The following is a 127,652-nucleotide window of genomic DNA, read 5'->3' as shown; positions in this document are numbered from 1 at the left end:
AGCAAACACCCTTAGCTGTATTACCTCCTCTGCATTGATTGAGGACCTACTACATGTCAAACAAGTTGCTGGGTACTGAGTGACTAAGAGACAGCTTTTTCCATTCCAGAACCTAGAGCTGAGTAGAAGGAGTTGGCATTCAAATAAGAGAGCATTAAGAGAATGAAGCTGACGATAACCATTGCCAAGAGAGAAGGGAGAGGCCGCATCAGGTTGGGGTGGAGTACGAAAAACCTTAAGAAGAAGTTGGCATTTGAGAGCATTTGAGTGGCCTTGAAAGGAAAACAGGCATTAGCCATGTAGAGGTGGGGAAGGAGTTCCTTCCAGGGCAGGAAGGAAGTGCATCAGCAAAGGCACAGGGGAGGTCAGGTGCTAGTGCATCCAAGGCACTGAGAGCATAGAGCAAAAGTGGGTACAAAGGAGTATTAGAAGAAGTGGCTGGAGTAGGAGGTGGGGTCCACTTTGTAGAGGGTCCTGAATGCCAGACTGAGGTCCATGAGATTTCTCAGAGGACCATGAGGAGGACTTGACCGGCAATGGCATGACGTCATTCTGCTGGCAGCTCAGAAAGAAGTGAGGTGGTGGGAAGGGCTGGGGAGAGAAGGGGAAGCAGCCAGACCCTGTGCATGGATAACTCAACCAGACCACTAAAGTGTTTTCTATTCCCAGCTCCTCATCTGTGCAGGTGACCTGAAATTGGTTCCATTGAGTAGATCTTTGCTGGGGACGGGTTTGCGCCGTAAAAAGTCGGAGCCTCAGTTCTCCTATGAGAGCAAACTGACTATTGAAGGTGGCTTCTCTGTTCCTGTGTGAAAAGGCCAGAGTAGTAATCACTGTGGGCAATCAGAGGCTTCCTCCTTGTGGACAGGCCAGTGAGCAGTGCCTGTGCTAACATGGGGAAGGGTGAGACGTTGGGGGTAGCCCAGATCTGGGGGAGAGACAGTCTTCTGAAGCAGCTGGGTTGGAGAGGAGTCTGGAAGGAGGTACTAGGGGCCAGAGGGCACTGGGTGGTGGTCTCTGGGCCAAAAGTTCTCTGAATAGACCCAGCTGGTCCCCCTGCTGGGTCTGGGCCTCTATCCTTCACAGAACACTTCTCACATGGGGTGAGAAGGAACTTTCTCAGCAATAGGCAGAGAGAATTGTATTGGTCGTGTATTTTTAAAAGCGTTTCAATATATTTTTGAGAGAAAGAGCGAGAGAGAGGCAGAGAGAGGGGGGTACAGAGGGTCCAAGGCAAGCTCTACACTGATAGCAGAGAGCCTGATGCGGGGCTTGAACTCATGAACCATGAGATCATGACCTGAGCTGACCTTCTTTCCTTTCCCTGGCTCCCCCAACCCACCCCCCACCATCTCCTACTTCTCCCTTGGAGCATGTTAGCATTTCATCAATTCATTCTATGCATATTTATGATTTCAACCTGCCAGGTTCTGTACTAGACATGGGAACACAGTGGTGAACAATGCTAATGATGGAAACAGATAAAGGCCCTAGAAGGGCCTGGAGATCTCTCCATGGCCTGATGAGGTCTGAGATGCTACTTGGCTGGAAGAGGCAGAACTGTCCTTGCCAGTTATGATTTTGTGGCGCCATCTGCTGGTCACATGTAGACACGTAGACAGGGTTAGGTGTAAATCTCCGCCCAAAGAAATGGACGCTTAAAATAAAGAGGGTAACACAGCTACGTACATACCTAAAACATACACGTGTTCACAAACAAATATACATATAAACAAGACACGTAGTCGCAGGTAGAAATTCAGTATCTAGCACAGTTCTTTACTTTTGGAGTCCAATAAGTACAGTTGACCCTTGAACACTACGGTGGGGTGGGGGGAGTCAGGGTTAGGGATTCCTACGTGTGCAGTTGAAAATCTGCATATTACCTTTGACTCCCCCAAATCTTACCTTAATAATAGCCTACTGTTGACTGGAAGCTCTACCATTAACATGAATGGTCGATGAACACATATTTTGTATATGTGTATATATTATATTATTACAATAAAGTAAGCTAGAGAAAGAAAATTTTATTAAGAAAATCAGAGAAGAGGAACACACGGGTGGCTCAATCAGTTAAGAGTCCCACTCTTTTTTTTTTTTTTTAAAGTTTATTTATTTACTTCGAGAGACAGCGAGTGAGCAGAGAATGGGCAGAGAGAGAGAGAGAAGGAGAGAGAGAATCCCAGGCAGGCTCCGCACTGCCAGCCCCTTTTGGGACTGGAACTCACGAACCCTGAGATCATGACCTGAGCTGAAATCAAGAGTCGGAAGCTTAACCAACTGAGCGACCCAGGCACCCCAAGTGTCCTACTCTTGATTTCAGCTCAGGTCATGATCTCACAGAGGGGAAATCAAGTCCCCTGTGGGGCTCTCTGCTGTGTAGAGCCTGCTTAAGATTCTCTCTCTCTCTCTCTCTCTCTCTCTCTCTCTCTCTCTCTCTCTTTCTCTCCCTCTGCCCCTTTACTCTCCTTGTACTCTGTCTTTCAAAAAAAAAAAAAAGAAGAAGAAGAGAAAATACACTTAACAGTACTGTACTATAATTTAAAATATTTTTAATGTTTTATTTATTTTTGAGAGAGAGACAGAGCATGAGTGTGGGAGGGACAGAGAGGGAGACACACACATACAGAATCCGAAGCAGGCTCTAGGCTCTGAGCTGTCAGCACAGAGCCTGATGTGGGGCTTGAACTCACGGACCGCAAGATCATGACCTGAGCTGAAGTCAGTCGCTCAACTGACTGAGCCACTCAGATGCCCAGTACTGTACTGTATTTAAAAAAATTGTTTTAAATGTCTATTTATTTTTGAGAAAGGAGAGGGAGAGAGAGAGAGGCAGAGAGAAGGAAACACAGAATCCAAATGCAGGCTCCAGGTTCTGAACTGTTAGCACAGAGCCTGACGCGGGGCTTGAACTCACAAGCTGTGAGATCATGATCTGAGCCGAAGTTGAACATTTAGCCAACTGAGCCACCCAGGCATCCCAGTACTGTACTGTATTTATAGCAAAAAAATCCACCTGTAAGTGGACCCTCACAGTTCAAACCTGTGCTGTTCAAGGATCAACAGTATTTGCTAGTCTACAAAATAAAATCCAAATTCTTCAGTTAAGCTTTCTTTCAGGCTTATTCTTCGCTCCCCTTTCTTGCCAATTGGCTGAGTGCTCCATCATCACTTGCCTCCTACCTATATTCCTTCCCTGCCCCCTCTTATTAATTCGTTAAGACCAAGGTCAAATGCCATCTTCCCCCCTTACCTTTCTATCTAAGATGATGACTTTCTCAGACAAAGAAACTGATCCCATTCACAATTGCACTAAGAAGCACAAAATACCTAGGAATAAATCTAACCAAAGATGTAAAAGATCTGTATGCTGAAAACTATAGAAAGCTTATGAAGGAAATTGAAGAAGATACAAAGAAATGGAAAAACATTCCATGCTCATGGGTTGGAAGAATAAATATTGTTAAAATGTCAATACTATCTACACAAAATGTCAATACTATCTACAAAGCTATCTACACATTCAATGCAATCCCAATCAAAATTGCACCAGCATTCTTCTCGAAGCTAGAACAAGCAATCCTAAAATTCGTATGGAACCACAAAAGGCCCCGAATAGCCAAAGTAATTTTGAAGAAGAAGACCAAAGCAGGAGGCATCACAATCCCAGACTTTAGCCTCTACTACAAAGCTGTAATCATCAAGACAGCATGGTATTGGCACAAAAACAGACACATAGACCAATGGAATAGAATAGAAACCCCAGAACTAGACCCACAAACGGATGGCCAACTCATCTTTGACAAAGCAGGAAAGAACATCCAATGGAAAAAAGACAGTCTCTTTAACAAATGGTGCTGGGAGAACTGGACAGCAACATGCAGAAGGTTGAAACTAGACCACTTTCTCACACCATTCACAAAAATAAACTCCAAATGGATAAAGGACCTGAATGTGAGACAGGAAACCATCAAAACCCTAGAGGAGGAAGGAGGAAAAGACCTCTCTGACCTCAGCCGTAGCAATCTCTTACTCAACACATCCCCAAAGGCAAGGGAATTAAAAGCAAAATGAGTTACTGGGGCGTTATGAAGATTAAAAGCTTCTGCACAGCAAAGGAAACAACCAACAAAACTAAAAAGCAACCAACGGAATGGGAAAAGATATTTGCAAATGACATATCGGACAAAGGGCTAGTATCCAAAATCTATAAAGAGCTCACCAAACTCCACACCCAAAAAACAAATAATCCAGCAAAGAAATGGGCAGAAAACATGAACAGATACTTCTCTAAAGAAGACATCCGGATGACCAACAGGCACATGAAAAGATGCTCAACGTCGCTCCTCATTAGGAAAATACAAATCAAAACCACACTCAGATATCACCTCACGCCAGTCAGAGTGGCCAAAATGAACAAATCAGGAGACTATAGATGCTGGCGAGGAGGTGGAGAAACGGGAACCCTCTTGCACTGTTGGTGGGAATGCAAACTGGTGCAGCCGCTCTGGAAAACAGCATGGGGGTTCCTCAAAAAATTAAAAATAGACCTACTCTGTGACCCAGCAATAGCACTGCTAGGAATTTACTCAAGGGATACAGGAGTACTGATGCATAGGGGCACTTGTACCCCAATGTTTATAGCAGCACTCTCAACAATAGCCAAATTGTGGAAAGAGCCTAAATGTCCATCAACTGATGAATGGATAAAGAAATTGTGGTTTATATACACAATGGAGTACTACGTGGCAATGAGAAAGAAGGAAATATGGCCTTTTGTAGCAACGCGGATGGAACTGGAGAGTGTTATGCTAAGTGAAATAAGCCATACAGAGAAAGACAGATACCATATGTTTTCACTCTTATGTGGATCCTGAGAAACTTAACAGAAACCCATGGGGGAGGGGAAGGAAAAAAAAAAAAAAGAGGTTAGAGTGGGAGAGAGCCAAAACATAAGAGACTGTTAAAAACTGAGAACAAACTGAGGGTTGATGGGGGGTGGGAGGGAGGGGAAGGTGGGTGATGGGCATTGAAGAGGGCATCTTTTGGGATGAGCACTGGGTGTTGTATGGAAACCAATTTGACAATAAATTTCCTATATTAAAAAAAAAGATAATGACTTTCTCTTCTGAATTTCCATAACTTTATAATATTTATCATTTCACTGACTTGCGTTTTAGCTATGAGGACATGTGTTTTCTCCTTTTCTACTCTGTAAACTCCTCCAGGGTACTTGACTTGTGCTTGATTCATGTTTGTGTTCCCCCATAGTGCCCGGCACATTGCTTTGCACAAAGCTGGGGCTCAGTAAGTGTTTGCTGAGTGAATGAGTGACACAGTCACAGACACAGAGGAAAACAAAGGTAGTACACAGAAATGCAGCTCTATTCACATAAATTTCTTTATCCTTGCAAAAATGATACACATTTACATGAAAACACAGATATGTGAGTAGACATGCTGTTTACTTTAAGCCCTTTGTTATTTCTGCTGTCTTCATTCTAATCCAGATCTCCACCCCACCATCCCACTGACTGACAGCAACATATTCTTTTCTTTCTTTCTTTCTTTCTTTCTTTCTTTCTTTCTTTCTTTCGTTCGTTCTTCCTTTCTTTCTTTCTTCTTTCTTCCTTTTTTGAGAGAGAGAGAGAGAGGGCACAAGTGAGCAAGGGAGAGAAAGAGAGAATCCCAGGAGGGGCAAGAGAGAGAGACAGACAGAGAAGTGGGGGTCACCTGAAGTTGGGCTCAAACTCACGAACTGTGAGATCATGACCTGAGCCTAAGTCAGATGCTTAATGACTGAGCCATCCAGGAGCCCTGAAACTCTTAACTCCTCTCCATTTCTAGTTCTTTCCTTTCCACTTTTCCATGGTCCTCAAGCTGTACTTTCCTAAAACCCCTCTTTGATGATATTATTCTTTAGCTCAAGAACTCCAGCAGTTCTTGTTTCCCACCATGATAAAATCTGGAAAAAAACCCAATTCTTTCTTTTCTGCTCTCTCTTCAGGTAAGGGAGTCATAGTTATAACCAGCGAGAAAGGAGTGGAAGTGGTTTCTGGGACAGTTTGTCATTACCTATTAAAAGAGAGAATTGTAGTTGGTGCCACTTGTCGTCCTTCCTTATTGCTTCGAATGTGGTTACAAAGGAGCTGCAGCAGCCACTTTGCAATCATGAGGAAAAAAAAAAAACCAAACAAGCTATTGCTCCTGATCCCACTGAGTAGGTGAACAAATGCTACTGTTTCTAGATTCCTTGTTTATATGAAGAAAACAAAACAAAACAAAACAAAACACCCGTTTGTTTAAGCCACTGCAAGTCATGTTTTTTGTTATTCTCATCTGGATGTAATCCTAATTCATGATTTTTAAATATCCCCCTTCCTTCAATACCCACAGGATAAAGTTGGATTTCCTTAACCTGGTAGTTTAAATTTTTAAATTTTTAAAAATTTTTAAATTTTTAAAAGTTTATTTATTTTTTAAGTAATCTCTGTGCCCAACATAGGTCTCGAACTCATGACCCCAAGATCCAGAGTTACATATTCTTCCAAGTGAGCCAGTCAGGTGCCCCAACCTGGTATTTTTTTTTTTAATGTTTATTTTTAAGAAAGAGAGATGGAGAGAGAGAGAGAGAGCGAGAGAGCGCGCACAAGCGGGGGATGGGCAGAGAGAGAGGGAGACACAGAATCCGAAGCAGGCTCCAGGCTCTGAGCTGTTAGCACAGAGCTGGACGTGGGGCTGGAACCCACAAACTGCGAGATCATGGCCTGAGCCGAGGTCAGACGCTTCACCAACTGAGCCAGGATGAGAAAAAGCAGACATAGGATGAGCAAAGGAAAGAGCTTTCCAGGCAGAAGGAGTAGCATCCACAAAGGTCCTGAGGCAGAGTACTCATGATCTGGCTCCATTCTACTCATACAGCCAGAATTTCCAGTATTTCCAATATTCTTTCCATGGCTACACACTAGTCTAAGCCTCTAGCCTCTCTTGTCTGGTCAATTTCAGTAACTTCCCAATTCATCTCCTTGCTCCTGCTACTCATTTCCTCTAATCCATTCTCCTCACAGCAGCCAGAGATCTTTTTAAAATAATTCAAATCAAATGTCTTTTCTATGCTTAAATCCCTTCAGTGTTTTTTTTTTTAATTTTTTTTTTTTAACATTTATTTATTTTTGAGACGGAGAGAGACAGAGCATGAACAGGGGAGGGTCAGAGAGAGGGAGACACAGAATCCGAAACAGGCTCCAGGCTCTGAGCTGTCAGCACAGAGCCCGACGCGGGGCTCGAACTCACGGAGCGCGAGATCATGACCCGAGCTGAAGTCGGCCGCTTAACCGACTGAGCCACCCAGGCGCCCCTCCTTCAGTGGTTTTTTATTGCTCTTTGACTCAAGCCCAAACTCTTCAATAAAACCCAAACTTCTACAAGGATCTGCAGGGTGCAGATCAGTGGTCCTTGACCCCAGACTCACATTAGAATTACCTAGGCAAAAATGAACTATTGGGACCTCATCAAAATAAAAAGCTTCTGCACAGTGAAGGAAACAATCAGCAAAACCAAAAAGCAACCAACAGAATGGAAGAAGATATTTACAAATGACATATCAGATAAAGGGTTAGTATCCAAAATCTATAAAGAACTTATCAAACTCAACACCCAAAAAGCAAATAATCCAGTGAAGAAATGGGCAAAAGACATGAATAGACACTTCTCCAAAGAAGACATCCAGATGGCTAACAGACACATGAAAAAATGCTCAACATCACTCATCATCAGGGAAATGCAAATCAAAACCACAGTGAGATACCACTTCACACCTGTCAGAATGGCTCACATTAACAACTCAGGCAACAACAGATGTTGGCAAGGATGCGGAGACAGAGGATCTCTTTTGCACTGCTGGTAGGAATGAAAAATGGTGCAGCCACTCTGGGAAACAGTATGGAGGTTCCTCAAAAAACTAAAAATAGAACTACCCTACGACCCAACAATTGCACTACTAGGCATTTATTCAAGGGATACAGGTGTGCTGTTTCGAAGGGATACATGCACCCCCATGTTTATAGCAGCACTATCAACAATAGACAAAGTATGGAAAGAGCCCAAATGTCCATCGATGAATGAATGGATAAAGAAGATGTGGTATATATATATACAATGGAGTATTACTCGGCAACCAAAAAGAATGAAATCTTGACATTTCCAACTACGTGGATGGAACTGGAGGGTATTATGCTAAGTGAAATTAGTCAGAGAAAGACAAAAATCATATGACTTCACTCCTATAAGGACTTTAAGAGATAAAACAGATGAACATAAGGGAAGGGAAACAAAAAGAATATAGAAACAGGGAGGGGGACAACACAGAAGAGACTTAAATATAGAGAACAAACAGAGGGTTACTGGAGGGGTGGTGGGAGGGGGGATGGGCTAAATGGGTAAGGGGGACGAAGGAATCTACTCCTGAAATCATTGTTGCACTATATGCTAACTAACTTGGATGTAAATTAAAAAAAAATTACTTAGGATTATTATTTTATTTTATTTTAGAATTACCTAGGAATATTTTCAAAATGATCAGTGGTTGGGGTGCCTCAGTGGCTCAGTCAGTTAAGCATCTGACTCTTGTTTTTTTTTTTTTAGCATGTCAAAAAGAACCTTTATTACGGATCTATAATAGCCTCTAATGCTTTTATGCTTTCTTGCCCGATGCCTTCGGAGCAGGTGCTTTCTGGGCTGGAGCTTTCTGACCCTTCTGAGCCTTTGGAGGTGCTGCCTTCTGGCCTGCAGCTTTTGGGGCAGGAACCTTCTGGGCTGGAGCCTTCTTGCCCGCAGCGGCCATCTTTTTTGCTGGAACGTTTGCAGCAGGCACCCTTAGCAGCAGGTGCTTTTTTGGGAGAAGCTTTCAGGAGAGCTGCGTTCTGTAGCTTCCTAACTTCAAGCTTGATTTTTCTGTTCCTCATTTTCTTTGCCTTCATGACTTTGTAACGGTCAAAATCTGTCATCTTGGCTTTCCTTTCTCTGGCTTCAATCTTCTCGGCCCATCTTGTGGCTGCCCATTTCGTATTGATATCTGCCTTCTGCCAGGCTTGTCGGACATATTTCTGGCGAGCACTGTGAGGAAACTTGAGGATGAAGTCAGTGAGCTGCATGCATTTGAAAGGCATCGCCTGCCTCCTTACCTGAGTGCAAAGTCCGTCAACCAAAGCCCTGTTTTGATCAATAACATCTACAATCGCTACCAGCTTCCCGGCATGAGGCCCAAAGGAGACGTAGGCCACCCGGCCAACCTCCACGAAACGCCTGAACACCATGTTGGTGGCGTTCAGCGAGAAGGAGCATCTGACTCTTGTTTGTGGCTCAGGTGGTGATCTCGTGGCTCGTGAGATCGAGCCCCGCATTGGGCTTTGTGCTGATGGCACAGGGCCTGCTTGGAATTTTGTCTCCCTTTCTCTCTGTCCCTCCTCTGCTTTCTCTCTATCTCTCTCAAAATAAATAAAGATAAGCTTAAAAATAAAAATGATCAGTGGCTGAGCTCCACTTTTACACATTCTGATCTAATATGTATGGGATGGGGTCTGGGGCACAGACATTTTTACAAATTCCTAAGTAGATGCAGAAGTACGGTCAGGGTTTAGAACCTCTGATTTTGACCTTGACTGTTTGTCCACCCTCACCTAGCGCCAGGCACACATATGGCTCCCTCTGCTTTAACTGTGTCGGTCTTTTTTAAATTCTCCCAACAAGCCAAACTCTTTTTGGCTTCAGGACTTTTGTGGATGCTGTTCCCTCTGCCCGGAAAGCTCTTTCTGTTGCTCATCCTATGTCTGCTTGGTTTTTCCATCCTTCAGGCTCAATCTAAATATATCCTGTTCAGAGAGGCCTCCCTTAACCATTTCATTTAAAATTGTCACCCTTGTCATTTTCTTGTTGTAATTTCTTGCTTCCTTTTTTAAAATTTCTTTTTTTAATGTTTATTTTTTTGAGACAGAGACAGAGCGTGAGCAGGGGAGGGGCAGAGAGAGAGAGAGAGAGAGAGACACACACAGAATCCAAAGCAGGCTTCAGGCTCTGCACTGTCAGCACAGAGCCCAATGTGAGGCTCGAACCCACTAACCGTGATATCGTGACCTGAGCCAAAGTCAGACGCTTAACTGACTGAGCCACACAGGCACCCCAGCATTTAGATTATTTTTAAGTAACTCAACTATCTGCCCCCACCCCGAGTCTCACTAGTCTTCAAAGAAAGAACAAAATTCAGCCACTTAACAATGTAACATTCACATTGTGCAGGAAGATCCAAAAAAATTTACTAGCATACTAAGAGGAAGGAAAATATTACCATTACCTGAGAGAAAATTAATGATTATCATACAAGGACTTTAAAAGAGCTATTATAAAGATGTTCAGGGATTTAAAGGAAAGCAAGAACATAATGAGAAGAGAAATATAAAATCTAAAAATGAACCAAAGTATCAAATTTTCTAGAACTTAAAAATATAATATCCAGAGTGAAAAATGCACTGAATGGGCCCAACAGCACATAGATTAGAAGTTGCAGAAGAAAGTATCTATGAATGTGCAAACACAGCAACTGTCCCAGCTGAAGCCCCCAGAAACCCATTGCCCTGTGGGATAACATCAGCATTCTAATACATATGTGATTAGAGTTCCAGAAGGAGAGAAAAGAGTGTATGTGTCAGAAACATACTGGAAAAAAGGTCTGAAAAATGTCCACATTTGATGGAAGCTAAAAACTAAAATATCCAAGAATCTCAATGAACACCCAACCTGGATAAATACGAAGAAAACCATACCAAGATGCCTCATATCATTGCTACAATATAATCATGAAATGAAAAATCAGAAAAGCTGCCAGAAGAAAAAGACATATTACATATAGAAACCAAAGGTAGGAATGAACACTAACTTCTCATCAGAAACAGTGAAAGCCAGAAGAGAGAAGAATGATGTTTTTAAAGTTCTATCAGAAAGAATAAAAAAAATCAACCTAGAATTCCATATCCAGCAAAAAATATCCTCCAAAGTGAAAAGATCATTCAAAATCCTTCAAATGAATTGAAAATAAAGTACTCCCCCCCAAAACCCCAAACTTGAGAGAACTAAACACTGGCATAATTCACTACATGAAATGTTAAAGGAAATCCTTCAAATTGAAGGAAAATGATAGCAGATGGAAACTTTAACAGAGAGGGATGAATGATCAAAGCTGACAAAAGAAGAAATAAAAACATGAATAGCTCTATATCTATGAAAGAAACTGCACTTATAATTTAAAAATTCTTTCCACAAAGAATACCCCCACCCCAGGTTTTTCTGGTGAACAGGTAAAGAAAAAATAATATCGATGTATCACAGACATTTTCAGAAAACAGGAGAGAAAACATTTCTCAACTCATTTTATGAGATTAAAGAAGAGGTTGAAAAATATTTTAGACTGTTTTAGGCTACTGCTCTTTGTCCTCTGTATCCTTCTCCTCCTCCCTCCTCTCTTCCTTTTTCACAATTCTTTACAATTGTAAAAGCCATTCTTAGTTTATAGTCTATAAAAAAACTGGCAAGGGTCAGACTAGTCCTGTGGGGCCCAGTCTGCCACCCACTGGGCTAAACCACTAGTAAACTACACAGATTTTACTAAGGACTTTGGTAAGGTGGTAGAGAAGAGAGGTATATCTCACACCAAACAGCAACAACCTAGTAAATACTCCCATCAGACACTTAATGTCCAAATATTTTGGGGTTTTCTAGGTATCTTTTTGTTATTAATTTCTAGTTTAACTTCAGTTTGGCCAGAGAACATGCTTTGTGTAATTTCAAGCCTCTAAAATTTTTGAGGTTTGTTTTATGTCCCTCTGATGGTCTATCTTAGTCAATGATTCATGCACACTTGAAAGGAATGTGGATTTGGCTGTTGTTGGGTGGAGTGTTCTATAAATTCAGTTAGATCAAGTTCGTTGATAGTGATGTTTAGATTGTTTATATCCTCACTGATTTTCTGTCTACTTGTTTTATAACTTAATTACAGTCTCCAACTGTATGGATTAATCTATTTCTCCTTCCAGTTCTATCAGTTTTTGCCTCATGTATTTGGAAGCCCTGTTGTTAGGTGCTTACAAATTTAAGATTATTATGCCTTCTTGGTGAACTGATCCCTTAATCATTAAATAAAATCCTTCTTTATCCTTGGTAATATTTGTTGTATTAAAGTTGACTTTGCCTGATGCTAACCTAGCCACCATACTTTTTTGGATGAGTGTTTACACAGTATAACTTTCACTATCTTTTTACTTTTTTTATTTTTTTTAATTTTTTTTTATGCTTCCCATTTTTATTCATGATTGTACTGCAGGTTCTTTTTTTTTTTTTCATGAAATTTATTGTCAAATTGGTTTCCATACAACACCCAGTGCTCATCCCAAAAGGTGCCCTCCTCAATACCCATCACCCACCCTCCCCTCCCTCTATCTTTTTACTTTTAACCTATGTATATCTTTATATTAAAATGGGTTTCTTGTAGACAACATATAGTTAGATCTTGCTATTTTATCCCACATGACAGTCACTGTCTTTTAATCTGATTGTTTATACCGTTTAGACCATTCACATGGATTTAAATTTAACATCTTGCCAGTTGTTTTCTGTTTGTTTTGTCTGTTCCTTTTTGATTTTTTTTCTTTTTTTCTGCCTGGTTTGGACTAAGAGTTTGTTACCATTTGATTTTGTCTCCATCATTGTTATCATTCATACCTTAAAAAATTTCATGTTGCCCACTGGTTTAAATTGCATGTATTTAATGAATCACAATTTCAGGTTGTCCTAAGATTTAAAATAAACATATTTAATTACTCACAGTCTATCTCCACGTGATATCATATAGCTACATCTGTCGTGTAAGAACCTTACGTTGGTCTAATCCCTATGCTTTCCTTCAGACTTCTAAGCTACTGTCGTTCATTTCACTTTTATGCTATAAACCCGCAACATTTTTTACTGCTATTCTGGCTTAGACAGTCATTTATCTTTTAGAGTAATTAGAAATATAGGAAAATCTTTTGTCTTTACTTTGATCTTAACTTTTTCTGGAGATCTAATTTCTGTTTGATACCATAATCGTTTTCCCTGGAGAACTTGCTTTAACATTTCACATAAGAGAGACCTACTTATATTTTATTCTCTTAGGTAGTGTTTGAAAAAATTTTTATTACTCTTTCATTTTGGAAAAATGTTCCACTGTGTATGAAACTCTGGGATGACTTTTTTTTTCTTTCAGCATTTTAAATACGTCAGTCCTTTCTCTTCCAGCTTTCATGATCTCCGATGAGAGGGCTACTGCGATTCTTATCTTTGTTCCTCTTCTTACAAAGCTGCCTCTCCTTAGTGGCTCTTCCTTGCAGTCTCTGCCTTCCCTCCACTTCCCTGAGCAATTGTGCTCTGGCCCCCAAAATGCACACCCCACCAGTTAAACAAAAGTCTATCTCCTTAGAGTGAACTTGAACACCCATTCTTTGTCACTTGAGCATCTGTTGGGTGCTCCTGACTCTTGCCACCCTTGCCTATATCTTCATTCAAACATCTTCTAGAATATTCTTTCTGACCATATTTAGTACTCTCCCTGAGAGGAGTTCTGAGAAATGCAGTTTTTTCCATTCTGTTACACACTTATGTAATGTAGACCCAGTGATGAGATCTGAAGGTTCATTGCCCAGCACACAGGATGGTTTGATACAGTTTTTGCCTTCTCTTTTCATCCTTCAAGTGTTTTCCTGTCAAGGATTCAATTTTTTAAGGTTTATTCATTTATTTATTTATTTAGAGAGCATGTACAAGCAGGGGAGGGGCAGAGAGAGAGAGAGAGAGAGAGAGAGAGAGAGAGGGAGAGAGAGAATCCCAAGAAGATTCCATGCTGTCAGCACAGAGCCTGTGACAATGCAGGGCTCGATCCCACAAATTGTGAGATCATGACCTGAGCCAAAATCAAGAGTTGGATGCTCGACCAACTGAGCCACCCAGGTGCCCTGTTTTTAGTTGTTTTTATTAGAGAAAGAGCTCTGGGTCTGTGTGTGGTTCAACCTGGCAGAATTATTTTATTAATTCTTCCATCTTTCTTTAGTCTGATTTATCTTGTTTTATTTATTTGTATTAATAATTTAAGATCCTTTCCACTTACCTAGGCTACCTATTTGCAGTAAGTATCCCCTGAGAGACTGAATCTATATCCCTGTGGTAAGAATTACAGGACATGTGGATGGAATACTGTGGGCTTCCTGGGAGAACAGTGAGGAAAAATTTGGAATCAACTGTCAGGACCAAACTGAATGAAAAACGTAGGGGACGAGGCTGTGGGCAGTCTCTCTTTCTGTCTTGGTACTGATCGCTCCTGGGGGTGGGGTGCTGACGGACCTTGAGGCTGGGAAGGATTTAGATGTGGGGTACAAATTCAGAGAGCTGCTCCAGAAGGGAGCTATAAGGTGGCATTAGAGGGTAGTATTCTATGTCCTTCAACTTTGCCCTGGGGGAACATTTTTAAAGTTATTGAACAGAAGGGTCTATAGTGAAATGGGAAGAACCAGGCCACCCTTTGGAAAATTAACACAAAGAGCCAAGCACAGTGAGGGAGACTTTCCTCCACCTCGGCAAGAACTGCAGCTATCTTGGGTCCCCCGGGCTCCAGCAGAGAGTGGTATTGTGGGAACAGGAGGAAATCTTTCATTACTTGTGAGCGGTCTACTGGGGAACAACGTTCTGATGCTCAGAGGTACTCCAGTGTCCTTAGCGGAACACCCTGGCCATCACAGCTTCAGTATTTCCATATAGAATGGTTTAGGGGCTAGAGTGGGGAGTTGCAGAGGGACATAAGGCTGAGTTGGCTTAGCGAATGCACTGTGTGCTCGGCTGGCGTGCTTATATGAGATAGTTTTGTGGGCACTCCCACTTTCCTTCACCCAGCTGCAATAATGAAAATAAAACACGCTACACAGAAATGCAAAAAGACAAGTACAAACCTATATAAGTATTGTTATTAACTCAATTTATAGGGCGGCTGTGTTCCTGTGAACCAATCCTTTCAATGTTCAACTCTCTCTTAACATTTCATATGCACAGTGCCTTGGGAGGTAGCAAAGAGAAAATCATTACCCCAGTTCCTAGCTGGGGATGAGGAACTCCATGGTGAAAGCTGTGTAATTAAAGAATCTAAGCTCCCTTAGGGGAGCTGCCTAGCTTATCTGTTGCCGATTCTCTAGTGTCTATAGTAGTACTTAGCCCAAGTATGGGTGCAGCAAATATTTCTTGAATGAGCAAAGCTGTAGTGATTCACGCTCTAAAGCAACTAATCCTCTATGTTGCAGATGAAGTTCCATTTTCTCTGTTTCATAAGCTTGGTTTTAATGTTGGACTTTTTTTTTTTTTTTCAACGTTTTTTATTTATTTTTGGGACAGAGAGAGACAGAGCATGAACGGGGGAGGGGCAGAGAGAGAGGGAGACACAGAATCAGAAACAGGCTCCAGGCTCCGAGCCATCAGCCCAGAGCCTGACGCGGGGCTCGAACTCACAGACCGCGAGATCGTGACCTGGCTGAAGTCGGACGCTTAACCGACTGCGCCACCCAGGCGCCCCTTAATGTTGGACTTTTAAAAAAGTCTGGACCCCTGTAACGTCAGCCAAGGGATGTTGGTTTCAGGGGGAAAGATAGAGGAGAGGAAGGGGAGGAAGAGGGTAAGTGCAGAAGAATGCACTCACCTGTTAAGGAAGAGTCATAGAAATAAGTTATGTACCCCCAACAGCCCTGCCAGCACCCACTTTCCAGAAAAGGTCAATCCAATTTCACCAAAAAATAGGCAGCATCTTTGCTCTATGTAATGGTGAGAGAGTCTCAATTAAGACCCACCCCCCCATCCTATTTCTGTACCTGTTTTGGTCAAAGTTCCAAGTGAAACCTCAGATGATGAGAAATTTTCATGGAAACCATAATATCAGGGATGTTTGTGTATTCCCCCTTTCCCTGGACTAGTTGCTTCCGAGGATGAAGAGTTGAGTTCAAAGTTAAGGAGAAGTGGGGGTGAGCCCAGCCTGAGGCAGGCCGGTTTGGGTGACCATGAATGCGAAAAAGCTTCAGACTTGATGGAGGTTTACTGGACTGATGAAGGCACAATCCAGCACAGGGCCTGCATGATTTCTGTTTTCTAGTCTCTTCTTGCTCTATTTCGGAGGCAGAGTGGAAAGCTGAGACTGATTTCTGTCTGGCTGGGGCTGGGCTGCACGCTGAGGGACAGCTGCCTTAGGCCGCGAGGTTGAACTAGGCAGGATGCTGGCCTCTTCTCAGTGTATTTCTCCCTTTTGGCCACCAGATGGCGATACCTCCCTCCAAACAGAACCAGAGTCGCCGGATTCTTGACACAAAATTGTTACTTCTTCTGAGGACGTACAGCTGCCCTGAAGAATTTGGGGAGGGGGGCTTGGCCACCCTGACTACTACAGAATTGTTTGTCCAATCAACATTTACTGAGAACTTGCTATGTGTCCAGCCCTGGGCTACGTGTGCCAGTGGGGAGGAGGGAGGGGGTACAAGAATTGGAGAGCCCTCAAGGCTTCTCCTTCCGTGGCTCTTAACAGCCTAGTAAGGGAGGCAGGAATTCAGCAAATAATTACAAAACAATGAACTCATTTCAACTCTGGCAAGTGTTATAAATGATAAATATAAGGTGTTATTGAGAGCATTTTCAGAGGAAGAATTTGATCCCATTTGGGCTGTCAGGAAAGCCTGCTCTGTTAATGAACCACTGTGTATCCTTACACACCCCTTCACATACCCTGACACACGGACTATCACACACTCCATTTTATTCCCATTTTATCGTTTATGGATCCCCCAAAGCATCTCTTCATACAATCCCGTCATGGACTCCACTGCAATTCCAGATGCCATTTACCCGCTACACCTTCCTCACGTAACCTTGAACAAATCCCTTCACACTTCCTTCCCAGCCTCGACCATGACCCTGTTGTACATCCCACCACTCTCCCCTTTGGAATACTTCATTACAAACCCCCAAAAGACCCTGGTCTTACTCATCTTTGCCTCCCACAGTACTAGACGGGTAATATGTTCTTGGAAATACTTGGCAAGCCAAAGACCAGATGGCTTGATACCCTATATCACATACTCTATCACAGGCTTGTCATGGCTCTTGTCACAGAGTCAGGGTCTCAGCCCCCAGACTGGAAAGGCTCAGGCCTCTGTTGCCTTCTTCCTTTAGGAGGGGGCTGAGAAGGAAGGTGTTCATCTCTGGATGCTTCCTTGTCCCCCTCAAGTCACATCAGGCCAGACGGGCCCCCTCCCTCCATAAGGAAGGTACTGTTGAGCACAGGCTGGGTCCTGCAGTCTGACTTGGTCTTTGGCACCCACACCCATTAATGGTCACCCTTTTACCTCCTCCTCAGAGCACACCGGGCTCCTGATTATGGGTCTGCCGACTATGTTCCCAATCTGAGGCTTCCCTTTCCCTCCTTCTCTAAAGGTCCAGAGAGCACAGAAGGGAGCATCTGGGGGGCTGAAAGTGGTCTCGGGGAACCATCCAGTTCAACCCCCTCCACTCCCCCCAAGCTCCCTCTCCTTTCCCTGGCCCTTCCTGTTTATCTAGTCCTTCTTTTGGGAATGTAAACACACGGTTGCCTTACCTAACAAGTGAGAGCTGTGAGAAGACAGAAAGACCAAGTCTAAATGTCATGCAGCAAGTGAGGAAACCAAGGTCCAGAGAGCAGAAGTCATTTGCCCACAGTGGTCAGGGCAGTGGTCGGGGCACAGCCAGATCCCCCACACTGCATGCAGTGTCCTAGAGACGACCACCCCTTAAGCAGCGTCTTTGTGTGCATTAGCTGAGGAATGCTACTTCCGTTAGGAAGGCACGTCCGAAGTAAACCACTCTAGAGATTGCATTTCAAGATTGATAGACATGGCTTTTGCATTATCTGCTGTTTCAGATTAGCTATGCTGTGGCTTCATTCTTTAGTGCTGATATTGGGGGTGGGAGGAATAGAGAGTGGGGGCTGGGGAGCCAATGTTGAGTCCCTCTCGCAGGCCTCAGGCTCCAGCCTGCAAGACAAGGCCGGAGAAGGACAGGGTGATCCATCCTATATTTTCAGTCCGTCAGGAGATTTCATTGTTTAAACAAACATTTCAGCGAAGCCATCCAGCTGGGCAGTGATTTATGGCTCTGGCTGCAGTTTTTCCCCAACAAAGATAAACAATCGCACAACTCTTGGGACCAGAGCTGGGACTCCTGGTTCTAATAACTTGGAGCTGGCCGGACCACGCCAGCCATTGCCTGGTCTGGGGTTTGGTTAGGATCTGTTCACACTGGTCCTGCGGCTAAGCCACAAACCTTGGGGGACCATGTTGTGTTTGGAAGCTAGACCCATTGCCTACAGGGCAGGAGAGAGTGGCAGGCAGGAGAGAAATGGCTCAGGGTTGAGGCTTCAGGCCCATCCCCCTCTTCCAGGAGGGCAGCCGCGTTCTGCATTCCGCACAGTGGATATTTGGTGGTTTTGGTCAATAGCGTCTGTTCTTCCTTCTTTTGGTAACATTATGTCAGTTTCCTTTTGCGGAGCTGTTTCTGGATGTATACCACGCCCATGTGCTCATAGAATCCAATCAACCCTGGGCACTGAGAGTGGGTATGTGGTCAGGCCCTGCCTATCAGGGTGATACATTGCCGTGGCCATAGTGATTGGCTCTATATGGACATCTAACCCATTAAAAAAAAGCAAGGCAATGAGGCCTCTGCTGGGGTTGCTAGGAAAGAGGCAGATACCTTTTCTCTTTGGACTTGAATTTGAGATGAGGTGCAAGTATCAGAGGCCAATAGAGCTGTTGCTACCGTCTTGCCTCCACAGGGGACAGCCTCTCTGATAACAGAGCCAATACGCAGGAAGTGAGGCTAAGAGGGGAGAGCGAGGAGAGAGACCTGCTTCTCCACCCCAGGAGCCCCTTTCTTGTTTAAAGGTATCCTTTCACTTGTAACTGAAAGATTAACCCATACCCATCATCTGATTAACCAATACCTAGCATCATGAGACCAGCTAGGGAAGGCAGCTCCAGCAGCCTCCAGCCCAGCTGCTAGGATGTGGTGGTTTAGCCAGAGAATAGTAACTCCTTGGTCACCACTCCACCACCGCCACTGCCCACCCCCCACCTCCATCAATCTGATTACTTGTGTCTACAATTTATTTCAACAAAAGGTTAAGGAAATGGGCAGATGCAGGGATGAAGCTCCCATTTCCCCTGGAGTTCTTGGTTTATTTAGGACAGATTGAGATGTGTGTCTCAGGAAAAGAACAAACAAAGTGCCTTTGACTGTGCAAAGGAAGAAAAGCTCGCATCTGATAATTGGGGACCGGTGGAGACTGTGTGGGGAAAAGGTGTTTGGGATGAGTTTTGAAAGATGAGGAGAATTTAGGTAGGCAGAGATGGGCAGAAGGCTTTACAAAGAGGAAATAATGTGATGAAAATCAGGGAGGAGGGAAAGACTATTAGGGGAACATCGAAAAGTGGAGTTGGACTGGAAAGTAGGAGATTTAGGGGAATCAGCAGCTGGCAAAGTAAATTGTTAATCTAGACAGATGCCTCTAATGAGAAGCTTGTTTTTAGTTCATGTGGTGATGGCGAGTTGCTTAACACTGTTGAGCAGGGCTGTGCCCTGATTGGACTTTCTCTTGACTATAGATGGGAGAGGGAGAGACTAAATGTGGAAAAGACACTGAGGAAGTATTAGATCACCTTGACTCATTCATAGGACAGGGAGAGAGTGAGGGGAGGAAAGGCAGGGAGTGAAAACAGGAAGTTGTTCTAGTTGCTATTTCATTCTTACTCTAAGAAGTGTGAGATTCCTGGAGCACAGCTTAAAGCCCAAAGGTCATTAAAGGAGAGGTTGACATGTTTAACTACATAAAACTTTAAAATTTCAAAACTGCCATAAAATCAAGACAAGGAAAAACTGGGAAAAAATATTTGCCACACATGACACAGGGTTAATCTCCTAAATATATATAAAGATCTTTTATATTTGAGAAATAAAAAAAATTACAAAAAATGGAAAAATGTACAAAGGACATCAATAGACATTTCATAGGAAAAAACAACAGTCATTAAACATATGAAAATATAATAATGATAAATAACACATACATAGAGTTTTATATTCACTTATACATTTTATTTTCAAAATAACTATATGAAAAATGTATTATTATCATGATACCCTTTTATTTTTTTGATGAGAAACCAAAAAGATAGGTTAAGTAAATTACCAAAGGTCACCCAATTGATAAACGACCGGGTTGGGATTTGAACCCGAGGAATCAAGGACCAGATTTTGTCTTCTCAAGCTTTATGTTACCCTTCTTGCTCAATACCACCTATCCTAAAAGAAATTCAAATTAAAAATATATCAAAACATCATTCTTTGTACCAGACTGACACAGATAAAAAAGTTTTGTGGATGATTGGGAAAACTGGGAGGAAACCAACACTTTTGCGTTTTGTTGGTAGAAGTGTGAACAGGAACAATCATTTTGGAGGCAATTTGGCAATATGTGTGAAAGTTTTTTTTTTTTTTTTTTTTTTTAACGTTTTTTATTTATTTTTGGGACAGAGAGAGACAGAGCATGAACGGGGGAGGGGCAGAGAGAGAGGGAGACACAGAATCGGAAACAGGCTCCAGGCTCCGAGCCATCGGCCCAGAGCCTGACGCGGGGCTCGAACTCACGGACCGCGAGATCGTGACCTGGCTGAAGTCGGACGCTCAACCGACTGCGCCACCCAGGCGCCCCAATATGTGTGAAAGTTTTAAACACGCATTTGCTTTGACCTAGAAATTCCATTTCTAGCATTCTTTTAACAGATGTACAAAGGGAAACACACAGAGATATTTACTGTACCGTGTTCATAATAACAAAAGACTGGAAACAAGCTAAATATCCATTAATAGAGAATTTGGTGCATGGGTTATGGTACCTCCATAAAGCTGACAAGAATAATAAGTCCTATCTATATGTACATTATGGAACCCTCTCTAAGATATATTCAATGAAAAAGGCAAGGAGAACAAGGTGTGGAGTATGCCACACAGCACACGCATCTCCATTTATGCTCACCAAGGAACAGTGTTGGCCTCTGGGGAAGGGAGCTGGGTGTCTCGGATAGGGATAAGAGGGAGCAAGTTTTTTCATTATACATGTTTTGGTATTGTTGAAAAACATTTCTTAACATGTTCAGGGATCATCTTTTCAAAGATGAAAATTTACAATGAAATATAGTACTGCATGGAACAAAAACCACAAGGGAGGATGTGATTTCCATTTCACTCATTGTCCAGCTTGTCACCTGCCTTGTTCCAATAAGAAGGAAAAGTGGGCTGTGCTGTAGGGTTGCAACAGAACTGAAGGATGGGGAGCCAGGGCTTGGGAGTTTGGTGATCTTTACCAGGGAAAAGATATCTTTCCAGATGGGCATTATTTTAAGATAGGAAACATGTAAATTCTCTCTCCCTCCTTTTTAAAAAAATTTTTTTTTAATGTTTATTTATTTTTGAGAGACAGAGCACAAGCAGGGGAGGGGCAGAGAGAAAGGGAGACAGAGAATCCAAAGCAGACTCCAAGCTCTGAGCTGTCAGCACAGAGTCCGACGTGGGGCTCGAACCCACAGACCACGAGATCATGACCTGACCCTAAGTCGGACGCTCAACCCACTGAGCCACCCAGGCACCCCCCTCTCTCTCCTTTTTTAATGTTCCATATATCAGAATTTATCTCCTTTCTTCTTTAAAAAAACACAGAAAGAATTAAAGTCCCTTTTGAAAAATTCCAATCTATTCCAGATGAACTTAGGAGAAAATGATTTTGCTCATGCCTAGGCAGAGTGGTGCAGCCATAGTGGGAACCAGAGAGACTCTGGGCCCAAGGGTTGGCAAGCACCCATAAGCCACTCCTTTCTCACCTCCCAGAGTGGTTCTTCACAAGCCTTCTTTGTGCACACTTCACAAGGTGCTCTGTCTTCAAGGTGGCCAGTTTGATACTCTACAGGGGGCTTATGGAGGGTCTGAGCTAGGTTGAAACAAGTGGATGGGGTAAGAGACACGGAGGAGACTTTAGTGTGGGATGTAGGGACTTTTGGGATTTTACAGAAAGGGGGAGGAGAAAGAGAAGAAGGCCCAAGTCGCTGAAGCCCAGAAAGCAAAAACAGTACAAAAACAAGGCCAGGAGGGTGCATTTTATAAGCAACACTGCAAAGAACATCTTTGTAGACTTCTTGGTGCACTTGTTCAATTCTTTCTTTAGAATAAAGTTGTAGGGAAAAAAAAAAGAATAAAGTTGTAGAAGTGGACCATCTGGGTCAAAGTTTATGTGTATGTGAAATTTCAACTCACATCAACAAATTGCACTCCAGCAAGATTTTTATCAATCTCACCCAGGCAGTGTATGAGTTTCCCTCTGTCCCTACACCTTTTGTCAATCATTTCAGAGAGATTTTGAAGCTTCAGGATGAAAATTTGATGGAGTTAATATCAGACATTTACTCTTCTTCTCAATAAGAGACAGGGTCCTGGCCCGAGCTCAGAAGGAGGGGTTCAGGGGCAAGACTGGGGCTCAAGGAGAATGGAGGAGGTGAGAAGGATCAAAGTGAGATGGCTCAGAGCAACTGTTGGGGGAAAAATTTTAATTTTTTTGTTTTTAATTCTTTTAATGTTCATTTTGTGTGTGTGTGAGATAGAGCATGAGCAGGGGAGGCGCAGAAAGTGAGGGAGACGCAGAATCTGAAGCAGGTTCCAGGCTCTGAGCTGTCAGCACAGAGCCCGTTGCGGGGCTCGATCCCATGAACCGTGAGATCATGACCTGAGCCGCAGTTGGACGCCTAACCGACTGAGCCGCTCAGGTGCCCCTGTTTTTAATTTTAAAAAGAGAATTGGGTGGACAATTCAATTTAACTCTAAAAACATTAATTTAGTGTCTACTAGGTGTGCCAACTATAAGGCACGCAAAAATGAGTAGGGCTTGGGTCCCCATCCCAAGATGCTCCTGTCCAAGAGCAGGTATCGACCTGTCAGTCGAGAATCACAAAGCAGCATGAAACTGGGCTGGTAGAAGCAAAGGTTGCAGATGTAACACCGAAGAAAGAGTAACCGCTCTATGAGGTGGAGCCATGCTCTGAGGGAACGCTTAGCAGGGAGGCCAGGTCTGAGTCCGAGTTTTAAGGGTGGGTGAAAATCCTTACTTAGATGCCTGCCACCTAGCATGTGCTCAATCCCCTCCATGTGTGTTGTAATTGAGGTAGGTTAGTTTAACCCTCTTCCAGCTCGTGAACGGTGAGGGAGGTTTTGAGCTGCTTCATAGGGGGTTGGTAGGGGGGTGGTGATGGTAGTGGAAGGTGAGGCCCTGACTTGCCTCTCTTGAAGATTCAGGTGTCCTGGGACAAGGTGGGGCTGGGGGCAGTAATCTGGATGTGGAGAGATCACAGTATGGACCTCGGTACCGGAGGCCGTGGAAAGAATAGCCATTGGTGGGCCCATCAGGAAAGACAGCCATGGGGTCCCTGGTGCTGGTGATGGCCAGTGCCCAGGGTTCTGGGGCCAGCGGTGTCCCTTACAGAGACCCTTTGCTGACATGGTCTTCATCTGGTCTGCGTGGGCTCTTCAGGCCAGGGGTTTACTGGCCTCTCTGTTCTCATTACCTTCCCTCCTTCTCCTCCCCTCGCTGTCTCAGAGGAATCTTCACTGTTTATTTTTGGGGAGTGTAGAGGAAGGGTGGAGAGGAGCCCTGCTCTCATTCAAGATGTTTCTCCTAAATAGTTTCATCTTGCCCAGGCTTCAAAGCTTGTATTTTTCCTTTTCTCCCTATCACATCCTTCCTTGAGGCAGAAGCGGTCCAGCCGCTTCATTGTGAATTGGGGTGAGGCAGCAGGGAATTTCTTAGAGGAAAAGAATTGGTCATTATCTCCAGAATATTTCCTGCTGTGTTTTAGTAGGTGGTCCTGAGGCCACCACACACCTGGTAACCCGGGATGCTACCTGCAAGTAAAGTAGTAAATGACAATTGCCTGGGGACCCATCTTGCAACCAAGACCTCCAAAGTGGCAATTTATATTAGCAAAATGAAAATAGACATCATGCTGTGTGGACTAAGCATGGCCTGGGTTCCACTGCAAGCTTTCGTTTTCCCAAGGAGCAGTGGCGGCCGTCGGTGGGAGACTCAGGCTTAGGACCCCACCGTGGTTACACGCCCCAGCCTCAGTGCCTTGGGTCTTGGTCACTTGGTTTTGCCTGCGCTGTCTGCCCACTTCAAGGAGGGATGAATCTGGGGGGAGTTGGTGTCATAAGAAGCAGGACCATGTCATCAGAGCATCATAGGGAAGGAGTGTCATGTTAGCCTGGGATCCCAGACCTCACCCATTTTGTCCAGTTGACATAGAGGAAACCCCATCCCCGGCCAAACTGCAACTTGTGTCAGCCTCGGTCCACCTGCTGACTTGTTTTCCTCCTTGGGCTGCTGTCCCTGAAGGGATTTCAGGGGAGAGGACAGTATGACCCACAGCTGGGGGAGGCACTCACAGGGCACGAGAGGAACTCACGGGAGGCAGAGCGCAAGGAGAGGGAGAATAAGGGCTGTGAAAAGCCGCTGAGCAGAGAGGGGGGCTGATGAAAATTACAAAGTCTGATAATCTTCCACCTTCACAACTCTTCATCTGAAGCATGAAATTTAATCAGATGTTTAAAGATCCTGAAGAAACAAATGAACAAACACAAGAGCAGAAAATGGCATCTGGGGGCAGGTGCAGCATCTGTATTATTATTACAGTGAAGACAGATATCGGAGCTGGCTGTGAGATTGGTTTTGGAAATCCTGTTATGTTGCTATGGGTAAACAAGCCCTGGGGAAAAATTGCTTTTCATTTCCTGAGATAGGAAGGGTAGGAACGGGGTGGGAGGAAGTGGTCATGAATCTCTGGAGACAGCCGTATCCGCGCCCTCATCAGCCAGGGAGAAGTCAGGTTGAAACCAGATGGCAAATATTTCAACACAAAGGACATCCTCCAGTGAGAGGGCATGTCCTGGGTCACGGGGTCCACCTGTCTGGTGCCAACATGCCGGTGGTCAGGGATGGCCACTGAGCTCCTACTGTGCGCTCAGTCTGTACTGTTGTGGCACACAACATAGGTCGTTCACATTGTATTCCAAATGAATGCCATTTCCTGGAGCAGGTCCCAGTTATTATTGTTGTATGACAAATCGCCATAAAACTTAGCTTTTAGAAGCAACACTTTACGATTATTTTTCACGTTTTTGTGAGTTGGCTAAGGCTCCGTTGGGTGGTTCTCATTGGGGTTTCTCATATGGTTTCAGTCAGATGTCTCTGGCACTGTAGTGCGTCAGTGAGGCTGAGTGATCCAGATGGTTCCTCAGTTGACACTGTTGACAATGGCTGTCCACTTGGGGTTCAGCCAGGGGCCGTTGACTTACACGTGGCTTCTCCATGTGACTTGGGTGTCTCATAGTTTGATGGCTACTGAGAGGGAGTGTCCGAAAAGCAAATGTTTGAGGGGCCCCAGCAGAATTTGCCAGGCTTCTTATGACCTCGTCTTGAAAGTTTAAGAATGTCATTTCCACTGTCAAGTCCAGGTTCAAGGGAAAGGAATTAGACTCCACCGTTGAATGTGAGGATGGCACGTGGGCACAGGGAGGTAAGGAATCGATGGTGGGATGTTTGGAGACAAGCTACTGCTCATACCACAGAAGGCCACTCAGAAGAGTCCTGTGCTTGGTTTAATTATCTGTCATCATCATTTTGAGATTTTTAGTGATTTGTAACAAGGAGCCCCTATTTTTATTTATTGCTTTATTTATTGCTTTATTTATTTATTTATTTATTTTTGCACATATAAATCAATTTGCATTTTTAATTTTTTTTTAACGTTTTATTTATTTTTGAGACAGGGAGAGACAGAGCATGAACAGGGGAGGGTCAGAGAGAGGGAGACACGGAATCTGAAACAGGCTCCAGGCTCTGAGCTGTCAGCACAGAGCCCAACGTGGGGCTCGAACTCACGGACCGCGAGATCATGACCTGAGCTGAAGTCGCCGCTTAACCGACTGAGCCACACAGGCGCCCCCAATTTGCATTTTTATATACCAGCAAGGAACAATCCAAAAATAAAGTGAAGAAAAACAATTCTCTTCATAATAGCATCAAATAAGAATAAACTTATTCTTAAACTTAAGAATAAACTTAACAAAAACCTTTTTTTAAATTTTCTTAAAATTTTTTTAAATGTTTATTTATTTTTGAGAGACAGAGAGAGAGAGAGAGAGAGAGCATGGATTGGGGAGGGGCAGAGAGAGAGGGAGACAGAATCTGAAGCAGGTTTCAGGCTCTGAGCTGTCAGCACAGAGCCCAACGCGGGGCTCAAACTCACGAACTGTGAGATCATGACCTGAGCCGAAGTTGGACGCTTAATCGACTGAGCCACCCAGGCGCCCCTAATTTTCTTTTTTTTAAGTTTCTTTTCAATTTATTTATTTTGAGAGACACAGAGAGAGATTGAGAGAGAGAGAGAGAGAGAGAGAGAGAGAGAGAGAGAGATTGAGCAGGGGAGAGGCAGATTGACAATCCCAAGCAGGTTCTATGCTATCTGTCAGTGTGGAGCCTGATGCAGGGCTTGACGCAGGAACTGAGAATATGACCTGAGCCGAAACCGAGTTGGACACTCAATAGACTGAGCCATCCAGGCACCCCAGGAGCCTCCTATTTTCATTTTGCAGCAGGCCTTGCAAATTAGGTAGCTGGTCCCGTCTAGGACCCGTTGTGAAGTATTTGTGCCCTGTGGTGAGGGGTGGGGCTTGTGCTGGGCTCTGTGCCTATGGAGAACTTAGAAGTGGGGACACAAGACTTATGGAAAACACTGAAGCTAGTAAATGACAATGTCTCAGCAGAAGTTAGGCTGTGATTGCCAAGGAGGGCCAAGGTGGGGTGGAGAGGATCCTTCCATTTTGCATGTTGGCTTGGGCTCTTGCTCAGACTCTCAACCCATGTTGGGCAAAGCCTTCCTTCTCTCCCTGGAATTTTAGAAATGTCCTCTTACTCTCCCCACCCTACCTCTTCTCTTACCCTGATTCTTAGAACCTTTGTGCTGAAGGTCTTGTAGGGAGGGGCTATCCACATGAGGACTGGCTCCTAGGGTGGGGGTAGAGGGGAAGGGGAGACTCAGAGGCACATGAGTCTAATGCCCAGCTCAGGCTGAAGATCTTGAATGAGTCACTGGAAGATGCCTGAAGGTAGCTGGGCCAAATGTGGTCAGGGTTTCTGGGAGGAGATGGAGGGATAGGGGGAGGGGGCTCACTGGTCTCCCTTAGGAAGCATGCTGAGTTCTCTGGTGCCCTGGACAATGCCTCCCTCAGTCAGATGCCTCACTATTTGGCAAGGCACAGGGCATGCCTTTTTTCCAGGGTAGGAAATGGCTCAAAGCACCCCCCTAGTGCATAGACTGAGCCCAGCCCCTAATTAGAGCACAAAGCCAGACAGCCCCTGAGGGAGGGCACCACCTCTTTACAAACAATGCCCAGCTTCCTTCAGGGATATTTTCCTGCTGTGATGAATGTGCAAAATAACCTTTTGTTTGTGCATGTTAACAGGGCATCAGAAGCCGATGACCCATTTCTATCTTTGCGAGGCTGAGAGGTCTAAGGATGGCGCTGCTTCTTGGGAAGGTGGTGATAGTATTTCCCCAAAACAGAGACACTTACAGCTGGCCCATCCAAGGCCTAGTGGGCCATTGTTCTTGGCTGGTGCTAGTCAATTGCCTGTTCACTCTCAGATTGGTTCCTTGACCTTGGTGGGCCGTTCCGTAAGAACTGCATTTCCCAGTCTCTTTGCCTTTTGGCTTCTAGGTAAGTCCATTCAATGAGGGGGGCAGCGTGGCCTGGCAGAAGATTAGAAGAAGGTAGGAGGGGGAAAGGTGGGGTATTTCTTTCTGCTTCCTTTGGTGTCTTTGGCAGAATGTAAATCAATCTTTGCATGGCTCCAGCTCACATCAATGACCCCTCTTTCTGTGGTTGCAGTTCCCTCCGGACAGCCTTGGCTTTGACCCTGGTAACCCCACTTTCTCATTTTGCTTTCTCCCTCTGGCCCCAGAGCAGAAGTGGGTTCTTGCTGTTGCTCCTGTCTGGATTGTCTTATCATTCCTATGTGGCTTCTTAGCTCTTTATCCCCAGTGTAACCTCTTTTCTCTATTACGTTTCCTCTGACTGATATCACTGGTCATCTGCCTTTTATGTACCCGGGAAGTCCCAGAGGTGAGGAAGGGTCCTGTGACCTGGCTCCGGGTGGAGTCTGCAGAGCTTAGCTCCAGGTGGAACCAAATGTTATGCATACAGGCAACTGTATTCTAAACCTGAAAGCAAACTGAGAAGGCAGTTGGCCTGCTCTCACCGAGTTCAGGTCACTAGCACTCCTTGGACCACCTTGCTAAGGAAGAAGAGGCCCAGCCATGGCAGGTAAAGGGATAGTATGGCTGATGTACACAGAGCCTGGGGTGGGGGTGGGGATGCTCTAGTGACTGCTTTCTGCCCTCATGAGGTCCTCTGATGGGGTGCTCACTTTCATTGCTTGTGCTTTTATGCTTTGGAAGCTAGCAACTAAGGGTACGTGTGTGGGTTGAGAAGCAGTATGAATATGTGTGTGTGTGTGTGTGTGTGTGTGTGTGTGTGTGTGTAAGGCTTAGGGGCTAATGTGGATGTGCAGTGTGAATTATACTGGCTTGCAAAGATGAATATGGATTAGGTTCCCATATCTGCAAGGATTATGGGTCTAGCGTAGGTGAACCTCAAACGTGGCTCCCAAGGTCACTTGGTCTCCAAGACCAAGTCTTAAGTGTCATTGGTAAGACATGGGTCCAGAACAGAGTTTATGAAATTGTTGTTAGCTGGGCCTAAGAGACACATGGGAGCCGAACCCAAGGCAGGGGTTATGGGGACCTTCACCTTCCTTCCTTTGTTGGGGTCTAGCTTCCTCCAGATGTATTTACCACTGCAGGTCCCTCCACTGGGCCTACAGCAGAGGCCTATGGCCAAGTCACTTGCCAGATGGCAGTCAGGGGAGCTGTTAGCCCTGATGGGCTGGGCTTTTCATTAAAAAAAACCTGACCCTATCTATTTTGGTTCTTCCTTATCAGCAAGTAGGATCTGGGGGAGAAAAAATAGGCAAAGGGGTAAGAATCAGGAAAACCGGTGTAGTATCTGGACAGAGGAAGAGAGAGAGAGACATTACACCATGATGACCTTCAGCTTCTCTCTCCTGCACCTTCACCATGGGAACAGCACAGTCTCAGGCCTGCCCTGATTGCTTTGCTGATTAGCCCGGCCTGGGCCCAGGGGTCAGGAGTCAGGCTAGACCACCGTAGAACCTACTCCGCAGTCTTTCTCCCCTTCTCCAGGCTGGAGGCCAAGTTCTAACAATGCCACTCCCGCCCCCCACCCCCGGCCCACCTTTTTTTTTCTCAGCCCGCAGTCTTGTCTTGCTAATCTGTCCATCCTTCTAGGCCCAGGGCCCTGCTTTGTTCACTCTGGCCTCTTCCCTCACTAGAATCAGCCTTTGATGGGTCCTGGAATCTGCTGACAGACCTTCCTGATGCTGCGTGCCTGCTTAGATTTTGGAACACCCCTCTGGAATTGCCCATTGCTGTGGCCCATCTGCTGGTAGGGACACCCTGTTACCAAATGCTGGAAGATCTGCCATCCCCTCCCCAGCCGCTGACTGGTGCTGAGCGGCCACCTGTTGTCTGTTTCCACACCCTTGCACACTGCATTCTGCCTGTCACTCTGGACGTCTGCCCAGCAGCTGCAGCTGAGGCTGTCCTGCCAGCACCTTCCCCAGCCCGATGGGTGGTCCTGTCCAGTCCTGGCCCTCCCAGTCTGCCTCATCTGCTACATGCACTGAGCCACATCTGGCTGAATATATTGCTGGAGTAGCCTGGATGGGCCTGGATATACTGACCCCCGGAAAGATGGGCATTGTCCCTCAGGACCTCTTGGAGAGGGTCAGGTCTCGAACCCAATAGCACAAGACAATAATGATGATAACCGCTAATGTTTACTGAGGACTTACGAAGTGACAGGCTCAATGATTTACCAACTTTATGAATACTTCACAACTACCCTGTAAAATAAGTATTATTATATTCCCTTTTCACAATGAAGAAACCAATGCTACATGATATAGATGATTCCATGTTAAGGTCCCACAGGGCATGATTTATGGAGCTAGGATTATGCACTTCTGCTTTTTGGTCCTGCTTTCTGGGCACGAGGAAGACAGAAGAAGAGAAGGTGTTTTCAGCCTTTAGGTTACTAAGGCCCAAGAAAGCAGAAGGGAGGAGGCTAGACTGGACAGGTCTATCCATAGGACAGGATGGACAAATGAGTAGACTCTCCTTCCTTGTCCAGATAACCATGACACAAGCTGATGTGGGATCAGGAACTTTCCTTCAAAGGGTAGAGATTGTGGGTAATTGCTTGCCACGTCTTTGGAAGACTTTGGCCCCCAGTGGGAAAAACCCATATTTGCGCTGGCTTCTGCCACCAGTTTCTTGTATTGGGAACACAAGATCCCATGAGTCCTACTGGACTCTGCAAACTGTGGTGATTGGCAACAGGGTTACAGCTGCAAAATGGATCAGGCTTTGTGGGGTCCCCAGGTTAGTCTTGGGGTCCTACCATCATCACAATTGCCCAAAGTGTGATTTTCAGATAGTCCAACTCATTCAAAAGGAAATTCTGCCTTTTGGTTTTGCCAAAGAGGGAGATGTTTCAAAGGGGACTCTGTGGTGAGGAGTCCCATTCTGAGGGTGCCGTGAGGGCCAGTGGAGCCCAGGCATGATCTGAGTGACACAGGTGAGCCTCACATGGTGGGGCCACGTGTGCCACTGCCTCCGCTCTGGAACCTGCAGGGTCCTCCATGCCTGGAATAGTCTGGATCTGCTGACTTGGCAAAATGGAGGTGGGGCTTGGTCCACATCTGGAGGGGAGAGGGAAGGAGCCCCCAGTTATTGGGCCGTGGAGGGGCTTGCCAGTTTGCCCACAGCCCTGGGCTCCCCTTTTTTTCCCCTCAACCACAAGAACAGTGTAATTCTCCTCACGTTAAAAGTAAACATCTGGCAGCATCTGCAGCGCTCAAAATAAATCAAGAACTAATAGGAGGCGTTTGCAACCACAACAGGTCCTGGATAGGGAAGGAAGGGATGGTTCACTATGTAAAAGCCAGAGCTGGCTATTTACGGAGCCTCAACTCATTTGTTTCTTGACCGGTGGTTAATGAGTTGATCAGTCAGTGCACAAGCTCCTAGAAGGTCCTGCCGGTGTAGTTTGTTTGCTGTGGCTCCCAAGGCAGCAAGGACATCACATTAACCTCGTGAGGCCAGATGGTCCATGGTGTAGTAAAGGCTGGGAATGATGGTTTCCTGAAGCGTTAGCTGCCCCTTGCTGCAAGTCCAGGGTCAAATATCCAAGGACCTGTGAATAGTGGGAAAATAGTGGTGCAACCCTATGGGGTCACTGCAGGAAACAGGCTATTTTGCAGAAATGGAGCTCGCCCGGGCCCCTTTATGAGTGGTCAGAAGCAGATGCCAGTGTGGAAGCAGGTAGGACCCCTCCATGGTCAGCTGTGGTGCCAAGAGGAGCTCCCAGGATTGAGAGGGAGGGGGAAGCAGAGGGAGCGGAGACAGAGCAGAAGAGGGGGCTACATCTTGGGTCAACCCTCTGAAGCCGGTAACTGGTGTTGGGGCAGCGGTATTGGAAGAAACAGCAATAAACACACTGACTGCTCGAGTCTGATCGACAAGCTGGAAACAGCCTGGGCCTGGCTGGCACCATCTGACAGCTGTGAGGGGCTCAGGGATGAAATCGGGCATCAAATCCACTCCTCACGGCACACTGAGTGCAAGCGACAGACGGAAAAACAGATTAATATTAAAAATGTCACCAGCTTTCACGGTTGGGCGAGAGAAACGCTTCCAACTAGGGACAGATTTGCAAGACTTCATAATCCTGAGGACTAATATCCTTCATCACCCTCATCAAACAGCCAGAAGTGGTGCAGGGCTCACTGAAGAAGAAAGAGTGAGCGGGAGAACATGGGGAGGGTTGGGATGCCTAAATGCTCGGAAATCAGGCAGTTGGCTATAACTTCAGAAATGGGTTTTATACTGGAGGTCACAAACTGGCTGCCAGCTGGCTGAATCCAGCTTGTAGACATGAACTAGGTGGCCCACAAATGTCTTTATTTTTGAGTTTGAACTAGAGGCCAAAATACACAAATCACGAGAATCACACACACACACACACACACACACACACACACACACACACACACAATTCTGATTCTCTTGAAATACCTATGGGCTCAGGCCTGAGTTCTCCAGATGGCATCAGGCACCACAGGCCTCCTTCCTGCTGGCTTCTACAGTCATTTGTGATTCTAACTCCTGTATTAAGCCATCAAGTACTTTTTATGGATCAGGGGGTTAGCAGGGCTGACTTTCTGAAAGTCCAAGTTAAATGAAGCTTATATAACAAAATGGGAGAGAGATTTTGGTCTTCCTTTAGGTGACAAGATCGAGCTACTCCTTTAATTGATTGAAACAATCATCTAATCAAAATCATTTTTTATTAAACAACAACATGCAAGAGAAGTTTATTAAAAAAATGCTGTTTAGTTTGTCACCCTTACAAAATTTTTAGCTGTGTGTATTTCTTCCAGTCTTTTCACATGATTTTTTACACAGTTGCATATGTGGGTTAGCATCCTGCTTTTCGCACTGAACACTGTAATGTACATATTTTATCACATTGCTATATAATCCTCATTTTTTGTTATTCTACATAATGTTTCAAGGAACATCTGCATGTATTTGGGTCTTTTTTTTTTGTATTTTGAAGTATTTGCTCAGAATATATTTTCAGAAGTAGCATGAGTGGGTTATATAATAACTTGCATATTAAAGAGTTAACCTGTAAATTCCTATCCCCAAAGTACCCTGTATAAATCTCTTCATCTCAGCAAATTGTTGGAGAGGCTGTAGGAAAAAAAAAAGTCATTTCAGCATATGTGATAGGATTGTGGGTAATTTAAAAAAAAAAATTCAGCATGTGAAGTCCATTCCGGGAATAGCACTATCTTGAGACCCAAGTCAAATAGTACTAAATGTACTAAGCAGAGGCCTATGTTTAAAGAAGAAACTCATTTGCTCTTAATAACTGCAAAATTCCGCATAGCTCAATGAGGGAGTCAGAATACTCCACAGAGAGAGCATCAAAGTCTGGTTCAAAAAGATATGGGAGGCCAAGATACAAGACAAACTGTCTTTCCCCATTAAAGCATCTTTGTGCCCTAAGTACAATAGTCATTTCTTAGAACAAGGGCTGCTTTTAAAATTTTTTATTGATGGGAGAAAAAAAATGACTAAACAAGACCAGAGCATTTAAAGGTATTTTATACCCTATAAACAACCTAAAGAGGGGCGTAAACAAGGTGATATGTCATAAAATGAAATGTGATACAGATAATCTTACCACTATCTTCTGTATGGGTTCAGATGACTAACAGTGCCCGAAATCTCCAAGTAATGGAAAGGAAGCACACTGTGTATTTTATTTTCATTTTGCCTACACATCTTTCCCCAAATAAATGAGGGGATTGACGTTATGGGAGGGGAGGACAAAATGAGAGCCTTCTCTAGAGATGGACCTCCTTGCCGAAGAACCGAAGGGTGCCAGAGGGGCTTCTGGGAAATGGCCCACAAGTTTTGTTTCCACGCCGGGCATGTCGGCAGCACCTCTCAGGGCAGGATTACAGAGCACTTGGGCGAACTCCACCTCCTGTGGGAAGGCAGCCTGACGTTGGTGAGGAGAAATCGTGCCTCCCTAATCTACTAGAGCTCTTTGAAGGGCCAAATAAGTGTATGGATAAGGAGGGAAACAGTAGACACACTCTATTTACACTTTTAAGGAGCTTCTGACAGGCTCCATACCAAAGCCTGTTGAGTCGCCATGGGAATGGGGGGAATGTCTGGTGACAATAGGGAACCGGCTTAGAGATAAGAAATACGGAGTAAGGATAAATAGGCCTTTCTTTGGATGGAAACGTGTTGACAGTGAGGCTCCTGGTGGGGAATTGAGGCTCCTGAGGGAGATGAGGTTAACTTGGCTCTTAGTGATTTGAGACGTGACCATCAGCCCTCTGCTTTCACAAGCGACTTGCGGAAATTGGCTTCATTGCCCTGTAGTCACAGCTCGTATATTACCGTGGTGTATTTGTGACATCTCTAGTGATGTTTTGGTGACACCTCTAGTGACACTGTGGGCCCTGAAAGGCAGGGGCATGTCTGATATTTCAGTATTCACTATGATGATTAGCACTTAAATATTCTGTGGCTTGAGCAGTTGAGAGAGGAGTGAGAGTGTACATTGAAATTGCCTGGCTCACCAATGATGCTGAGCTCTTCCATGTGGGGAGATGTCAACCAAAAACTGTAAGCTGCAGGGAGACACGGGACACTCGTGCGTAGTCTGATGTTCACCGTGGGCAAGGGTCGGTCGGGTAAAGCATTAAGTGAGCAATAATTCAAATTGCACTCTGTTTTTACTCTAAATGGCACAGACAGTCCATGTAAATGTGTGTTGAATTATACATCAGTTTAGAGAATAATAGTAAAAATTGTGCTTTTGAGGATGACAGATTTAAAGCTCTCAGTGACAGCCCAAGAAAGGGTTTTGGGTCGCTACAGTCCAGGGCTTCTTAACCTAGTTTTCATCATTGCCCTCTCCCTTGCCAAGTACTCTTGTGGATACTTAAAAAAATTTTTTTTTAATGTTTATTTTTGAGAGAAAGACAAGAAGAGACAGAGAATGAGTGGGGGAGGGGCAGAGAGGGAGAGATGGAGACACAGAATCCAAAGCAGGCGCCAGGCTCTGGCTGTCAGCACAGAGCCCGTTGTGAGGCTCGAACTCACGAACCGTGAGATCATGACCTAAGCTGAAGTCAGATGCTTAACCCACTGAGCCACCCAGGTACTCCTCTTTATGGATACTTTTATCCTAATTGCACCACCCCCATGGGATTTTAATAGCATAGTGTCTGTCTGGGAGGGCCACCAGTCACTGGGATAGCGGAGATTTTTTTTCATGTTCCAAGAGCCAAGTCTTGTCTCCTTGGGGATGATCACAGTCCTCAGGACAATGCATGCTCTAGAGGACTCCCTGACAATTACAGACCTCACACCAAGGTCCCTCTGGCTTCAGGTGGGTTTGACCAATGGAGAGCATCACAGGAGGTGGGGATTTAGGGGGGGCGGGGAGGAGGGTAACAAGAGCGTACCTGGTCTTCTGGCTCCCTCCTTGTGAGGTCACCCTGCCTGGCCATGTCCTTTGGTCACTTGACTCCTTCCAGGTTCTCCTCTGAGGTCTGGTAGCAGATTATACTCCCTTCCCTTGGGTAGAGTTGCTAACACCTCTACTGCTATTAGCCCCAGCTTACAGCCCTACCCCTTAGGGTTCCCCTTACCCACACATTTGTCAATATATCTTATGTTCAGTGTGTTCTCCATTTCCTGTTGGGACCCTGAATGATAGAGGGGGGAGGTCTTGTCACTACATCTCAGGAGAAACACTCTGGAGCTGAAAGGAGACCAGCAGAGGGTAGGTGAGTGATTGGGGACATAGGATGGGGGAGAAGGACAAGGGATCACAGTCTTAAAAAAGGAGGCTGAGATGGGTCTTGTTCTGATTTATGGAATGGGGTGGGAGAATGAACTCCTTGTACATGGTCGTTAAGGATCCTCTAGAACTTAAGAGGTAATTTTCAGAAATATCGTGGTCTGTCCCCTTCACATAGATGGGACTTAGGTAGCACTTTCTCCACCTGATGGTGCAGTATTGGCCTGGATTCACAAAGAAGTGAACAGGGGAAATAAAAGTCCCTGTGACCGACCACAAAGGGGTCCTTAAAATAGGTCAGGTTCTTTGGGGGGCATCCTCACCCTTTGGGGATGAGCCAGAGAGGCAGGCCTGGTCTCCTTAAGTTGCCTTTTGGGTTTTCTGTCAAAGGCAGTCGTGGGTCTGGGAACCCTTCCCAGTGGAAGGGTCTGAGTGCATCAATGATCTGGGTTCAGGGGGACGCTGTGCTCCCCCGTGAGACAGAGGGTGGAGGGGAAAGAATACGGGCTTTCGGAGGCTTGCATCCTGGGTCTTCATCTGGGCCACCACCCGTTTCAGAGTTGCCATGGGGATTAAATGAGAAAGCGCATATAAGGCAGCCTGGCCCTCTTCCTAGCGGACTGAATAGTCTCATGCTCTGAGCCTACCAAGTCTTTTGCTGGCTCTGCCCCTTGGAACAGAGAGCAACCAGGCTTTACATGCTTTGGGCTCCAGAAGCCAAAGAGTGAAAGCAAGAAGCCGTTGTCATGGATGGCGGGCGGTGGGCACATTATCCTGAGGCCTCCTAATCCCATTTTCTGCTTTCGTGTTAATCCTTTTCCTCCTGTCTGCCACACACTCAACTCCGCCGGAGAGCCCGGCTCCACCTCCTCCAGGCGATGGCAGGGTTCCCTGTTGGGGGTGCTGGAGGTGGGGTGTGGGGAGAGTCTGGCTGTGCCTTGGTCCTCCCCTGTCCACCTGGATACTCTTCCAGGCCAGGTCATTGATGAATGCCGAGGGCTCAGCTCGCTCAGAGCAGTGACAGGTCAGTTAGTATTTCCTAAACACTTAACTGCTGACACTGGCTAAGACCCTCACTCGCATAATTTCATTCAGTCCCTATAACACTCCTGTGAAGCAGATATTATTGATCTGAAATTTGTAGGTGAGGAGATGGGAGGCTCAGGGAGTTGTCACAGCCCAGATCACACAAAGAGCAAAACACAGGACTGGCCAACATTCCTCCAGAGCCTCTCGGGGGACCAGTGGCAACATGACCCCTCTCATGTTGCTTCCTACTTCCCCAGCCCTGGAAAGGACTCACCTCTGGCTTCCCTCCTCTGGGACTGCCACCTGCAGCTTTGGTTGAGTGAATGTACTTCTTCCGTTCATGAGGCCTGAGTATCTTTGGCCACGCAGCGGAGTGGAAAGAACATAGACTTTGGGGAGAGGGGGTGTGGTTCTGGCTTCCACAGGAAGGGGACAAGATGTACCCAGGAACTGAACGTTTTCCAGGGAGACAGGTGGCTACATGTGAGTGGCCATCTGTGGGGGAGGGATGATTTTGCCTCAGGCTTTTTACTCCCTGTCCTCTTCCTTTCAGGGCACTCTATCACCTCTCCATTCCCAGCTGCAAATGCCCTTTTCTCTGCTCTGCAGGACTGAGCCTGGCCATTTTTGCCCCAGATATCTAGGTTCTGAGGCAAGGCTCGCTCACTGGGGAAGAAGCAATCCACCCTCCCCTCAGCCGCCTGTGTCCCACTCTTTCTAAAACAGTTTAATGTGCTCTGGACCTCCAACTGGAATGATAATCGTACCCTGCTGAGGATAGGCCTGCCCCTCTCCCCCAGCCACCTCTAGAAACTTCTAGAGTCTAGAAGGCAGTTCTTGGTTCATCTTCAGCCTGCTCTTTTTCACTGAGCCACACAGTTCCCTGTGGGCCTCTCTGCTGACTGTAATCAAGGTCTTTGCTTCTCTCTGGACTGCACAGAACCTGCAGATTTTCCTGTCCCAGCCCCATGACACCTGCTTTGTCCCAGCTTAGCGACATGGTTCCTTCTGTCCTCAGAGCTCCATGCACTGGTTGGCAGCTGGAGAATAACAGAGAAAGTGTAAATCTAACACTGGATGGCAGGGGCAAGGCTAGATGTGTTGTAGCACATGAGTTCCGTTGAGGAAAGGGGTGTGGAGACTGAGGAAAGCTGAGGTCCTTCGTGGAAAGGTAGGGCCTGAGGGCGGCAAGCATGGCTGGGACCTGTCGTGGTTGAGACATGGTGTGAGATACTGTGGTGGCTCTGACCCTCCCCGCAATCACCAAGTCCAGGTAGACAGAGGCAAGATGTGGCCCATGTGGCTTAGGCATGGTGGTAGTGAGGTGCAACCCTGAGGGTCTATGCAGCATCCACGGTTAGGATTCTAGAACTAACACAGACTCCTCAATCCCCTAGAACTATACAGGGACATCTTGTACCTGAGAACTTACAACAGTGACATCTGTTGAAGAGAAACTGGGTTCTGAGTTAAAGTTTGGTCATTCTTTTCAAAACCCTCAAAGGTTTGTGTGCTTTGAAAATATTCTAGAAGCAGAACGGTGTGTAGGAGGGAAGGTGCAGGATTTCAAGTTAGAAAATATGTATCTGTGCTGGGCTCCCTGTGGCCTCCGTGTGATCTTGAACACTTAGGTCCTCATTTTCCCTCTGGGCTTCCACACACTTGAGTCTTCCCCTCCTAGACCCTCCGGCCTAAAACCCAGGAAGAAGGGGCTAGTCTTTCCATAGACTTTCCTTTCTTCCCACTTTCCATATATTTCATGCTTGGGAAAAGGCTCTGAAAAAAAAATTGCCCATTAGCTTGCGGTGGGCGGTGGTGACGATGATGAGGCCAAACCTTGCATGGGGCAAAGGTGACCTGACGGCAGGTTGCTTGGGAGTCCCCTGACGTGGCTGACATCACGCCATTAGGACATCAGTCCTCTGGGTAAAAGCTTTGCATGGAAGAAGCCGGTGTATATTAAAGCGTGAACCTCCCTGTAGGAAGAAGTCCCTCATGTCTTTTGTCCTGACATGGATATGGAGGGCCAAGGAGGGAGGTGGGCACCATGGGAGAGGGACCTGAAAACACGTTTTGCCAACTGCAGTGTTTGCCACAAAGATTTCACTCCTCCAGAGGTCATCCCCCATGACCTCCTGCCCCCATTTCCCCCAAACACCAAAGACGTTAAGTGAGAATGAGTAAGTCAGCCCAAGAAACTGTGGCTTGGGAAGAATCCTTGCCAGGAAACGTCATTTATTAATTGACTGATTTTTTTCCTTTTTCTTTTTTTTTTTTTTTTTTACAAAAATAAACATTTTAACGAACAAGAAATACAAAAGCTTCTGGATATACAAACTCCAGGAGGGGGGAGAGGCTGGTTTTGGCTGCTTGGCGGCTTTCACTGAAAGCAAATGAGGCAGAAAGGCCCCGGCCCCACCCCCACCCCAGGTCCTGGCTCAAACCGCAACCTGCTCCTTGACCCCGTGTCTTGGCTCATACCATGTGTGTGCTCCTCTGTCCCCGCCTCTGCGCTGGCCTGCGGGTGCCCCCGGTTGAGTGGCCGGAGGCGGCCTCCCCAGGTACGGAGTTTCCCACATCCCAGAGCATCGCCATCCGGAGCTCGGCTGAGAGAACACCCCGTGACCGATTGTCCCACGCAGCCCCTGCCAGATTGTGGCGGGCAACAGCAGCAGCAGCAGCAAAAGGGGCTCTGGCTACATTCTCACACCATGAACACAGTGATGGGGCTGCCCACAGAACTGTCCCAGCGAGGGGTAGAGGCCCCCGCGGGGACACCAGCCTGAGCCTCGCTGGCAGCTCAGAGGGTTGCAGAGCCAGTCAGCCCCCCGTGATTCCTGGCCTGGGGCCAGCAGTCCCATACCTAGACCGGTAAACTCACATTTTAACATTTGGCATTATTGCACGTTGTCCTGGTCGCCTCACTGGGGGGTGTCAGCCTCGTCTGCAGGGCTTTGCAGGTGACATATGAAAGTCACTCCCTCCCTCCACAGGCGAGCCCAGCTGGCGGGGCTGCTCTGCCGCCAGCTGGGCCCTCAGGTCAGCGAGGCCCTCACATATGTGGTCTTGTTGGGATCGGGGACCACGTGGCTCCATCCTGTCTTGAAAAATACCAGCTGCCGACCTGGGGGCAGAGGTGAGGCGTAACAGGACTGTTTCTCTCCCTGGAGGCGGGGCCAGTCTCCCTAATGTGACTGCCCAGAGGACACATATACTTGTCCCTCATCATTTCGGCCTTCTCGTCTTCTCATCAAACCTGGCTTCTGATGGGGGACCGCTACCTGTCAGTTTCTTCCAGGGAGCTCCAGTCACCTCCCTCCGGGTGTCCTTTCCCACTGGCTCACCTGTCCAGGTGGTCTGGTTGGTGACCACAAAGGCCTGGCACTGGGCATGGCTCTCACAGACGTCCACGGCCTCAGCCACGTTGAATACTGAAAGGAGGCAGCTTCCATGGTGGTAGGAGGGCCAGCAGCGGTAGTCTTCCTGGGGGATGGTGCTGCCTGGGAGGCGCTGGTACTCTGTGGGTTGGGGACGGAGCTCAGATGAGAACTCTGTATCTCTAGGCATGAGGGCACTGGGGCCGCTTTATGAACAGGGCTAAGACTCATTTCCTAACGGAAAGCTGAAAGCTGAAATCTAGCCCTAGCGTGGAGATAATGAAGGCAGCTACCACTGGGGGACTGGGCTGACCACCCAGTAAAGGCAAAGGTGAGATTCAGTTTCTGGGAGATACACAGCTCCCAAATCTAAGAGTGCGCAGTGGGTTCAGACAGCACATGATGGCGGGCACATCGTGGGATAAACACACACAGAGCTGGAGATCAGGACATTTTAGACATTTAGAGCCGAGCTTCTCAAACTTCAGTGTGCCTGTGAATCTCCAGTGAATCTGGTTAAAGTGCAGATCCTGACTGAGAAGGTCTGGAGCGAGGCTTAGGATTGGGCACTTCTAACCAGCTTCTGGTGCTGCTGGTCTGCAGATGGCACTTTGGAATAGTGAGAGTTTAGAGCACCCCTTGGTCCTACTTCCTCCTGGCTTTGGGCAGAGAGGTTAGGCAAGCTCCTGAGGGAGGGGACAGTTAGAGGTTTCTGAGCTTAAGGGGAGGTTTCTGAGCTTAAGGGGAATGCAAATGAACGTGGGACACAGCAATGACAACTCCAGTGTCTGCGAGGGGGCTGGAGGAAAAATCTTTCCATTAGCGGAAAGAGCCGCCAAATGCTCTGAGAGCTCCTCAGTCAGGAAGATGCTTAGTTGCAGGCCGCCTGTTCACCTGAGTCCTTTCGGCTGCTAGGGGAGCCTCAGCTCTGCACTGATAATGCAGAGGCCCTGGGCCTCTGGTCACCCCGCCCTCCTGCCTCCTTCTTCTCCCAGGGACTAGACCAAAGTCCAGGGCTGGCTGTGATTTATAGCCCCATAAACGGCGTCCTCAGGGACAGAGCCAGCCATTGTTCACCTCGTTAAACTTTATTTACAGGGCTAACGAGGGCTCCCCCACCCCTAAGACTGGCCAGAGCTCCTTGAATACAGAGGCTGCCCACTCCTGGCCCCCCTGCCAACCATGATAAACCCCAGGGCCTCAGCAGAGGGACTATAGCAGTGGCTAGAATTCTCCGCCTGGAATTCTTGGGCTTCTTGACTCGTTTTGCTAAGGAGCCCCAACCACCTCCAGCCACCTTTCTCACCCCCAGAAGGGTAGAGGAAGGAAAGAGAAGCAAACATATATTGTATTCCAGCTGTGTTATAGGAACCAAGGTTAATTGCTTGCACACACTTCCCCTGGCATTTATTCCCCAGAAGTAGTTTGTGAGGCACGTAATAAACCCAATTCACAGATGAGCAAAGTGGGCTCGAGGTGAAGGTAATCTGCTCAAAGTCACACAGTCAGTACATAGTGGGGTCTGGAGCCACCCGGAGAAGGGGTATCAGGGCCCACCTCCCCAGGTCAAGGCAGAATGACCACTCAGCCAGAGAGGACACCTCCAAGTAAAGGCTAAACAGTCAGTGGTCTCCTCAAGTGTGCCTTAGAAGGATGAGCTGCTTAGCCCAGTGAGGGCGACCACTCACCCTCCCACCTGTTCCCCACCTCCCCAGCCCCTGGGGCCCTGTTGGAGCCACTCACCCGCTCTGCCACCTGCCGTGGCATTCTGTAGGTACTGCCCGCTCTGGTACAGGTGTAGCACTTTCTCCAGCTGGGCCAGAGTCTCGTCTACTCCCCAGGTGAGCTCTCCTGCAGAGTGCAGTGTGGCTATGAGAGGGTACATGGGCTTCCACTCCTCCCTGAGGTGGCAACCAGCTGCCTTTCCCTCTCTCCCTCTGAAGCCTGGGCCCACATGACCAGCATACTGGGAAGGGGGTTTGATACAGAATGCCACTTTGGGGAAACGATGGTTTCTGAACTATGTGCTGTCCTGGGTCATTCTTGTTTCCATGCCTGCTGGGGGAGGGGCAGGGTGATGGGACGCGGAAGGGCCCTGGAGAGCTCACCTGTGGCATTGACAATGCTGTCCAGCAGAGGTCGTAGTGAGGGTGGGGCACTGTGGGGCAGGAGGTATGTGAAGAAAAACCTGGGACGGAGAGAAATCAGGGGCTCAGTGGTCCAGCCTTGGAGGACGCATCTTTCCTCTGCCCCAACTTGGGACAGAACCCTAATCGGGCCGGGGAGCCTGATCCCTCAGGCCTAGGCATAACCCCAGAGTGTACCAAGGAGTCTGCTCGGACTCAGGGTAGGGATCTGGGCATATGCTAAGGCTGAAACTTGACTTTACATGAAACTGAAAGCTGAGGTCTGTTTCCCTCATCCATCCCCAGGACTTCCCCACCACCCAGTCCCATCTTACCCCGTGAGCTGATCGCTGTCAGAGCAGCCCCCTGGCTGGGGCCCAGTGAGGAGCTTCCAGAGGTGAAGGACCAGGGGAGAAAGGGGGAACACCGATCCTACCAGCCCTAGACTCCACTGTGACACTGTTTTAAGAAGTCTCCAGCTGCCACCCCCCAACCCAGATTCTCCTTGGAGCTATTTTTAGCATCATCATCAGGAGCCTGAATGTTCCCTTCTTGAGTGGGTGGAAGACTTTCCCTGCCGCTGCTGCTCTGTTGGTCAAGGCCGAGCCTCCCTGCCCTGGCTGGCCTCCCGGAGCCCACGCTGGCTCTCCCCTCGCCACGCCCTCCGGGGCCCACTCTCCCTCCCTGGTCTTCCTGAGTGGGAAGTGGAGGTCACCTGTAGGCATTGTAGAGGTTGCGCTTCTCATTCATGCCCTCGCACCAGCCCTGGGCTGAGCAGGGCAGGGTGAAGTTCCTGGCTGGAAACTCCAGTATGCAGTCTGTGCTGCTTGTACATGGTGTCTCCTCCACGCGTGCGTCGTCCAGATCCGTTACCTTCAGCTCCCCATCCACCAGCACAAACTGTCGGGGGCGGAAGTCCAGCAGAGTGACAGAGCCCAGCGGGGAGTGGGCCAGGTGGTGGAGGAGGCGGCCCAGGCTCAGGCAGATCTGAGGGGTAGACACAAGGCTGCTCACCGTGTCTCTCCTGGGAAAGGGCCTGGGGGGCTCCAGGGCTCACCCCTTTGGGGTTCTGGACTTCGCTTGGGGTGGAGGGGTTGGCTTTTCTCTTAAAGGCCCCAGTGCTTACTAAGGGCTGAGGGTCAGGGCCCTAACAGAGCAAGCCAGTGATTTTTCTATTAATCCAGGCTGGCCTGACCCTGACCATGGGCGGCACATAAGCTTGTGGGTAACGGATCTCCTCCCTGAAGCTGCATCTTGAATGTGGTTTTAGTTCAGTGTGTGGAAACAGAGGGAGGGTCAAGCTGACCTTAAGGTCTTTTCTAGTCCTTTGCAGCCAGGCTACGTGTGTGTGTGTGTGTGTGTGTGTGTGTGTGTGTGTGTGTGTGTGTAAGGGGGCAGGAGTACAAAAACGTCAGGATCCTCTAGGTCTTGCTTCTTTTTTTAACCCTTTGGCTGATGGCCGAGTCAGCTTTGCTCCAACTTTCCCTCCTTTTAGATGGAGGAGGAGTCAAGCTGCTCTGGAGGGCTGGCCTTCTAAGGAAAAACCATCCCAGCGAGGAACCCAGGGCCCGGCCCTCCTCCCTGCTTACTCGGAAACGGTCCTCCCAGGAAGTCTGCAGCAGCTGGATCATCTCCACAGGGGCACCCAGCTCCGTGATGGTAGTCAGGGTGTCTGGGATGTCCTCGCTGTCCTGGTAGCAGTAGCCATAGAGCTAGGGGAGGTCCAGGGCAGGTCATTAGGTCACAGGGTCGGGGTGGGGACAGAGAAGGGTTGGGCTGTCAGATGCCCCCTCCCTGTGCACTACCGACCCCCTACCCCCATCCCTAGGCTGTTGTTGCAGCTCAGGCCAGAAGAGACCAGCATCGACAGCATTGCCTGAGAAGCCTGCCCTCTGTCCCTGCAGCCAGAGTTCCTGTTGATTACATCAGCCTCTTACCTCCTGCCTCCCAGGTAAATGGGCAGGTCTGGACACCATGTGTCAACCATGTGCCAGGCACTGTGCTAAATGTTTTACATGCGTAACTCGATTCTTATAATAACTTTACACAGACATAGTAGGTACTATTATTAGTCTCCAATTTACAGGTGAGGAAACCAACTCAGAGAGGTTAAGTTCCTTGCATAACATCACACAGCTGATAAATGCAGGAGCTAGGATTCAAATTTACGTCACTCGAATTCTAAGAATATCATCCGTTAATCAACAAGCCAGCAAATTGGTATTATACCTCTGCCTCTGCTCCAATCCTTCTCTATTCTTTATCATTTCTACTTGGGGGCAGCTTCATTCTTTTCTCAGCTCTGGTCTTGTGGGCGGTAAAACAAGCTCCCTCGGGATTGGGAACAAGCAGTAGGTAAGAACAAAGTGTCCAAGGGGCACATCCTTGGCGTGTTTTTCGTATGTTGGTGGTGAGGGGGAGGCGGTGGTCACACCCACCAATGGGAAGAGTAGTAAGGGAAGGTTTCTGGGGAAGATCAGTTCTTTGGGGGCATGCTCACAAGGGCCTGCCCACTCCGTAGGACCTGAGGCTGGGCTTGGTACAGCTCAGCTCAGGGACTTGTGGGAAGCACAGCCTGACTTTGTCATTAACACCTAAACCAGCATCCACAGAGAGCCCTGCTTCCTTCAGCCTCTGCCACCACACCGCACATCAGTTAGGGGTCAGCTGCTGCTCAAAACAACCAGCACCCTGTGGGGTAGGAACACAAAGGCTGAGTTGTCCAGGCCGCAGCAGGCAGAGGGGAGAGCTGCACAATGTGGGGATTGAGGGGGGAGTGCAGCACAGGGGGATCCAAGCACGGGCTAGATGTCCCTACATACCATACCATCACCCTTCTTACCATCATTCACACCCCGCCCAGATCTACTCCAGGCCCTCACATGCCCCCTTCGGTCCCAGGAGTGCCCTTTCAGCACCCCCTTCCTGAAGCCAGCGGCCCCAGTCCTGCTGGCATGAGAGAGAAGGCACGACTCAGCGTCCGCCATTAGCTCACCAGGGTGGTGAACTGGGGGATCAGGGGACAGTCCCAGGCACCCTCTTCTTCCCTCTCTGTCTGCTCCCCCACCTCGCACCAGCCCAGGGAGGCCCCAGATCCTGGTGGGGCGGGGTGGGGGGAGGAAGGTAAGGGGAGCAGCCCTGGGGCCTGGTTCTCATTTTCTTGCCCAGAGTCTGAGCCTTTGTGGGAAACTTCTGAAGGGTATTAAACACCCGGAGGTCGTTAAATGCGCTGTTAACGAGGTATTAATCAACACCCCTCAGGAAAAAATAAAAAGACACCATTAACCCCCCCAGGAAGCGTGAGGCTGAGCATTTCAGGCACATCTTTTGTTCGTTTGGGAGAAGAAATATACCCTAGCAGGGCCAGATTCTGGGCCCAAGAACGCCTGGGGCCCCATCTGAGGCCTGAGCTCCTGGGACTACGGGAGTTTGGGGGGAGGGAAGACCCTTGCGCCCTTTGACCCCGGGCTATAGAGGCATCTATCATGTGAGGAGTGTGTGTGTGTGTGTGTGTGTGTGTGTGTGTGTGCATGTGTGTGTGTGTGTGTGTGTGTGTGTGTGTGAGAAGGGTGACGGAAGAAAGAGAGAGCTCACCCAGGCAGTCCCCAGAGACCAGAGAGAGTGCTGGGAGGTGCCCGTGGGACATGTTACCTGGCTATTTTCTATTAGAACCCACAGAACCAACTTTGGGGTTGCCAGAGAGGGGGAAGGGGCTTCGGGTGGCCTGGGGGAGCCGGAATTGTCAGAAACATTCTTTGGCTCCTCCCCAGGGCATCTATCAAACGATTTTGAAATTTTAAATGATTAAGAGGTATTAAAACATTATTTCTAGTTCCCTGCACACCCTCACTGAAGCCTCCTGAGCAAGAAGACCCCGCAGCAGGCTTCCCTGGCACCAGAGGTAACACACTGCTGAGGAAGCCAGAAGGAGCCTGGCTGGGGGTCGGGGCGATCAATGGAGATCAGTCCCAAAGCAGTTCCTAAACTCACACCAAAGAAGCCTTTCCTTGCTGGAATGGCAGCTTTTTAGCTTTCCCCAGATGGAAAGGATTGGGACCCTTCCCACCATATAACCCTTATGCCCCAGGGTGACTAACACCAGTCTCTGACCCTGGAAAAGTCACACAGCCAACCTCAGACAGCCCAGTCTTGGTCTAGTGAGGGGATGGGTGAAAACTATTTGGCTGTTTCATATAATTTCATTTTGGCACCTTCGGAATTGGGCAGGGGGCCTGACATTAAAGCTGACGATCACTCTGTGATGTGTGGGGGCAGTTGGCTAGATGCTGGTCAGGAAGCTTGGCTGGGGTTAGTGAGGGAGGGAGAAATTCCGTAAGAGACAGGGAAGCGCAGTAAACCTCAAACCTGTCCTAAGGGAGGGGCGTCTTGAGTCAATTAACTAACACTTAATGTCCTGCTTCTCCACTGCTTCAGAATCAGACTGACACCCCAGGGTTGCCAAAAAGTTCCCAAGAGCCCCTGGGAAGCGAAGAGAACAAGATCCTCCCAGTTAGAACGGCCACGTAACCAGCCGCTTGCTCTCCGGAGCTCCAGGCACAGTGTCAGCTGTGCAACCAGGCATAACTACCCACAACTGTTGGCTCTGCCTGACCTCCTGCAGCCGGTTCAGGGCCTAGGACCTGGTCACAAGTGTCTGACCAGAGTTCGGGTAGCCTGGGGAGACCTGGAGCCAGCGGGAATATAAATAGCTCTCTGGCCTCTCTCTCTCATTCTGGAATACCCACCCAGGCCTGGGGTCCATCTCCCTCCTCGCCAAAGGAGGGAAGGACTCCTGGATTTCTGGTCAGTTCTGCTGGGTGCAGAAAGGTTAATCTGAGTGGGCTAGGAGGTGGAAGGTGTGGGCAAGGTTCTTCTGCTGGGGAGTCTGCGCACACCCTCTGTTCCGCGGGCCAAGACCAGTCAGGGATTCCCCTCTCAGTCTGCTCAGACATGTGCAAAGGGAACAGTTTGTCTAATCCTAGGGCCGACTCAAGGACATAGAGCTGGGGGAGAGGAGGAAGTGGGTGTGTTAGGGCAGTGCTAGGGCTGTGAGAGGCCCATGCTCTTAGTCTCGGCTGGAGGGGACAAGGGGTGGGGGTGTCTCATCTTTCCCCTCTGTCCCCCAGGGAACAAGAGGGACAGAGTCCCATTTAGCAGGAACCTGGGCATCTGGCTTTTTCAGTCTTCCAGCTACTGACCACATCTACTCTGATAATGTGACCCTGAGACCCTCAGGCCTGTAGTCTGTCCCCTGAGCACTGAGCTAAGACCCTAAGGCTTCCTCAAGGATTCAAGGGCTGACTTTAAGGCCTGGAGAATGGCAGGGTCACTTCTGGGAAGGGCTGTGCATTTTCTGGCCTACTACCCAATTCCCTCCAGTCCTTCTAGTGGCTTCTGGGTGGGGTAAGGGGTGGGGATAGTCTGGGAATCAAGCCTGACACAGGGTCTCTTTCTAGCCATTCCCAAACCCATTGCCGTCCCGTCCCATTTTCAAAGTCAGACAAGTCACTGGAAATTGAGAGAAGAGGGGTTCAGATTCCATCAAGAAAGGGGGCCCTATCATTGCAGTTGGAATCCTGACTCAGGGATGACCTCTGCTCTGTGTCTTGGCTTGCAGTCATTTCCCTGGCACTCAACACCCTAGCTCCAGCCCAAAGCAGGGTCCTAAGTCCTAACAGACCGGCACCCCTACCTCTAGTTTTGGGACCCTCTGTCCTGGCCTCTGTCTTCAAAGGATATGGTGTGGAAGCTGAGAGACCCAGGAGTCCCTCCTTAAAGAGACACCCACTCAGGAGTGAGAGGCAGGGTAGTGTGGTGGGAAGCAGCCACGGTGGGGGTTGTGCCCCCAGCTTAACGTGGACACAGTCACTGGGGCTCCGTTTCTTTACCTAGAAGACCAAGGGTTCTCTTCCAGCCAGAGTGACCGGGCTTGGGCACGTCCAGCCAGCACTCCTCCCCCCCCCCCCCCCCCCCGCGTCGTACCTGCAGCACGTTGGGGTGCCGCAGCCGCTCCAGCAGCACCATCTCCTTGAGCAGCTTGTGGGCCGCCAGCCGATAGCAGCCCCTCCGTGCCCCGAACTCGCGCACGCAGCTGCCCAGATCGTGGCCGCTGAAGTCCACCGCCTTGAGCGCCACCGCGGCGCCGCCGGGCAGGCGGACCCGGTACACGGCCTTGGTGTAGCCTGAGCCCACGTACTGTGCGCCGGACACGTTGCGGAGCGCGGCGCAGCCCAGGCGCGGGCCCGAGCCGGAGGAGCCCGGGCCGGGAGCCGGGGGCCAGCCCGGGGCGCCGTCGGGCAGGGGCCGGGCCCGCGGGGGCCGGGGACGCTGCAGGCCCGGCCCGCCCGGAGCCAGGTCCATCAGGCGCCGCCGCTCCGGCCGGCCGGCCCCGGGCCCCGGGCCCCCGCGGGAATAGCGCTGCACCTCCTCGTAGCGCGCTCGGATCTGCCGGGCCAGTTCCCCGCGGCCCCCGCGACGGCCCGGGCCCGGGGCTGGCGACGGCCCGGGGGACTGGCCTGGCCGCGGAGGCTCCGACCCCGGTGCGAAGAGCACGTTGAGGACGGAGCCCAGCAGGAAGGAGGCGCAGAAACCCGCGGCTACCGCCGCCCGCCGGCGCCGCATCGCTCCCCTCCCCCCCGGCCGGCCGGCCCCGCGCGGCTCCCCGGCCCCGGCCCCAGGAGGCTCAGGCTCCGAGGCGGCTCCGCTCTGCGTCCCGCCGGCCCCCTGCCCAGTCCGCGCGCATGGCCCCGGCGGCCCCGACCCCGGCCCCTCGCGAGCCGCACATCGGCCTGACACTTGCCTCCCTCCCGCCCTGCCCCCGCCGCTTATAAGGCCCGGAGCCGCCCCCGCCCCCGCCCCCTCCGCCTCCGCCTCCCAGCTCCCGGCCCGAGCCCGTCCTCGGCGCCGCCCCCTCCGGCCGCCCGGCCCGGCCTTCCCCGCTGACTGACAGCGGGACCTCCTCCCGCGGCCGTCCGGGCCTGGGAAGCGGCGCGGAGGCGGCTCCGGCCCTGCCCAGCCCGCGGGCCCCCGAGCTCGGGCCGCGAGAGGGGGAGGGGGCAGCGGCGGCCCCACGACGCGCGGAAGCTCCGGGCCCCGCGCAAGGGTGGATAACGGGGCCGGGCTGCCGGATAACGGGACCGGGAGGCGGATAACGGAGCTGGCCGGGCGGGGTGGGGGAGAAGATAAAGGGGTGAAGCCGGAGGGTAATGGGCTGAGCGGGGGTGGGGGTGGGGGGGCGGGTGGCGAGCAGCTGGCTCTGGGGTGGTGGGGGTCCGCGTGGTTTCAGAGCTCCCTCCCGGGACCCAGAGCCTCCCGCGGGTGGGGCCGGGGATGGCGGCTCCTCGCCTAATCTCGGATCTCCGGGCGAAGTGGGTGGGGGTGTGGAGAGGTGGACGCAGAGAGGCTGGCACCTGCGAGTCTGCGTGGGACGGGAACTCTGGGATCAGAGGAACAATCATGAGGTTTTCGAAGATGCCCTACTGAACCTCCACCCCTAAGTCTGGTTTCTCATTTTCCTTGTCCCTGCAGCCCCCAATCGAAACCCTCTCCCCGGGATCCCCGCAGTCAGACACGGTCATCAGCGGATCCAGAACCATATGCAGGCTAGTAGCTTGTGCAAAGAATGCGTTTGTACCCACGGACGTGCGTCGTCCAGGCTGTCTGTGGACTGTGTGCACTGGTGTCTCTGAAGGGGCCACTGTATCCGGGGAAAGGAAAGGAGTGTGTGTGTGCTCTGTGTGTAGGTTGGTGCTGACTCCGCCAGAACTTCTGGTCCCTCCTCCTCCCTCCATGATTGCATCATTAGTGCTAATTGAGGGGCTTTCACACGCCAGTGCATTAGCTGTTTGGAGTGAGCTCCCCCCTCCTGGGAGAGATAAGCCGCTGCCCCTCCCCATCCCAGCCCTCCACATCCCCACAGCTCTGGAACTGTCCACCCAGAACCTCTCACCTTCCTGGGCACCTTCCTGCCTCCCTCTGGTTCTGGACTGGTTAATCTCTTTCTTCCCTGGCAGTGTCAGAAATTGGCTGGAGAGGAGTCAGGGAGGTGTCAGAAGGACACCTCTCTGAGGGGGTGTCCAGGAGGGGAGATTTTCCTGCAGGGGGCTGAAGAGGTCTGACATTCCTACAGAATGCAGTCACTGTGATGAGAGAGGGACAGAAATCTCTGCCTGATTCTTTTGGACTTGGAAAGGCAGAGGAGAGGACTGAGTCTTTGATCTCCAGCCTGTGATCCCACTGAGGTAGGGGCATCTATCCCTGACTCCTGGGGGTCCCCCGAGTCTCGAAAGTGGGGGGCCCAGTCTAACTTAGCAAGCATGGGAAAGGCAGAGTGAGAACAGCCACGATTCTCCTGAGAACTTTGGGTTTGGTGAGTTCCGTCTGGTCCTGTTTAGCTGCTCTGATCTGCCCTGTGCTGGCCCACCGCTGCTGGGTGTGGGGGGAACACTCTGCGCAGATGCCCTCCCCAGCCCTCACACCAGATGTCTTTGTTCTAATTAACTGTGCTGGGAAAACCAACCTGAGTTTGTAAACAGAGCTACTGGCTAAAGTCAACAGGGAGCAGCAGCAAACAGCAAACATTCTCCTCACACAGTCTCAATCCAGCCCAGCACCCGCCCCCCCCCCGCCCCCCCCTACCCTGGGGGAGAGGAGAGGCTTGCAGATCATGAGGCCCCCTAGCCCACTGCTGAGTCAGGGAAAGCTTATCTGCCTCAGTGACCCCAATATGGCCGTTCCCTCCCCGGTTCCAGGGGTTCCTCTGCTGGTGAGGACTGGGGATTCTGGGAGGAAACAGAGTTGCCACCCAATTTAGGCTGCGTCCCACTTCCGGCAATCTCCTATCTCCCCAGCCAGACTCTGCATCCAGAAGCAAGCCCTGGGGGGTGGGGTGGGGGGGTGGATGTTCCTTAAAGGTCTTTCTTTGGGGCTTTCTCTGCACTAGGGTCTCAGAGAAGCCTCTGAGGTGGGAGTTGGCATTGTGAGTCTATAACTTAGAGTTGGTGAATATAACGCGAACATTGTTAAGTTTGTTACACATCAAGTAGGTATTATAATAACATGTTCTGAAATTAGATAATTATTCCTATGATATCTTTGCCAAGCTGCAGTGTTTCTATTTATGGTTTGAAAGTTTGGTGCACACAGGAGCCTGAGAAATAGGCACAAACGTACATACAACACACATGTGTAAGCCCACAGAGCGGTAGCTTCACACACAGGAACAAAGGCATTTCAGCTCTCTCCTCACACCCACTCTGTCTCCCTCACCGGCCCGCAGACACACAGACATATACAGTCTTTGATGCAAATAGGTTTTTGGCCTCTGAAAAAAAGGGATTGCACTTTTGGACAGATCAGAGTTTCTGAATTGGCAGTTCTTGAGTTCTTAACCAAATTTTGCTTGTTTGCTTTTTTTTTTTTTTTGCCACCCAGGGAGAGGAGTCCTCCTTTCAAAGAACTGAAAAAGACACAAAATACTCCTTCAAGCTCAGGATCTATAGTCTGCCCACCCACCGTGTGCCAGAGACCTGGCAGGACCAGTTTCCTCCTCAGGCCAGTGTCCAGCTCTGAGCCTTGAGTACCGACCGTCTTCACAGAGCCTTCCTCTCGCTGTCACTCACGGCCACAGCAGCCCTCAGACCAGAGTGTCTGCGAGTGTAAAGGCTCAGTGCTGCAGACACACCACCTTTTCCTGCTCCTCCCTCTGCCTGCCACACCCCTACCCAACCCAGAGGCTTCCTTGGATAGCAATCCTTGGGAAGAAGGCAGATGGCTCAGACTCTGAAATGCTAGATTTCTTTGGAAATGTCTTTTATTTATTTATTTTTTTCTTAACGTTTATTTATTACTGAGAGACAGAGAGAGACAGAGCATGAGCATGGGAGGAGCAGAGAGAAAGGGAGACACAGAATCTGAAGCAGGCTTCAGGCTCTGAGCTGTCAGCACAGAGCCCGACGCGGGGCTCGAACTCACAAACCATGAGATCATGACCTGAGCCAAAGTCAGACGCTCAACTGACTGAGCCACCCAGGCACCCCTGGAAATGTCTTATAGATACCTCCTTTCTGCATGTTTTGTCCGGTGGTCCTAGGCTGCCAGGACTGTAATAGCAACCCCTCAGCAGCTCTTTATTGACTCCCTTTTTCCTCCAGCCCAGGCCTTAAACACGTCTTTTGGAGTATTATTCTTCTGTTCGAAAACTTGGAGGATAAACTGAACTGGGCCTTCGGGCCTCCTTGAGCTGCCCCAGCCCTCCACCTAGTCCTGTTTGCCCCTTTTCATTTCCCTGCACGGAGCCAGACTTCCCCTGCCTGGTGCCTGCACTGTGCCCTGACTTGCAGCCATCATTTTTTGCCCTCCCAGTTCCTCCTCCTTGAAATGCTCTCTTCTAGCTGGTTCTTCTAGGTCTCACAGAAAGTAGTGTGTTACAATGCTTCTCCCAACGGGGGGGGCGGTCCCTGGGTCCCTGGGATTTTGAAGGTAAATTCTCAGATTACTGTGGATGTATTTCCTTCAAAAGGAAATGTACACAATACATTTCCCTGGTCTCGGAAACCTCGATGTAGAGCTTGGGACTTGGAGTCAGAGAAACCAGGGTTCACATCTGATTAGCTGAGTTACTTTGGGCGAGGTGGTTAACCTCTCTGTGTACTTAGTTTTCCCATTCAAATGTGGAAGAAAATAATACCTACCGCATGAAGTTGGCGGCTGGGGGGGGGGGGGTGGTGGGAGGGGGGTGGACGTAATGCGAAGACAAGTAGAGGGCTCGGCACAGGGTAAGCCCTTAGTATGTGTAATCTATTCCTAGAATTCATGGTAGTATCAAGCAAATATCTGTGACAATGTGTAGGATGGCTTGGTTGGCTGTAACTCGGCCTAGAGGCAGAAATGACTGCTGCCATCCTGGTTTTCATTGGTGAAATCTCTCAGCCTCTTGGGCTTTCACTGTGCCTGGCATTTTCTCTTTTTCCCAAATCAGCAAACCAATGGTGGGTTGATCCGAAGGGGCCTCACTGCCTCCCGCACCCCACGGTGAGCTGTGGAGGGAAGACTGTGAATCAGGGCCTGACTCCTATTGCCAAAGCGACTGAGAGCAGGAGGGGCCTCGGATCTATCCTCCCTGGGGCAAGAAGCTGTGGGATTTCAGATGGGGTGGATTCAGATGGAGGGAGGAGGGAAAGAGGTGGAGCCAGGCAGCCTGCTCTCCCACCCCCACTTCCCTCAGGTAGGAAGGGAAGCTGACGTTTCCAAAATATAAAAAACAGATGATGAAGGTCAGGTTTCCTACACACTGGAGAGCGGGAGCCCCAAGGCAGAGTCCCCAAGAAATGATCTGAGACAGAGATGGGGGCAGAGGGAGAAAGAGAGAAGAGACAAGATAGGCAAAGATGCAGAGACAGGGAGACAGAGACAAAAGGCCTGAATCCTGAGAAGAGTAGTCAGACAAAGAGAAAGCTGTGACCCAGGAGAGATTGTTCCACTTGTTTCTGGAAAAGAGCTTAGTTCCTCTGTGTGGGTCCCAAGATGCAAATGTGAGCCATTTTGGCTCCATGACCCTGTGACAGGGTGAGGCCCTCCAGGACCCTCGCAACCAAAAGGGTTTATAGGCTCGCAGATCTCTCGCTGCCTGGGCTGGTCTCTCTGTGTGTCTGTGTGTCTGGGTCTGTGGTCCAGAGTGTCCCTCTCAGTCTCCCTCCCTGGGCAAGGCTCTCTCTTCCTCCCTCCTCCCTCCTGCTCAGCCTCACCCACCAGCCCAGAGAGATGTTGTAAGACAGCTTCTCTCTCTCTCCCTTTCCTGGGTGGCTGAGATGTGTGTCCTACATTGTTTCCTTTCATTGGAGTTGCTGGTGGGTAGAGGTGGGGGGAAGACAGAGAAGGCCGAGAGGTCCCTGTTTAGAGCCATTACCAGGGGGTAGAATAAGGGGGCTGCTGGTGTTCCTTCGACCCAGCCAAGAACTGAGACTGTGAGAGCTGAACCCCAGGGCTCCTGTTCCTGCGGCAGATAGAGAGGCTAGTAGATGGATGAAGAGTTGGGCATTGGATCACTGGGTGATGGATAGACTCTGGTGGCAGGTAAAAGGAGACCTTTGCCTTTGTCCAGAGGCCTCTGCATGGGAGAGCAATCGGAATGGAACACAGGGACTGGGTGATTGGATCTAACACGTTACACCTTCTCTGACCAGGCCAAATGTACCCTGAGTCGATGGGGCAACTTTCCTTCCAGGCTGTTGTCAAATAGAAAGAACCAGTTCTTCCCAAGCAACCTTGGGGTTGTGGTTTGGAAAGTGGAGAGAAAAGGCGAAGAAAGAGGAGCCGTTGTGTTTGTGCATCTGGTCCTGGACCTCTAGAGGGCTGAAAATTCTCTGCCTCTTCCCTGGCTGCCCCAGAAGGCTGGCCTGGACCGAGGCCCAGGAGGAAGTCTGCTCCTTAAAGTTAAGGAGATCTTGGCCCTACTTGTGCCCTCAGGAGTTTATGGTGTAATTGGGAAGATCACCCCAAACCATCAGAAGCTAATGCAAAGGAGACCGCGGAGGGTCTGGGGTGGGCAGGCAGGAAAGAACTGACCCTACCTGGAACCCTGATGGAGAACGGTCTAGCCTCTTGACACATACTGTGAGGTCAGTATTATTACACCTGTTTTATACATGAGGGAAATGAGTCTCGTGAGATTGAGGATTCTGTCGAATGTCACACAAATCTTGTGGCAGAGCAGACCACCATGAGATGAGGAAGCAGCGACTCAGGCCCTGATTTAGGTTTTCTCTCAGCTCTTTGTCGGTTTGGGAAAAGAAGAAGATTCCAGTCCAAAAGGAGACGGAGAGAGGCAAATAAATGCCACCAGTGGGAACCAAGATGGAAGTACGTTAAGTTAAGGTGTTTTGTCTCCAAGCAACAGAGCTTGATCGTCAAGTTGTATTATTTTGTCGTTCTTATTAATACTAATGATAGAGCACACTTATTCAATGCCTTTCATCATGATTTGATCCACTTAATACCTCTAGGAAATAAATACTGTTATTATCTCCAATTTTCAAGATGAGAAGATTGACATACTGAGAGGTTAGGTGACTAGTGGCCGAGCTGGGATTTGGACACAGATGCCTTTGCCTGCAGAGTTTGTTCTCTTCCAGGTTCTCTCCTGCTGCCTGTAATTTAGTTCACGGGGTGGGCTAGGCTGGGCTGATTTCAGCTGTAAAAATCCCCAGGTCCATCTTTCCAAGCCCAGCATTGCTATCTGAGGTCAAAGATGGCTGTCTGATGATATTTGAGTCTTTATAGGACAGAGGTAGGCCCTGTGGGGCAGGGGACAGTGGGGAGAGAAGGAGGGAGATGTAGAAAGAGGTACACTGAAGAGACCTCCCCGCCCCCCCGTAGGGAAACCCACAGACTCAGGAGTAGAGACTAAACCCCCATGATGTGTTTTTCAGAGACCCAACAGGACCCTGTAAATCATTTCCCTCCTTCCCCTTCCCTGCAGGGGGGAGGGAACAAATCAGGAGTGATGTTTGACAAAGGGTTAACGAGACTCTGGGAGTCTGTATGGAATTAAAATAATTATTTGAAAAATCCCCAAAAAAGCACAAAAAAGGAAGTAAAAATTATACAAAATCCCTCCATTAAAGGAGATTATGTATCATAAGATGTGAAAGCACCTTGGCTGCCCCTCCAACCCCACTTGCTGAGGTTAGTCACCACTAGGAAGGATGTAGTGAGTAAAAACTTCCCAAGATGCCCCATGCACCCATCATCTCCCCCACCCCCATGAGCTTCCCTTGGTGACTCACTGCTGTACCCCAGGCTCCAAAGACACCTCACAGTCTGTCAATGCTTCTAAACTCAAACTCAAGTCCTGTGCTTTACAAAAAAAAAAAAAAAAAAGTTTCTTGGATTTGCTCCTTTATTTTCCTCACTGCCATCCTGTCCAGTCCAGGCTCTTCCTCTCTCATCTGGTCTGTTGATTGGGTCCCCTCACTCCCACCTCAAAGCATGTATGGGCACCAGATTCATCTGCCAAGAACACTGTTTCCAACACATCATTTTCCTGTTCTAAAATCTTTGATGACTCCCCATCATTTGGAGGATAATTTAGCTTGGCATGTAAAGTCAGTTGCAACCGACTTTTTCTATTCTTGTACCCGCAAATACTTCCTGACTCCATTTGCAGCCTGGCTGGCTGCTTCGCCAATCTTAGGGAACACTCTGCTTCTCCCGCCTGACAACACCCTGTCCCCACCTGTCCGAAGCTTGCCCGTCCTTCAAGGCCCAGCTCAAGGCTTTCTTTTTCCAGCAAGCCTTCCCTGATTGTTTTAGTTCACATTTACTGATCCTTCCCCAAATCCCTGAACACAAGGAAGCTATAGCTCGTGGTTTAGCATACCCCGGTTGGAAAGAGACCTTGGGTGTCACCAAAGAATAGTAGTTCCCAGCCTGGAGCCAAAAGATCTCCCAGAGTCTATAAATGTATTGGGGAATGGGGAGCTATTGTGAGTATTTCAGAAAGCCTCTAGGAAATTATACATATTTCATGATAAATGTACCCTGTCAAAGGAAACATTGAATTTCTTCACTTGTGGCCAGAATTGTATCATGCACTGGGTTTCTTGTCCTGATGAATGACATTGGCTATGTTTATTAAGAAAAATGCTTAGGGACACCTGGGTGTCTCAGTCATTTAGGCATCTGATTCTGGCTCAGGTCATGATCCCATGGTTCATGAGTTCGAGCCCTGCATTGGGCTCTATCCTGACAGCTTGGAGCCTGGAGCCTGCTTCAGATTCTGTGTCTCCCTCTCTCTCTGCCCTCCCTTGCTTGTGCTCTGTCTGTATGTCTGTCTCTCTCTCAAAAATAAACATTATACAAGTTTAAAAAAAAAATAGGGTGACTGGGTGCCTCAGTTGGTTAGGCATCTGACTCTTGATATTGGGTCAGGTCATGACCTCATGGCTGGTGGGTTTAAGCCCTGCGTCAGGCTCTGCGCTGACAGTGCAAAGCCTGCTTGGGATTCTCTCTCTCCCTCTGCCCCACCTGCTTGCGCTCACTCTCTGTCTCTCTCTTAAGGTAAATGAATAAACTTTAACAAAAAATTGTAAAAATGGAGGAAAATCGTGTTACGTAAATGTATCGTGGTAGGTAGTCTCTAAAACATCTGGGGTTTGTGGGCCAGCAAGATGAGTAAAAGGGATCCTTGATGGTGAAAAAGTTGAAGTCGTACATGCTGCCCAGTCTCCTGACCAAAGGAGGACTCCTTCCTGACATTTGAACAGCCAATCACGCCCCACTTTTGTGATGGACAAGGTCACTTTCTTACAGGAGGCCGAGACATTATTTGATTGTAGTAGATGGAAACCATCTTCCTCAGGACAGCTTTTCAAGTATTTAAATATAACTTAAAACCTCCGTTGGCTTCCAGTTCCCTGTAGGTCAAGGACGGACTTTCATCTGTGTTCTCTGAGGCCCCACATCCTAAAGCCTTGTCCACTCCTACTTCTGCCGTAACTGTGCCCTGTCTCTTGAACTCTGCTCAGGACCCGCTGACCCTCCCTTGCTTCTCCTTTCACTTACTGTTCCTCTGTTTGGAACACTCTTGTCTCCCCTCTTTACCTAGTGATTCCACTCATCCTTAGAGCTCAGCTAAGACACCTCCCCAAGGAAGCCTTTCCTGATCACCCCCAGGATGGGTGCTTGTAGCCCTTTGTACGTATCCACTGAAACACTCACTGTGGTCATAATTTCTCTCAATGACACAAATGAGTCTGTCTATTCTGGACTATATAGTCCATGAAAGCAGGGCCTTGTTTGAGTTCTGCTCCCAGTATATCCCCATCACCTAGCATGGTGCCATGCTAGGCCTATAGGCAATTCATTAAATATTGACTAATAGTGTTAGTTTCTATTTCATGAGTCTGTTAGAAACGAAATGTGTGGGGTGCTTGGGTGGCTCGGTTAAGTGTCTTGACTTTGGCCTAGGTCATGATCTCGCCATTCCCGAGTTCGAGCCCTGTGTCCAGCTCTGTGCTGACAGCTCAGAGCCTGGAGCCTGTTTCAGATTCTGTGTCTCCCTCTCTTTCACTCTCTCTGCCCCTCCCCCCCCCCCCATCTCTCTCAAAAGTAAATAAATATTTAAAAAAAACAAGATGTGTGCAAAAGCACCATGTAAGCTATAAATCAGGGCCTATAATAATTTTAGGAGTGATGACTATTACTGTTTCCTCAGTTACATTTTGATCTCCTAGATGGGAGCAGATATATACCCCCCCTCCATACCTTCCTTCCCCTGGGCACCTCCTGGCTTGGCAATGAATGACCTACTGTACAGACTCAGCTGTCCCCCCCCCCCCCACCCCGCCTTTCAGTTTTAATTGCAAATAATCTGACTAAATGCAGTTCCCTCTAAATGTTCAGTCGTATCCTTCCTCTCATTCCTTTCTCCCCTTCCGTCATACATTTATTGATCACCTATTCTATGCTACACACCAAACAAATAACCAGGGACACAAAGATGAATGATGGACTCTGTTCTGACATATTCTTTTTTTTTTTTTTAATTTTTTTTTTTTTAAACGTTTTTTATTTATTTTTGGGACAGAGAGAGACAGAGCATGAACGGGGGAGGGGCAGAGAGAGAGGGAGACACAGAATCGGAAACAGGCTCCAGGCTCCGAGCCATCAGCCCAGAGCCTGACGCGGGGCTCGAACTCACGGACCGCAAGATCGTGACCTGGCTGAAGTCGGACGCTTAACCGACTGCGCCACCCAGGCGCCCCTGTTCTGACATATTCTTACGTTAGAGGGTCTCCTGATTCTCTCCCCAGATCACGCTCCTTTGATTACTTGGTTGATAATGCTCCTCTCACACTAGGGCCCCAAGATCTTTGCACTTGCTGTTCCCTCTGCCCAGAAAGCTCTTCTTTCAGACCTTTCTGTGGGTTGGCTCCTTCTCCATATATTCAAGTCTTGGCTCAGATGTCATATCACAGGCCTCCTCTGACCACTGTCTAGCAAATCACCCTGTTTTGTCCTCAGAGCCCTTCTTGTCTGAAATTATCTTGATATGTCCGATATATTTTTTTGTTGTCAGTCTCCCCTCATTAGAATGTAAGCACCATGAGAGCAGGGGCTTCGTTTTGTTCACTGCTGCACACTCAGAGCTCCAAGTAGTGGCAACATATAGTAGGTACTCAGTAAATAATTGTGGAAGGACTGAACATGTTGTTCCTCAGATCTGTCAACTCAAGCCAAGCTCCTCCCCTCCTACGGTTTGGACAACATACATCTAGTAATGTGCTTGGTCTGATTTTTTTTTTCCCCCAGGGTTATCAGCCTTGTGCCAGAGACTAAATAACAAATATCTCCTCATTGACAGAAAAAAAAAAAAAAGCTCTCCTTTTGTTTTAATTTTAACCTTTATTTATTTTTGAGACAGAGAGAGACAGAGCATGAACGGGGGAGGGTCAGAGAGAGAGGGAGGCACAGAATCTGAAGCAGGCTCCAGGCTCTGAACTGTCAGCACAGAGCCCGACGCAGGGCTCGAACTCATGGACCGTGAGATCATGACCTGAGCCGAAGTCGGATGCTTAACCGACTGAGCCACCCAGGCACCCCAAGCTCTCCTTTTGTTTTAACCAAACCCAACCTCTTTATCATACGCCTGGCTTTCTGCTTTGTGCAACTGTGACCAAAACTACTCCCCAGAATTTACCTGCCTCATGTCTCATTCCCTCAGGGCTCTACTTTGTGACTTTTAAGGTGACAATCAGTTAATCCAATAACAGAATCCTGCTAATGTGCTAACGGGAGAGGGTGAAAAAAAGGCTCCCAGCTCCCTCCCTTCTGATTCAGGTAACATCTGTACATTTAACAGGGCCCTTCTGGAGACAATTAAATAAATGCTTTATTGAAACAATAAAATTAATAGGGGTCTCATGGAACTCAATGAAAGGTTTTTAAAAATTAACTTCATTGTTTTTTAAGCTTCAAATTAAGCTTTGCTAGGCAAGGGGTGGGGCAGGACCAAATTACATTAAAGCAGGTCCCTGCCCACAGGACCACCCTTGCAGGATTGAGGTCCCAGGTCTGAGCTTTCCCTGGGGAAGGGGTGTTGCTGCCATTCTGGGGTGCTGTCTTCAATGGGCTCCCACAGTAAGAGGTTTTTCTAAATCGTAGGTCTGGTTCTGTTGCTGGGAGTCTGCGACCTTACAGATTGATTAATTCCATGAGATTTGGGTGCCCTAGTTCAGGTATCCCAGCAAAGGAAACGTCATGATGACATTTGTCATGTTGAACGAATGAAACAATGCACACTGGGGACGCTCACTCTGACACGAAGTGTGTGGGACATGTGTCTGTTCCTGCATTTCTCTGCATCTGGGCCCACCCACCCTACCGTATTGCCCCACAACCCCTGGCTGGCCTTGTAACCTGTGATCACGTATTTCTCCCTAGGAACCATTTTCAGCCTCAAGAAAAGCCTAAGAAGTCAGAGTTTGTCAAATCAGAACCTGAGGCCAAAGTTTTCGGAAAATCTGTGGGTGGTTCTGCTGGGGGGCGGGGGCCGGGGAGCGGGTGTGACGTGGGACCAGGGGACTTCCTCATGAAGGATTGCCCGGCTTGGAGGGTCATGGGACCCTGGATGGGGAAATTCTTGTGAAAGATACGGTTCTCTGTCCAGGCGGATAGAGCTGGCATAAGACTGTCTTCAGGACTCCTCATTATTCCTATCAAGGTAGCACATTGATTCAAACCATCTGTGGGCTTGTGAGGTCTGATTAGACTTGGCGTTTCCAACCCTAGGCTCCCAACTTACGCCCTATGTGAGTGTGAAGAGCAGGCTGGAGGTGCTGTTGAAGTCCAGGGTGGACCCTGTCTCTGAGCCCCAGACTCTTTGCCCCCAGTGACTCGGGGCACCTGCAGCTCGAGGCCCCACCCCTCTCCTGGACTGCCAGCAGGCACCGGGAGGGGTCCTGAGCTGAAAGTCAGAAGGCTTCTGCATCTAGCCCTGCCCTTAACTAGTTACGTGACTTAGAGCAAGTTGTTTAGTCTTTCCGTACCTCAGTTTTTTTCATCTGCAAAATGGGGATAATGATACCTGCGTTGGTTGTTTTGAGGATGAAATGAGGTGCAAATGTGAATCACTTTGAAGTGCACTGAGAAAAGACTGTACAAAAGTTGTTATTTCATTAATGGTGTCCCCATTGTCAGGGGACAGGGCTCTCTTGCCCTGGAGCTGCTACCAGGTTCAGGACACCTCTGAGCTCTGGAAGGGAGCATAAAGCTTTGGGGGGTTTTGTTTATTAACTCCTCTGGCCCCACACTTCCCCTAGAGGGCTTCTGTCCTCTTACCTCTCCACCGCCCTCCTAGTCTCCCAGACTGGAGATCTTAGAGGTGTCTTTGACTCATCCCACTCCTTTATCCTCTTACATCTATTCTGTCAACACATCCTTTTCTTCCTTTGAAATCTATCCCAGACTCACCTTTTCTTTCCTGATCCCACTGCCATCACCTTAGTTTAAGCCATCATTACCTGGGTTTCCTCGGGAGCTCCCCAACTCGTTTCCCTCCTTTGCTGTCCTTCCCCTTCATGCCTTCTTGCACAGGGCTGCCAGATTAATCTTCCCAAGGGCCACTTTGTATCAGGTCACCCCCCTGCTCAAGGAAGCTCGATGGCTCCCTGATTATCTCATCAAGGCCATTCTCCCTGTGGAGAATGTCTTCCACCCCTCTGTTACATCTGCTCTATACACCTGATTTCCCACAGCCCCCTGCATGTGCCCCCCTATACAACCAGACTTATTCCTTCCTGTCCTCCAAAGAAGCCAGCCCAGCTTCTGCTTCTATGTCTCTGCACGGGTCCATTTACCCTGCTTGGAGTGGGAATCTCTTCTCCTGTAGCCTCCCTCTCCTTCTCACTGTCAATTGTCTCTATTCTGTAGCATCCAGCTCAAGTCCCTAGCCGCCACCCCCCCCCAGAGATTTCTTTTTTTAAAAAATATTTTAATGTTTCTTTAATTTGAGAGAGACAGTGTCAGGGGAGGGGCAGAGCGAGAGAGAGAAGAGAGAGAGAATTCTAAGCAGGCTTTGCATTGTCAACACAGAGCCCAATGCCGGGCTCGATTCCACAAACCGTGGGATCAGGACCTGAGCCGAAACCAAGAGTCAGACGCTTAACCGACTGAGCCACCCAGGTGCCCCCCCCCCCACAACCCCCGCCAGACGTTTCTTAGGAGGGTGTCTCATGGGACTATCTCTCTGTTCCATGTATCCTGAATTCTTTTTGCATATACTTGGCAGTACTGATTTAGTACCGATTATCTTTTATTTCTTGTCCCCTGCCCTGCCTCCCCTACCTAGATTTTAAACTCTTTGAGGGCTGGGACCCTGTCTTGTATGTTTCCCATAACATCTAATCAAAGGCTGGAGGCCCTATAAAATCTTGGTTGATTGTGTGGACAAAGAGGTCTGCTTCAGTGCATGGGGGCTGAGCGTGGAGATTCTCTATTCTAAATAGAGATTTTCTGTCCCCTCCGCTACCCCCCCTGCTCTTCAGAGCTCCCCCTCCAACGTCTTCATCCATCAGTAATAAAGCAGGAACAATAGGGGGTTTCTTTCTAATTAAAGGGAGCAGTTAGTGTTTCCACTTCAAAGCTCTGGGAGAGAAGACTTTTGTTCCTCAGGCCTGGGAGCTCTGGGAGCCCGGGTTGGGTGGGGAAGTGGAGCTCCAGGCCCAGCCAAGCATTAAGCTCGTGAACCTGAGATCCCCCCGTTTGCAGGCAGAGAAGCTCAAATTTAAAACAACAACGTAATTTAGTAACTTCGGCTCTGATAAAACAGTTGGGGGAATTTCTTCTCTCCTAGCGTCTGAAGCCAATGTTATTACAGGTGTGTGTGCTTGTCTCTCCCACACCCTACCCGGCCCCTGTCACCCCACCACACACAGCACACACATGTGCCACCCCACACACTCACACGTATGTGGGACTCACAAAGCATACATGGAGCTTGCTTAGTGGGTACATCTCTTCACCCCCGTTCCCGGGGCATTTCAGCCTGTGCTATCCCACACACCCAGCTCCTGTCGAATGTATTATGTCTCCACCTCTAAATGCTGGGCCACAAGGCACTCTGGCTAGAGAACCATCCGTATCTATTTAGCTGCAAGTCAGCTAGGCAGAGAGGTATTCTCCCCTGACGCACACCTCCTTCCAACATACACGGGTCACAGACTGATTCTCTACACGAGGCCCAGACTGAGTCCCGCCCTGATAATAAAGTGGCCCGTGCCTCAGACCACGGACTGAGACCCCAAAGTGGCCACTGTTTGGGTGTTTGGCCTAACAGTAGACCCAACAAAAAGCATGATTGAGTCTTTGGTCTAACAAATAGTCTCACAAATTTGATCCATTGATGAGGGAGGTGAGAAGAGAGAGCTTGTGGCCCAGTTCCACTGTTTTCCACTCTGCAAAGCCCACATCACCCACGCATTCATCGTGTATTGATCATCTATTCTTTGCAGTAGAGTGGTAAGCAAGTCAATATATGGGCCCTGTCCTCAAACATCTCTATGTTAGATTAATAGCATGGGTTTTTGCATTTCATGATCCTGTGTTCAAGTTCCCCCTCCTTGATTTACTAGCTGGGTCACTTTGGACAAGTTACTTAACCTTTCTAAATCTCAATTTGCTTATAGGTAAATTGGAGATAATAATAATAATGACCTCTAGGGAACGTTAAAAGGATTAAAGGAGGTCATGTATCAAGTGCTAACACAGCGCCTGGCACATAGAATATGATCAATAAATAACGATCACTCGTTTGCTTATTACTCATTCGGGTGGGGATACAGACGTATATACCTAAAATTACAAAACAGCGTAAGATCTGTCCTGGTTACATGTACCAGGTGAAGGGGGAGCCCAGAGGAAACCCTGAGTCTTCTGGGGGATGTCAGGGAATGCTTTTGTGGGGTGGAATTTGGGGCTAGGGATGGAGGCAGCCCTTGGATAGAGTAGGAGCTTGCTTAGCTGACTGGGCCTGCTGGGTCCACGAGGAGGAAATAACAAGCACGTTCCACGGGGGTGAAGAATGGCATCCCTGTGCAGACTATGCTGGTATATTTTGGCCACCACAGAGAGGTACTAGTCCCATGACTCACTTAATCAACACCTGCCACTAAACTGATGAAGGAGAACACTTGAAGCATCTGGGAGGGTCTCAAAGGGCGTTTGATGACGATGGTGGATGGTAATGGCAACACAGTGCTGTGATTTCAGTAGAGCAATGACGTGATTTAGAAATGGACGGCTGAGGCCTTTTGGTTGCCCACCGTCCTTCTCTTCTGACCTAGCCTTCTCATCTTCTTTTCTTTCCTGACCCCACTCCCCACCCCCCACCCACTTCCCCCACACTCTTTTGTCTCTGTGGAGCACAGAGAGACAGACACCCTTGTCCTGGCTGCTGGCCTCCTTCATCCCCCGCCAAAGCCACTTCGTCTGAGGTCCGGTCTGGCTGGGCCGAGGGGGGCTGTTTCCGCACACATGATGCCGTGATTCCGCCAGCGTGGGGCATGACTGCCCGGCTGTGGCCTTGCTTGCTTCCCTGATTATTTCTCCTTAATTGAGCGTAAAGAATGTGAGGAATGTGGAGTAGACCGCATGAGGAGGGCTGCTGCAGCCCCCTTGGGGATCTGGGATTCTGAGCTCTGGATGGGAGAACTACAGAGGGCTGCTGAACCCCACAAAGTGTGTCGTTCCTGGGCCCCCCACCCTTCCCCACGGTGGCCAGTCCACTTCTCCAACCTCTGATCGGTTTCCTCTCTGCTCTGGGGTTTTCTTCTTCCTTCTCGCTGCACAAAGAATTTCATTTCTTTATAAAACTGGCTACGATCGCCTCTTTTCCCAGGAGTCCGCCTTGACTTAAACCCATGCGACGTTGGCAATCCTTATCCATCTGTAATTCCGGGTAGAACTCGAGAAGCTGTTCACTCTCCTCCGATGGAAGAGGGAGAGGCAATGGTTCTGGCCCCTCGTTGGCCTTGCTTGGCTGCTGGGAACCCTGTGTCCAGGCTGTGGGAAGATCTGAGTCGATGTGTGATGTCCTGCCACTTAACCTGCCAGGAAGGCAGCCAGGTGAGTGACAGCTGGAGCATTTCCTCTGCCACTTTTCCCTGCCCGGTCAGTCTGGCTTCCTGTCTTCCCTGGCGGAGTGTGACATGGAGGAGAAAGCACAGGTTGAAGACTCCGCCTGGGTTGTGTTCTGGTCTTGTCCTGGGGTCTGTTGGCCGTGTGACCTCAGGAGAAGTTCTGACATTATCCTCTCTGAGGCTGTTGCCTTCTGTTTTAAAAAGATGGTGGTATTTCCACACTCGCAGCGTTGTAAAGATGAAATGAGACGTGCTGGAGCATGTGAAGCACATAGTAGGCGCTCAGGAGGTATTAGTTTGGCTCTTTGGAGGAAACTGGAAGAAGTCTTTTTTTCTAAAAGAGACGTAGTTTCCTGTGGTGAATGCAGCAGGCCATCCCTAGAGATCATCCAAGAGACAGAGTGACCCTGGGAAACCTGGTCCTAGGACTTCCACCCAGAAAAGTGCCATGGTCAGGGGACTTGGCAATCCTGACTCTGTGGCTCAGGCTGTCTTCCTCCACCTCCCCTCCCCAGGAGGCCGGAGCAGAGGCGATGTTGATTCTGCAGTGGGTGGGGTTCAGGGTATATTTAAAGACAAACTTCCTGCCCAGGAGAGAAGTTCTGTGTTGTGATAGCTAATCTTCCCAGAGTAGTTGAGTGTGGGCCGATCTCATTTTCACAAATAGGACCGGGGTTGGGGCTGGCTGGGATGCAGGCTAAACTCACACAGAGGTAGAGGCTAGGCAAGGTGGTCCTCCATGGCCTGTTCTCACCTAGACTCTGCTGGCCGCCTTCAGCCTCCCACCCCCTCTGCTCACTGGCAGGCTGCTGCCTGGGGTGCTCTGAGAGCAGCAAGGCTGAGAATGCACCGATTATATTCTGCAACTTCTGGAAAGTTCCTGCTGTTAGCGATCTGCAAACCTCCCGAGATGAAAATTCAGAACAAAGTGGGAAGTAAATGGGCCTCATGAGTGATGGTGTAGGAAGCTTTATCATTGGGGGTGTTTATGTGCAGAGGCCCCCGAGCAGGGCCATGGGCCCCTTCATCTTTATGGAGCCCGGAATGCTGGGTATTAGCGGGGCTTTAGGACAGAGGCTGACCTGCGGGGCTGACACTGACATTTCCCTCTGTTTCCCGGAGCCAGAGACACGTTGCTGCCCTCCCTTCTATGGCAGGAGATGCCCAAGGAGAACTGTAGGGCCACCAGCGGAGAAGGGTCCCAATGATGAAGCTGATTCTGTGGCTGGAGGCCCCAGGGAAGAGAGGCAGCAGGGGTTGGCAGAGAGTGTAACGAGTCTTGGGCAAGGTGGAGTATTCCTCTGTAGGAATCTAGTTTCCCCGGGACCAGGCTGAGCCTTTTCACGAAGTCAGATGCTAGACCTCTCTCCTCCTCAGAGCTGCACCGCTCCTGGAGCCTAGAATGCACAGAATTGTGCACTGTCCCCTCCTCCCACCCCTGCCCCCATCCCCATCCCCATCTGGGTCTACATTCCTATTCACAGCCACAGCAGCCCTGACAGCAGCCATGGCTGAGCCACATCTGGGGCTCTGATGGCCACATCTGCATCCGCCCCTCTCAGAGCTGGTTATTTCTATTCTGACTTTTATCTGCATCTGTGGAATCTGGAGGGGATCTGTGGATGGTGGGTTCCTAGCCCCAGATGCTGTCAGTTTCTAGGGGCCGGCTGGGGAGGGACCCCATGTCACCAGGCCCAGGGGAGGTGCTCTGATGGGCGTCAGTGGGAGGCGTTGGCTCCCACCTCTCTGAAGTCATGGATTCCTGGCTCTTGGGTTCCAGGCAGAGAAAGTTGGGAGTGATCCCGCCAGAGCCTCACACCTCACTCCCCAAGCCCTCTCCCTTCCCTTGTTCTACTCTATCTATGCCTTTTGCCCCTTCTCCTCCCCCAGCTAATATACTTACTGTTGCTACTGGTTCCAGGCTCTGGCTCCCAAATGACATATGGGATGGTGGCAGAAGAGAAAGAGCACTCATGTTGCACATGAGAGGGAGCTAAATGTGGGGTGTGGAAGGAGGGAGACCAAGAAGGAACTGGGTGTAGGTGGCTTTGAGCCATCTCAGGGGTCCCGGGACTGGTTTGGAAAGGCTCCACATAATGTCAACATGGAACACTAGGGGCAAGGCTCTTGTAGCCAGCACGTTCTGTGTTTATAGGCCAGGAGGATCCATGAGAGGGCTTCTGGCTTTTAAGCCAGAGCACCTTGGACGATATATAGGCTGGGCATCCCAGCTGGGCTCCGATCAGGCTTCTTTGTGTCCAGAGTTCCTTGGTTGGGTCGCCTTTTCAAGACTGTCGGAGAGTGGTGGGGGTGGGGTGTATGGCATACTGAGTATTTCTTGATGTAGTCCTTCATGGTTGGACAGACACTCTGGTCATAAGAACTCTGACACAAATCCTGACTCAGGAAGGGATAGAGGACTCCAGAGAGCTGATACCTTTCCTCTGGACTGGCCCAGACCTGCTGGCCTGGGAACTTTGCAGGTCAGTGTCCTCTGAGTGAGATCCTCTAGGATGAGGGAGGTGGGCCCCCTCTGGTCTCCTTCACTGGCCTAGAGAAGATGTAGGATTTGATGCAGAGAAAAGGAACTGGAGAGGTCTTGAATGGGACTGTATATCAGTGTATGAACAAGCCCGTCTATGAGTGTGTGTGTGTGTGTGTGTGTGTGTGTGTGTGTGTTCGACAAACCACTTCCATTTAGAAGGTTGTCATCCCTGTCCTGATTGAGGGTTCCCCTCACTGTGTTCTAGAAGGCTCTGGGACCTTGTGACTTAGAATGGCATTTTGCCTGGCACATTCCCCAGGATGTATCAGAATATCAGTTGAGCCCAAGTTAGGATTGACTGATCAGGAAGTGCACCCCCAAAGTGGTGGGGTGGGGGCTGTGGTGATGGAATCCTCAGTGATTTTGCCGGGAGTTAACCAGGTGTGGGGTTGTTCTCCTGGATCAGACACTTTGTGTCCAGAGTTCCTTGGTTGGGTCGCCTTTTCAAGACTGTCGGAGAGTGGTGGGGGTGGGGTTCTTATGTCACTCTGCAATGGGTTTCTAGGCTCTGTGACTTCAGAGCCAACTCAATATCTGAGCAGAGACCCTCATTTGAATCTTATCTGGTAGAGCAGATCTGGTTTGGATCTTATCTGGTTTGGATTCTAGAGCAGCCAAAGTGTTCCCCGTGCAGACAGAGGACATCCCTGTTAAGGCTCCAAAGTCACCCTGTGAAATGTTCCTGATGGGAGCAGTGATTCCACCAGTCCCAAATGTGACCGGTGGCACTTTACTAGGTAACTAGCCTGATCTTTCTGAGCCTCAATGTTCTTATCTGTAAAATGGTAGTAATAGTAATACCTAACTCATAGGGTTGGTATTGATTAAATACAGCGATACAGAGAAAGAGCCTATTACAGTGCCTAACACCTCATAAATGCTTAACGCATGCTAACTCTTGCTGTTTGTTAATTCCCACCCCACCACAGACACCTCTGTGTGCGTCAGGCATTTGATTTCCATAGATCAGGGTGAGAGTGTGGAGTTGGGGCTACAGTAAGGTTTTGGATGAGGATGCAGCTATGGGATTGAATTTAGTGATTTTTGGACAATGTTTGGGTGGAGGTTTGGGGTCCCTGTTAGGGATGGGTGTTAGGATTAAGTTTGGGATTAAGACAACATTTGGGATGGAGGTCCCAGGAAAATTTGGGTTAGGGATGGAGTTGCCCTTAAGGGAAGACTTTTTATCAAGAATAGAATGACTACATCCCAGCATAGACGCAGGAGACACACAGGGGCTTTGCAAGTCCGGCTTCCTGGTTGGGGGGAGGGGGGCTGCCCTGGCCTGCACAAGCCCAGAACTTTTCTTAGGATGACATCTTCCCCCTCAAGGCTCTGTGGGGTGCACAAGGTCAGGGCCTTTTGGGGAGCCCTAGGGGGGGTCAAGGCTGGAGAGAATGTAGGGAACTCACTGTACCTTCCTTGCTTAGTTCCAGCCCTCCAACACAGTAAGCTCAGCGCTCCCAGCTCGTGGGCCCTCCCACCCCTTGCCACTCCCCACATTTTCACCTGATTCCAGGGTTCTCTGGCCCCAGCAATCTTGCATATCTCCCACCCCAACCCCCACCTTCCTCCAGCCTCCACCTCTTGGGGGAGGTAGGACACAAAGGCTGGATCTTTCCACCAGCCCCATCCTCCTCCCTTGCCTTTCTCCCTCCCGGGGCTGGCAGAGGCCAAAGAAAACAGAGCGCTGCCCCAGCTCACGGCTCACTCTCTCCCTCACTTCCTGCTCCGGGAAGATGGTTTACTCCCTCCCCCGCCCTGGCTCGGGACCTGGCCTTGGTGTCAAGTTTCCACAGAGCTTCCAGAATCGGAGGCCCTGCCTGGGCTCCAGCTGGACCCCTCACCTCTCTCCATGTCACCTCTTGGGCGTCTTTTCTCCCTGGACCCAGCCAGGGCTCTGTGCCCCAATCTCCCGGTAGTGAAATTTTGTTTTTCACGTGGCGTAAGAAACCAGTGGAAGGAAGGTTTTCTTGGGAGTAGGGGGCATGTAGGATGAGGGTGGGATGGAGGGGGACAGATAGCTGCTGTGCAGAATGGAACTCTGTGGGATGGGTGAGGGAGCCGTGTGGACAGAGGGTCTGAACACACTTCCCTTCAGGCCTGCTGACCCAGTGGAAAACGCTCCTCTTACAGCCTAGTATGAATGATGTCCCTGGAACTGTGCACCAACGTGGCCCCGGCCACTGGGCAGCCTTGATAACCTTCCCCAGGGCAGGCTTCAGTGGGCTGAACAACCACAGGCTCATTTGTGGCCAGCTCAAGAGACGTATCCCCCCTCAGAACTTCCTGATTTCCAGATCCGCATTCAATCCAGTTTCAAGTCTAGCCACCCTCCCCCCCAAATTCCCTCCGGGGTTCTCAGCCTCCTTTCCTCTGCTCTGGATAGAGCTTTGCCAAAGAGCCCCTCAGCTTCTGAGGGGACTCTGGGGGTTCTGAAGCCCCGGACCTCTGTCTACTCTGCAGACTCACCCTCTCTCTCCAACCGCAGGCCTCTCTTCTGGCCCAAACTGTCCTTCCCCCCTTCTTTTCCACTTGCTCTCCCCAGCTTCCCAGCCCAGAACTTGGGTTCCCTTCAAATTACTGCTCAGTTGACTCGGACAAAAGTTAAGCGTATGGGCTCTGGTGTCTCGCTCCCTGGGTTTGAATACTCATTCCAGCTGGGAAACCTTGGGCAAGACACTGGACGCCTTACGTGTGAAGTAGAGATAATAACTGTATCTAATGCACAGGACTGTTATGAGGATTAAGCAACGTAATGCGGTGACGCATGTAAAGGACTTAGTGTCGTGCCTGGTGCAGAGCACACATCTGACAGGTGACAGCTATTAATATGATTACCACATCTTACGATCACTCATCTGCACCTGAAGGAATATCCCAGAGAGGCCACTGAGGGATGGTAGGAGAATGAGGGCATTACTCCCCACAGGACTGGTTGGCAGAAATCCTGGTCTGTCCGTCTCCCGCTGCGTAATACCCATCCTGGCGTTTAACCTGAAGTTAGGTCTTGCTTCCTTCCACCTCCCTCCTCCCCTCCCTCTTTGTTTTCTGCACTAGACACTTGTCAAGAACCTACTCTGGCCCGATTCTTTGCGAGGCACTGAAGATACCGTCACAGATAAAGCTCCACAGCCTGAAGTCTGGTCGTGGAGATGGGGGAGACAAGCATGAAAACCAGCAAAGGCAGTGCTGTATCTTAGGTGCCGTGATAGAAGGATGTTCAGATATGGTGGAGCATAAAAGGGCTGAACTGGTAAGCCTTCAAAGCTGAGGGGTCCGAAGAGGTTTTCAGGCAGAGGGGATACTTGAGCAATGACAGTGAGGTGAAGAATGCCACATTTTATTGGGAATATCTTCCCCAGTTTGGAGCTGAGGACTAGAAGCTGAATATGTACTCTGCAGAGAATATCCTTCCTCTGAAGGATGCTAGAACAGCAAGCCGTGTTTGCTCCTTTTAGACTTCATCTAGGAAAGCCCTTCTTCTCTTATCTGAGTGGCTTATCTGCCTCTTCCCCTTCAGGTATTTACTCAGTTGCCACCTTCCCAGGGAGGCCATCCCTGAGTAGCCTATTCTGAATGACAACCTGCACCCCCTCCACAGCTCTATTCCCCCCGCATCCTTCAACTTCCTTTATTTTCCTCCATAGCACTGACTGCTATCTAACATTCCATATATTTTGTTCATTCGTTTCTTTTTGTTGGTCTACTACTACCAAAAGGTAAGCTCCATGAAGACAGGGATTTTTGTCCGTGTTATTCACTCCTGTATCCCTAGTGCTTGAACGGCTTGGCACACAGTAGGGGCTCAAGAAATGCTTGTCAGAGAGGTACTCATCCCCTGACTTATGCCAGAGACATATTTGGTCATCTCTAAAATGGGCCAGGTATGGCCCTGGTGAGCTGTAGCTAATGATCCCCAAATGTCGATTCACAGACGGGCTAGCTACATCAAAATCATTTGAGGGTACTTGTTACATATACAGATTCTGGAATTACACTCACACCTAATGAATTAGAATCTCCACAGTTGGATGCTGCATTTTAGCAAGGGTGCTTGGTGCTTTGATGTGCACCACGGTTGGAAATCACGGCTAGACAATCTGGAAAACGGAATGTGCTTCTTTCATCAATAAGAGAATCAGGAAGGAACACAGAAAGACCAGTCCAGAGGCTATTGTTATAATCTAACTCATAAGCAAAGGTGGCTTTGGTTCAGGTTGAGGCATCTGAGATGGAGAGAAGTGGATGGATTCAGGGGATGTTCAGGAGCTGAAATCTTGAGATAAATTGCATATGGCAGACAAGGAGAGGAGGTATCAAGAACGGATTCTAGGTTCCAGGCCTGTCCAGATACGTAGATGGAGGTGCTGTTATTCAGATGAGGGACCCTGGAAGAAGGCCTAGTGTGGGAGGTAAGATTATGAGTTTAGTCTTAGATATATTGAATGTAAGGTGCTTTTGGCAACCGGAGGGGAAATGTCAAGTCAATAGTTACATGCCCAGGCCAGGAGGTTTCCAAAGCCAGTCATCTGAAAACATCATGTTCAAAATGGGAGTTGTTGACTTCAAGCTAAGCAAGAAGACTGAGATCAAAGGAGTGAACATGGGCTACCTCAGCATGTTTATCTGTCATGTTTAAAAAATATGCAAACATATACAGTTTCCATTGTGAGAGGCAAATAAAGTAATGGAACCTAAAATAAAATTACATGTGCCCTAAACTTAATTATGCTTTAAAAAAAAAAAAAGAAAGCAGGAACTATACAACTGTAAAATGCATGGGTAGTTGTTATTGAAAGATTTAAATCTTGCTGACACCAATATGAAATGATGGGTTGTGATTCATAGGGAAGGTAATGTGATTTCTGCACATGGGCTCTGACCTTGGGCGCCCCAGCCGGAGTTTGGAGAGTGGTTCTAATTGAATCAACACTGGGCTGGGTGGGGGTGGGGTGGAGATATAATGTCTGCCAGGACTGTGGGAAGAACAATCTCAGTGCACTTTAAACAGAAGGAAAAAAATGGGCCAGCAGACAAGAGGTCGTTCACGGAGAAAGAGGGGTTTGGAAAAGCAAGACGTGTCAAGCTTCTCCAGCCTGGCCCATGGGAGATACACACAGAATGTAAAGAGCAGAGCAGCCTTGTGACCAGAGAATGTCCGTTATTTTGGGGGCAAGGGGTGTTTCACTGATATCTTCTGAGTGAAGGGGAACTATTGCCTCAACTGCCCTTTGTTCTGATTCTGGGCCCTCCAAGCAGCCTCCTGGGGATTAATTTGACTTAATCGAGAACATTTCCTAAGCACTCAGAGAACAATAACAGAGAACGTTCCTGTGAGCCCTTATATGCATTATCTCATTTAATGTTTCCAACAACTAATGATGCAGGTAACTGTTATTATCTGGGCATTACAGATGATAGAATGAGGCCACAGAAGTTAATGCACTGGCCCAACGTCACGTAGGTAGTGACAGCCAGGCTTTGCTCCCAGGAAGCTGGGATCTCTCTCAGATGCCTTACTCTTAACCACTTCCTTGCACTTGCACACCCACGTGGTGGTGTGGGACGGGGGGTTAAGTCTTCTGGTCCCTGATGAGGGTGTGAGGCATCAATCTCAAGTTCATCTTATAGATTGAAACTCTTGTTTTTATAGCTGCTTGTGTGAATTTTGCTGATCTGCATCTGCTGTTGGGAGACTGACAGAAGACCATCTGACTTCTGGCCTGAAGGGTGGGGGCCAGAAGCGGAACATGGCCCCTCAACCTAATTGCTGCTCCTGGCTGTGGGTCCAGCACCTCGCGCATGGATGGCACTTGAGAATCTTTTCCTGTAGGACCAAATGAAGTGAAGGGGTCAGCTGGGGGCCTCCGAGGGGTCTCCTGGCTATCCCCTGCTAATGGCCCCCAAATAAAAAGATGGCACTGGTTTTCGACAGTTTTTAGCAAAATTTCAATATTCAGAAATGTTTTTGTCCTGCCAGTTGCAAACTCAGACTGCCTAAGTGAACATTTGTTAACAAAACTCCAAACTTGTGTTATAAACATAGTTATGGAAGGAAAGAAATATCTACTCCCAGATGTAAATTGAACCAAAGTGTACCAGGGCTTTTACTGTAATCACTTTTGGAGAGAAAAATTTCCAAAAGGTCGTTTCCCCCTTCAGAAATTTTCAAATGGAAGGAAACTAGACGTTTTACAAACTTGAAGTCTCGAATGGCTGCGAATGTCTGTAATCCGGAGTCATTTTTTGGAGGCTATATTTCTATATTGCCCACTGGAATGATAACAAACTCGTGGAAAGGAAAGGTTTCCAGCTCAATGGCTTCAAAATGTCCTGTGAGCACTCAGATGATGCCTGAAAGGCAGGCTTAAAGGGATCCAACTCCAAGCCAACAGGGCCATTTACTATTTTAATGCTATTATTATTATTTCAATCTTTAATTTTGAAATCATTATAGATTCACAGGAAGTTGCAGAAAAATATCCAAGGGCTCATGTACTTTTTACCCAGTTTCCCTCAATGGTAACATCTTGGATATTATTATTATTTTAAAAAATTTTAATGTTTATTTATTTTTGACAGAGAGAGAGAGAGGGTGTGAGCGGGGGAAAGGCAGAGAGAGAAGGAGATACAGAATCTGAAGCAGGCTCCAGGTTCTGAGCTGTCAGCACAGAGCCTGACGTGGGACTCGAACTCATGAACCACGAGATCGTGACCTGAGCCGAAGTCGGACACTTAACCGACTGAGCCACCCAGGTGCCCCTTGGATATTTTTAATTAAATAAAGAAAATTAAAAAGTAGCTCAGGCCCTTCCAATGGCAAGCACTCAGAAGACTGAATTTACACTTAAACACGGCGTTGATTTAAACGAGGGGAAAATATCTTTTTGCCTAATAAATTGAAGAAGTTTAAAATGTATTTGAAAATGTTCTTTCTTTCTTTCTTTTTTTTTTTTTTTTTGAAATGTCGAAGTTGGCCCACAGTCATAGGTAATCGGACAATCAGTTTCCTCCTGCTCATAGCCTGGTGTCATCGGGGCGCATGAGTCCAACCTTATCTTCAAATACTCCTCGTTGTTTTCAGTATTCTCAGTGCAGCTCTTTAGCAATTAAAAATGTCAGCCCCTGTAATGGAAAGTTAGTTAAAACCAAATCTGGAGTAGCCATTACAGTTTCAGTGATATTATAGGGCCAAATGAGTTCTCAGGCATTTTCAGTAATATAAATACCTTCATTTATGGCAACTGGGAACTTTGTGGGGGAATTCATGGCAAGGGAAATTACTAATTTACTACATTTATATATGTCACTCTCTCCCCCTCTTCTCATGATTGCAATAGAAGAGAGGGAAATTGTTTCAGCTATCAAGTCACATTTGTGTCTCCTAATTTGGGGGGGCGGAAATGACGAGCATTTGCCAATGGAAAGAGTCTGCCCAGTCCTTGTTTTGTGTGAGGGACATTTCATGCAAAACTTTTCTGGTATCAGGCTCTTTCGTCCCCCTCTCTCAAAAAATAATTTACTAACATGAATCTCTACACTTTTCTCCCAACTATAAATGGTTCTAAGAGAAGATTCAAGGGAATGTCTGTAGATTTCACCCATGTATTTGTTCCAAGTGATGTTTTAAATGATTATTTCTCTAGGACTCCTACTGGAGGTGACAATATCACACAAACCGATTGTGATGCTTTCGCACCAGAGAAATCTTCACCATCCTTGTTTAACAAAATTCATCCGTAATGAAACATAACCTTACTTTTTAGAGTTTTTTGGAGAGCCTGACCTTTAAAAGCCACTCAAAATCATAAGACATTTAAAACCTATAAGTGATTGAAAACTACTTAAATGCCGAGAAGAGGTAGACTAGGACATGTTTGTACCAAAGAATATTATACAGCAATGTGAATGAATGAACTGCCATCAGGTACCTGGAAAAAAATAAGTGACTCACACACACATAACAGTGAGCAAAAAGGCCAGACAGCACAAAGGATGTTTGATTCCGTTTATATAAAGTTTTAAAATAGGTAAAACTAACCAGTGATGTTGGAAGTTAGCCTTTGGGGGATGGGGTGGGGTAGGTATTCCAAAGGCACAGCAGAAGGGTTTCTGGGATGCTGGGAACATTTTGTTTCTTGATGTTGTTTACCTGGGTGTGTTTGATTTGTGAAAATTCATCATGCTCATCACACTACGTACTTAACAAAGTTTGCACTTTCACTATGTAAGTTATACTTCCATAAAGCATTAGAAAAAAAAGCCAGTAAGTGCAATGGGATTATGGGAGAGACTGGGTCGCTGGCAGGCATCCCAGCATCCTTCACTGCAGACATGATGGCGGCCTCTATTCAATTCTGTCTCAGACAGGGTGGCGGATGGTGGGGAGGTGGGGCGGGCTCCATGGAGACAGCATAGATGATCTCTAATTATACTTTTCCTTTTAGAAAAAGGAATTTTTTTTTCCCAAAAGAGGGACTTTAAATGATAGTTGGTGGAAGAACCTCCTTTATGTCATCTACTCTTGGAATACTTTTCCTACTGACAGATCCCACACACAACTCCCCCAGCTCAGTGCCATGCTGCCTGACAGAGAGGGTGATAGCACCCACCAGGCTCACAGAACCACAGAACTGGCTTTAAACCTCATCTCTGCTTCTCACCTGCTTTGCCACCCTGGACACCGATCTGTTCTCGAAGACTTAATACCCACCTAGTGGGTTGACACTGAGAATTAAATGAGGCTTCCCAAGGGACATATGTCTGTTACAATGCCCGACATGTGGCAGACATTTGAGAAATTGTTCCTTACTTACATTGTCTCTAATTTTTACTCTGCACAATAGGTATTATTTTTATCTTACAAATGAGGAAACCCAGCTTGCATGTGGCAGGATCCCACCTAATGAGTGGCAGAGTAGGATTTGGACCCTGACCACCAGCCCTGAGCCGAAGTGCCTAAACTCTCTGCCATGCTGCCTGGAACCCTGTGCCTGCAGCTGGCCATGCTGCTGTGGTTCCAGGACTCCTGGAGATGAGCTCCCGGACCTCTGACTATTTCATTTTCCTGGCTCCCGTGGCTGCAGCTTCTGGAAGCCCGTCTCTCTTCTCTTTCACCTTCTTCCCTAAATGACAACTTCTCTCCTCCCCTCCTGCTGTCTCTGGAGCCCCAGATGCCAGAGCTCCACAGAATAATCTGTGCCCTTTCCTGGGCTAGCCCTGATTTGCCTTCCAGGCTAGCAGTGTCCAGCTTGGGGGGCTCCTGCCCACACCAGGCTTCCTACATCTGAAATTGGCCCAAGAAACCCAAGAAGAGGGTCCAAGCCATAGGAATACTAGTGCTGCTGGGCAGGACTCGCTCTACAATTTGCAGAGCTGAGTGCAAAATCAACATCCAGAGCTCCTTGTTTAAAAAAAAAAAAACCAAAACATTAAGAATTTCAAGACAGTGATACCAAGGCATTAAACTAAGCATGGGACCTTGGCCCTGTCCCCTTGAATGCTACCTTATGATTCTGCTAAGTGGAGTCCTGAGATTTGTGGCCTTAGACACGGGTCCAGACCCCAGGATCCAAGCTTGTTGGATTCCCTGGTCTCCTCAGAAGGGACAGGATTGTCAGTGAGGTCAGTGGCCTGTGTGTACTCAGGACCTGGGCAGAAAGACTGTGGTGACTTGAAGACTTACAGCCCCAGTGATCCAGGGCTCTGAAGTGACACCAACCTCAGGGGTTAGGTCTCTGTTGTGTGGCCTCAGGCTCTAGGATTGTGGCCTGGCAGATAGGTCGGTGTGCGGTAGGGGGTAGAGGGATGAAGTAGGACGGTGGTGGGGAGATGAAGGACCCGAGGAATAGCTTAGAAGGCCAAAGGAAAGGGGCGCCTGGGTGACTCAGTCCGTTAAGCATCCGGCTCTTGGTTTCAGCTCAGGTCATGATCTCATGGTTCATGAGTTTGAGCCCCGAGTCAGGCAAGTTCTACACTGACAGCTTGGAGTCTGCTTGGGATTCTCTCTCCTTCTCTCCCTGCCACTCCCTGGATCTCTCTCTCTCTCTCTCTCTCTCTCTCTCAAAATAAATAAATAAACTTAAAAAAAAAAAAAAAAGAAGGCCAAAAGAAAGGGATGAGGGGATGCTTGAGATCTGGACCTTGGAGGGAAGTGGGAGATACAGCCTCTATGGTTCAAATAGCTCAGGCTAGGACTTCAGGAAGCTGGTACGGTGCCTAGGACTCTGAGCCTGCAGTGGCCAGAGGCTTCCAGGGCTCCTGAGAGTACATCCTAGTCTCTGAGGAAGGAGCTTAGAGTCATGCCAGCCCAGGAGCACCCCACTGCTTTGGGCTATGTGAAGCGGTTGACCGTTATCTCCTCTGCAGTAGAGGCCTCTACGTGCCTCGTGTCCCAGGCCAACCCTTCTGCGTGTATGCCACCTCTTGCACTCCCCCCCCCACCCCCGCCCCCCATCATGCTACCTCTTCCTCCAGACTCTTTCCTTAGCACGTATTCGGGTAAGAAGAGCACAGGTTTTGGCATTAGAGAGTTCTGGGCTCCGATTCTGACTTGGCTATTTACTAGGTGTGTGACCCCAGCCAAGTAACTCAACCTTTTTGAGTCTTGGTTTCCCCATTTATAAAAAAGAAGAATGAAGGTGCCTGTCTCATAAACTACATAGGAGGATTAAATGGAAAAATATGGTCAGGATGCTGGCCACATCGCGAGTGCTCAATAAAATGATAACTGTTCGTAGTAGTGGCATAAGAAGAATAAGGTCATTAATGTGAACAGGCAATGTGGTATATGGAGATAATTTCTGTTCCAGAATGTGAGTGTAAGACTCAAAGTAGTGTCTGTGGTGTAGAAGCTCCCAGAATGGTGCCTGGTGTCTAGTAGGGTCAAAAAAACCCTGTAAACTGTTTGTTCATCTTCTCTCCAACTTTCCCTTGGGTTCCATCCAGCACTTGGGGCCTCCTTAGATCCAGTCTTAACGTCCCTTAGACAGCCTATGCCACATGACTCTGGCTGGGCGAGCAGCCATGAAGAGAGGGTCTTGAGTGTGCAGAGGAGAGGGAGAAGGGCACCTGGAGGGAAGGCCTTGGGCAGACCCTGTGAGAGGGGCAGCCTCACTGGTTATTCTGCCCACAGGTCCCTGCCTCTGGGCACACACCCCAGTGTCTCTGTCTGCCACTCAGCCAGGGCTGGTTTAAACACCTGTGCCTCCATCACGCCAAAAGAGGCCCCTGTCTCTCCACTCCTTGGCCAACAATTCAGTCCCGAGCAGGTGGCCCCACTGCCCTGATCTTCCTTATCCTTTTGTCTCCACAACATGCCCTCCCCCCTCTCCTCTCTTGACTCCTTCCGGGCTTCATCTATTTCCACCCCTATCCAGCCCCCAGCCTGACCCATCTCATGAGATTCTAATCCAAAACCAACCACCCCCACCTCCTGCCTAGCATTTCTGCCATCCCTCCCTGTCTGCTTACTCCCCCAGCGCTCTGGGGAGGGTCCGTGTACCTTCTGGGATCTCTAGAGGACATGCCTGTCAGCCTCTGACTGGAGAAATGGTTGCCAGCCATTCCATTCTGGTGAAAGCAGATGCCCCAGAGCAGAGTGCGGACCCTTCCCCTTGCCCTCAGTTTCCGAGGTGCCCCGCAGTGCCCTCCAGTCTGCCCTCCTCCATCCCCACTGAGGGCCATGGGCTCCTGGGTACAGTGAGTCAGGCCTCGTCTCCACTGTTGTTTATGTAATCCTTCCCTGCAGTAACAAGGTGTTTACTGTTGCACAAACACATTTTGGTTTAACGGCTGATAGTAAAACTGTCTGATAAAGTTTGATTTAGCGAAAGAAAGCAAAATAAATCTGGGGGCACAGAGAGCCTTTGGGAAGAGAGACTTCTAGGGCTTTACAGAAGGGGCAAGACAGCGAGGGCTGGGGTAGGGGTGGGTCAGCTGCACTCCCCTGGTCATTCTTTCTGCCTGTCTCCTGAGAGAACCACCAGCAGCTCCTCTGTAGGAAGCTGAATTCCAGATAAGGTTGTAAGCTCCTGGACTTGGCATTTCCCTGCCATAGCACACGCTCTGGCTTCCTCCATTGTCTGCTCTCATGAATCATCTCCATCCTTCAACGTCTGTGTAATTTGTTCCTCCCTGGTGGAGGGGGGGTGGTGCTCCCCTGATTGCTGTGGCTCAGATCAAACTGGTAATGTGGTCTGAGAGAAGGAAACTTAAGCTAGGAGACCCGAGGACCAGATCTAGCTCTGGGACTTACAGGCAGTATGGCCTCAGGCAACTCATGTTGCCTTTAAGGATCTCAGTTCACTCAGCTGCAGAGGGGCACGAGTGGGATAAAATACACAAAGCGCTCGGTTCTTGGTAGAGCCCTCCCCACGTTTAGGACACTCCTATCTTGTTCTCTGAAATCTCACGAGGTACGCACTGACTGTGTACTCACTTGTACTCTGCTCACAAAGCAAGGCGGGGTGAGCATCTGTTCTTTTTTTTTTTTTTTTTTTTTGAATTTTTTTAATCTTTATTTATTTTTGAGAGAGAGAGACAGGGAGGGGCAGAGAGAGAGGAGACTCAGAATCCGAAGCAGGCTCCAGGCTCTGAGCTGTCAGCAGAGAGTCTGATGCGGGGCTCGAACTCATGGACTGTGAGATCATGACCTGAGCTGAAGTCGGACGCCCAACCGACTAAGCCCCAGACACCCCAGCATCTGTTCTTGTATGTGATGTTTCCATAGCCTGTTGCCAGTTCCCCCCTCCTGTGTGTCTCCTATGCCTGATTTGTCAGTATGGTGCCAGAGCGAGGCAACAGGTACCCATGAAAGATTTTTTTAAACTTAAAAAAATGTTTATTTATTTTGAGAGAGAGCGAGCGAGCAGGGGAAGAGTGGGGTGGAGAAAGAGAATCCCAAGCAGACTCCTTGTTGTCAGTGCAGAGTCCAGTGTGGGGCTCAAACTCACAAACCATGAGATCATGACCTGAGTTGAAATCAAGAGTAGGACGCTCAACCAACTGAGACACCCAAGTGCACTGATTGTTTAAATTTTTGTTGCTGTGTATTATTTCGTTATGTGAATATACTACAATTACTTATCTATTCAATCGTTGAGGGGTCTTTGGGTAGTTTCCAGTTGTTGTATGTTATGGATAGTGACTCTATGAGCACTATTGTGTGTGTATTTTGGAGAATGCATTTCTGTTGGATATGTACGTAGGATGGAATTTTTGAGCAAAGGGTTTATACATGCCCAAGGAGCAGCTTTAGAAGATATTGTTGACTAGCTTTCCAAAGAGGATATGCCAATTTGTGTTCCATCCAACATTTGGCTTCTCTTTTCCACTTTAGCCACACTAGTGGGTGTATAGTGGTAACTCAAATTGATGTTCCACTTTGTGTTTCTGATTCCTGAAGAAGTCGGAGCACATTTTCATATGGTTGTTGGCCATTTGTATAGCCTCTTTTGTGAAGAGCTTGTTCAAGTCTTTTGCCCATATTTCTATTGAGCAGTTTGTCTTTTTCTTACTGGTTTGTAGAGATTCTTCATATATTCTGGATCTGAGTCTTTTGTCATATATTTATTCTGCAAAAATCTTTTCTCACATCGTGCATTGCCTCTCAGTCTCTTGATTGTGTCTTTTAAAATAACAGAAATGCTTCCTTTTAGCAGAATCCAATTTAAGTTTCCAGGACATATGCTTTGACTGAATTCAGCTTCTATCTTCCTGGCCAACTCCATTCTCCCCTTCTGAGCCAGCCTGTTTTCTACGTTCTGTCCTGTATTTTGGAGAAAGTAAAAAGATGGTTTTCGGGGCGCCCTGGTGGCTCAGCTGGTTGGGCGGCCGACTTCGGCTCAGGTCATGCTCTCGCGGTCCATGAGTTCGAGCCCTGCGTCGCGCTCTGTGCTGACAGCTCAGAGCCTGGAGCCTGTTTCAGATTCTGTGTCTCCCTCTCTGTGACCCTCCCCTGTTCATGCTCTGTCTCTCCCTGTCTCAAAAATAAATAAAAAACGTTAAAAAAAATTAAAAAAAAAAAAGATGGTTTTCAAGGAAAACCCCATGGCTGAGGCTCATACTGTTCACCTGGAAGCCTTTTCCAGTTCGAAGTGTTGCCTGCGCATCTGTGGTTCCTATGCCTGGAGACCTCCCATCCCTTTCCCCTTTTCCAGGAATCTGGGTCAGTTTTGTAGACTAATCTCCCTCCTTCCACTTAAGATCCGATTAGTCCACTCAAGAGAACCTAAAAGGCCAAAAAGCAAATGAAGAGTTGCTCAAGCTCATTAATAATCAGAGAAATGCGCATTAAAGAAATAATGAGATATAAACTTCATAGCTATCGGGCTGGTGGAAATTGGAAGGCTGGATGACACCAAGTGCTGGGAGGGGTATGAGGTACAAGAACGTGCGTGCCATGCTGGTAGGAGTGTATCAGGACAGCACGCGGGCGCTACTGAATGAAGATGTTTCTACCCTATGTGCCAGCAGTCCACTCACACAGGCCCGGGCGGGGTGTGGCAGGGACGTGCGCAACAGTATTGCCGTGGTGGGGGTCATCCTCGCGGAGGTGGATAGTAAGAGGTGGTAGCTACATGCCATGGAGTATTACCTCGCAGTGAGAAGCAAGGGGTTAGATGTACGCTCACTAACATGCATGGATCTTTAAACAGTGCTGAGCGGATGAGTAAAAGGCAGAGGGAGCTGTACAACATTTGCGTTAGGTGGAGAAGACTGAACGCCCGAAAAGAAAGCTAAGCATTTTGCAAAGGCACGAACCAAGAGATCCATATACACCAAATGCCTTAACGTGGCTCCCTGTGGGGGGATGGGAATGAGGAATAAGGATAAAAGAGGATTTTTAAAAAGCTCAGCTACCTCAACCTCCTTTGGCTTAATGCATCTTCTGGCTCCATCTTGAAAAATCCCCTTCTCTGTCATTTCTTCTGGTTCCCTTCCCCAAGACCTCAGTGTTCACCTGTCAGTCTCCCTTCAGATCAGCCTCCTTCAGGCCGTGTCTGAACAACACAAATTGACATTTACAAATATCTTCTATCTGTGGTTACCCTGAGTGCGTACTCACCACACTGCAGTGGCCAACACAGAGCCCCACAGGACTGGGGACAGTGGAGAGCCAGAGGCCTTGAGGGGGACCCGGTGCTATTATTCATGGTGTCTGGCACCCAGAAGCGGCTCAGTCAATGTCTTTTTAATGAGCCAGAGAAATTCTGTGCTGGCTCTGCTCTGTTAAGGCAGATGCCTTAACCTCTCTGAGCTTCGATTTCCCTCTCTGTCAACATGGAGATAATAATTTTAATGCCTTTTTCGCAGGGTTATCGTGAAGGTTAGATGAGATCATTGCTTTGGAAAGCACTTGGTTAACTGTAAACAGTTAGCCAGTGCCATGGAAGAAGTGTAGAGAAGTGAATGTAGGAGGGTCAAATCCTAGTACTCCCACGTATTAGCTGCAGGACCTTGAATAATGCAGCATCCTCTGGCCTCAGGTTTTACGTTCTGTAAAATGAAAAACAATAACGTCAACCTTGTGGAGTCGTTAGGAGGGTTAATGACAATACGTATTTAGGAGACAGTAGTAGGTGGTTAGAAAATGGAGAACTGGGGGCACCTGGGTGGCTCAGTCACTTAAGCACCTGACTCTTGATTTCAGCTCAGGTCATGATCTCATGGTTCAGTTCGTGGGCTAAAGCCCTGTGTTGGGCTCCGGGATGACAGCACAGAACCTGCTTGGGATTCTCTCTCCCCCCCTCTCTCTGCCCCTTCTCCGTGCTTGCACACACACACACTCTCAAAACAAATAAACTTAAAGAACATGGGAGAACTATCCCATTCACTCATTTATTCAGCGAGTCTTTATCAAATGCCTATAAAATGTTCCAGGCAGGGTTCTAGACACTGGGAATGAAGGGGCGAACAAAACAGAAAAAAATTCCAAAAATCCCTGCCTTTGGTCTAGGGGAGGGAGGGGTTGAACAAGAAATAAAATTAGTTTGGGGCGCCTGGGTGGCTCGGTCGGTTGGGCGTCTGACTTCGGCTCAGGTCATGATCTCGCGGTCCGTGAGTTCGAGCCCCGTGTCGGGCTCTGTGCTGACTGCTCAGAGCCTGGAGCCTGTTTCAGATTCTGTGTCTCTCTCTCTCTCTGCCCCTCCCCCGTTCATGCTCTGTCTCTCTCTGTCTCAAAAATAAATAAACGTTAAAAAAAAAAAAGAAATAAAATTAGTAAGATGTAGTATGCTAGATGATGGCAAAGACTATGGCAAAAATTCAGCAGGAAGAGGGTGGGTAGGAAGCTCTGGGGTGGCGTGGAAGAGATTTCCTTTTTTTTTTTTAATTTTTTTTTCCTAACGTTTATTTATTTTTGAGACAGAGAGAGAGCATGAATGGGGGAGGGTCAGAGAGAGGGAGACACAGAATCTGAAACAGGCTCCAGGCTCTGAGCTGTCAGCACAGAGCCCGACGCGGGGCTCGAACTCACGGACCGTGAGATCATGCCCTGAGCTGAAGTTGGCTGCTTAACCGACTGAGCCACTCAGGCGCCCCAAGAGATTTCCTTTTTAAGCAGATTAGTCAAGAAAGGCCTAGCTGAGAAGGTGATGTTTGAACAAAGACTCTAAGGAGGAGGGAGGGTAAGCCCTGGGGAAGTGCAAAGGCCCTGAAGTGGATGCATATCTGGTGCATTCATGTCACAACAAGGAGGCCAGGGTGACTGGGATGAGCTCAGAGAGCTAAAGGCCGCAGTGGGGCTGATGGTGTAGAAGCCCCACATAAAGATCGCTGTAAATTACGCCTGGCTGCACAGGATTATCTCAGGGAGGAGCCAAGATTGAAGGACGTGTGATTTTCAGTTGTGGAGGAGGAGCCAAGGTAGGTGTATTAGTCATTTAAGGCGCCTAACAAATTAGCCCAAACTTAGCAGCTTAAAACAATAGTCATTTATTATTGCTTAGTTTCTGTGGGCCAAGGATTCAGGTGCAGCTGAGGGTGTCTCAGATGGCTGCCATCAAGGTGACCGGGGCCATAGTCTCAAGACTCGACTGGGAGATGGTCTGCCTAGCCTCACTCTTGCGGCTGCTGGCAAGGTTCAGTTCCTCTCTGGCTGCTGGTAAGAGGTCTCTCTCAGCGCTTTGCCATGTGGGCCCCCTCCTAGCCCAGCTCACACCATGACAGCTGGCTTCCTTCAGAGTAAATGAGCCCAAGAAGGAAGCCACCGTCTTTTAATAACATAATCTTGGAAGGGACATCTCATTACCTCAGCTTCATTCTGCTTGCTAGAGACAAGTCACTAAATCCGGTCCTTGCTCGCTTGAAGAGATTACACATGAATACCAGGGTGGGGGAATCAACTGAGCTATAAGAAGGGGGGCTACCTACCACAGGGGAGTTCTGATGTTCGGGTGCAGTGGAATTGCCAAAGACAAGCATCCATCCAAGGATGGATGAGAAATTTTTTGTCTAGATGCAGCAGGGACATTTGAGACTTACTTTGTCAGTGCAATCCAGTTGTGCTTTCTAACAAGGATTAGGAGTAATTGGATAGCTAGGAATCGATCTATCTATCTATCTATCATCTATCTATCTATCATCTATCTATCTATCTATGGTGCTAAGTGCTCCCAGCTAACTGGGCTAATTAGGTCCTCTGGCTGCTCATTCTGGGGCCAGGTTTCAACTTGCAGGGAAAAGGCATTATTTGTGAGTGTGTGCACATGCATATAGACGGCCGTGCTCGTTTTCTGTGGTGTCTGCCTCCCGGGTCCTACCCTTCCTTCGGCCTGGAGACCCCTGGGTTCACCTTTCCTCCGCTCCCCCCTCTGCACTTTGACGGGAGGTCACGTGTGAGGAAACAAGCCCCACGTGGTTTTAATCATTTTGCTATAAAAGCTGAGCTGCTCTCCGCTTTGATCCAAGCTGAGCTGCTGGAGGAAGGGCTGGGGGCCGGGCTGGCCTGTCCGCGGAGCACTCCGCGCACGGCTCCCACATCAGACGGCAGCCGTAAAATGGAGCACAGCTCATTAATTCTCCCTCTTAACCAGGGCACCTGACAAGAAGTGACTTTGAAAACCCGGAGGACGGATGGGCGGGCGGCTCTCCGACTATGCAAGGAACATCTGTTTCCAGGTCCCTGGCTGTTAAATTGACATCTTTTTATTTGAAACGTTTCTTTTATTTCCCAACTTCCTGCAATTGTTAAGGTCTCTGTGCCAGGCAGTAGACTGTCGTGGCTTTGTGGGCCATATGAACTGAGTGGCTTCACTGTCCTGAACGGCAGGCCTGTAAGTGCCAAAATGGGCAGCCTGGCACTCTGTCAATTATTAAACCTATGTTTGTGCAGAGAACATCAAACCCCATAAAAAACCAAAATGGCCTTGAAATTGAAAACCCTGTGAACGTCTGTGAGCCTCCATATGAGAAATATTAGTGTTCCAGAACTAGAAAATGCACTGGGAGCCTGGCATTTTCCATCAAGAATCTTCTCTCCTTGGGACCCAGCAATCAAGTATACTTAAGAAGAGTGATCCGACCCCTGTGCCTTCAGCCTTCATCCTGGATGCTGAGATAACTATTGGTGACTAAAGTCCCGGGTTCGAGCTTTAACCTCCTCCTGACAAAGGTCACTAGCAAAGGCTGGGTTGACTCTTCTCTAGGTGACAGCTCAGGGCTCTTGGGATGGGGATTGGAAGTGGTGGGTAGATGGTCCTATTTATTTCTACTTTGTCCTGGGGGCCTTTGGATCATCTTATATTCCTGGCAGTGCGATCCGCATGCTTTATCCTTCGTCCTTCAGGATCCACCGTGGGCCAGGTGGATCACTGTCAGCAGGACAGACGGTAGTCTGTCACCTGAGAAATAATGGCAGCGCTGAGTCCCAAGGGATCATCCAGGAATACCCTGTGGCATGCACAAATGTGTGTGAGTATGTGATGTCAGAAGACGTAAGTCTGATTGGTGGTGCACCTGTGTGACAGCATTGGTCCCATGATGTCTCTATGTCTCTGCAGCAAGTGCCCAAGAAGTCAGTAGATGAGCACATAACCTCTTTGTCAGAACGTCTTTGTCTCTGGGTTAAGGTACCTGAAGAGCTGATGGGTGAAGTGACAGTGTGCATTTGTGAGTTGTGCATGAGGATGACGATTTCTTCATTTTCATGTGTCCCGAAAGCAGCAGAGATAATCCTTACTGGTTCTGCTTTACTAGTGATTGTAACACTCATGCTCCTTAGTTTCCAAGACGTTGGGCGTCCCCGTCCTTCACTCTTTGAGGGTTGCAGGCTTTTAGGGTTGCAGGCTCTCGAGTGAGACTGCCTGGTGTTGAATCCTGGCTCCACCTTTTTCTAACAACATGAACTTGGACAACCTCTTTTTTTTTTTTTTTTTACAATTTTATTTATTTTTAAGTACTCTCTACACTCAAGAGAGTTCAAGGCTTGAACTCACAGCCTTGAGATCAAGAGTTGCATGTTCTACTGACTGAGCCAGCCAGGCGCCCCTCCCTCGGACAGCCTCCGTATACCTCAGTTTCCTTATCTGTAAAAGGAGAGTAAAATAGTACCAAATTGCAGAATCCATGAGATAATTCATGGAAAGCAATTTGAAATTCCCTCCTTTGGTTAAATGTCACCAGCACCTCCCCCTGTCCCTGCCATCACTTTCACCTCTCAGACACTGTACTGTCCTTATGCCTTGACAGTCCATTCTCCCCCATCTCCCTTCATCATGTTATCAACCCCCATCAACTCAGGTGCCCCAGTCCCTTTGCCACTGCTTTCGCATGCCACCAGCTGAGTTTCCAGAAGGGCAAAACTGGTAGGGCATGACCCAACCAATATGGGTCACTTGGGTGGCAGAGCCAGAGAATAGATGCTCTGTGATTTCTCGACTACTTGGGTGGAGAACAAGGTGAGTGAAGCAGGTGAGTGAAGGTAGGAAGGGAGCCCGCCCCACGGGTCTCTGCAGCGCATGCCTCCTTCTCCCCTCTCTTCTTTCCCCTTCAGGCTTGGCTTGGGGTGAGGAGGGTAGACCTACAGCAAGGCCATGCCTGCCATCTGTTTACTACCAGTTTGCGAGTATCCAAGAAACACAGTCAATGTCCTGGTCAATTTTGGCTTTTCTATTCCAATTTGAATATATTAAAATGCAACTTTCCAGCTGTGCAAATCCCCAGGCCATTGAAATAAAAGGTTTTTAACTTTAACCATTAAAGATTTAACTAGCCAATAAACCTAAGTATGTGGGGGGTTGTTACCAAACGTTTATTACATTGCTCTTGCTTTTAACTTAAGAGCAAATGCCAAGTATGGACTTCCATGAAAAAGGCATTCCCTTATGGTCAAAACTGATATCAGCCCCTGGACGAAAAAGCAATAGACCGCTGTCTCCAGAAGGGTCCGCTCACTTTCCTCTCAAATCCCTTTAGGAGTTAAAATGGCTCTATCAACTTTACCAACCAATTTGCTTGCTGCAAAAAAGGCCTATAATAGCCTCTTGTTGCCACAGTCAGAACATGACTGACTAAATTAATCCAAAATTCTACTTTCAGTTTGAGCATCTTGGCGCCAACTTTTCCAGAACCAGATTTTATAAAGGCACAAAGGGGATATAGCTTTAGTGAAGAAAATCACAAGATCTTTCTCTTTTAGTATCTTCTGGGTGAGAAGGGTAATCAGTGCCTTGGACCATAGTGCTTAGTTTTGCCATTTTCACCTTGAAGACAAGTAAGAGACCAGCCCGGTAGTGAAATACGACTTTTAATTTACACAAATGTAAACGTCTAGAATTCAACCATCGTATTCACCCTGGACTTAAAAAATGAATAGAAGCCAGATAAATCTTGGCCATTAAAAAAAAAAGAAAGAAAGAAAGAAAGAAAGAAAGAAAGAAAGAAAGAAAGAAAGAAAGAAAAAACAAAAAAAGATCTGACATACAAGTTGAGTTATACCAGCCATCAAGGGGACAGAGCCACATTCCAGATGTGCTATTTTCCTGCCCATTGACAGTTCTCCAACCCACCCCAGCAATAAAAAAGTCCTGAAGTGGATTTTTTAATCTGGCTTAGATTCTGTTTTGCCCGAGAGGCCTGCTGGGTGGGTCCTCTGGGTTTTCTTTCTCGCAGAACAAACCAGTGAGCCCTATTTGTGGGAAATACGCAGTAAATTCTGGCCTTTGCTCATGAAACTTCCCTCTGGAGCATTTTTCACATCTAAATAGGAGGTGCATAAAGTTGATAAGCAGTCGTATTTTTTTTTTAAGTGATTGTACTTTTAGCTTGAAGAGTTGTAGCTCAAGATTTTGAGCTCCATGAGAACGTATCCTCTGCTCCCTAAATTATAAGCCAGAGTAGAATGACAGTGATGAAGCGTGTGCTTCCCTCATCCAGCTCAAATCGTGGGGGACACTTATATTTGCCTTTCGACTGGCAACCCATTCACATCTCCTTGACTTCAGCTGAGGAAGGGACATTGGCTGATTCGAAGGGTGATCTCCCCTTCATCTAGCCCCTCCATTGCAACTGCTGAGAAGGAGGCACGAATCCCAGGGACCTAGGGTGCAGAAGCATTTCCCCCTGGAGGACCCTAGCCGTGCCCTCTGGTGTGGGTGTGGTAGGGAAGGGCTAAGCGTGATACTTTTAAAGCCTACTCCATCGGGAGGTGGAAGCATTAGAGAAATTCTTTCCAAACCAAACCAGAATCGAAGCGAAACCCTTCTATTTACAAGTGTAAATAGAGGATTTGCTGGGAATCTCCTTGAGTCCGGGAGGCAAATCCAGAAACTCCAAAGACCCGTTTCACCGTCAGAAATTGTGAGAGCTGATGCCATCCCTCAGGAAGCTGGGGAGGATCATCAGCCCATGTGGCAAATGCAGAGTGGCTCACACCAGCCTCTCCCTGGGGCACTTCCAGATCAACTTTGCTGGTCCTTCTCTGATTTTGAAATTCCAACCTGTTGAACCTAGAAGAGACAGAAAAAGCAAGAGAGAAACTTCTCAGCTGTTCCTAGGAACTTTTGCTTTCTGAATGAGAGGTCACTTTGGGAGGGAGATTTTTGATTTGGATCCCTAGTACCTGTGCAGCTGTACACGGTAGGCTTGTTCTGGGGCATACTTTTGGTACGCTTGGAAGAGAGGCACCTGTACTTCTTTCCAGAAGGATTACAGTTACTTCGAAGATGGTCATTTCACCCATTCATTGATCCATCCGTGTGTTAGCTCATTCATTCATTCTATGAATGTTGCTGGATGCCTTCTGTGTGTTTCTCTGCCAAGCATTTGATTCAGGGCTACGGGCAGAGCAGGACCCAATGCCTGAGTAGACAGTCAGCCAGAGTCCTCTGGGGTAAGGTAAGTGACCCTTGACTCTGTCTCTAGTGGTTCCTGAGTGGGACCCTCACTGAGTGGCAAAAATAGGAGAGTCTTGCACACATTAGAGGTGGGATCAATTTTTAAAGGTGGCTTTTGCTGTCTCCCTAGAGCTATGTCTGATCTCTGCTCCACCCATGATTCCCAGCTTCATAGTCTCTTCCACATTCAATTCCTGTTTCTAGAAAAGGCAGATCCTGTTGACTTTCCTTCCCGGCCAGGCCACCTTCCTCACCCTTTGCTCCTCCCAGTGCCCTCCCACTCACTATCCCAACTTGGGTATCAAAACTGATCCCTCCTATGTCCCTCTCAATCCCTCTGCTCCCACCTTCTCCAGAGCCTCTCTGTACCATGAAGTTCCTGTCTCCTGCGTCTGTCCGTTCAGTCTCTCCTTTCTATGAGGACTTCCAAGGCTCTTCCACGAGTGGGAGGCTTTCCCCTCCCAGATTCTTCATGGGCTGCCACCTTGGACCTGAGAGAGGGGACAGATGCCATCTGCCCTGGCAGGGGTCATTCCCCCTCCTGCCAAGGCATTGCCCCAAACATGTTCCCTGGCTTCTTCTTTTTTCCTTTTCCTTTCTGAAAATAGCCATTTAAAAAGGTTGAAGTGGGCTTCATGAGGTTTAAGGGGTTTATTAGTTTTAAAAACCATGGTCCCTGTTTGGAGGGAGGGGAAACAGCCGCCTTCTTTTCACATTACGTCAATCCACAGGCGTCTGTAATTTACATTTTTTTAACTCAAATGTTCAGAAATAATGGAAAGGCTGCTTGAAAAAAGCAGATGAAATAAAAACTGGGGGAAATGTGTATTATACAAAAACCAGACCTGTGAGCCTGAGGCGAGACACCCCGATGACCTGGGGAGCTGATTAATGAGGCAGACCAAAGGAAGCCCAGGTGAGTGTAGATTCCATGATTTCTCCACAGTCACTGACGCCCTTGTGCTGGCATTTCATTTCCCACGCACGACTTCACGGATGGTTTTCATTCGGAAATTTTAGAACCACTGATGTTTCTCCCCTAGGAGAAAGGAATCCTGGGCTGTGGAAGTTGGGCAGGTTGGGGAGCGTGGAGGAAAAGAGTTGGGGGCGAGGAGAATGGAACCCACCCAGGGCATGGCCTCTGTGTCTCCTGGTTCTCAAAGGCGATCCTTTCTGACCCAGCCTCACCCTATGAGGTCTCATCTTGACTCCGTCTCCCCTCCTCGTTCTCTGAGAAAAGAGAGATGATGAACAGATGGTAAGACTACGGGAAGAGGTATTAAAGTTTCGTTTTCTGACGATCTTCAGTATAATTACTTCATTAAGATTAAAAAAAAACCTAACTCCTAGTTACAACTCAAATATCTGTTGACAAAATAACTTCATCTATTTCTGCATACCGTTTTTGCTAGATTTCTGTCCCTGAATGCTATTTCATGAACGTTCCTTTGACAAATATTTTAAGGGCATATCATATGCCAAGGATGGTTTTGGGATTTGGGGACCCAAATCAATATGGTCTTTGCTGCCTACTTAGGTGAGGGTGTGGGTTGGACAAAACCATCAGTGTGGGATGATGGGGTCTCTGATAGAAGTAGCAGGTATTACAAATAGATCCTGTGGGAATGGGGGGGGGGGAGGGCTGAGGGTAGGGAGCTTCCTGGGAGAAGTGACTTTGGGGGTCTGGGAGAAGGTCTTAGCCAGGTGAAGAGGCTCCAGGGGGGATTCTAGGCAGAGAGGAGACCGTGTACCTGAGCCCAGAGGCAGGGGCTATTGCGCATCAAATTCTCTTGAACTCTGGGACAGTGACTGGCAGGAGAGGTCCAGTGGAGTCGGGGGGGGGGGGGGGGGGTGGAGCGGGCAGCAGGGATCCAAGCGTACGGGCTCTTTCTGAGGAGCTTAGACTTCATTCTGTGGGTAATGGGGAGTCTTTGAAGGGTTTAAGCAGGAGAGTTTACATCTCTTCGAATCACTTCCACTCCGTGATGGAAGTGGCCTTAGAAATCCTTCAGATCCAGCCCCCTTTTTGTAGGGGGTGAAGCTGAGACCCAGGAGGAAATGCTGTTGTCCGTCTTACTACCACTGTCACCGGCTGGTGTTTATTGAGAGCCGATAGACAGCAGCCCTGTCTCTGCCTCTGCTTCTCTTGCTCAAAACGATGCTCTGGGAAGACTACTGAGACCATCCCCATTTTACAGAGGAGGAAACTGAGGCCCAGAAAGATGACATACTTTGCCTAAGGTCACCTGGCTAGCAAGTCCTGAAGCTGGTATTTGAACAAGGTCTGTCTGGCTTCCCAATCTTAATTGTGCACGCCACACAAGGTCCCATAATTCATAGCAGGGCTGGAATTTAAACGCAGGCTTTCTGATGTAAGTCTGGACTCAGGCACCAGCTGCGTGTGGCATACAGCAGGTTCACCCGCTTTCTTAAGAGGTGGGCAGCAGACCTCACACCGTTGGCCATGTTTCTGCTGACTGTGTGCACTCCTTTGTCATGGCGATGCCTCTGAATTTGCCACCTATACGTCCTATTCTTTATATATTCTCCTTATATATCTTTCGGGAAGATTATAACACTGATACAGCCGATGTTTGTGTTCTGAGGAGGATAAGAACTGAAGTCAAGAAAGCTCGGGTGGGGAGTTCTGAGCGGCAGGTTAAATGGCTTTGTGGATTCCCAATCTGTTGGCCTAAGGACACTGGCTGGGGCCGTTCCTGCCCCAGTAGCTGAGCTGGCCTGTCCCTTTTGACATCAGTAGTCCTCAGGACGAGGACCTCCCAGAGCCGGCCACTGTTGGGCCAGCTGTGCCCTGGGACTGGCACCTTTAGGTTTTTAGGGGGCTCGTGGCCGCTGGGCCTGGTGAAGTCCCAGCCACTTGTCATTGCTTCCCAGCTAATGACCTCCTGGCCTGGCCACATCTCAGCTAATTTCTGCAATTAGGGAAGCTTGTTTTCAGAGGCTGAAACAGGAACTTTTCTGAATTAGCTTTTATGGTTCAGAGCCTTTAATTTGAGATTTAAAAAACATCATAGCTCGCCAAAACCAAATAAACTGCAGCTAATGAAATTCGCAGAAGTTCTCAGAGAATGCTTCTTACTGGTGCTCCTGCATGATTTATTGACAGCCGGTTGTAAAAACAATCTTATTAAAGGTCATAATGTTGGGTAAAAAAAAAAAAGGCCTTTAATTTATAGCATAATTAGGCTTCCTCCAATAGCTTTGCTTGCCACGCTGTCACTTAGGGCTCTGAGGAAGCACTTGGTGTTTTTCATTATATCACAGCAAAGGAGATCCATGCTCCTAGAGGGCCCACTGACTTTCTCTTTATGGCCCTTTTATTGCTGCTAAAATAGTCAAAACAGGGGGTTGATTAGAGCCGACTGATGCCTACTGATTATGGGAACACCTCTCGTGGGGGGGAAGGGAGAAAAGGTGGGAGGGGGCTCGGGACCTCAGGACATGCCTCCGACGGAAAGGGATGAACTGTGAAAGGAGTGTGAGCAGGCTTCCTGGCTCTTCCCCAGACGCTTGTGGATTGAAGGCTGACCCCTGGCAGGCGGGGCTGGGGTGATAAAAGGCAAGTGGAAGGTGCTAATACCTTGAGGAAGAGACAATCCCAGGGCAGGATGTGTATGGGAATAAGAACCTTAAAAATGCTAATGGTCCCAGGTGGCGAGCAGGTTGGCGGTGGGTGGTGAAGGAGGCGGCACCAAGGAGCAAAGGTCATGCCTGACGCTGGCCCTGTAGAAGGCAAAAGGGAGATTGGGTATTTGTGGGGTGAGGAGGAGGGCGTGTCCTGGTTCCCCCCATCCTTGAGCCCCTCACCGAGGGGTATTTGGAGCCTGCTCTCCAGGGTTGTGCTTGTGCGATGGGGGGCCCCGGGAGGGGTGGGGGGAGTCCCACGATGGGGCACAGCATCAGGGATGTGTGATAATGGCCAAATCTGATCAGAGATGCCCTCTCCCCATCCCCCAAATCTTCTCTCCTTCCCCAAACTTGAGGCTCTTTTTAGGAGCTCAGAGTTGCAGCTCTGACCACAGAAAGCGGCCACAGCCCTACCCCAGCCCACCTTCTCCCCCGCTCTGAGCCCTGATCCCCCACTGCCAGGCCAAGGTCCGTATCCTGGACCTGCCTTAGCTCTGCAGGCTGTGTGTGTGTGTGTGTGTGTGTGTGTGTGTGTGTGCGTGTGTGTAGAACGGACTATCCTACTGCTAGTATGGTATGGCCATCATGATAGGGATAGGGATGGGAGCCTGTGCTGTTAGTTTGGTATCCAGTCTGGGCCCTGGTTGTGGTCTGTTGCTGACTGAGCAAGAGAAAGGGCAAGGTGACTGTGTGAGGCTTTGGTCTGCCTCTCCTGAGGCGCCTTTTCTGTCTGCTCTCCCAAATATTGCAGGACCCACCCTGCAGTGCTCCAGGACCCACCCTGTCCCGTCTCATCCTGTCCTGCCCCAGCTCTCTTCACTTCTGAGTTTCTCAACCATTCAGGTTTATCCAGAGTCCTGCATGCAACTGGTGAGTACATCCCTCTTTCCTGGCATTGGTCAACTTTCCGAGGGCCGAGGAACCCCATTTCCGGCTCCTTGAGGCCGAGGGTGGTACCTGTGGTGATGTCACCTGGAGGAGTGGCAGGAGCAGGGAAGGCTTGCCGGGTGGGTGCTGTCTGCCTGTGTCTACCCCAGACGGGGCACAGGGGAGAGCTGAGCTGGGAGACACTTGCTGTAGCACCTGCCAGTTTTCTGACGAGCTCCCTCGGATTTTGTTTTCCCAGCTGTAACTCCAGCCTGAGAGAGAGGGGGTGTCTAGGAGCGGGTCATGGCTCATGCAGTGAACACCGTCGACACCTACCATGTGCCAGACACTGTGCAGGAAGGTAGGCTTTACCGGAGTGAACTTAGGAAGCATCCAGGCTGAGAGAGGTGGGTGAGTGACATTATATAATTAATTATATTAAATGCCACCTGCTGACTTTTCTCCAGGGGACAAGGGAGCACAAAAGAAGGAGCAGGTGACTGCCTAGTGTGTGCTCATCAGTGACGGCATGTGTGAGAGTGTGTCCGAGGGCATGCGTGTGCGTGTGTAGTCTTTGAGCGTGTAAGTGTATGTCGCTGTGATGTGAGCGTGCAAGCGAGGACATCGGTGTGAGTGATTGTGTGCGTCCGCGAATGTATTTGCGAGGGTGCAGGCACCTGTGCGATGCTGTGGTGTGGGAGTATGGGAGTGGGTGCACACGGGGGTGTGTCAGTGATACACGGAGGAAGCTGGCCTGGGGACCATCGGTAGCCTTTGCAGGAGGTGGAAGTGCCCAGAGAAGGGGTGGTATGTGCCAGGCTGTAACCCCGGGGCCAGCACAGCGCCGCCACGCGGGAGACAACCAGCACGCATCTTCTGAACGGACCCCCACCTCCCTTCCAGTGCAGGGAATAGCATCTGCTCAGTCAGCCTCAGCTGTGCCTTGATTTCTGGTCAGGAGGTCTTGTCCTCTTGGACGAAGAAAGAGAGCAGAAGTTGTTTTCTTCTAGATGTTAGCAACTAAGCCTGGAAGGTAAGAGGACAAATTCTTGAAATGATGAAGTGCTAGTCACATTGCCCCTTTAAATGACCGTAACCCAAGGGGTTGTAGTGAATTTTAATTCGCTTCTAGAAACTTTTTTAGACTTGCTAAATATTTTCCAATTTTGTCGGGGGGAAAAAAAGTGTGATTAAAAAAGGAATCTGGCTTTTCCATGCAAACTTGTGCTGTTAGGGTGTAAAACCTGCTTGGGTGGGGTACTGGCACCTGGGTCCTGGAATTTCTCCAGACTGCCTCCCCCATCCCCCAACTGGCCTGCCCCAACCTGCAGTTTCTCTTTCTGGCCTTCCCCGCTCCAGCCATCCCGCCCCTGGGCTTTGTGTCTCAGCCTCAGTTATTTGTCTTATTTCCCTGATTGACAGCCCACTTTGGAATCACATTTCCAGACTGGCCTCTGCCTTCTTCTACAGAACACAACTCTGGGACTTAGCTTGGGCCTCATGCTCTGAAACCCCACCTTCCCTGCCCCTCATTCAGGCTCTTAGCCTCTGGGCCATGGGCTGGGCACCCCTAACCAGCCTTCCAGGGTGGGGAGAAGGCCAGACACTAAGTCAGAACGAAACGTGCTGGGGTCTCTTTAAAAAAAATTTAGTTTCTCCTTTGGACCCTTCTACTTATCTCCTCTCTCCTTAGAAGCTGGCAGTTATTCAACATTTATAAATTGAAGATAATCCCATTTCCCGATGACTCCTGGCAGCCCAAGGTTTGGGATAGAAGAATTTTTATCCCAGTCTGCTGTTTGCAGAGGAAATAACTAAAATGCCTCTATTTCTCAGCTATGGATTTCTAAGGTCTGATTCTTTCCAAATAGATTTCTGGGCATTAAATCCTTTAATAATAGCAATGGTCTCCTATCAGGTTTTAAACCCGGAGGACAGTTGTTCAAGACACATTTCAAGTTACAAATTGTAGACAGCTGTCGGTCAAGGCCTCCAGATTGTGGAGCAGTGGTGATTTTCTCTCCAGAGACCATTCCTTTGCTTTGACCTAGGGTGAGGTTGGAATTGGAGTCAAAGTTAGGGCTGAAGGCAGTACAGGATTGATTGGAGGTAAATGTATAGGTTATTTTGTTATTTTATTTGGTATTAGCATAGGGTTAGATGAGTACTGGGCTGGAATTCAGATGGTTGTGGAGTTAGCAAAGAGGATAAGGGTCTGAAAGGGTTTGGGTTAGGATGTGGTTTGCTGTTGGTATTTGGGATTAAGGCTGGGTCAGTCGCTTTGCTCAACTCTTGGAAGCTCATCGGTGGGGCTGTCTGAGGATTATGCCACACCTGAATTTCCATGCTCATTGGGACCAAACCCTTGGTCGTGCTATGAAATTTTGGGCTGAATAAGACAAGGCCTTCCCCACCAACCCCTCCCCCCTGCCTAGAGTGTTTGGTGTTGAGGGATGTCACATATGAACTCCACAGTAGCCTCCACTGAAGCCTGGTAAAACCCAATGTTGGGGTGTATCTATTTTGGCTCTTGTGAAGGCAGGAGGGCAGGTAGAGGCAGGGGGCCCTGATGTTTGTCTGTCTTCTTGTCTACCCCAGGCAGCTGGGGTAGGACCGTGGAACTCTGGCTTAGGACCTGAGGCACAGAGTCAGCTGGCTGAGTTCTAGGGGCCCCTGTGGCCAGAAACACATCCTACCTGCTCTGGCACCTGGTGTCCAGCTGACCAGTTTTCTCCCATTTTGATCACTTTGAAGAAGTACCTGGGAATGGCAATCATTTGGTTCTGTTCCTCTGCCCCCGCAAGGCAATAAGCAGGCATCATTCTAGTGCCTTTATGGGCTATTTCTGTGAAAGGGTACCAGGCAAACAGGTAAAGAGCCCACATGCCCCCGCACACACTGCTGAGCCATCGGCAGACATCATCTGGGTCTGAATGCTGTCCCTTTCGTTTTTGCTCTTGCCGAGGCCACCATATCCCGTATTCTAGCATGCTGACACGGCCCTAAAACCAACCACCACATGCCTCTACAGCTTTGTTCCTGCTGCTTATCGGCCTGGAATGCCCTCTTCCCCGCTCTTCTCTCCAGGTACCTAGAGAGTCCCCTCATCTTCCAAGATGCAACCCTTGTGACATTCTGTTGCACTTACTTATGGATTTATGGATTAAATACAGGAACAGTGTCTTATTCACACCATCTCCCCAGCACCTTGTCCAGGGGCTGGAAAAGAGTGGACACAAAATCAGTGCTTGTTGAAAGAATGAAGAGCAGGGAAGACCAGGCCATCAGGCTGATGAGTTATACTGGTTTTATTAAGACTTAGGCCATTTTATAGAGCACCCCTCAACTCCTCCCTAGCTGAATTCCATCCGTCTTTTTCCTTCCTGGACACCATAACTTTATCTTTCTGAAAATATAAGCGTCACTTCCCTGACCTTCTCTCCATTGTGGTGGCTTAGAGATGATGCAAATCCTTTGACATTTGTCCCATTGAGAAATGGGGTCCCATCCCCCTCCCTTGAATCTGGGCTGGCTCTGGTGACTTGTTTGGCCAACAGCATGCATTGGGAGTCAATGTCTGGAATTTCCAAGGTAGGTCATAAATTACCCAAAGCTCCCATTTTGGTCTCTTGGAACACTCTCTCTGAGCCACCATGTAAAAAGTCCAGTCACTCTTAGAACATGCTGGTGAAGCCATTAGATCAATAGTCTCAGCCGAATCCAGTCCCAGCCAGCAAATAATCAGAAATGTGGGCAAAGCCATCTTGGACCCTTCAAACCAGACCAGACCATCTGTTGGCTGATGCCACTGAATGACTTCCATGAATACCTGCTATCCAGAACCACATGCAGCTTCCTGAACAGACCAGGGCTTACCTGCACTTGGGCCTGTGTATATGTTTTCCCTCCAGTGGGTCATCTCCTTCCCAGGTTTGCTCTGCTAACTGCTGCCTTGTTCTCAAGACTCCTCAACCATCACCTCCTCATGGAAATCACAATCTGGGTTGGGGCCCTTTTTCTGGGCTCCTGTAACACCCCCCCCCCCCATTGCCTCCCTCTCTGTGGCAGCACAGTCACGGTGCACTGTAACTGTGTACTTGTTTATTTTGCTTCTGGTTCCTGAGTTTTGCAGGAAAAAGTGTCTTTCATCCCCTAGGTTTCTTCATTTAGAAGTTTTTGATAAAGGTTTGTTGATTGAAAAGTTAATAATTCTAGCTTGATAATGCTTGCAAATTTAGTAAGCATGCCAGCAATATTCTCATGCACATCACTAATAAAAAGTTTGAACAAGGGCACCTGGCTGGCTCAGTTGGTGGAGCATGTGACTCTTGATCTTGGAGTGATGAGTTCGAGCCCTACATTGGGTGTAGAGATTACTTAAATAAATAAATAAATCTTAAAAAATAAAAAAAATAAATAAAAAGTTTGAACAGAGGGAAACAAGGGTGAATCCTGAAGCTGTTTATATCTTCAAACTATCCATACCATTTCTTCTTGTCTATAATAACCAATTTCACCAAGAGCTTGAAGAAATATAGATAAATAATGTCAAATTCCTTCTCCTAATCTGGCAGGAGTGGAAAGTCTATGAAAAAGAGTGAAATATGGGCGCCTGGGTGGCTCAGTCAGTTGAGCATCTGACTCTTGATTTCTGCTCAGGTCATCATCCCAGGGTTGTGGGATCGAGCCCTGTGTCAGGCTCTGCATGGAGCAGGAGCCTGCTTAGTTCTCTCTCTCTCCCTCTGTCCCTCTCCCCAGCTTGTGCTCTCTCTGTCTTCTCTAAAATAAAATTTTAAAAAAGAGTGAAATTAATTTGGCAGGACAGAGGAGCCTTAGGGAACCCACCCTGCTCCCAGAGATCCTGGCCTTCCTTTCCAAGAACCCCAACTGCTCTTTGAAAGACGTCCCATCTCCAGTCTGTCTCCCATGATTTTCCCATTACATTCAAGCCCTATTCATCATTTCTCAAAGAATGTCTGGGGATTTCCAAATCCAAAGGGATTCCTTTTGGTTTGAGTGTTATGCTCAGAAACTGTCCGTCCCTTCCCAGGAAGGGATACAAAGAGCTCATAAATCACACCCTGCTCCCACAGCCAAGCTCTGGGCATCTCTTGATACCTTCTGATGGAGAGAGAAGCATTTTGGAAAAAGCAATGTAAAGGGTCGGGGTGGGGCAGTGAGAACTTGAGGAAGGAACAGACCTTGAACAGATCCCTTTCCCCATGTCCTCAGTTTCCCCACCTGTGGACAGAGGGGATTGGAAGAGTCCAAGGGTTAAGCAATTTTTCCCTAAAGAAAATATTTGGTCAGTAGCTTTTAACCATCTCAGGGGTCACCAACTTCTCTGGGAACCTGATGGCACTGTGGAAACTTGCCCTGGAAATTTACACACACACACACACACACACACACACACACAGACAAATACACACACATATGTGCTGAAACTCTGTGCCAGAATCTTGCCCGAGATGGATAACCTACAGTTACCAGTATTGACCTCTTCTGTTTTCAAAAGTCCTAACTATATCTGCTCAGCTACAGAAATGCAGCATCTCTCCCAACCTGCATGATGCACTGAAGTTACAGGACTATTTCATCCATAGGTTCTTGTGAGTCCCTGGATGTTACAGGTGAGCTGACAGACCTCCGTTTAGAGAAGCCTCAGACTTTCAGGACCTCTTCACACAACTTCAGCTTTTAACTCAGTTTACAAATATTTATTCTTTCTTATTTGACAAATCTTGCCTAGAATATGAAAGTAAGTTTGGATTTGCCATACTCACTTCTCTTCCATGGCCATTGACATCACTGCTCTGCCCTAAGTATATCCTCAAGGGTGGGTCCACACCTTCCTTCCTCTTCTTGGTATAATTAAAGGGGCCCTTTGTGAGCTCCTAGGAATTTTTTTTCTTCCTTGTCTCAATACTTTCTGTGCTCTTGCCTTCCTAGTACTCTTCAAATTTGTCAGAGTTGCTTTCCTTCTAGAAACTGAGTCCACTGGAAAGCTGGTTGGCTGTGCATTTTTCGATCTCAGGGAAAGTCCTTCTTGCTGGAGGCTGACCTCGAGGCGATTACCAGGAAGCTCAGAAGTTGAGCTCAGAGCCCCCTTCTTGTACAACTCCTTGCAGGGACCCAGGGTGGGGGGAGCTCTACTAGTGCATGCATGGGATGACATGTTCCGGTAAAGTTACAAGCGTCGTGTATTTTAACCATGGTTGCTAAGAAGTCTGCCTCCTTCCGCTCTGATTGCCTTGCTTTCACATTTTTGCTTGCGTTGAATGGCCTTGGAGGAGTGAGAAGGTTTGTTGAGACCCAGCTAATGGGAAGCTGAGTCCAGCATGTGTTGAGTCTGGGTTTAGTGAGATGTGTGTATGAGGCTTCCAGTCACTCGCATGTGTAGTTAAATTATTGTCAGCCATCCGCAGGGGGAAGGGCTTCCGGGGGCTTCTCTGCAGCACACTGTGCTGACTTAACTGGCACCTTGAGGTGCACGGCTGGAGACCATGAACGTGTCTTATGGCAGCCCCACAGGAAATGTTTGGGGAGTAGAGGAGAAACAAAGTTTGGAATGTATGGAACCTGTATTAGTTTTCTAGCCGCTCTAACAAAGGGCCGCACGCTGGATCGCTTGAAACAGCAGAAATGTATTCTCTCAGCTCTGGGGGCCAGGGGGCTGACCGTCCCTCCAGATACTCTAGGGAAGAATTCTTCTTGGACTTCTGTGTCTCTTTCAGCTCTTGGTGCTCCTTGGCGTGTGGCTGCATTGCTCCATTTTCCGCCTCTCTCTTCACATGGCCTCCTCTGTGTCCCTGCCTTTTCTTTTCCTGTTGCTTATAAGGACACTTGTCATTGGATTTAGGGCCCATCAGGATAATCCAGGATGATCTCAAGATTAAAAAAAATTTTTTTAAGTTTATTTATTTTGAGAGAGACAGAGGCAGTGCGAGTGGGGAGGAGGGGCCAAGAGAGATGAGAGAGAGAGAGAGAGAGAGAGAGAGAGAGAGAGAATCTTAAACAGGCTCCACACACTGTCAGCACAGAGCTTGATGTGGGGCTCGAACCCATGAACCATGAGATCATGACCTGAACTGAAACCAAGAGTTGGAGGCTCAATCGACTGAGCCACCCAGGCGCCCCTCAAGATCTTTAATTTAACACCTGCAAAGACATTTCCTTTAAATAAGGTCAAATTCACAGGTTCAGGGGGTTAGCACAAAGACATATCTTTTTAGGAGTCACCAGGCAACTTGCTGCAGACCCAGAGGCTAGTCTAGCAAATAATTTTGCATTCTTCAGAAAGGTAAAGCTGTGAGAATTTGGTTCTCATCATCAGTGCCAAGTCACAGGGAAAATTCTCTCCTGCCAGGAATATACTCAATAGTAAATGCACCATACATTTTTCTTTTCTTTTTTCTGAGAAATGTGATTTAATCAGAATTCCTGTGTGTACAGAGCACACATTTGCAGCAATGCTCCAAATAGCTAGAATGCTCGTCTGTAGAGTCATAGGTTTGGGATTCTCATCACTGAATCATTATTTAAATGTCTTGTTTAATACTGACATCAGTGAGTTGCTACAACACTCATGATTAACCACTATAGTAAGAAAATCAACAACCTGGCTCATTGATACTATCAAGCCAAAGGACATTTAAAATGAGTCTCTGTACAAGAGAACTTGACATGCCGCGAAATACCATAGCTTCTAGACGAAAGGATCTTGATAGTGGTTTTCCCGAATATGACAATAATCCTAAAAATTTATGTGACATTACCAATATCGAGTTATGAAGCTGAATTTTTTTCTAAACCATCAATAATAAAAAACAAATTTTGATTAGCCATGCTGGGGGAAAGACTGAGTTACTTTTCTGTGCTCTCTATAGGAGATAATGCCACAAAACCTTTGATATAAGAGGAAGCAATCAAAACACACACACACACACACACACACACACACACACACACACAAACCCTAAAATACTTTTCCTAAAAGTATTCTAGGGGTGTATCGAGCAATTAATTAATAAATGTATGTTATTTTTCTGGGTTTTGTGATTGTGGTATTTATCAGCAAAAAATTTTTTCAAAATTTTAGTGTGAATGATTTTCTCATTTTAAATAAACATACAGTTTTGTATCTAATTTGTAATCATAAATTTATAAATTTGCCTTCTTAAAGGGTCACGGCTCCTCAAGTTATACCAGTCTTAGGATCATGTCATGGAACCTGGTTCACCCCTCGGTTGGAGCCCTTCACTTTGAGTGTCTTGAGTAGCCTTTGTCTTTCCTTTTTTTAATGCTTATTTAGTTATTTTGAGAGGGTGAGAGATAGAGCACGAGCACCAGCGGGGTAGGGGCAGAGAGAGAGAGAGAGAGAGAGAGAGAAAGAGAGAGAGAGAGAGAGAGGGAAAAAGAGAATCCCAAGCAGACTCTGGGCCGTCAGTGTGGAGCCCTACATGGGGCTTGATCCCACAGACTGTGAGATCATGACCTGAGCTGAAATTAAGAGTCCGATGCTTAACCGACTGAGCCACCCAGGAGCCCCAGGCCTTTGTCTTTCTTGTATCTCCTAGCTTGCCTTCTCCCCTAGCCCACATACTTGTTCAGATTGCTCTCAACCCAAGGACACTTGTGTCTCTGTGGTTAGTCTTTCAGTGGCACTTCTGCCTCTTTCCTCTTGCTGCCAAGGAGATGGTTGATGACTCTGCTCTTGCATCCTCGATGCTGCTGCCACCATCTTGGCAGGGTCACCACCATCTCCTTACTGACCGCAGTATTCTGGAGCAGCTTGATCAGGTTCAGTGGCTTGACCAGCATGCAGTGGCTCCCCACTGGTCCTGGCAAGTGGTTCTGGAGTGCGCTTAGATCTCTTACATATACCTCAAGTAGTCTATGTTGAGCGTCATTTCCCCAAACTTCAGGTCCTAGTACGCAGGAGGGCCAGAGAAGGGGAGTGAGTAGGCATTGAATGCCAGCTACGTTCTAGTCCCTCTGTTGGGTATTTTTATACATTTCATTTATTATCATATACCTTTACTTAATCCTTACAGCAACCTGGAATTATAGATTATATCAATTGCACTCTTACAGCCAATCAGAATCCAATCAGTTGGGAAATAGATGTTTAAGGAACTTGGTCAAGATTTCACTATTAACTGGCACTAAAGCTATATTTAGTCAAGGCTTGTATGTTTCTATTTCAAGTCCACACTGTCTACGAAACTCTTCTGTTTTTGGATTACTGTGGAGCAGGGGGAAACAATTATTTCTCATACAGAACTGAACTGAGAGGGCCTTCCTCTTGAAGTTCTGTCTTCCATGGACTGTGGCGATACTCCACTGTCCTGATTCTTCTCTGTCTCCTTTCCTGCTGCCCTCCCCAGCGTCTTACCCTTGAGTTCTGTCCTCACTTGTCTTCTCCCTGCTCTCTCTCTTGCCCATGTCATCTGGTCATGCAACTGCAACAGTCACTTCTCAAGGATGACATCACATATAAAATTGTTAGTTCGTGGTCTGATCCCAGCCACGGTCTTGTTTCTACTAGATTGCACCAGAAGAGGGTTCTGCTAGGATTTGTCTCAGTTAACCATCATCTTCTTCTTTCCTTTCCAAACCATCTTCTCTTGAGTTCCCATCTTCCTACTCACGTAAATTTTCACCCAGGGGAAGGCTGTCATCTTTGTCTTTTTCCTGTCCCTCACTCCTTTTAGTCCGTCCAACAAACATTATTATGTATTTCCTATGTACCCATCATCGCACTAGGTGCTAGAAATTCACTGGAAATTCACTTGTTCAAGATAGACAGAGCCCCTACCTCAGGGAGCATATGCTGTAGTCATAATTTGTTGATTCCAGCTTTCCTGTGTCCCAACCTTTGCCATTTTCCTACTTCAGGTCCTGGCTGGTCCAGCCCTGGACTATGGCCATTGCCTCTAGCCTGTTCTTACTGACTTTGGTCCCCATGCAGCCCCTACTCCCCCTGCTCTTTAAGGAATCCATAACAAATAATAACTTTATCCTCTGTGCTGAGAAGGGCTGAGCACATTTGTCTCTTTTATGGTTCCTTGGGAAATCTCTAGTCCCTGGATGAGACCTGGAACTCCTTCTGGCTTTGTCAGTAGCACATCCACTAGCCACTTTTGTGGATTATTTCTTCATCCATCTCATGGGGAGTCTGGTGAGCTTCAGTGCTCAAGGGTTACACTGGCCCTGTGCACTGGCTCATTCAAAAGGATCCTAAATAAATATCTTCCTCCAACCATCTCTCTCTAGCAGAATTCTCCCTATCCTTTGAGGCCTCGTTCAAGTGCCTGGCCCATTGTGAAGTCTTTCCAGATGAACTTCATGCCCAACCGAATGCCATTTTCCACTTGCAGAGCTTTCTCTTGGTGCCCCTTTTGGGGGGTGGGGCATGTACCATGCTTTGCCTCGCAATGTAGAATTATGTCTTCCACAAGCTGGCAAACTTCTTGAGGGCAGGGGCTGCACTCTGCTTATTTTTAACCTTCTGGCTTCCTAGCACAGTGCCTTGCTCGTAACAGCTGTTAAATAGATGTTGGCTGAATTAAACGTATTTTCAGTTGCTCTCTCTGTCTTTCCATTTTCCATCCTTGCCTCTACTCACTGCTCCTTTTTCTTTCTTGTTTTTTCTCTCTTTTTAAAAGTTTATTTATTTATTTTGAGAGAGAGAGACAGGGAGGGAAAGAGGGAGAGAGAATCCCAAGCAGCGTCAAGAGAATCCACTGCACTGTCAGTGCGGAGCCCAGCGTGGGGCTCGATCCCATGAACTGTGAAGCCAGAACCTGAGCTGAAATCAAGAGTCGGATGCTTAACCAACTGAGCCACCCAGGCGCCCCTCTTTTTCTTTTTAAAGTAAACTCTGCGTCCAATGTAAGGCTTGAACTCATGACCACAAGATCAAGAGCCGCCCACTCTATTGACTGAGCCAGGCAGGTGCTCCAGCATCCTTCTTCTTGCTTTTGCCCTGGTGCCATTCTGCCTGTTTCTTCTCACATTCACAGAACACTGGCTCTAAGAGAAATTTTGATTCCAAGTCCAGTGTTTCCTATACTAGACTGATCATCGGAAATACCTGCTAGCTTTAAAACACCATTTTTATTTAAAAATTATATTGGGTATATCATATAAACAGTAAAGGGTACAAAGCTTAAGTGTGCAGCTGGATAAATTTTCGTACCCTTGTAGCTACCATCCATATCAGAATATGGAGCATCTCGAATATTCAGAATATGTTTTCATGGATGCTCCAAGTTGATATATATATATATATTTATATATATATATTTATAAATATATATAAATATTTATATATAAATATTTATATATAAATATATATTATTTATAAATATTATATATATATATATATATATATATATATATATATAAGGTCTTTTGTGTCTGTTTCCTTTATTTCCAAATTTTGTCTGTGAGATTCATGCATGCTGTTGTGTAGATCTGTAGTTTATTCTTTTTATTGTGGGGTAGTATTCCATGGTACAAGTCTAGCACCATATATTTATCCATGCTACTGTATCGGTGGACATTGGGATCGTTTCCAGTTTTTGACTCTTACGAATAAAACGGCTATGAACATTCTTGTACATTTTTGTGGTGGACATATGCTATATTATTCAGAGTTCTCTGGAGAAACAGAGCCAGTAGTGTGTGTCTGTGTGTGTAGAGAAGGAGAGACTTATTGTAAGGAATTGTCTCACATGATTGTAGTTGACAAGTCCCAGGATCTGTGTTTTGCAAGCTGGAGACCCAGGAGAACCGAACCAATGGTGAGTTCAGAGACCAGAGGACTGAGAACTAGGAGAGCTGAATGCTGGTGGGCTCAAGACCCAGAAAGAACTGATGTTTCAGTTTGAATCCAGACGCCCCGAAGAATCGATGCCCTCTGGTTCAGTGCAGTCAGACAGGAGGGGTTCCTTATTACTCAGCCTTTTTATTCTAGTCAGGTCTTCCGTTGATTGGCTGAGGCTCACCCATATCAGGGGAGGCAATCTGCTTTACTCAGCCTACTGATTCAAAAGTTAATCTGAGCCAGAAACACCCTCACAGACACACCCAGAAAAATATTTGACCAAATGTTTGGGCATCCCATGGCCCGGTGAAGTTGACACCTAAAATAAGCCACTACATATGCACTCATTTTTGTGGGGGTGTACATATTCATAGAATCAGAATATGTTTAGCTTTAAGAGACAGTTTTCCGCTGTGATGGTACCAATTTTTTTTTTTTTTCCAGTAACAACTTCCCACGAGCAAGCTGTTAGTGTTCTACTTCCTCTACAATCTTACCAGCACTTGGTACGGTCAGACTTTTTCATTTTAGCCTTCACGGCAGTTGTGTAGTGGTCTCAGTGATGTGCTGGAACCAGCCTGTGTGGCTTGTAAACCAGCCTGTGTGGTCATTGTCTGCATCGCTTCCTCATTATGCGATCAGCGAAGTCACCTTGGCGGCTTAACGTCAGCCCTCATGGGAGTATTGACGCCAAAGAAAAGCTTTAATTCCTGGAAAGTTGCTTGTTGAATACCAGAGTGCTACTGGTGTTCGTATGTCACTGTGGTTTTAATTTACCTTTCCCTGATGAGTTATGAGTCAAGCTTTTCATATGTATATGGTCATTCATTTATCTTCATTGGTGAAGTGTCTGTGTCTTTTTTTAAAAAAAAAAAATCGGTTGTTGGTTTTTAATTGTTCTTGTTGATTTGTAGGACTTCTTCATATATGCTGGTCCTAGATCTTTGTAGAATATATATATTGAAAATATCTTCTCCCAGTCTGTTGGTTGACTTTTCATTCTCTTTTAATGAATGGACATTTATAGTTTAAAGGACGGTGTATCAGCTTCTCTTTCATGGATAGTGTTTTTTACGTTCTCTGTAAGAAATCCTGGGGTGCCTGGGTGGCTCGGTCGGTTAAGCGTCCGACTTCGGCTCAGGTCACGATCTCGCAGTCCGCGGGTTCGAGCCCCGCGTCGGGCTCTGGGCTGATGGCTCAGAGCCTGGAGCCTGCTTCCTATTCTGTGTTTCCTCTCTCTCTGCCCCTCCCCCGTTCATGCTGTGTCTCTCTCTGTCTGAAAAATAAATAAACGTTAAAAAAAAAATTTAAAAAGAAATCCTTACCCCAGTCACTTTTACAAAATACAGTTTTGGGGTTCAGTGAATTAGATTTTTGAGCATGGGATGCAAGGATCTGTATATTTTAAAGCTCCCTTAAGTGCACATGGCTTTTAAACACATTAAGTTTTCTAACCTTATTTGCAATGAGTGAAATGCGAGGTATAACCACAACGTAATGCCATTTTTCTCATCTATCACATTAATGTAAATCAAAAAGTTGTATAACACACAGTGTTCACCTAAGATGGAAGGCACTCTCATGCATTGTCGGCATCTGTGTAAATAAGAACAGCGTTTATAAAGAGCAGTTTAGCAATATCCATTGGAATCAAATGAATGCACATGCCCTTTGGTCTGCCTTGTGATTCTGCTTCTAAGAACATACCTTACTGGTACTCAGAAATGTGTACAAAGAAATAGGTTACGTGGATATTTGGTGCAGTGTTATTTGTAATAGGAAAAGATGGGAAATGACCTAAATATCCATCAAGAGCCATGCAATGGAATACTAACCAGTCAGTAAAAAGGAGATAGTTCTATATGTACAAAGGTGGAGTGACTTGCCAGCCATATAGTTAAATGTAAAAAGGATGTTGTAGAACAATGTGTTTAATTTCTTACCGAGTGTTTGAAAACGGATAGTTTATAAGCATATGTATGTATATGTGTGTGCCCATACCTATAAATGCTAGTGTATTCAAATATATTTATTGAAGGAAACAAGAAATTCAGCTACAAAAATAAAAATTAAAACTCCTCTTCAAACATTAAAAAAAAATTCAGCCACAGTGGTAGGCACTGTGGGTGTTGAATCCAATATATACCTTTTCTGTGTATTGGCCTTTATAGACCGTGGGCATGTGTTACTTTTATATTTTTAGAGGCCCCTCCCCCCTTCCCCGATCCCGGCGATTTGGATGATCATCATATCTCTCATGTAAGGAGACTGGGCCCAGGGAGTTTGGTTGGGTCCAAGCACAGATTGCTCAGAACTGCTTCCCGAGAGTCAGTCATGCCCCCACCCTCACTTCCCTCTCTTCCCACACAGCTTGGCCTCTGGCTCACAGAACCAGTCTGTCCTGCACCATTTCTGTCTTCTGCCCAGGACCCTACAGCAAGCCACGAGCCAGACGCCCCCTCTGAGGGTCTGGGTGGGAGGGAGAAGCAGCCCCACGTGCTGGCCACCCGTCCCTCCCGCTCTCCCCAAGGGTGATCTATGGCTTGTCAGAGGTGTGGGTTCTCACCACTTGCTGAATAGAAAGCTTCTTTGTTCTTGGGAGTGAAAATAACCCTAAGATAAATGTTGGGGCTGGAAGAGCCCAGGGAATGTTAGGCTCCAGCTGCCCTAAGGCTCCTCCCTGGAGCAGAAGGTCTGAGGTTAGGGGAGACAGGAGTTGGTTCCGGAGGGAGTATCATGGCCAGGGTCCTCTGGGGATTGTGAGCAGTGGTGAAAGGTGGCCATGGGCTCTTCTCAGATTCAACCCAGCTCCCAATACCTGCCTGAAAATTACTGCCATCGTGGGTAACCTCCTAACAACCCACAAAAACTTCCTACCCCTTGTCACTTGTTGATTATGACATGACCAATCTCCCCATAACTCTCTTATTCCTCCTCACCCGAAGGCTGTCCCCTGTGCCCGTACAAAAACTCCCCTTTATCTTCATAAACCTGTTTGTTTTCCCATCCCCTTGCCTTTCTACTTGCCCCTCCACAGAACTGGATGCTCTCTGGAGCCTGCATTTCGTTTCTCTGGCTGTTGTTGAGAAAAGGAGGGACCCAGCTCTGCACCTGGCCACTGCAAACCCCATAAAGTTCATGGTATGACTCTTCCATGGACCATAACCTCCTCCCATCCCTAATCCGGCCCAGGCAGGACTGAGTTGGAGGATGCTGGATCTGCCAGGAGAGGAGAAAGGGGAGGGGAGGATTGTTTCAGGCTGTTAATAGTCTCGAAATAAAGCCTGAAGACAAGATTGGAGTCTGTTTATTTTTCAGTCCCATTCCTAAGGTTCTAGAGAAAATATTTTTAACTTGGAACCTTGAGAGGTGCCCTAAGACCTTTCAAGCACCCCAGAGGGACAGAAACCCATGAGGGACAAGGGTGAGAATAGCATCAGAGTCCTCCAGGAAAGTCAAGGGCTGTGGTCCCCCTACCGAAACCCCAGTCCTGGCTCAGAAAAGTGGAATCTGGGCCGGGGTGGGGGCGGGGTGAGGGGCTCCGAAGTTGCAGCCACAGAAAGGACTTTAGAGAACAACCTACAGCCCAGTTCCTCCCTTTTGATAAGCCTGGTTTGTCTGGCTGAGGCCTGAGGGGAAGGAGTGGGAGGGGCCAAGCAGTGGGAGGGGCCAGGAGGAGAAAGAGGATGAAACCGAGGAAGCCAACAGGACACCATCAGTCCAACTCTATCTTCTGGGTGAGAAAATAGAGGCATAGAGAAGCTTGGGACCACGTCTCCAAGACAGCGACGAAGCAGCCTCTCTCCTGGTGCCTATGCTTTTGTTTGTTCTTGCTGGCACCTTGCTGGGGTCTGATGGAGTGGGTGGCTTTGGGACTGTCCGGACTTCTTCCTGAAGTTCAGTGACTTGCCCAAGGCCACAGGGATCATAGCAGTGGGTGGGAGACCGTGAGGCCAGCTAGCTGTGTCTGGCTGTGGATGGATGACGCATTGCCATCAGGGCAATGCTGCCCTAATGTGTGGTGAATGCTTCCTGGCTCTGTGCATGAAGGCTAGGATTCAAGGAGAACTTCAGGCCTGAGGTCACTTCTGGGAAGGGTGTTAGAGGAGCACCCAGTTCTGGGGATGCAGCCTTAACAAGTCAGTCAAAGCGTTCCTAGAAGCATCAGCCAAATTCCCCAGAGACTCTTGAGGGGTGGGCTGCCCCACCCTTGACCTCTGCAGCCTCCTCCCACATGCAATGACCCAGGCCGAGATTTCCCAGCTACTGCTGATGCCCTGGGCTGGCGAAGAGCTGGCTTTATGCTCAGTTGTTTAATAATCTGTGAAGAAATCAATACATTCCCACCTCTTCCCCTGGATTCAACCAGCATGGATTATAATCACATCTGTGCTATTTGCCCATGCTGAGCAGAGGCGTGGAGGTAGGCTGGGAGCTTCAAGTTAAACTTTTCTAGACTAATAAACTGTTTCTCCCATTACAACTTGACTGCCCTCGCCTTTCCTGGCCAGCCCCTCCAGGACTCCCCCTCATCCCCCCAGCTTTCTTTCTTTCACTGACGCTGACATCACACTCACATTTTCCAAAAATTCCCCAAATTACCCATAGTCTTCTTAGCTGCCGCTGTCGTCTGGAATTACACATCCCAGACTGCACCCTGTCAATCCCTCCACCCTCACCCCAGAGCATCAGGACTCGCCAGCACTGGGGAGTCCTGGGTCCCCTGGCTCAGCTCGGCCTGGCAGTGAAGCAGAATGGGGTCTGACCCAGTGAGGAGCTTTTCCCCTCACCAGGTCCAGTGGGATAAACAGACTACTGGGAGAAGCTGTGTGTGTGTGTGTGTGTGTGTGTGTATGAGGGAGCTGGCTGGCTGGCTCTGAAAGGCCTTGTTATACGGGAATGGCCTGGGCCTTTCTGAAGCCCCACTAGATGGGGTTGGAAGGCACACTGTTCAGTGGGAAGAACCTGGGGTTTGGAGTCAAAAGACCCAGCTTCCAGTTCTGATTCTGCTACTCAAGGGTTCTGTGCTCTTGCACTGGCCATGTAGCTTCCCTCTTCGGTACTCTCCTTTATAAACTGGGGCTCTGTGTATTTTCCAAAAGGGCCATAGCAGTATTTCTGGTACCACATGCTCTTCCACAACCTTACCACTTTCCATTAAGAGACAGGGTCTGTGTCCTTTTGCCTTGAACCTAGGCAGGTCTCTGGGGCCGCCGCAACAAATAGGATGTCTCAGAAATGACATTGTGTGGCTTCCTAGGCTGGGTCATAAGAGGCATGTGGCTTCCACTGGCTGGCTCTTTCTCTCTCTGTCCGTTTCTCTGTCTCTGTCTCTTTCTCACACTGGAGCTCGGTGGCCATGCCGTGAGGAAGCGCAGGCCACATGGAGAGGGCACTCGTCTGTCGATTCCGGCTGAGAGTCCTAGCCAAGGTCTCAGCCAACAGCACAGGCCGGACGTGGGAGCGAGAGTGATTCCGACCCTCAGCCTTCAAGCTGCCCCACCCAGGGGGTAGTGAATGAAGTAGCGAGGAAGGGCTTCTCTGCTGAGCCCTGCCCACCTTGCAAATTTGCGAACAAAAGTAACGCTATCGTTTTAAGTCACTCACCGAGTTTGGGGGTGGTTTGTCATATGGCACTGGATGTCTGCATACAGGATCGTAATGTAATGTGGGGCTTAGATGAAGAGATGCCCTTGGCAGTGCCTTATAGAGCCCTGTATAAGTGTAGCACACTGTGTGCATCACTGCTGTCCAAGCACTGCCCTGTCTTGGATGTCAGTGTCTATAATGTGGCAAGAGCTGGGTTAGATGCTTCCACATATCCCTTCCTGTAGTCCTTACAGCCACCTCGCCTCTCCAGACTAGCTCCGGCAGGGCTGAATTGGTCATTGTAACGGCTAAATTAGGCTGGCGTTATTATTTTCACCAATTTGCAAACGGGCAAACAGAGACACAGCTAGTTTAAGTTCAGGAGGAACTGGAATTTGAATCCAGGTCTGGTTTACTGCCAGGTTGGTACTCCTCTTCCCCTAGGAGCTAGAGGTGGGCAGTCCCCTCAAGAAAATGGGGACACTAGGATAGCTCAGCAGATCCTGACCTGGGAAAATCCTTCTGTTGGATTTATTTAATTTTTTTTAATCTTAAAATTAAAAAAAAAATGTTTTTAATGTTTTGTTTGTTTTTGAGAGACAGAGAGAGACAGAGCATGAGCGAGGGAGGGGCAGAGAGAGAGGGAGGCACTGAATCTGAAGCAGGCTCCAGGCTCTGAGCTGTCAGCACAGAGCCTGACACGGGGCTTGAACCCACAAATCACGAGATCATGACCTGAGCCGAACTCGGAAGCTTAACGACTGAGCTACCCGGGGGCCCCATAATCTTAAAAATTTTTAAAAGTAATCTCTGCACCCAATGTGGGGCTTGAACTCATGGCCCTGAGATCAAGAGTCACAGGCTCCACTGACTGAACCAGCCAGGCGCCCCACTGCTGGCTTCATTTACTTTTATTTGCATTTCAACAAGCAGAGACTGAGCGCCTAAAATGGGACTGCGTGTTAGGTAAGACCTGGATGCACAAGACACAGAACCCCTTATTGGGGAGCTCATAGTCTCTGGGGGAAACAGATACCTTGGGCAGGCTGCTCGCCACCTCTAAGCCTCAGTTATGCCATCTGTGACATGGGGATAATTAGAGAACCCATCTCAGAGGGTTATTGTGAAAATTATACAGTATATAATTCTACTTAAAGCATCTCGTATGTAGAAAGTGCTCAACAAATATTAACTTTTATTAAGAAAAGTTTGCAATATAATGAGATACATGACAAAATATGGGGGTGGGGACATAAAGCCTTATGGCAGGAGAGAGGAGTAAGTAAGTTCATCCTGGGGTTGGGGGTGGGAGGTGGTAGCAGAGAGGAGGTGACTTTTGGGCTGGGACTTCAAAGGCAAGTAGGAGGAGCAGATGGTCTATGGAAGGACAGTGTTTAGTGTGTCAGGGAGACAGAGCGGCCCCTGGTGGCTGGAGGACGGGGTCCTGACGGTGAAGGAGTGAAGGCAGGCTGGGAAGGAGTTTTCTATATCTGGTTGTAGCGTATTGTTGGCCAAGCAGGCCCCCGGACTTAGGCAAGAGTCTCCCCGCCCAGGCTTAAAAGGTGAGGCTTTAACGTGCAAATGCCCAGGAGGAGGACCCCAGGCTCCAAGGCACAAAATCTTGGTATGAGGGTTGTGGTTTTGAAGGAGAAAAGAGTTGGGGGAGCACCTAGTCCTGAGGCAGAAGGCTCAGAAGAGGAGGTTGGTGTTTCCAAGAGATACTTTCCCCGCTCTGAAAAATCTTCTCAGGGCGGACCCCGCTGAATCTCCACTAAGCCAGATCAAGAGAATCTGCTTTTGCCAACACACCACCAAGCCCCCCTTGCCCAGAAATGTCCCAGAAATGTCATCACAGATTACTGAACGGCTGCTTGGGGAATTTTGCCCCAGGTGGCCCAAGGCCTGAGGGTCAACAAAGGGCTTCTGAGCTGGTGCATCTGGCCCCGGGGAGAAGTCTCCATTGGAGCCTTGGGCAGGCTCTGGGCTCTGTGTGCCGAGAACAGCTGCTTTGGTTTAAATATTAATAATGCAAAATGAAATGTGTGGGGTGCCCAGCGCACCAGAGCCCAGCCAGTGTGCATTGCATCTAATGTCCTCTGCACTTGGGTTTGGAAAAATGTGGTCAGTGAATTTAATATACTTTTTGGCAAAGGGAAGACGACAGTTAACTTCTCTCCGGAGCCTCGCTAAAGTGGGTTTTCTCCCTGGAAAGTGGAGGAGGGAGAGTGGTTTCTCCCAGTATGCCAGCAGGCCTGCTGCCCGAATTCTGTCATAGCCCCTCTGCTCTGCCCACCTTGACACTCGCAGGGGGCCCCGGGGGCCACAGAGCAGCGCACTGAGGGGAATAGAAACACAGCCAGACTTGTTCAAGATCTGCTGGTGGCCTGGGTGGGGCCTAGTCCCCAGCTCCTGCTGGCTAGGTCTCCTCCCTCCAGGATGTTCTCTCCCCATTTTGTGCCCCCTTCTGGAATGATCCACCCTGATGTTCGTCAGAGGAGCTCACCATGGGCACGTTGGCCACGGGGTTCTCACAGGGCCCCTGAGGTTGACAACTCATCCAAGGGGTCCGAGGGCTGGACGTGGGCCCCTGAGAGCTATGCTTCTCTCAAATCCCACTGCGGTTTTTGAATCCAGGGGAGGTTCTGACCAGAGCGTTATGAAGATTTCCCCCTCCCCCTCCACTGCCTCCAACATCCCGGGCCCTGGCTTCTTTCTTGCCAAGTGCCACAGGTCTCAATTGGCTTCTTGAAAAGTTACTAAATGCTTGGTGACATCACAGCCCCAGAGCCAGGGAGCAAGAAAACGTCAGAGGCTGTTTCTGAGGAGAAGTCAGGGGCTCTGGGTTTGCCCAACAAAGGCGCCCTGTGCAAGCGTGGTCACGGTAACGGCCACTGCCACCACAGAACTGGAACAAAGCTGGCCAGGCTTCCCCCAGAAAGTCCGTCTCTGGTTTTACACAACCCCATAGTGTTCCCAGTTAGAGGCTTGAACATATCATCCAGCAGGGAGAGTAGGGCAGTCCTTGCCAGTGGCCTAGTTGTGGCCCGCTCTGGGGGGCCTCCTATGCTGCTGGGGGGAACAGTCACCCCAGGGCCCCTCAGGGGGGTGCGGGGAGGAGGCTCCGGGCAGGAGTGAAATGGCCTTGCCTGGGAGAGGGTGGGAGCTGCACGTCACCAGGGCTCTGGGGCTCCAGCTGTGCCCCAGGCTCCAGCTCTACCCGCCTCCCCCACCCCACCCCAGTCCACCCTCCTTGGCCTCCGGCCCTTGGGGAAGCTGAGAGAAAGTCTCGCCTGTTCTGGATGCCGCAGGCAGGATCGGCCACAGTGATCTCCTTCATGTGTCCCCGCTGGCTGTAAGCGCTGTGTTTGGTTTGGCAAAACGGCTATTTAAATAGCAGTGAAATGTGTCACTGGAAAAAAATTAGCTCATGTTTCCTTTGCCATTTCTTCATGATTTCCATTAAAAGTGTAACCACGGGTAATAAATTAACAAGATCTGTAAAAGCGACCATAGGAAACCATGGATCCAGAATTCCTATAAACTTCTAACCCATGATGCTAAAAAGCGAGGCTACTTGGGGAAAGGGGAGCCGGATCACCCATGTACTCCGGTTTTCTTTGTGTCTGATTCTTACCTCCCTCCCCTCAAAATGGGAAAGGAAACCCTCTGCGTCTTACAGGGGTTGCTGTAGTTATCAGGGGTGAGAGTCTTTGCCTGGAAAACCCGGAGGCTTGGGGCACTGCTTGGCGCTTCCTGTTTCATTAAAACAAAAACAAAAACAAAAACAAACCCCAAGAAAAACAAAACTAAAATGTTACTTCTTTTTAAAAAAAAAAAAATTTTTTTTTAACGTTTATTTATTTTTGAGACAGAGAGAGACAGAGCATGAATGGGGGAGGGGCAGAGAGAGAGAGAGAGAGAGACAGAATCAGAAGCAGGCTCCAGGCTCTGAGCTGTCAGCACAGAGCCCGACGCGGGGCTCGAACTCACGGACTGCGAGATCATGACCTGAGCCGAAGTTGGAGGCTTAACCGGCTGAGCCACCCAGGCGCCCCTAAAACGTTACTTCTTTATCAAAGCACAATCTCCTTCCCCCAAACTATGCCTCACTCGGTCCTGACCACGGTCCGGTAGTTGAATTCCCAACTCCTGCTGGGAAATGGACCCTTTCCCACGGGTCCCGAATAGCTTGAGGTCCAGCTGTGGCTCAGTTTCACAGATAGGAACACTGAGGCCAAAGGAAGATATTTGTTTTGGGCACAAAATGCAATAATCAGTGGATGGATCGAGGAGGCTTCTTTCTGATGGTTGCCACCTCTGACACACGCCCACTCACACATTCGTACACACTCGCGCTCCGCACAATGCTTGTTTGTGCCGGGCTGGGGGTGGGGCAAAGGATCCCTGTAGGGTCCTGAAGGTGTCTCTGGAGACAGGGAGGTAAAAAAGCTCCTTCCAAGGCAGGTGGTTCTGGGGAACGTGTTTGGTTGGACACCCCAGGGCTATGGGGGGTGCCAAGGGAGGGCACCGGCTACGTTTCACCTGAGGGATGGGACTGTGTTTAGTGCTACCCGCAGAATCTGGGGAAGTGGGGGGCAGGACCGGGGAGCGTGTTCAGTGTCACACACAAGCCCAGGGGAATGAAAAACAGGACTGGGGGAGGGTGTTATGTGACACACAGAGTCAGGGTACAGAGGATGGAAGGAGGAAAGGCAAGTAGTAACCAGCGAATCTCCTTTTGTTTCTGGTCCTCTGAAGCCCTGTCCTTCCTCAATGATCCTTTCACGAGTATCCCAAACCTCCTTACTTGAAAAAAAATTTTTTTTAATGTTGATTTATTTTTTAAGAGAGGAAAGAGACAGAGTGCCAGCAGGGGAGGGGCAGAGAGAGAAAGAGACAGAATCCAAAGCAGGCTCCGGGCTCTGAGCTGTCAGCCCAGAACTCGACGTGGGGCTCGAACCCACGAACTGTGAGATCATGACCTGAGCTGAAGTCAGGACGCTTCACTGACTGAGCCATCCAGTCGCCCCTCTCAGCCCCCCTTATTAGTCTAATGTGACTGTCCCTTGGTCTTCTGTTACGTAGAAGATGGGGTGAGAAGGGGGAGTTTTGTGTCATTTCTCAGCCCCAGGGTACCCTCTGTCCCTAGAGTCCAACTCCCCTTGCACATTAGCCCCTGGGGGTAAGAAGGAAGCCATTTCTTGTTTCTTCAGGACAGTCCCTTTTCCTGGAAGGCAGTGGTATGGAATGTGGAGGTTCAGAAAACACTGTGTCACGATGAAATGAAAGAGGGATGTGGCACCAGCTCTTTTCCCCACTGATCTGCCTTCAGACCCCTCTCCCTCGAACCCTCCTCCTGCACCCCAGCTCCCAAACCTTTCATCTTGTCGACACAGATGCTATCATCCATTTCTAGGGGTGTCTGGCTTTCTTTGCTCACTCCTGCCTGTGAGGCCCCTGACAAGGGCAGTGGTGCACAGCCCCTCCACCCCCATCTGGGCCCCGGACCCAGAGAGCCCTTCCCCTATAGCTCAAGGCTGGGGGTTCTGCCAAGGCACCTGCTGGAATGAAGGAGAAACATCTGCTTGTTTTATTTACATTTCATCCAGATGTTTGGGTGCCATGTAGACGCAGCCTGTGGGCCGTCTGAACGCTGCGGCTGGAAACGGAGCTTCCCTCTTTTGGAGCTGGGAGGCCGGGAGGGAGGGCCTTCCAGCTGAGGAGGGACGGGGCTGGATGGCAGACACTGCCTGGGGATGGGAGGAAGGCAGGAAGGCGAGACATGGAACCGGAGGCGGATCACGGCCCTGGCAACAACTGGAACAAGATTCTTCATAAACATCGGATCTGTTTACAAAGCCACCAGTGTAGGCAAGCACTTGCCAAATCGTGATTTTCAAAAATCGCCCTTTAGAGCGCTTCACACCACTTCCCGGATGCCGAGTGAGAGCCTACTGTGTGCTCGGTGAGCCCTGCCCACTCTCCCCACACCCATGTCCCAGGCTGTGAAGCAAAGGCAAGCAGTGGTCCCAGAGGCTCCAGCTGAGAAGGCCAATTAACAATGCCGGGCGGTGAGCATAAATCACCAAGCTCCCCCTTTGCCTGGGCTCGGGCTGGAAAGTATCAGAACTGTGCAAATACTTGGGATGTTTCTCTTTATTAGTGATAAAATATTGGACGTCAGCGTGTGTCGTTTCATGCACTGCCTCCGACAGTCGGAGCGGTAATTGTGATGAATAGGGGTCCAGGGGCAGGGCTGCAGGCGTTTAAGAAGGCTCTGTGGATTGAAAATATTAGGATTGATTAAAGGTCAAATACTTTATAAATTTATCAGTGCTGGATACATTCTTCCGAGGTGGGGGCTACCCCCTTCCAGCCGGTTAGAAAAAAAGAACTCAATATGGTCACATGCTCTCCCCTCCTTCCCTTTGTCCCTCCACATTTAACCTACAAAAGTGATGAAACAGCACACGTTTTCCTGTAATTCGTGCTCTTTTGCCTCTCCTGCCAGAAGACGAGTTCAGCACAGACATCTGTGGGCAGGAGTCTGCCCATTTCTCACCAGAGAGAGAAAAGAGAAATTTCCCTGTGACTGGGGTGGAAGCTGGTCTCCAGCACCAGCCCTCAGCGGCCGGGCCTCCAGGGACTTGTTATCAGAAATTGCTGTTACCCACCCGAGGAGTCCTCAGGGCAAAAGGAGGGTCTCTTTGCTGATTCTGTCCTTTCCAGAAGGGTCTGATCTCCTTTTATTAGATAAAGAGATCTTTGTAACTCCGGAAGCTCTGAGTGAAACTCTGTTTAATCACGGCACCAGCCCTCCCCTGCATCCTTATAAGGTTTATTTATTGAACAAATACACATTAAGGCGGGAGCCGCTCTAGTGCTGGGGATAAAGCAGGGGGACAAAATAGGTGAAAAGCCCTGCCCCCAGGGAGCTCATATTCTAAGAGGGAGTGAGAAAGTATTAACTGCCCCCCCAACTATAAATTATATAACATATTACATGATAATAAGGGCAAGGGAAAGGGGCACCTGGGTGGCTCAGCCGTTTAAGTGTCCCAACTTTGGCTCGGGTCATGATTTCACGGTTCGTGAGTTCGAGCCCCGTGTGGGGCTCTGTGCTGACAGACAGCTCAGAGCCTGGAGCCTGCCTCGGATTCTGTGTCCCCCCCCTCCTCTGTCCCTCTCCTGCTCACACTCTGTCTCTCTCTCAAAAATAAATAAAGTTTAAAAAAGTTAAAAAAAAAATAAGGGCAAAGAAAAAAAAATAAAGTAGGGGAGGAAAGGGAGGAGAAGGAACAGGGGGAGGAGACGGACATTTTGGAACGGGTCAGGGACGGCCTCCTGAGCCCTGGAAGAGGTGAGCACATTTATTGGAGAGAAGAGTGTTTATCTGTAAATGTGTTTTAATGGTGCTAGTACAATTTTAGTACCGGCTGTCATCTATTCTTTCCTTTTTGGACTTGGGTGTGGTATAAATAAAAACACGTACAGAAAATGCATGAGGTAGAACAGACCTGTTCAGAGAAGAGATTTCTAAGACCCCTAGACTAATGACTTGCATCTGAATTACCTGGGGGGCTTGGTGAAACACAGATTGCTGGCCCTTACCCTCAGTGTCCAAGTCAGTTGGGGTTGAAGAATTTGCAATTCTAGCAAGTTCCCAGGTACTGCTAATCTAGGGACCAACTTGGACAACCACGTGCTCTCCTTGATCAGGTGCGGCTTCCTGGAAAAGGTAAACTTGTGGAAAAGTGTAAGAAAAAGAACAGATGGTAAGTTTTCAATTTTACTCTTTAGAAACAAGAGCGGTGAAAATTAAATCAGCCAGTGGGCACAGATGGAGGGCCAAACTACAGATAGGCAGGGGAACGGCTCAGTTGGCTGAAGTTGAAATTGACACTTGCCTTCCTTCCCCCAGCATCCCAGACTGGGACAGAGGAGAGAACCAGCAGAGACAGAAAAAGCATGTGTCTTGGGCAGGTGCGTCGGCCAGACTTGACAGCTCCAAGGCAGGAAGGGGAAAGTTACAGAAGTTTTCCTCTTTTCCTCCCTGACTCCCCCCACCCCGCCACTCCAGACTATGCTAAAGCTTATGAAACACTCACTGGAGGGACTGGGGCAGGTGGGGAGGGGACATACACATCTCTAAAAGCAGTTTTTCCCAAAATGTACTCTTGGTAACACTCCTATCAAGGGATGTTCATAGGTGTTACCAAAAAGAGGATTCTTTTGTCAAATATATTTACAGCACACTGTTAAATTTCTTTATTGCTGGACTTCTCAGGGCCTTTAATATGCAGATGTGCATTGTTAATCTCACCAGAGGAAGATTTAGTATTCAGTGTTTCTTAAACTTTTTTGATCACAGAATCTCCTTTACTTTTTCATGGAGAATCTTTCAGGACCAGTGTATAGTGGGATATGTTTTGGAAAACACTGGCCCTTAGGACTAAATGGTCTCCTAACCCACACTGATGAGTGAAATGAAAAAACCCTCACACAGCCGGGAACTCAGAGGGTATCTCCAGCAGTCCTTTGTTCTCTTAAAGACTTCTAGATTGGGTTAGAAGGATCTCCAGATGGATGTGCCCACGGTTCAATGCCCATCCTGAGATCCCCATGGTTCTTTGAGGCGAAAGCCTGGACTGCTAGTCTCCTAAACCTTGTATTTGATTTGACTAGGATTGGAAGACACCATCTCTCCCACAGAGCATCTTTCTCAAACACATTCCTGCCACACATAATGTATAGAAGCATGTGCTGTGCTGGCTGGACTGACAGAATTGGTCACGGTGTCAGTGAATCCCAGTGCACTGAATCCCAGTGCATGGTTTATGCCTATAGGCAGGGCCTGCAGAGCTGAGAAGGGGAGGGGCCCATGGCCCCAGCTGTGTCTGGAGAACAGCAGTCTTGATATTTACGACTATGATGGTCCTTCTCTAGTGGACCTGCTCTGGAACATAAATAAACTTAATAGGCTTCAAATAATTGTGACAACTGAGTTTAAACCCCAGGTCCAGGGCAATGGATGCCTCTCTCTCTCTCTCTCTCTCTCTCTCTCTTTCTCTCTCTCTCCCTCTCAACCAGGCCTGATTCTACAGACCCAATGCTCAGTCCTGAGCACAGCAGCACCACTGACTTTGTGGGGTTTTGGGCATTGATGGGGAGGGAAGTGACCTTGAGAGTGAACCAGAGGAAAGAGGTGTATTCTTATAAAGTGTCCCAGGCTGAGATGTGTTGCTGACCCTGTGCAGCCCCCAACTTGATGGGGTGGATTCCAGATCATGCTCCTTGCATGGGGGGAAGGGCAAGCCATCCCTTGCCCCCTTTCCAGCCTTTCTCAGAAGCTGTATGAGACATAGAAGTATAAATCTGGTGGAAAGAACTGGCATATTTCAAACACTTTCTTTGTTTAAGACGTCATACCATCTCGTAAGAACGAAAGACACCTACCTCTAACACGCAGCGAACTAGGATAAAGCACCAGACTACAGAGTTATAAAGAAAACAAGGAGATAGCAGATGAGATGAATTCCTGCCGAGCAGGGATGGGACTTTCCGGGAGAGAGACCTAAACAAAGGCACAGACGTGGGGGGGCGGGGGGGCGGGAAGCACAGGAATGTTCAGAGAAGGTGCACAAGGGTGAGAGAGCAGCGAGCAGGGAGGCATGTTGGAGCCAGAACCAGGGAAGCATGTTGGAGCCAGAACTTGGAGAACCTTTCCTGTCATACTAAGAGATTTCACCTTGTCAAATAAGCACTAGAAAGTCACATTTTATTTTAATGTTTTAAAGTAATACACGAGGGGCGCCTGGGTGGCTCAGTCTGTTAAGCGTCCGACTTCAACTCAGGTCACGATCTTGCGGTCTGTGAGTTCGAGCCCCGCGTGGGGCTCTGGGCTGACGGCTCAGAGCCTGGAGCCTGCTTTGGATTCTGTGTCTCCCTCTCTCTCTGACCCTCCCCCATTCATGTTCTGTCTCTCTCTGTCTCAAAAATAAATAAACGTTAAAAAAATTAAAAAAAAAATAAAGTAATACACGAGTAAAATCCTCAAACAATACAAACATATATTCAGTGAAATGTAAGTCTCCCTCCCATCCCCGATTGGCAGTCCCTCCGTTGTCTTTCCGGAAGCAACCACGATTACTCTAGTATCTCGTGCATTCTTTCAGAGATATTCCATGTCATTGCGAACACGTATGTGAATCTATCTTCCCAATGCTTTTTAAGTGCAAATATTCACATGTATATACACTTACTTGTACCTTGCTGATTATACTTAACCATAGATCTTGGGAGAGTTTTAGGTGAAGCATACTGTGTCCCATAGTTTATTTAAGAAGACTATAACTGATGGACATTTGGTGTTTCCACTTCTTTTGCTACTTCAAACAACGATGCAGTGAATATCCTAGTATGTAAGTCACTTTGTACACGTGTCTGTAAATTCATAGACATGGAATTGCTTCCTCGAAGGCCATTTGTGTTTTTGATATTGATAGACTTCACATGGGAAAATTTAATGCGGGGGATGCTGGGACCAGATCTGTTTTAGGAAGATCCTTTTGGAGGTGCTAGGATGATGGGAAGGAGGGAGGAGACAAGTGTGGAGGGTGTTATGATTACACCAGGTGAAACATGATGAGGGCCAGAACAGAGTGCTGGCTGAGGAAAGGGAGGGAAGGGGGAGCGTGGAAAAGACACTAGTAACTGATTAGATGTGTCCATATGGGAGAGGAGAAATCAAAGGCAATCAGAGGCCCAGAGCCCCACATGGGGAAGGATTAACCAAGAGATAGAAGGAGTAGCTTTGATCAGATTCTTGAAAACCAGGAACGTGTCTGCATAGATAGGAAAGCAGAAAGCTAAGAAATCACCACCTTAGGCTTGGTAGGGCAGGACAAAGCATAAGACTCAAAAAAAAAGCTAGAGGGTTGATCAGACTCAGTGCCGTTTCAGACAAGAAAGGGGGTGAGAGCACCGTCTTTGGAGTCTTTGGGTTTAGAGCAGCTTATGAATTGTATTAGTCAGTTTCACCTTTCTGGTGGAACCAACCATTGCCAAATTTCAGGGTTTAACCCAATAGATTATTTCTAGCTCATATCGACATCCACTGCAGGAACAGTGTGAGGAAGGGGCTCTGCTCAAAGCAGCTAATGGAGGATTCTACGTTCTTCCATATTCAGATTCTATCCTCCTCTAGATGCTCAGCATCCTCCCCATTCAGCCCCTGAATAGGAAAAGGGACAATTGTGTGTAGGCACAACTGCCTATACGCAAGGTTTTATGGGCCAGAACTGGAAAGGACTTATGTCACTTCTACCTGCTTTCTATTGGTCAGAACTAAGTCATATGGTTGCATCTCATTAATTGCAAGGGAGCCTGGAAACAGCATCTAGCTGTGTGCCCAGGAGGAAAAGGGAAGTGCGTGGTAAACAACTAGCCAACACTCTGCCCCCCAAACTGTGTGTCCTGGACAAGTCATTTAACATCTCAGAGGCTCAGTTTTTACAACTGTAAAATGGGAGTCATCACCTCCTAGGTAGGATCATTGTCAGCCTGACTTATGTAGATGAATAAATAACCACTCCTGTGAATACTTATACACATGCACAGTGTGGGCTTTTTGCTTGCGACCCTCTGAGCGCTGTCGTGGTGGTTTTCCTTGTCTTTCTCTGCCCACTCCAGGTCTGCGCAGACGGAGGAAACCCCAGTCTGTCTCTGACTGACCCGGATCCTGCTGGCCCCAAAGTCGATTTATTTTCTTGAAATAAATCGTTTGGTTTGGCTGACTCCGTGGGTCGGATTCATGAGATTATTTCCAAATCTCTCTATGCCTGGTCCACGTAGACCTAGCCGCAACCTCTGCCAGACAGCTGCGCTCCTCGCACACGCGGGCTGAAGAATGATTCTTGTCCATTCTTTCATGTTATTCCCACACTTCAGAAGTCTGGAGGGAAGCTGAATGTTTGCTGTTCTGGGATCATTTGAAGCCGGGCATGCAAAGAGTTCCGAGTCACTTTCAAGTCTGCCCGTAGGAAATCTTTCTTGGCAAACAGACAGCTAGAATTAGTTATTAAAGGCATGTCAAATGAATAAAGACACCTCTGTGAGGGAAACCGCAAGAGCAGTTACTTTTTCTAATATGAATAGGAGGCTAATATCAAATCACCTTTAATTTTCCACTCTTTCTTTGCTGTTCCGATGGTGGGTCAAATCTAATAATACAGATACAACGGAAAAACCATTTCTGTTTTCATCTATCACCATGCATATGCCCACTGTAGATGTGTGTCTTAAAAACCAGGGTCTGGAATTTAAACCGGTACCTGCACACTGACGAGGCTGTTTCCTCCAGGAACGTTCTCTCAGATGCCATGCCTGTGATGCCCTCACAGGCCTCAGGAAGCCGACTCACGAAACGAAATAAATCCTGGTCTTGTCTATAAAGTGGTCTTGTCTCTAAAGCACGTATCCCACAGAACCCAGGCCACAACAGTCGCCAAAAGGCAAGGATGGTCATGAAGACCCAGCCCTAAGGACCTGGGGAGAAAGAGGTGTGAAGGCATTTTGAAAACATGGGCCTGATTTCCAGATGTCAGTCACCGAAGGCCTGGTGAACTCTCATTCCCTAGATTTAGGGTCACTGGATAGATTTGCAAAGACAGGGGAGCTGATGACCAACAGGAAGTGCCGTATCGTGGTTAAGAGGCTCTCAGGTCTAACACACCGTCTGGATTCAAACCCCAGCGCTGCTATGTTTTGTTGTTATCGCAAGCAAACTGCTCCCTTTCTCTGCACCTCAGTTTCCTCACCTGTAGAATGGAGATAATGATACCTATCTCACATGGTTGTTGTGAGTAATAAATGAACTAATTCTTACAAAAGCCCTTAGAACAAATGTTTGACAATGAGTAATTTCTCAATGACTGTTGACTATTATTGCTAATAATAATACTATTATTGCAGTGGTATTAATTTTTTTTCAGTGGGGAAAGGGATCAACGGGTGATTTTATGTGTGTGTGGGTCCTACACACATGAACAATATAGACTCTATATGGAAGAGTTGGTTGGTTGAGAGAAACCAGTCTTGCACTGTAAGGTGTAACCACTTTGGAAGCTCTTGTGCTAAATACACACGATTTGAGTTCCTGTGGTCAAAGGGTGATGCTGTCCCCACACAGATGCCCTCCTGTGCAGACAAGTCCATTCTCTGGATACAGAGATTTTCATCCAGGATCAAAAACACGGAAACCATTTAAAACTGACCAAGCTAACTCCAGCCTTCTAGAAATTAACCCCGTCAGCGGGGTGCTGTGGGACGAGGCCCCTTTGAAAGCTTTCTTATATGATACATTTTGTGTGCCTAAGAGATTTGGGTGGCTTTTTCTTAAACTAACTCTAAAAGATCAAGGAGTCACTTTAAAACATTTACCCCTGGATCTAGGTGGAGGCCACCGCTGTGAACTTCCTGCCCCTCGTCCTTACCTTGCCATTGACACTAACAGCGGATCTTCAGCCAGTCTTGAACTGGGGCCATGTAACTGCTCTAGGGTGGCAAAAGATTCTCTCCTTGACCAAATGCTACTCAGCCTCCTTTGGAACTCTTCTTGACCAGGCCTTGACTTTTGGGGCTTCTATGTTCGCCTCTCCAATTTTAGCAAGAATCCTGCTAAGTCAGTTCCTTCAGAATCCCCCACTCTTGATATCTGATCACTCGGGATAATCTGACGTGGTGCCTCAGCCTCCACCAGCCCCCAAGGTGATGTCTGATCACCCAGGCCTGCCCTCAGCAAGAATCCTGTCAGGTTGGTTTAGCCAGAATCCCCCTGACCCCTGAGGCTTCCTCTTTGTCATTTTCCATCCACTGACCCCCTACCCTGCTCCTTGGCTGTGTTTCCTTGCTGTATTCAGAGTTGAACACCATCTCTCTCCCTGACTACAAAACCCCATTGTAGCAGCCCTCTCTGAATGAACTGGACTTTACTGTCTTCAACTATTGTCATGAATAACTTTTCTTTAATAGGGGCTTCAGGATTTACTCTGGGAGAGCTGAGATTGGCTGTATGTCACGGTACAAACTCCCTGGGGCAGTCAGCCAGGTGAGATCAGGGGAAGTGGCCAGGCAGTTCCAGAGAACTCTCTTAGCACTCTTTGTTATCTCTCCATGGTTGATATTTTTAGGCGCAATCACTAATTAACGGACCCATCAACAACACTGTGGCCTAAATTATTTCCTTAATTGGGACTTCAGGATTAAAAGAGAAATTGAAAGAGAAAAAGGTAACTTTTTTTGTTTCTTTGTTCTGTTTGTTTTGCTTTTGCTTGCTCACGCTCCCTCTTTGTTTCTAACAAGGGTGTAAGGTGGTTCATTTGTCCAGGTAGAACCCAAAGTGAAAATAAAAATGGAAAGCTTTACTCAGATATTGGGATATGGACATGCATTTCAGTGTTTGCCTTTATGAATCGAGGCAAGCTGTCGATCGACTGGATTTTTCTTTTGCAACTAATTGTGGTGCTCCGGAAACACAGCCTAAGGCCTTCATTGAGAATGGAGCCTGTATGTGTAGGGGTGTGTATCTGTACGTAGAGAATGTGCGAGAGCACGGGCTGATGAAGCAGAAAAGTGAAATCACAGCGGTGCCCGACCGGCTGCCCCTTGCCAGGTGTTTTATTTCATTTACTCCTCATAACAGAGGCAGGTATTATTATTATTTTTTTAACATTTATTTTGAGAGAGAGAGAGAGAGAGAGAGAGAGAGAAACAGGCAGAGCCTGAGCAGGGATGGGGCAGAGGGAGAGAGGGACACAGAATCTGGAGCAGGCTCCAGGCTCTGAGCTGTCAGCACAGAACCCGATGCGAGGCTTGAACCCATGAACCGCGAGATCATGACCCGAGCCGAAGTCGGACGTTCAACCGACTGAGCCACCCAGGCGCCCCGAGACAGGTATTATTACTGTTATCACATGTGTGGGGATGAGGCTGGGAAGGCGAGAGAGTCAGCCCAAGCCTGAGTACCGGGTAAGAGAAAGAATGGTGCGGGCAGAGCTCTTTTCCCTTGATGGGGGAGGAAAGGCAAGTGGAGAGCCTGGGGAGGGTGGGCGTCTATCAGAGAGAAGGTGCCCCGGGCACAGGGTTTATACATCCTGCAAAACTACAGAATGAGGTCTGAGCCATGGTCTAACCTTGACCCCAGTGCCCCTAACTCTCAGGCACCTCAAAGCCAGCCAGCCTTCCTCTTGTTGCCTGATGGAGGCCTGCCCACCTTGATGCTGGAATCCGGGTCTTCTGCATCTGGAATGGGGCTGCCATGGTGTTGGTAGAGAGGTCCTGAGCAAGCCGGTCAGTCTGTGTCCTGACCTGGGTCACCAGGGGGAGGGTGTCA

General features: G+C 48.3%; 2 protein-coding genes and 2 long non-coding RNA genes across 6 annotated transcripts; 1 reads left to right on the top strand and 3 right to left on the bottom strand.

Annotated features, from left to right (window-relative positions):
- Positions 1-8,648: 8,648 nt before the first annotated feature.
- On the bottom strand, positions 8,649-9,335 carry LOC131486183 (large ribosomal subunit protein eL14-like). The gene is given in 2 exon segments (XM_058686342.1): positions 8,649-8,870; positions 8,872-9,335. Coding segments are annotated over 2 exon segments (621 nt in total). The 5' UTR covers positions 9,318-9,335; the 3' UTR covers positions 8,649-8,695.
- A 23,376-nt stretch (positions 9,336-32,711) lies between these two features.
- On the bottom strand, positions 32,712-49,121 carry PKDCC (protein kinase domain containing, cytoplasmic). Of its 2 annotated transcripts, none has more exons than XM_058683161.1 (7): positions 48,290-49,121; positions 43,897-44,019; positions 43,023-43,294; positions 42,290-42,369; positions 41,925-42,032; positions 40,149-40,322; positions 32,712-33,137 (listed from the first exon to the last, which is right to left on the bottom strand). In XM_058683161.1, the coding sequence occupies exons 1-7, from the start codon at positions 48,926-48,928 to the stop codon at positions 33,118-33,120; spliced, it is 1,416 nt and encodes a 471-aa protein (XP_058539144.1). In that variant the 5' UTR covers positions 48,929-49,121; the 3' UTR covers positions 32,712-33,117. The 2 variants fall into 2 exon arrangements, with proteins under 2 accessions (XP_058539144.1, XP_058539143.1); XM_058683160.1 differs by lacking the exon at positions 32,712-33,137 and adding an exon at positions 39,010-39,928 and having other exon boundaries at positions 48,290-49,119.
- Positions 49,122-64,830: 15,709 nt separating this feature from the next.
- LOC131484674 (uncharacterized) lies at positions 64,831-109,968 on the top strand. 2 transcript variants are annotated; one of them, XR_009248387.1, is made up of 3 exons: positions 64,831-65,428; positions 95,099-95,250; positions 109,710-109,968. It is a non-coding gene; the product is annotated as an uncharacterized LOC131484674 (long non-coding RNA). The 2 variants fall into 2 exon arrangements; XR_009248386.1 differs by having other exon boundaries at positions 64,832-65,428; positions 95,099-95,246.
- Positions 93,382-107,250, bottom strand: LOC131484675 (uncharacterized). Its single transcript, XR_009248388.1, has 3 exons — positions 107,170-107,250; positions 95,732-95,865; positions 93,382-94,068 (listed from the first exon to the last, which is right to left on the bottom strand). It is a non-coding gene; the product is annotated as an uncharacterized LOC131484675 (long non-coding RNA).
- Positions 109,969-127,652: the final 17,684 nt, after the last annotated feature.

Source organism: Neofelis nebulosa, chromosome 9 (assembly GCF_028018385.1).
Source record: "Neofelis nebulosa isolate mNeoNeb1 chromosome 9, mNeoNeb1.pri, whole genome shotgun sequence".
Classification (NCBI taxonomy): domain Eukaryota; kingdom Metazoa; phylum Chordata; class Mammalia; order Carnivora; family Felidae; genus Neofelis; species Neofelis nebulosa.
This window is presented reverse-complemented; position numbering and strand designations above follow the sequence as displayed.

Bases quoted from the DNA above. Each gene is read 5' to 3' on its own strand.
- PKDCC (XM_058683160.1), bottom strand. From the start codon at position 48,928: ATGCGGCGCCGGCGGGCGGCGGTAGCCGCGGGTTTCTGCGCCTCCTTC. The intron at 42,370-43,022 runs GTGACCTCCACT...TCTCCGTCCCAG, and splicing joins AACCTCTACAATGCCTACAG to GTTTTTCTTCACATACCTCC. The intron at 39,929-40,148 runs GTGAGCCAGTGG...CTCTGCCCCCAG, and splicing joins CAACCAGACCACCTGGACAG to GTCGGCAGCTGGTATTTTTC.